Source organism: Carya illinoinensis, chromosome 13 (assembly GCF_018687715.1).
Source record: "Carya illinoinensis cultivar Pawnee chromosome 13, C.illinoinensisPawnee_v1, whole genome shotgun sequence".
NCBI lineage: Eukaryota > Viridiplantae > Streptophyta > Magnoliopsida > Fagales > Juglandaceae > Carya > Carya illinoinensis.
The window spans coordinates 7,360,504-7,504,682 of record NC_056764.1 but is presented as its reverse complement, the minus strand read 5'-3'; the positions used below and the strand labels follow the sequence as shown (position 1 = coordinate 7,504,682).

The 144,179-nt window shown below is 36.4% G+C and overlaps 11 protein-coding genes and 2 pseudogenes across 15 annotated transcripts; 8 read left to right on the top strand and 5 right to left on the bottom strand.

The window, feature by feature from the left end:
* Positions 1–6,259: 6,259 nt before the first annotated feature.
* Positions 6,260–6,760, top strand: LOC122290900 (annotated as a pseudogene).
* Positions 6,761–7,962: 1,202 nt separating this feature from the next.
* On the bottom strand, positions 7,963–10,168 carry LOC122292708 (probable transcription factor RL9). The gene is made up of 5 exons (XM_043101186.1): positions 9,575–10,168; positions 9,315–9,391; positions 9,131–9,167; positions 8,940–9,039; positions 7,963–8,805 (listed from the first exon to the last, which is right to left on the bottom strand). The coding sequence occupies exons 1-5, from the start codon at positions 9,843–9,845 to the stop codon at positions 8,283–8,285; spliced, it is 1,008 nt and encodes a 335-aa protein (XP_042957120.1). The 5' UTR covers positions 9,846–10,168; the 3' UTR covers positions 7,963–8,282.
* Positions 10,169–22,845: 12,677 nt separating this feature from the next.
* Positions 22,846–31,584, top strand: LOC122292414 (pentatricopeptide repeat-containing protein At2g30100, chloroplastic-like). Its single transcript, XM_043100758.1, has 2 exons — positions 22,846–24,071; positions 30,359–31,584. Exons 1-2 carry the CDS (start codon positions 23,313–23,315, stop codon positions 31,130–31,132), a joined length of 1,533 nt encoding a protein of 510 aa, XP_042956692.1. The 5' UTR covers positions 22,846–23,312; the 3' UTR covers positions 31,133–31,584.
* A 2,865-nt stretch (positions 31,585–34,449) lies between these two features.
* LOC122292412 (ethylene-overproduction protein 1) lies at positions 34,450–40,307 on the top strand. Its single transcript, XM_043100753.1, has 4 exons — positions 34,450–37,000; positions 37,527–37,818; positions 37,904–38,213; positions 39,534–40,307. Exons 1-4 carry the CDS (start codon positions 35,046–35,048, stop codon positions 39,767–39,769), a joined length of 2,793 nt encoding a protein of 930 aa, XP_042956687.1. The 5' UTR covers positions 34,450–35,045; the 3' UTR covers positions 39,770–40,307.
* A 490-nt stretch (positions 40,308–40,797) lies between these two features.
* LOC122292413 (inactive receptor-like serine/threonine-protein kinase At2g40270) lies at positions 40,798–45,974 on the bottom strand. 3 transcript variants are annotated; one of them, XM_043100756.1, is made up of 10 exons: positions 45,796–45,974; positions 45,427–45,558; positions 45,180–45,318; positions 44,615–44,686; positions 44,377–44,520; positions 44,147–44,287; positions 42,763–43,334; positions 42,203–42,393; positions 41,990–42,122; positions 40,798–41,631 (listed from the first exon to the last, which is right to left on the bottom strand). In XM_043100756.1, the coding sequence occupies exons 2-10, from the start codon at positions 45,551–45,553 to the stop codon at positions 41,033–41,035; spliced, it is 2,118 nt and encodes a 705-aa protein (XP_042956690.1). In that variant the 5' UTR covers positions 45,554–45,558; positions 45,796–45,974; the 3' UTR covers positions 40,798–41,032. The 3 variants fall into 3 exon arrangements, with proteins under 3 accessions (XP_042956690.1, XP_042956689.1, XP_042956691.1); XM_043100755.1 differs by having other exon boundaries at positions 45,427–45,591; positions 45,796–45,973; XM_043100757.1 differs by having other exon boundaries at positions 45,427–45,530; positions 45,796–45,973.
* A 9,502-nt stretch (positions 45,975–55,476) lies between these two features.
* On the bottom strand, positions 55,477–57,983 carry LOC122292416 (uncharacterized protein At5g39865). The gene is made up of 2 exons (XM_043100760.1): positions 57,694–57,983; positions 55,477–57,518 (listed from the first exon to the last, which is right to left on the bottom strand). Exon 2 carries the CDS (start codon positions 56,504–56,506, stop codon positions 55,706–55,708), a length of 801 nt encoding a protein of 266 aa, XP_042956694.1. The 5' UTR covers positions 56,507–57,518; positions 57,694–57,983; the 3' UTR covers positions 55,477–55,705.
* A 6,251-nt stretch (positions 57,984–64,234) lies between these two features.
* Positions 64,235–68,901, top strand: LOC122292415 (LRR repeats and ubiquitin-like domain-containing protein At2g30105). The gene is made up of 10 exons (XM_043100759.1): positions 64,235–64,526; positions 64,628–64,722; positions 65,109–65,267; positions 66,139–66,249; positions 66,338–66,438; positions 66,840–66,977; positions 67,293–67,341; positions 67,493–67,558; positions 68,158–68,277; positions 68,361–68,901. The coding sequence occupies exons 1-10, from the start codon at positions 64,331–64,333 to the stop codon at positions 68,469–68,471; spliced, it is 1,146 nt and encodes a 381-aa protein (XP_042956693.1). The 5' UTR covers positions 64,235–64,330; the 3' UTR covers positions 68,472–68,901.
* Positions 68,902–69,644: 743 nt separating this feature from the next.
* On the bottom strand, positions 69,645–77,739 carry LOC122292411 (ubiquitin-activating enzyme E1 1-like). 2 transcript variants are annotated; one of them, XM_043100751.1, is made up of 7 exons: positions 77,318–77,739; positions 76,663–77,090; positions 75,394–75,611; positions 72,454–73,248; positions 71,347–72,215; positions 70,755–71,187; positions 69,645–70,414 (listed from the first exon to the last, which is right to left on the bottom strand). In XM_043100751.1, the coding sequence occupies exons 2-7, from the start codon at positions 77,072–77,074 to the stop codon at positions 69,818–69,820; spliced, it is 3,324 nt and encodes a 1,107-aa protein (XP_042956685.1). In that variant the 5' UTR covers positions 77,075–77,090; positions 77,318–77,739; the 3' UTR covers positions 69,645–69,817. The 2 variants fall into 2 exon arrangements, with proteins under 2 accessions (XP_042956685.1, XP_042956686.1); XM_043100752.1 differs by having other exon boundaries at positions 76,663–77,059.
* Positions 77,740–80,987: 3,248 nt separating this feature from the next.
* Positions 80,988–84,824, bottom strand: LOC122292809 (probable LIM domain-containing serine/threonine-protein kinase DDB_G0287001). The gene is made up of 3 exons (XM_043101329.1): positions 84,225–84,824; positions 82,842–83,922; positions 80,988–81,440 (listed from the first exon to the last, which is right to left on the bottom strand). Exons 1-3 carry the CDS (start codon positions 84,617–84,619, stop codon positions 81,144–81,146), a joined length of 1,773 nt encoding a protein of 590 aa, XP_042957263.1. The 5' UTR covers positions 84,620–84,824; the 3' UTR covers positions 80,988–81,143.
* Positions 84,825–96,047: 11,223 nt separating this feature from the next.
* On the top strand, positions 96,048–102,203 carry LOC122291603 (disease resistance protein RPV1-like). Of its 2 annotated transcripts, none has more exons than XM_043099408.1 (5): positions 96,048–97,471; positions 98,530–99,628; positions 100,003–100,272; positions 100,404–101,315; positions 101,404–102,201. In XM_043099408.1, the coding sequence occupies exons 1-5, from the start codon at positions 96,966–96,968 to the stop codon at positions 101,974–101,976; spliced, it is 3,360 nt and encodes a 1,119-aa protein (XP_042955342.1). In that variant the 5' UTR covers positions 96,048–96,965; the 3' UTR covers positions 101,977–102,201. The 2 variants fall into 2 exon arrangements, with proteins under 2 accessions (XP_042955342.1, XP_042955343.1); XM_043099409.1 differs by lacking the exon at positions 96,048–97,471 and adding an exon at positions 97,478–98,262 and having other exon boundaries at positions 98,442–99,628; positions 101,404–102,203.
* Positions 102,204–103,037: 834 nt separating this feature from the next.
* Positions 103,038–103,846, top strand: LOC122291607 (disease resistance protein RPV1-like). Its single transcript, XM_043099411.1, has one exon. The coding sequence runs from the start codon at positions 103,119–103,121 to the stop codon at positions 103,629–103,631; it is 513 nt and encodes a 170-aa protein (XP_042955345.1). The 5' UTR covers positions 103,038–103,118; the 3' UTR covers positions 103,632–103,846.
* A 1,010-nt stretch (positions 103,847–104,856) lies between these two features.
* Positions 104,857–109,276, top strand: LOC122291604 (annotated as a pseudogene).
* LOC122291605 (disease resistance protein RPV1-like) lies at positions 109,262–110,496 on the top strand. Its single transcript, XM_043099410.1, has 2 exons — positions 109,262–110,044; positions 110,112–110,496. Exons 1-2 carry the CDS (start codon positions 109,421–109,423, stop codon positions 110,466–110,468), a joined length of 981 nt encoding a protein of 326 aa, XP_042955344.1. The 5' UTR covers positions 109,262–109,420; the 3' UTR covers positions 110,469–110,496.
* The last annotated feature ends 33,683 nt before the right edge of the window (positions 110,497–144,179 follow it).

Below are 144,179 nucleotides of genomic sequence, written 5' to 3'. Positions count from 1 at the left end.
TTAATTGATAAATTTGTTATAATTACTATTTAATATAAATATATTCTGTAAAAAAAAAACATATGAACACCGTTCGAACATTACAAAATACGTTCGAATAGTGCTGATTCATCATTCGAATGGTGAAATTGGTACGTTCGAACAGTAGAGCACTTTTCCACTATAATAATTTTACTTAAAGCCCCATAATTTATGTTTGAATAGTTAAATTTAACCGTTCGAACGTTAAAATATTACATTCGAACAGTTTCATTATTAGGGACAAAATATTTCGTCTCTAACTATACCGTTCAAACGCGTTCGAATGCTATCCATCTTCCATCTTTTTTTTTTGACATGAACTATAAAATTCATCCCTAAATCTCATTTTTTGGGATGAATTTCATTTCGTCTCAAAATAAAATCGTTCCAAAAAATCTTTTTTGTTATAGTGAATCCCATTTGTGTACGTAGCCCAATATTCCTCTTTCTTTGGGAGAGTTTGTCCTAGATCTTGATGCTAATTTGGACGGTGCTAGCTCCTACGTACCTAGCTAAAGCAACTTAAACTTTGATTTCAACGTGCTATAGATTTTCGAGTTTGCATCATATGTATTTTTTAAGAACGCCCGCCTTTTCTTACTTTTTGGTCGCGTCGTCGATCGTGAAGTACTAACCCATGCCATTGGCGAACCCCCTGGACTTTTCCCATTTTCTTGCTGATAACTAGTATGTGTGTGCATGTGTTGCATGCGTTGAAAATTGTATTTAATATGGACCAATAATTAGATGTTTTAATTATTTGGTCGAGTTGATGGGTTGCTAATTGGCCTTTTAGGCGTACCTGCAGCAAACTCATCTAACGTCCAATTGTGATAAAAATTAATTGATGGGTATTGACTTGACTATTAACCCTAGCTAGCATGACATGCACTACATTCATGCATTCATGAAGGCTACGGCTGATGATCTCTTTTAAAGTCAGAGATGTGTTGGACTTTAGTTTTGGATGCTTCTGACTAGAATATGGCCGTTCAGGCCCCAATGCTCTCTCTCTCAGGTGGTATACCTGCTATGAAGGAATTAAGTCATAAATTCATAATGTCCTATGGAGTGATCGTACATGTATCCAAGGAATTAATGAAGGTATAATACAATTTGGCATTCATTCTCTATGCTAGTTCATGATGATGATTAAGTAGTCTATATATACCTTAGTCTCTTTACTCATTATTAATGACAAATTATTTGTAATGAAAATAGATTCATTTTGTTAAGAAATAGTCATTTTCACATAAAATATCTGACTACAAATAAATAATTTTCTTGTAATATGATAATCAGCTCTTACTTCTAGCGCAAACCGGCCATGTAACACCCGAGCCTAACACCAAGCCCAAGCCAAGCCTGTGTACTTTTAATTTATTTATGTTAATACATATGGGAAACCCATTTGAGGATTTAACAAGAAATTTCTAATAGGCTACATGTCCAAATTTTTATTTTGGTGGAATATAAATATTGTTGGGCATAAATTACGTTTAATGGGCCGATATTTCGAAACCTTATTCAAGATTGATTGAAAAATTTAGTATTAGCCAACGAGCTAGAAGTTTTGGTTAGTCGAGAATTTTAATTAGGCCTGGGAGTCAACAATAGGGGTGTAAAAATAAATTGAAAAATTGAAAAATTGGCCCAGACAGGACCGATTGGTGCGGTCTGACTTTTGACCAGTTCAATCCGGAATCAGTTCCTTCATTTTAAAAACCAATTAAATCCGGTTCGAAATCAATTTTACGTTTTCCAACACCGAATCAGACTAGACCAGACCAGTTCACATATTATATATTTTATTAATTTTTAGTATTATATATAATATATTTTATATTATATATAATTTTTTATATATAATATATAATTATGTATGAAATAATATATTATAATTTATAACATAACATTTTAATTTTAAATATGAATATTTATTTGATCATATATTTTAAATATAAAATATATATTAAATACATTTTTATTGCCTAATAAATTCTCAACATATTTCTTTTGATAAATATGTTAGTAATACTAATATACTTAATATATTAAAACCGGAAAATCAGACCGAACCATACCAGAACTGCTAAAACCGGAAGTACCGGTTTAGGAGCGTAACCGATGCGTAATCAGTTTTAAAAAATGTAAAATCAATGTTACCAGTTCAGTCCTATATTTTGTCCAAATCAAATTGGTTACACCTCTAGTCAACAAGTTTGTTTTAAGACCCATTAGGGTTTAGTAATTAGTGTTGAGATGGTATTAATGAGCTAAAATTTTTAGAAAGCCCAAAGGACCAAAGCCCGTGCTGGTGGCCAGGGCTTGAGCCCAATTTGGATTTCCATCCCACGAACATACCATGCATATGGAATTTTCCTACCTTCCTCTTCCACTAGGGTTTCAATAGCATTACACACACACACACACAACAACCTCTTTCCCAAACTGGGGTTGCCGTAGGTAGCTATACACTCATACATCGTACTTGGCACCCTACTATGCACTAAATAGCATCGTGTTGACTCACTTCCATAACCAATAGCCACCCAAACAAACAACAACATGATGCACTCCCATGTTCCCCACATCAAGGACCACATAGAAACCATCAGGTTGCACAAGCCTGCATTCCTCTTCCATGTTTAGAGCATCAAAACGCAACCCACATTCAAGGTTCAATCACCCTGAAACACGGCACCCTCTCCTCCACTTTCGGTAGCCATAAGAAGAAAAACCACCATTGTTTGAGCCAACTGCACTGCTATTAACCCAATGCTTATATCCCACTCGATTTCTCTCACGCTTCACCACACCCACCACTACCAACTAACTTTGAGTCTGAGCAGTTAATCTCTCCCACTCACCATCTATATATGAGCCCTCACTCACGCAAGTCTTGAGCGAAGTCCACCCACACAATGACCACCCTTGCACAAATTGTAAGCCAGCTTGCGCCACCAAATCCCACACCTAGTGACAACAAGGCCACCATAAACTCTTCCTCCCACCACCATAAAAACCCACGTGAACTCCTCCAAGGCTCGCAAACCAGAGTAGCCATGTTCACCCAACAACACCATGAGCAAATCATGTTGGAAACCAACATGTACCGTAACCAGTCCGTTGCACTAGACCACCGAAGCATAGAGTGAGGACCACCCCCAACACCAAACAGAAACCACCGCACTTAGCCCCACCCCATGCATGGAAGTCCTATTTTAGTCAAGGAAAACATAGCAGGACCCACTGTCGACTACACCCATGCCATGTATGCAGTCCATGATTCTTCCACCACCACACCAGTGGAAGCTAGCCCCACACTTTATGTTTCACCACCACTATTCCTAGCACCCCTATTGGTTGGAAACCACCACACAACCTCATGGAAGCCTCCTATTTCGCTACACAGAAATAGAGCAGACACCTCCACTATGTAAGGCTTTTTCGCAAGCTACCCAACCACCACGAGCATTGCATAGTTAAATCACTGTCACCACTAACTCGGGCTGCTATTACTTGCCGGAAAGAAATGCTCCCCCACGTCACCCAACTATTGCCGCTTCTCCTCTGTGTCGCACAAGATGAGCTCCCTCAGTGAGACTTTCTATCCCTACACGTAACTCTCTCTCTCTCTCTCTCTCTCTCTCTCTCTCTCTCTCTCTCTCTCTCTCTCTCTCTCTCTCTCTCTCTCTCTCTCTCTCTCTTTATGTTCTGCAGCCTTGGAAAGCCATCGTCGCTTATCCATGCTGGAAGTTGACAAGCAAACGTATGACCACATTGCATGGTTACTCTATCATAAGCCCCTCCCCACCACTTCACTAGTTAAAACACATCTTTTGTTAAATCCCTTAGAAATTTAATTCAAATATATACCCCTAGTGAGTGATCCAATGTTTATTAATTATATGATGGCATTATCGTGATAAAAACAAAGAGAAATTAGATGGTTCGAAGTTGGAGATATTTTAGAGTTTAATCACATGATTATTTGGAGAAATTATGTGACAACCAAAGTATTTTGGGGAGTGACGACATTTTAGGGTTTCAAGGATTTTTAGGCAACAGGGAATTATAGATTTGTGTAACTTGAGTGTTAATTACAAAGCACGTATTCAATTAAAAATTTATGGAAGTTACGTGTGACTTTGTATAGATTATGATCGATATTCCATTGGCACTGCTATGAGAAAATTCAGAGAAATTAAAGATTCAGATAAGGCAGGTTCCTATACTAGTAAAAAGAAAATGAACTAAGGTTGGTTTATGAAAAAAAGTGCATGATATGTTTTAAAAAGAAAATGTGAAAACAATCTCAATTATGTGTTTTCCATTACTCATGAAATCTGTATGAAAAAGAAAAGTGTTTACTGACATAACTAGTGTAGACATGAGCAATAATTTGACATGTTATTTCTTAAATATGCAAAAGAGCGAACACTAAATTTAGAAGTTTTGTATATGTTATATGAAAATATTTTGAATCCGTTTTGAATATGTGAAATGATATAAATATGTTCAGCACTCTGTTTGATATGATATACATATAAAAAACCTTTGACATGACTTTCTGATTTTGTTCTAATTCTTATTCTGGTTCTAATATGATGATTTTGTTATATGATTGGTACCAACATCTCTGATATGAGTACACCCACTTTGGAACAAAATGATTTTTCTGCGTGCTCTTTCCTGGTATCACTTGGTTTAGCCACCAAGGATTTCCTATCACAGGGATTAAACATAGTATATGATATGATATATTGATATAATATAATATGATACGATATGATATGAAATGATATTGTAAGATGAAGATGTTCATTCATGTTATACCAAAGGGTCTTTGAATATGAACAGTTTGAAATGTCATTCTGATTTTCTGATAACATGTTTTGATCAGATCTGCATATTAAAACTGAAATGCTTTATTTCTGCACTGTGAACTTTCTGAAAAAGCTCATGTTTACGTACTCGTATATATATGTTCTCAGCTTACTGAGTTGTTGATAACTCATCCTTTATCTCTACAATTTTTTCATATATTTTGCATGTTTCAGCAAAGTTCAATATTAGAAAGCATGGATAAGGCTATGTGAGCATAGTGGATTAAGCGCAAAAAGGATTCCATGGTTATTAGAGAATTTTATTTTGTAAATTTGTTGTGTTCTGATGATGTGGTATATGCTGAGAAATTTGACATTTATAGTAAGAACTTGTGGTGTTCCTAGTTAATTATTTGGAGTAGTTGAGTTAAACAGTGAGATCTGTGTAATTGAGATGTTGGAGATTTTATCTATACTGTGAAATATGATTTTAAATGACAAGAAGTAACTCACACATCCAAGACCAAGGCGTTACAATAAAGCTGCACTAGCTAGCTCCTTAATACACTTTGTAATTCCCACCAAAACGATCGACGGGGCACCCAAAAAAAAAAATGAGAGAAAAAATACTTGCCACATTTTTTTGACCTTGCTGACAATTGATGAGCATTCGTTTAAAATAATGAACAAAGGTAATCCTTGCGTTTTTTTTTTTTTAATTTTAACTCATGGTGATTTATGACGTCCTTTTATAATATTCTTTATGCAGTACTAATGTTGATGTAATCTCTCACAAATGTATGTTTGTGGAGAAGCTGATCTACAAGTAGTACTACTACTGCTTAAACTGCTTTCCTTGCGTCTCTCAATATAAATATTGAACATAGGTATAAAATTGAAGTATAAAACATAAGTTTTCAACATAACCATAAAACATAAGTATTAAACATAACGATCGGCCACTATTAGTTGTGGCCAGGTCATAGGTTTATTTTGTGTCGACAATTTGAGTTTGGCTTGTGGGTTTCAGAATTCAATTTCCAATTTTATCGATAAACTTTACTCTCAAAGTTTTCTCACTATTTTGTATTCTTTCCCAATATCAATTCCTAATTTCTATTGATTAACTAGTTGTCAGAATAATTCCTATTTTGTTAATGAGAAATGCTTAATACAGTCGCATGCCTCAAGCACCGTGCAAATGGCTACTAAGTTGGCAAAAAAAAAAAAAATGGAGCCTTTTGGTTTTTGTGAGTTTTCATTTGTTTCGTTGCCCAGACTCCAGAACGTGAAGGAAAATAAAGAAGACTCCAGAACGTTGAAGGCCATGGCTGCAGTTTTCTGTAACAGGTTCCATTGGAAGGGAAAAGACTGGGGTTAGGGTTCGAGGTTGCTTTGCTTACAGAGAAATGGAGGGTTGGGACCCCAACACCAAATTTACACTGACTGAAATCCCTTTTCTGACTACGGGCCAAGGGATGGAGCGGCATGGACGCAGAGGCTGAAGGAGGAGTACAAGGCTTTGATCGCCTACACCCAGATGAATGATTGGTTCCGGATCTCCACAGCAAATCCCGAAGGGACTCGTTGGACCAGCAAATGCTGGTACGTTCACAACCCCCTCCACCGCCCTCGAGCTCGAGCTCCCCCAGCTCGACGGCAAGACCCAAAAGATGTATAGAGGGGGGAAGATTTGCTTGACCGTGCATTTCAAGCCGCTTTGGGCGAAGAACTGTCCTGGGTTTGGCATAGCGCATGCACTCTGCTTGGGTCTTGCACCGTGGCTTGCTGCAGAGGTTCCCGTTCTTGTGGATTCTGGTATGATTAAGCGCAAGGATGTTGCAAACTCATCCAATGAAACTTTAATCATTTTGTGCAAAAATGTTGAGGGCTGTAGATCTAAACATTGAGTTCAAAAGTTCTTATAGCTTTTATAGCTTTCTCGTTCAATGAAAATAATCGTTGAGGCATAATATGTCATCAAGAGGATTTGCCCTATGGTGTGCAATTTATTACCATGTATTACAATCCGTCACTGTGCACACACCGAAGGCACAGTGACGAACATCTTCGAGTTTGCTTCAAGGAAGCTATGCGAATACTTGTCTTTATGCAGTCTCCCTCCTTCTAATGAATGCAGGAAAATGAGGGAAATTATCTGGGTTTATTACTAATGAACTCTTCTTCAATTGGTTGTGGAGATTTTGTTATACTGCAGAAGACCCACATGAAAATACCCATAAAAATGGAGACCCAAACGAGCACGACGATGGACGATGGAGAAACAGACGGCCAACGGAGCTTCCAGATGATCGAACACGAGGCACAAGGGAACCGGAAAGCAAGATGAACCCAAACTCTTTTTGAGTTTATTTTCCTTCTTATTTTGCGCATTTCGTCTTTCTTTTTTTTTCTTAAATAAACCGACGTGGCGTCAACGACTGCACCCCGACTGTATAACACGACTATATATAGAAGAACTGTTTGTTAATTGATATTGTCAAAAAAACATTTTAAGCAACTTTTGTGAAACCGAAGATCAAATGCAAGCTGCTGCATGCGTTTGAAAACAGAAACTATCTAAAGGCACAACACATACACACACACATATATATATATATACGAGATAACGTACATATACATGTACATCAACATCCAAGTTGGGGATCAATAAATTAAACTATGTCAAGTCTCCAGTACTCCAATTATTAAAAATTATTAAAAAAATGAAAAGCTGCAGTCCTACTATATATCAATGCTATATATCATGAAACAAATTATCATCCCATGATCCTAATTGAAACCATCAATTATCCAAATTAAGGTGGCTTAAAACGATGAATGAGGGGTTAATTTGAATTTTATTATTAGTGATATCACCAATATTAATTTAGGATCGATCCTAAATTAACTGAAGAATTGGGCCGGATCAAAGAGAATTCCTAATTAAATCGTTAGCATTTTTTCGAGAGAGAGATCAGATAGACTACATTGATATATAATAAAGCATTAATTATAATTTAAAATGTCATTGAAGGAACTAAATGATAAACTGAAATTGTTAATTAAGTAGTACTTATATATATATATATATATCATTTGTAGATTCAAATGGATAACTTGATGATGAGAAGAATTTACCGCAACTTCAAGTTTCATATGTAAGTGACAACAATGAACCATGCATGATCATCTAATTCTAGACAAGTACCAACTGGATCTCACTAGAACTCCATGATTCATAAAGTCAGACCTAGGGGACTCGCCAGTACTTTCGAATCTTTCGCATCAATATGTTCTTAATTCTGTCATCCTGCTAAGATTGATGGCATGTTGAGATCTATAGAATAGTTTCCCTTCTTAGAAGTAGAGGAGGAACAGAAAAGATCAGACAAATTGCTATCCACATCTTCGGAAAATCAACATATTCTCTTATTTAGCTCCCTCGTGTCTCGGTCTTATACTCAGTGATAGACTCAGATCGATGTCGTCGTGGAAACCTTTTCTTTTCCCTGCAGTGATCTGCTCTTCCCCAACAACCCCCTTTGTTTGATTCAGCACTGATGTATTTGAGTCTATAAAACATTTCGTTTTCTCCTGTCCTGATCTTCCATGCCATTCGGTACTTAAAGTGGAGTCGTCTATCTCTATGGGAGATGAGCTTGTCTGGGTTTGGATGGATGTGTGATTGAACAGCCATGGAAATGTTTCTTTGAACTCCTGTAGTCTCTTAATACTTTGTTCCCCGAAGCCAATGTTGTTATTCAAGTAGAGAGATCCATTTCTTATCTTCAAGTCGATACCTCTAGAAATCCAGCTTCCAGATTCTGACCCATGAAGGTGGCTGCCTCTCGTTTTAATATTCATGCTATGATCAGTCAAATTTATGCGGTCGTGAGTCAAATAAGGCATGGATATGCAGCTCCCTTGACCATTCCCACAAAGGTCACCATATCTTGAGCGAGAAAGAGATCGAGAAAGATTTAGATGAGAATATAATAATATAAAATTCCTTAGTTCATTTAACTAAAATGGGGTTTAATCAGCATATAAAATAAAGGTATAATCGTTGGGCACTGTCGACATTACCTGAATTTGTGGCTAACCCTTTGATCAATACCTCGAAGCGTGGAGTACTGTTGCCAAAGGCGGTCTGCACTTCCCATAACATGTCTGCTGCTGGTTATAACTGCCAATTCATTAAAGACAAACAGTTTCAAATTTCAAATATTAAAAGCTTGAGTGATCTGCAAAAGAGCCCTAGCTAGTTGGTGTTATACCTTGACCCTGATCATCAATCTTCTTGCTCCGATACATCTGCTCCAAAACATGCCAAAATTAAAGAACAACAAAAATGAAACTTGCAATCAATGAAGCGAATCTCATGATACACTGCATACCAAATTAATTTTTTTCCTTGATATATATATGCAGGGACGTCGTATATATAATTAAAAATTTTACCTGCAAATGACTCTTGACATGTGCAATGCTTAAGCCTTTGATGTTCATTACTTGCAAAACCAGTTTAGGAGTTGCTCCTACACCAAAAGGGGGGCAAATCAAGGCTGAGAATAAAATAGGTATCTATCTAGCTAGATGTAATTGATGATATATTTGTATCAACAAATTCCAAAAGGTGCATTAAGATATTCATATATATATATATATATATATAATTTATACAATCATCATGAATAAGTGAAGAAATTTGAAGATCTTACTCTCTTGACCCCCAAGCCTCTCAACAGCCTGGACAAAACAACGATGAAGATCAGGAGTCCATCGTAGCCTCGGCACCTTGGATCGAACATATGGCCGCACCCCAATAGAGCTGGACATCTTCTGATCAGTCTCCTCAACTATGCTGTTGCTCGAGCTGCTCGCACTGTTTTTATTCTTACTTCGATCGCCATCTGATCTTTCCTCGTCTAGCTCGCTCCTGTCTGAAGAATATTTCAACTTCAAACCATCAATATACCCACTTTCCATCATGATTAACTCTTTTCTGCTATGGAAAATCTTTAAACTGGAAAGTGGCCGGTCACTGATCAATTCGAAGTGATTGTCTCTGACAAAGAAAAATTAAGAATTAGGACGAGATGTTTTGTGGCTATTGATACGATTCCACCGCTGATCTTGATTCTTAATCACTATAGGCCAGAAACAGGAGTACTGTGGATACTCTTCATTTGCAGAGAGTTTTTCTTTTCTGAACCGGCAGGTAATTCTATACACAGGGATATAAAAAAAAAACCCTAATGCATGGGTCTTGGTCTTAATGTACAGATCAGAGTTTTCTGCATATGACAGGCTTAGAATTTTCTATGTATGTATTTGCTTGTAGAAGATAACATATATATATATAGATCAATATTAATATCATGATGTATGAATGATGCAGTGTGAAAAACTATATATATATATATATATATAAACTTAGAATTTGGACCAGTTGTTACCTGGTCATGTACTACGTACTAATTAGGTGAAAGATTAGAAACAAGATCGAGAAGTGGAAATTAACCTGCATGGAATATTTATAAGCTCGTGAGTAGACCAATTGAAAGGAGTAGCTAGCACCACATGATTCCCTGATCATTTGTTTTTGTTAATTTTTAATTATATATGCTACGTATGCATTCACATTTATCAAACATATATATATGAGATTTACCTACCTTGTTAGCTATACATTCTTTGACTAATATCCCACATTAATCTGACACGCAAAACATATTATTAGCGCGCGGATACTTATTCTACAAGTAATATTCATGTACGTAATAATAATATTGCTTTTCAATTATGAATGATCAATCATGTACGTAAAATATGTATGGTCAATCATTCTCATTATTTCTTCCCAAGTGTAACCATATGTATGGATGAGATCAAACTGCGCACACAAGCACGACGTTACAGATCGATGCAGGTTTTTTTTATTTATTAATTACTCGCGCACTCCTTAATTTCACATTGATTGCGTTACAAAAAAACTGTTTATTTGTAATCAATTATATCCTGATAATATGACTACTTCCTGATAAAATGAATTTATTTTCGTCACAATTAGTTATTCTTGTAGCAAATAACTAGCAGTAAATATTCATTCTTTTTGTAGTCCACAAATGCAACTGATTGACATATATTGGGCATAAGCAGAGAGCTATATGAATATATATATATATATATATATATATATATATATAAAGATCATAAGGGCGATTGCTTTACATGTTATCGAACCCTAAAAGCCTACAAATTCAAAATAGTTATTGATAATTGTAAGCAATACGTAGTGGATTAATTTGTGACAAAATTGGAGGAAAAAATCTCGAAAAGTTACTTCCAATCATGTATATGGAATAATATTTAAAGGTGGCGAGTGCAAGAAACTTATAATTTCATATATACGTGAAGCTTCTAATTAACAAATGTATTATTAATTATTGTCGAGAGAACTGCGCTGAGATGATTCCTGTTGTCGGTGGCCACGCACGGATATATATATATATATATATATATATATCTCTTTGCTTATTATATAACCATGGATGACCGCACCTAATAACAACAAAACTTGTATTTTCACAGCTTCTTGAAGCTGATCATACCTGCATTTTCGATCAGTAGTTGCGCGCGCGCGCGCACACATATATATATAGCCAGTGATCGATTATGATCATAACTATATATATATATTCTTGGATTCATTGCTCTTTACTGGCCGATGATGATCATAATTATCTGTTGCAAGAAAGTTTATATGATCAAAGTATTATTAATAATTGTCTGGTTTTTTTTTTTTTGGATACAAAGTAGATCAGACGTTACTCATCATGATGTCCAACACATGATCGCGTTTGGAGTAGTAGTAAATAATTACCAGGCTGATTTAAGTGTTAAATGCGCGCAAAATGTTGAGAATGCATTTGTTGAGGTTGTCTGCACCGAATTAGCACCTAACACGTGCACACAAAAGTTTGTATTATTATTGCTAGGCCACAGATCGACTTCAAGACTTTGTGACGAAAATCCCCCACACTACTACTTAATCATTATAATATTCCTTAATTCCTCCATACCCGATTTGACTCATTAAAAGGGCATGCATTGAAAAACAGTCAAGCTAGCTAGCACAAACATATATAATTAAATTTTAATTACGATCGAGATTATCAGATATATATACATCATGCCCTGCCCCACATAAATTTGCTTAATTATAATTAATTATTGATCCTAGTAATTTCAAGGAAAACTCTTAAATGCATGATGATCATGACTAATATTTTATATATAGGCAGCCTGTTGATCAATATATTAACTGAGTTTTCAGAAAGACGCCAATTCCAAATATTATATATGAGACATGCTACACAGTAACTTTACATTCAACATACTAGAATTTTAGAAGTGTAGAATAAACAATAACGAAAGTGTAAAATCACATAGTTAAATGGTGGAAAAAAGTGAGGTTGTCGTGTAGAATTTTTCTATATATATATATAATGAACGAAATTTTCAACATGCATGCTTAATTTAATACGTTTCTTAAATTCTTTTATTTTTTTTTTAATTTCTTGTAAACTGTTTAATATTCATGATCATTAATGCCAAGAGCCTGATGGGATATAGTCTTATTCTTTAAATGAAAAACTTGGATTTGAACCTCCCACCTTCTTATAAAAACAAAAAACAAAAAAAAAAAAAAATTCATGATCATTAATTAAAGGGTAATTATATACACTACTACTAGTAATCAACGACAACAATGATAATAATTTATAATTACATGCACCAATTTCTTAAGACTAGATCATATATATATTAATCTTAGGAATTAAGGAAAATTAGGCTTTCTGATGATGCAATCAAAAGTTGCAGATGATCTAGTCAACAATATTTTAACCTAAGTAACATGTTTGTTTTTATATGTTCATTGAGACTCGAAATCCCTATTTTCCATTAATTAGTTTATTCACTGCAGTCAGTCCAGTACTACAGAAATCCAGATCATGTACGTTTTTTTTATTATTATTATTATTATTGAATTGCAGGGGAATACTATCCCTATTAATGCGGATCGAACCCATCATTTCTGAATCATGAGTATGTTTGTCTTCTTTCCCTACTACTCATGATCAATATCACCATGAAGCTTCATGGATGTTGTGGATGGCTCATGATGAACATAGCATGCATGCATATGGTACGCTTGGTTTCTTACCATTACTAATTTCATTTCTACCTACTGCATGGGCTGTAGGCTAAATTTGGATCCAATTAGGCAGGGCCTAAGCCCTGAGGTTAAAAGGCTGTTTGTGAGTTATTTTGTTTGTTCGTCAAAGGCCATTATCTATTTTTGGACTGGACATTTACAGATGGAGCTTCTATGGACGATTAAGAAGAAATTCCAGACTAGCTAATGCATTAAGATAGGGGTTGGGTTACTGTATCACCCAGCTCTTATTGTTGTTTTTTTTTTTTTTAATTTTATTTTCACATTTTTTAAATATATTTAAATATTTTTAAAAAATAAAAAAATATACTAATACACTTAAAATCAATTCCTTAATCATTAAGTAAAAAAAAAAATTACCAAACGATACACTTGAACAATACTGCCTAAGCGACATGGTAGCATTATGCTTAATATAGTACTCAACCCATCGTGACCATCCTATTAAATAATGCTAAATATAATCACAGATTATGTAAATATCACACATTAATTTTAAAAAAGAATATGATTTATTATTAAAAAATTAATTTTTTTCAAGTGAATCTCATATTTACTACATCTTTTTTTATGTTATGCAATCAAATTGCAAACAGAGATCGAAATATGCAATCAATGAGACGATTGTAAATCTATCTCTTAGACAAATATTGTCTCCCACTCAGAAATTGAGTTCTACAAAAGAGAATCTGGCAAGAATGCCCTTAGGATACAACACTTTTTATATAGTGTGCATATTGCAAATTCTGGACACTAATATTAAAACGAACAGATGTAATTAGCAGCAACAGATGCAATGTTTCGTTTTGATTTAAATAAAACGATCAGAAACTAACTGTCAAAAACTCAAGAAATGGATCATTTCGTTTAATTAAAATAAATCCATCACTTGCGATGATGCGTTCGTGCAAAGTGCGTCTATGCGTCACGCACAGCTCGTGTCTGTGTGCACTCAGTGCTTCGCACTAGGTGACACTACCACTGTGTCTACCCTTATTATTCTATTTTATATATCGTGAAACTAATTCACTTATAAACCACTAAAAGTTTGATTGTCTTTTCAATGTGAGACTAATAAAAATCACATTAGAAGAAAATTCTAAAAGATAAGATTTATTTAAAATATTTGAAATAATCCAACAGTTTAAAATAAATATTTGTACATTTCATGACTGTAAATATTATTTTTCTACATTCATCTCACTAGCTTGATCCATAAATAAATTTATGAAAATATTTAAGTAAAGACTTGATCCTGTGATAAATTAAAACATCAAAAGTTTTGAAAAAAAAGGGTATGTGATTTTGAGTTTAAACGATTAAAGGGATGAATATATATGCTTTACACTCTCAAATTATCAATCCTTTTATACTTTGCCTTCTAATTGAATTGTCACCATCATGATAAATGAGAATTAAGAATCTTGAGGGTCATGTTTTAATGAAGGGTGCAAAATTTTAATTTCTTTTAAATAGTTGGATGATGCATGTGTTAATTTAGATAATTTGAACGCAAAATATAAACTTCTGATAATTTGAGGGTACTTTAATATGTAAGGTAAAAAAAAAAAAAACTCATACCTTATGGTTGGTGGATATTGAGTGACAGAGTGTTGTAAAATGAATTGTTATCATTATTCTTTTGTCCATATAAATAAAGGAAAAATATAGTTGCAAGCACAATTGTGTACTAATCTGTGCATTAATGTGATGTGATTGATCAAAAAGTAGATTTTATTAAAAATAATGTTAATTTAAATTTTTAGTATGAATAAATCAGTATTAGTATACAGATTAATACGCGACTATGCTTGTTGTTAAAAAAAGATTAAATCGAATTACCTCAAGGAGCGGAATTTTCGCGAGGTCGGATCTTTTCTCGTCTTACGGCCCACGTCACTATGTCGTTTGCACTTCTACGTCACTTAGGAGGCTACTAGAGTCTCCTAAATAATTCCACGCTTCAAGATCAAGAGATCTATATGGTTTCTCTAGGAAAATGTAGAGAGAGAGAAGAGTTTTTCTTAGACTTTTTCCACACTTCATAAAATGTCCGTACACTTTCTTTTTAAAAGAGTTTTCACGTCTGGAAGTTAATTAACTTCCCTGCAAATGAGGAAGTTAAATAACTTCCCTTAAAGTTGTGATAGTGGTGGGGAGTTAACAAATAACTTCCCCACCTATGTGGGTAGTGGACACAACTTGGTAATAGGACCCATTACCAACATCTCCCACTTGTCCACTATGGACGTTATGTCTATTAACAATCTCTTCATGTTCTCTCAATCAATTATCCCTCATACAGAAAATGAAGCGTGCGACTTGACGAGAAGACAAAGGGTAGGAGTACTATATTAAGTCACCATCATACTAACATAGTACATCACTCATTATATCTCGTCTATGCCCCAGATTATTTGATCTCACTAGATCAAGTGTCCTTAATCCCTCACAAGTTTATAACTTAAAGCAATTCTTGACCACATATCATATAATATGCTCATGATTATATCGAGTTTAAACGACATAATCGCCTGGGCTATGAGACATAAAATAACAAGTAAGAATCCAAACAATCTTCCCTAGACACTCATGTCAATTCAATTAGACTTAACTGCTTTCCTAGACATGTTCCGCGAGACCGTATCATACGTGGCCCTAGAAAACATGTTAAAGTAGCAACATCAAGTTTTCATTTCATGACATAGTTCCAGGTTCAAGGGCATTAGATCATTTATTGATCCATTAGGGCTCACATAGTGATGGAGTAGGGATCCATCCAATCACTCCCTCAAAAGGTCGTCTATAGCACATACAGTATGAAATGTATGTTACGACGAAACTCCCGCTTAATTGGGCATGTCATATTCAAAACGCCGTAGGAATCTTAGTCTAGTCATCACAAAGACGTTCTAACTTGAGTTTCTTAGCACAGTCACTCATGTAGCGCCTGCCTAAGATCTCATATTCCGCTTTAATCAGGCTTTATGAAGTTGTGCAAATACTTCATATACGACTCTTGTAAGTCTCATCTTAGCTAAGCTAAGGCGACATTATTTAAATTTATCTTAAATGCCCCCAAAGCATCAAGATATTTACTAGCTCGCTTTCCAAGCGCCAAAGTAAACAATTTGTCTCATCTTGCTCGCAACTCAAACGCCAAGGTGATCATCTATGTGAGTAGATTGATCTCTACCTGTGACATCTTTATTATGTGTGCTTTACACTTAGTATCACTTAATTAATAATTTGAGATAAATACAATAATCTCATTGCGATAGATACTAACAGTGTTAAATATACAATAAAGTTAAGGTATCATTAATACAACATATATCAAATCCGATGAAGTCCCAAACTCCTAACATGAGTTTGGAAAACATTTCTACTAGTAGCATTAGTAAGAGGATCAGCTACCATCTTGCTAGTAGAGATATGTTGTAGGATCACCTCACCCCGCGCAACAACATCTCGAATGTAGTAAAAATGAATATCTATGTGTTTGATTTTGCCATGATATTTGGGATCCTTGGCATATGCCAAAGCTGCCATACTATCACTGTATACCTTAACGGCTTCATTTGCAAGAGCCGTAACATCTAGGCGCTGGAAGAATCTCCTCAACCAAACAGCTTCTTGTATAGCTGCTGAACAAGCAACGTACTCTGACTCCATCGTGGACAAAGCAATGCATGATTGTTTCTTGCTACACCAAGAAATAGCTCCTCCACTAAGCATAAATGAGTAACCCATCGTGGATTTTCGCTCATCTTTGTCACTAGCCCAATCAGCATCGCTATAACCCTTCAGTCTCATGTCTCCACCCTGGTAACAAAGAACGAGTTCTGCTGTCCCACGAAGGTATCGAAAAATCCTCTTAACTGCTTACCAATGAACAGGTCCTGGGTTACTCTGATAACGACTAACCAATCCAACCGCAAAGCAAATGTCAGGTCGTGTACACAACATAGCATACATCAGACTTCCAATTGCACTTGCATAAGGAACTCTGGTCATTTCTTTCTTTTCCTCATCATTCTTAGGGCAATGTTCTAGGCTCAAAGAATAACCCTTCTCAATTGGAGTGTCTATGGGTTTGGAGTTATGCATGCGAAATCGTTCTAGAATTTTCTTAACATAAGTCTCTTGAGACAAACCAAGAAATTTCCTAGATCGATCCCTTGAAATTTTAACTCCCAGCACATAATTTGCTTCACCCATGTCCTTCATCTCAAAAGTAGAGGACAACCACTCTTTTGTGGCGACTATTATCTCCATACTATTTCCAGCTAATAATATGTTATCCACATACAAAGATAAAATTAGAAAAAATTTTCCTGTACGTTTGACATAAACACAATGGTCTTCTTTTAGCATTTCAAAGCCAATTGAATTAATGGCCTCATGAAATCTGAAATACCATTGTCTAGACGATTGTTTAAAGCCATAAATAGAACGTTTCAGTTGGCATACTTTGCGCTCTTGTCCCTCAGCCTCAAAACCAACAGGTTGATCCATATAAATCTCCTCGTCTAGTTCTCCATTGAGAAATACAGTTTTCACATCCATTTGAAAAAGTTTCAAATCTAGATGTGCAACTATAGCTAGAATGAGGCAAATAGAAGCAAATCTCACCACAGGGGAGAATGTTTCTTCATAATCTATACCCTCTCTTTGAGTATAGCCCTTTGCCACTAGTCGGGCCTTATACTTGTCAATTGATCCATCTGCCTGGCGCTTAATTTTTAAAACCCATTTGTTTCCAATAGATTTGCGCCCAGATGGAAGATCAACTAACTCCCAAACTTGGTTCTTTGCCATAGAACTCATCTCATTTCTCATAGCAGCTAGCCATTTATTTGAAGCAGATGAACTTAGTGCTTCTTCATAAGAAGGTTCATCAAAGTTACACGGAGCACACATGAAAGATTCCCCTTCAATCTCAAAACGACGACGAGGAATAGGTCCACGTTCGCTTCTACGTAACTGAGACTCTTGTGAGTCATTTTCTAGTGGTTTACTCCCACTAGGAGGCAAGTCACTCCCACTATCTTTTGCGATTCTAGGATGTGATAATGCTCCACCCTCGCCAAACGATGGTGTAACTTCCTCAATTTCTTGTAACTCTAAACGTTCACAATCATTTTTTGCTTCACCAATACTGGGAAAATCACTCTCGATAAATGTAACATCACAAGACTCAATTTCTGTCATCCCTCCGTTAGGATGTTCACCAAACATTACATAACCCTTTAAGCTCTCTGAATATCTTATAAAGATATACTTATTTGCTCTAGGGCCAAGTTTCTCATACTTATGGGAAGTGGTGTGAACATAACCTGCACAACCCCAAGGACGCAAATATTCCAAATTTGGTTTTGCATTATTCCATAACTCATATGGGGTTGAAGGAACTGACTTGGAAGGCACATGATTCAAAATGTAGGCTGCAACTAAAAGAGCATCCCCCCAAAAAGATATTGGCAGGTTAGCTTGCACCATCATTGATCGAACCATTTCCAATAGGGTACGATTTTTTCTTTCCGCAACAACATTTTGTTGTGGTGTGCCAGGAATCGTTAATTGCCTGCGTATCCCTTTTTGCTCACATATTCCTTGAAACTCTTTAGATAAGTACTCTCAACCCCGATCAGTTCGTAGAATTTTAAATTCCTTTATTTTTTATTCTCAACCATAGTTACAAAGCGTTTGAAGCAGTCTAATGCTTCAAAACGATGGGAGATCAAATAGACATGACTGAAACGTGAGTAGTCATCTATAAAGGTGAGAAAATAAGAGGCGTCATGGCGTGCTTTTACATTCATAGATCCACAAATATCATAATGGACTATCTCTAAAGGATAAGATGCCCTAGGAGCCTTTCCAAAAGGCTTCCTACAAGCCTTACCAGCTAAACAAGGCTCACACACAAGTAGGCTTATATTAGCGAGAGACCCCAATAGGCCTTCTCTAGCTAGTCTAGCCATTCTATCTTTTCCTATGTGGCCTAGTCTAGCGTGCCATTTCAATGAATTATAAACAACATTATCATCATTTGAAACCACAAAAGAAAATGAGGAATTATCTAAATCCAACGTAAAGAAACCATTCGAAAGAAAATCATGTTCATACAAAGCCCTATCCAAATAAAAGTCCAGCTGAGGGCCATCAAAATGAAAATTAAAACCAAGTTCCAACATAGAAATAACTGAAAATAGATTACATTGAACACCAGGTGCATATAGCACATTATGAAGAAGTAACAAGCGCCCTAAACGCATCTTGAGTTGGTAGGTGCCAACTCCAAGCACTTCCTCCCGAGTTCTGTTACCCAATATAACGTACTGTCTGCCAACTGGTATTCTTCTATAATCTACGAATCCAACTCGATCTCGAGCTACATGTTTGGTTGCTCCTGTGTCTACAATCCATTCAGGGATTGAGTGAGCAACAAAGATATGTGAACAAACATAAGTAATGAGAGAGTTGTGTTTAAGGGGTACCTTCTTTGCCTCAGTGCACTCACGAGCAAATTGTCCCATTTTTCCACAGTTATAGCACTTCAATTTGGACTTGTCCTTGTCAGCACGTTTGCCTCTGCGGCGCTTTGCTACTTTTCCATCCTTTGGCCCAAGATGTTTTGTTGTTTCAGTAGATCTCCCATGTTGCTTACGTTTAGGCATGAATGCCTTGCGCTTTCCAGCTTGGGCAACAAGTAGAATATTACGGTGCGCATCTATGCGCTCCGCCTCTAGCTCCAAATGGCGAGATATATCAGCAAAAGTCTTAATATTCTCACTGTGTGTCAAAACAAGTTTCATTTGCCCCCAAGTTGACTCGGGCAATGATCGTATCACAGCAGTAACTTGTTGTTCATCAGTGAGATTATTGCCAGCAGCCTTCAAATCACGAATCAAGGCAGACATCGACCTCAAATGCTTAGTCATGGTATGTTTAGGGTTCATAACATACTACTCAAACCTCAAGGTGAGCGCATGGAGCCTAGTAGCTGATGTTCCCCCATAGGTGATTTTCAGCTGGTTCCACATATCTTGGGCAGTCGGGCAGTTCTCAAACTCCCCAATAAGATCATTGTGCATGCTGCTAAGCATGGTAAAGCGTGCACACCGATCTTTCTTTACCCAAGCCTGATAGGCTTCCATATCACGACGATGTTGGGAAGTATTCCCTTCCTCAGGTTGAATCATAAGGTGAGACAGATTCTCAAGGACCTCTTGTTCATTAAGCAGATATTGGATTTTTCTATGCCACATGTCATAGTTGGTCCCGTCCAATTTCTCTCATTTAGTAAGGTCAGCAACTACGTTCTTTGTAGCCATTATCACTACATTCATTACGCGAAATTAGACATTAGCACACATTTAATTTTATTCCAAAATCTAACTAGACAATAAAATTCCTTCCTATATAGTGAGATCGAAATTTCGCGAAAAGCTAGTAATCATCTCCCACTATATGAGTCAAAATACCATATCCAATTAATTTTGAATAAAATTGATTTGTTTTTTTTTAAATAAAAAAAAACACATATACTCCATTCATTAAAAAAAAAAAATCATGAGAATAGGCTCCACCCGAAGCCTCATTGGTAATTTGGCACATCATGTTAAGGTGACCTTAAAGTATATCGATAGACGTAAACCACATCCCTTTACATGCCTTCAACAATAAAATTACATTCCCAATATTACATATCCAAAGAAAAACCTACTACAAATTTTCTAGGAGAACAATAAATTAATAGGGATGCCACGTCATCGATATACTTATAAGGTTCACCTTATCCATTCACTTAAAAAAAAACACATGAGCCCAACAAATTACCAATATCAACTCTATCCATTTTAATAAAATAAACCAATAAACTCAAACATTCAATCATAGTAGTATGCATGATGGTTTAATGGATAGAGAGCCCACATTCTCAACTAATGAGAAGGGTTTCATAAGTTATCAAAACTAGGGACACATATTCAATGTGGACATTCATTTAATAATAAATCAAGACATATATTCACAATTGATTTATATAAAAAACACATAACATATAAAATTGACTCTCTGTTTCAAGCAAAAAAAGAAATGAATCAACTTTAAACACCAACACTTGATTACACTTGCCGGAAGTGACAAAAAAAAGCGTCGGAATCCTCCGCACGCGCCGCCTATGCGTGTGGGCTTAGTTTTTGCTCTAAAGGCTGGTTTTCCTCTGTTTCACTTGCCGCGGCGGAGAGTGCACATCACCTCCGCCTCTAATGGTGTTTTCAGACTCTAAACTTAAAGTCCAGTGATTTTAATATGTATATTTGTTGGTAAACTAATTAAAAACCGGAGCCAAGTAGATGGGTGTACTACACTCTCTTTTACTGAGAGTGGGACAAGGAAAAAAACCTGTTCATCATCTTCTTCCTCAAGCTAAAAAATTGGTTTTTTCCGATTTCGAGCAGCCACATTCAATCGATCATAACTTACTCATACGAAGTCCAAATCAAGCATATGATATATCAAATTAAAGCTATCGAATCCAGCTTTCTAAAAATGTAATATTTATCTCCATAAAATAAGATATGATTTGTTAAAACGGGGCTCAAATTCACGGTCTCAACATGAACTTCAAAAACTAGGGTTTCAGATTTCTTCTTCTATATTCAACGAAATTTCACCAAATTTAATAGACATGTTTCTGATATTATAGGGAATATTTTCATGTAAATTATTCAACCTTAAACAAGTCACACCGTAGCCTCTAATGAAAAAACCGAAACATAAATAATCATAACATATCATCAATTACATGCTTTTACACTCATTTCAAAGCATCAAACAACATGTAATTATATTCATATGGGTGAAAACAAGCAACCTAGGCTTTGATACCAATGTTAAAAAAAGATTAAATCGAATTACCTCAAAGAGCGAAATTTTCGCGAGGTCGGATCTTTTCTCATCTTACAGCCCACGTCACTATGTCGTTTGCACTTCTACGTCACTTAGGAGGCTACTAGAGTCTCCTAAATAACTCCACACTTCAAGATTAAGAGATTTAGATGGTTTCTCTAGGAAAATATAGAGAGAGAGAAGAGTTTTTCTTAAACTTTTTCCACACTTCATAAAATGTCCGTACACTCTCTTTTTAAAAGAGTTTTCACATCTGAAAATTAATTAACTTCCCCGCAAATGAGGAAGTTAAATAACTTCCCTTAAAGTTGTGATAGTGGTGGGGAGTTAACAAATAACTTCCCCACCTATACGGATAGTGGACACAACTTGGTAATAGGACCTATTACCAACACTTGTATATAACAAAACTCATAAATAAAATAAAATAGAAAATAAAATACTATAAAATAGTACTAAAAACATTTAAAAAAAATTAAAATTTTAGATTCCTTGAATTATTATATGTTTATGTTTTTTAATTTTTAAAATATTTTTTAATAAATCACGTAACACAACGTTATGATGTCACTTCAAATAAATAAATTAAATAATATAAGTTAGAACATTCTAGAAATAAAATACTTCCAATTACCAGTTATTTACCTGACGAAATTCAGATCATTTATGGGAAACAATACAGCAATGATTGTGAATTTTTTTTTTTAAAAGGCCAAGAAAATTAAATTAAAAAACATGAAGACTCTTTTCTAGTACCTACCCTTGTAATCAAACAGCAGAGCTGCAGAGATATACAGAGGACCACCAGTGACGAGGATACTTTGGAAAATTCACATCTACATTCGGTTCTGGAGTCGGGACTCTAGAGTTGCTGTGCAGTCCCCTCGCCAGCACGTTTGCCACTCTCCATGAGCACCACAACCATTTGCCAATCCCAAACCCCCCCTTCTTCTTCTTTTCTCTTTTCCCCATCCCCATTTCCCACCTCCACCGCACTTCCGATTTACTCTGTTCTTCCGTGGACACTTTCTCTAGCCCATACAAAACTGCTCTGTTTGGTTGCCCTGAGAGTTAACTGGATAAAAAGAAAGTAAAGTTTCCGGCCTTTTTATTGTTCTTATAACCATCGGGAAATCCCCCTCAAAAAAGAACTGCCCACCTGAGACCAAAACCAAGATACTACGCTGAGACTTTGATTGGCGCGAGTTTTACTACTTCAGTCTCTATTCCTCTGTTTCCTAACTTTATCTTAAACAAAACGCGGATTTTTTTTTTTCTTTTAATCCCTGTGGAAATAAATGGCCTTTGCATACACAATTGCTCCGTTAACCGAACTGAATTTTACATTTTGTTCGTCAATTTCACTTCGGTGGTGCCAATTTTTCGTTCCTCCGGTTTTTCGGGGTTCAAGGGTTTCCGCTAGAATTGGCAATTACCACCGAAACCTTAGCGTCGTGGTCGCCAAACCGAGAAGAATCCGAGAACTTGGGTCGTTCAGGTCGGTCGAGCTGGACCGGTTCGTGACGAGCGATGACGAAGACGAAATGGGCGAAGGGCTTTTCGAGGCGATCGAGGAGTTGGAGAGGATGGCAAGGGAGCCGTCGGATGTGCTGGAGGAGATGAATGAGCGGCTCTCGGCAAAGGAGCTGCAGCTGGTGCTGGTTTACTTCGCGCAGGAGGGGAGGGACTCGTGGTGTGCGCTTGAGGTGTTCGAGTGGCTAAAGAAGGAGAATAGGTTGGACAAGGAGACCATGGAGCTCATGGTTGGGTTAATGTGCGGTTGGGTGAAGAAGTTGATTGAGGAGGAGCGTGACGTGGGGGAAGTAGTGGATTTGCTTGTGGACATGGACTGTGTTGGGTTGAAGCCCGAGTTCAACATGGTGGAGAAGGCGATATCTTTGTATTGGGAGATGGGTGAGAAGGAGAGGGTAGTTTTGTTTGTGAAGGAGGCGTTGAGGCGTGGGTTTGGTTGTGCTGCGGAAGATGATGATGACGATGTTGATGGGGAGGTGGCGCATAAGGGAGGCCCAACTGGGTATCTTGCTTGGAAGATGATGGTAAGTGCTGAGGAATTTAGGTTACTCCTGTTTCGTGGATGAGTTTTGCTTTTTTCTGCTTTAGATATCATTTTTCGCCTTTAATTATATTCATTTAACCTTTTTTTTTTTTTTTCCTTCTTCTCCTTTTTCTTCCAGATTTTTATTTTTTATTTTTATTTTTATTTATTTATTTATTTATTTTTGTAATTCGAGATTCTAAATTTCTATGATAGCTTTATGTTAGAGCACTCCTAATCGTTTATCTATCCTATTCTTTAAAATACATCACTAAAACTTATTTTTTCTATTTTAATATTAATTTTTACAATATGCCATACATAAATTTATCTATTTTTTCTTCATATCATTTAAATGTTATATTATTTAATAGTTTGTTTGAGAAAAAGTACAAAGAAAGAGAAATTAGTGTGGGCAACAAAGTACAAGAAAAGAGAACAAATTAATAAAATATTTTTACATTTGTGTACAGTTCATCTACATGTAGCTGAACACTATACCAAAATGTAAAATACATTTCCAAATACATGATCCGTTGGAAGTAAGTTTAAGTTACTTTTATTCAAATTTTACATAAAAATAGGTTTTACAAAATTCATTGAGAGTGCTCTTAGCTTTTATATTGGCTGGGACTAATTTGATACCGGAGGCCTTGCCTTCATTTGTTTTACAACTTCTCTAAACTTATCTCATCTAATTATTACAATTTTTTTAAATTTTTACATAAAGTAAAATAAACAATTCAATTTTTTCAAATTTCAAAATAAAAATAATTTAAAAAAATATATATTATAATAATATTTTATTCAATTTTTAACTTTAATTTCAACTCAACTTATCTCATTTCATTTGCGTAAACAAATAAGGCCAAGTCTCTAACTTTTTGTTACTTGCTTTCAGTTGGGTCTCTGTCAATTTTACTATTATGATACGCTCAGATGTTGAGGTGATATCAGATTATTTGAGTTGATATGTGAATGGTAATATTTTGAGTTTTAATGAAATGTGTTTGAATACAACTAGGTTGAGATATGTGGTTAAATATATGAAGTAGGTTGAGATGAGTTTAATTTTTTCATTAGAAATTTAAAAAGTAGTGGATCTTAATGACAAACAGAGAGGAGCAAAGTAATAAAAGAATAAAGTAGACTTGAGAGAAACAATTCAATTGTATTTCATGATGTATTTTGCAGTGCACAATAGTCTATTTATACACAAATGAGTACAGAATATTCTCTATAATATAAAGGTATTCGTGGGACACGTATACACATATAGCAATTCCAGACTATTCCTAATGACATCATTTGCTGCGCTGTCCATTTGTTGAGGTGCCTTCTTCATTTTCTGACGGTGTAGCGATATTGTTTATAGCCCCCTGCGAGTCCAGCAATCCTGGAAGGACTGTGAGACTCGACCTTAGTGTGCCAAAATGAGTTGTGGTCAGCGGCTTTGTGAATACATTTGCTATCTAATCCTTGCTTGATAGAAATGAAACTTGAAGAGTTTTATTGTGAATTCTGTCCTGAACAAAGTGATAATCGATGTCAACATGCTTTGTGCGAGAGTGCATGACAGGATTTACTGATAAGTCAAGTTATCACGGTAAAGAATTGGAGGCTTAGAAAGAAAAACACCCAACTCAGATAGCAATGTTTGAACCCATATGAGTTCACACGTGGCATTAGCTAAGGCTTTGTATTCAGCCTCTGTGCTGGACCTTGCGATGGTGGACTGCTTCTTTGAACTCCAGGAAATGAGATTAGCACCATAAAACACACAATAACTGCCAGTAGATTTCCTATCATCTGGAGATCCTGCCCAATCAGCATCCGAGAAGGCAGCTAGAACATGAGAAGTGGAAGACGAAATAACCAGACCATAATGCAGAGTGTGTTTTAGGTACCGTAAGATTCTCTTTACGGCCTGCCAATGAGAGATGCACGGAGTATGCATATACTGACATAGGCGATTGATAGAGAATTCCAAATCAGGTCGGGTGAAGAGTAGATACTGTAAGCTCCCTACCACACTTCTGTACAGTGTGGGATCTTCCATGGAAGTAGAGTCAAACACAGATAACTTTGTGGAAGGGGACATTGGAGTGGTCATAGGTTTACAGTTGGTCATGTTGGTCTTCTTAAGAAGATCCAATACATATTTCTTCTGAGACAAAAATAAGCCATTGGGATTTCGGTGACACTCAATACCAAGAAAATAATGAAGTTCACCGAGGTCCTTCAAAGGAAATTCAACACTTAACAATTGAATAAGCTGTGTTATGGCGTGGGGATCCGATCCAGTGAGAACAACATCATCGACATATACCAAGAAATAAATGACCGTAGAGTGATGCCGATAGACAAATAAGGACGTATCAGACTTAGAAATCACAAATCCGAGTTCAACTAATTTACGACTTAGACGACCATACCACGCACGAGGGGCCTGTTTAAGGCCGTATAATGCACGATTTAATTTACAAACATAGTTTGGAAACTGAGAATGAACAAAACCCATAGGCTGAGACATAAACACAGTTTCATCTAATGTGCCATGTAAGAACGCATTCTGTACATCCAACTGATGAACCGACCATTTAGCAGAATGAGCAATAGAAAGGACCAATCTGATTGTTGTCAGCTTGACAACAGGGCTAAAGGTCTCTGAGTAGTCCAAGCCTTCGAGTTGGCTGTACCCCTTGGCTACAAGACGTGCTTTCCGACGTTCGACAGAGCCATTGGCGAGGTACTTGGTTTTGAATATCTAGCAACACCCCAGTAAATTCTGAGCAGAAGAGGGTGGAACAAGTGTCCAAGTGTTGTTAGAAAGGAGAGCGTCAAACTCTACCTGCATAGCTGTTCTCCATTCAGGGAACTTGGAAGCTTCAGTGACAGAGGAGGGGTCATTGGGAGTGACAGTAGAGGTAACATGGGTATGAGGCTTCGGCCAAGCAATGGTGCCATCTGTTTGGACTTTGGGAAAATGAAGATTTGTTTTTGAATGAGTGGTCATGGGATGGACATGGGAGGGTGGAAAAGATGAAGGTACGGGCAGCAATGGAGGAGGCGAGTGTGCCCTAGACAAAGGAGAAGAAGACTCGAGTGAACCTCTCGGTGAGTGGGGCTCTATAGGAGACTCTATGATGGGCTCAGGAGTGGGTTCCGAATGGGAAATGGGCTCTAAAGCAGAGGATGAGGGACTGGAAATAGAGATTACAGGTGAAATGGGCCATGAGGATTGTAAGGACGGTTTGGGTAGAGTAAGGGGAGCTGAGGGAAGTTGAGTGGGATGTGGTTGATTTATGGACATGGAGGGGGAAAAAGTAGGAAGATACGTATGTGTAGGAGTTGATGGGCTGGAGGCAGTCGGTGATGGGCTGGAGACAGATTGTTTAAAAGGAAAAACTCCTTCATCAAATAATACATCACGTGATACGTATATCCTAGAATTAGGAAGATGGTAACAAAGATACCCATGATGATTGGGGCTATACCCAAGAAAGACACACGGTAGAGAACGATAAGACATCTTATGCTTGTTGTATGGCCTGAGATTTGGCCAACAAAGACAACCGAAAGTCTTTAGGAAGGTATAGTTTGGGCTTTTATTCCATATTAACTCAAATGGAGATTTATTTTTTAAGACGGGAGTAGGTAGTCAATTGATTAAGTAGACGGCAATAACAAATGCATCAGACCAGTATTTTTGAGGAGAATGGGAATGAGCAAGTAAAGAGAATCTGGTCTCAACAATGTGTCGGTGTTTGCGTTCAACCGACCCATTTTGAGAATGTGCATAAGGACAAGACAAGCGATGAGAAATGCCAAGAGACTGTAAAATGGAATTGAGTGAGCGAAATTCACCACCCCAATCGGATTGTAAAGCACGAATTTTGGTATTAAGAAGATTTTCAACAAGACGCTTAAAAGATAAAAAAGTATTGACTACATCAGATTTACATAGGGAAAATACATGTAAATCGACTATAGTCATCAACAAACGACACATAATATCGAAAACCTCCTCTAGACAAAATGGGAGCTAGTCCCCATACATCAGCAAACAGAAGTTGGAGAGGGGCGGTGGTCCAAGATTGAGAGGAAGCATATGGAAGTTGATGTAGTTTGGCTTGACAGCAGGAGGAACACAGGCCATCGTGAGTAGAGGATTTCACAGGAAGTGACAACTGTGAGATTATTTTGTGTACTAGCTGCATAGATGGATGCCCCAAACGAGCATGCCATTGAAAAGGAGTGACTCTGGACCTGTGGTAAGCTTGAGGAGATGACTGTGTAGAAGGGAAGACATAGAGGCCTTCTTGATCAGTATGGCCTTTGATGAGAGTTCTCTTGGAGCGGGAATCCTTCACATAAAAACAGGACATGTGAAATTCAAAAAAGACAGAATTATCTTCACAAAACTTTCTAATCGAAATTAAATTTTTTGAAATAGAAGGCACATGATAGAGATGAGAGAGTAGGAGATTGCCAGATGATGAAGCTACGTGAGAGGTGCCAACATGATGGATAGGCAGTGAGTTTCCATCGCCAACCCGTACTTGGTCATCGCCCTTGTACTCAAAAGGATTCAAGGAGAGGTTAGAAAAATTATGTGTGAAATAGTGTGTGGCAGCTGAATCCGGATACCAGTTACTATCAACTGTGGAAACAGTGTCAGAGGGACAGGAGGGTGTGGCAGTGTAGTGAGCAGAAGTGTGGGAGGAGAAGGGGATTGATAACTATGGTCAAACCTATAATAACACTGAAGGGCAGTGTGACCATGGCGGTGACAAACCTGACATGGTGAACGATTGGGTGCAAAGTGTGAGGGTGCGAACCGACCTGCATTGCGGCCACACCCACGTCCCCTATAACCCACTCTGCCTCTTGAAGGACCTCTTCCTCTGTTGCTGTTATGTGAAGTGTTGATGGTAGCTGCATTGGCAGAAAATTCTGGGGATGCAGTGAGGGTGGTCTGATGGTGGGATATTCGTGATTCATGGTTAAGTAAAAAGCTATACACTTGAGAGGGAGTGAGAGGTTCTACTCGAGTTGTGATGGAGGTAACAACCGAATCAAAATCGGGGCCCAATCCAGCCAACAAATAAGCAATGAAATCAGAGGATGTTAATATTTTTCCAGCAGCTGCAAGAGTATCCCGAATGAGTTTAGCCTTTTGGTAGTAACTGGCAATGGTATCAGAACCTTTTTTGAGTGTGGAGAGCTGATATTGGAGTTGCATAACTCGGGCTTGAGATTGGGAGCCAAACAGATCCTCTAAAATCAACCAGATTTCACGTGATGTTGAGGCTTCGACAACCTGGGCTATGATATTTTTGGAAAGGGAAGAAATGAGGATGGCCATTATAGCTTGATCTTGCTGTTTCCAGTGAAGATAATCTGATCTTTCTTGCACGGGACTTTCATCAAGCAGTTTGGGTGCCGTGATGGACCCATCAACATATCCATAAATGTTTTGACTATTGAGGTAAGGCATAAGTTGATCCTTCCACAACAAATAATTATCATGGTTTAATTTGACAATAAGAAAATGGGAGGAAGAGGGGAGGTAAAATTTCTGAGGTTTAGCCATGGATGAATTTCGGACGTAAGTCCTTTAACCAGCTCTGGTACCATAATGAAGGAGCAGAGTAATAAAAGAATAAAGTAGACTTGAGAGAAACAATTCAATTGTATTTCATGATGTATTCTGCAGTGCACAGTAGTATATTTATACACAAATGAGTACAGAATATTCTCTATAACAGAAAGGTATTCGTGGGACACGTATACACATATAGCAATTCCAGACTATTCCTAATGACATCAGTTGCTGCGCTGTCCATTTGCTGAGGTGCCTTCTTCATTTTCTGATGGTGTAGTGATATTGTTTATAGATCTCATCCATGATTGGTTTGAAATGAGTTGAATTCACTTTGTCAACTAAACATAGGCAGTGGAAATTTGGGAGCCTTCCATATCTGCAACTGATAAGCGATATATGTGTATAATGTGTAATCATAAGTGAACCACCTTCTGCAATTGGATGGAGACCCAAGTATCAAACTATGTTTCTAGTCATTGTTAATCATAGATCGATTGTCAAACACTATTGTTTGCACTATTCAAATGAGTTAGCGTTATTAGTTGATTTTTTTTAGCATCTTTTGGTATATCCACTGTGATATTTTAATTTTGTAAACTTTTGTTTCCTAGGTGTGTATGTTCTAAATTTATATCAATTTTGATTTTTGTGGATAACAATATAAGATGTAATTCTGTTAGGTTGAGGGTAACTATAGGGATGCAATCAAGTTGGTGATTCATCTTAGAGAATCTGGGTTGAAGCCGGAAGTCTACAGCTACCTCATTGCAATGACAGCTGTGGTTAAGGAGTTGAATGAACTTGGGAAAGCTTTGCGCAAGTTGAAAGGTTTTGCTAGGGATGGTTTGGTAGCAGAGCTTGATGCGGAAAATGTTGGGCTCATTGAGAAGTATCAGTCAGATCTTTTAGCTGATGGAGTACAACTGTCTAATTGGGTAATTCAAGAGGGCAGCTCTGCACTTTCTGGAGTGGTACATGAGAGGCTCCTTGCTATGTATATTTGTGCTGGTCGGGGACTGGAGGCTGAAAGACAGTTGTTGGAAATGAAGCTTGTGGGTAAAGAGGCTGATGGAGACCTTTATGACATTGTTCTAGCAATTTGTGCTTCCCAGAAGGAGACCAGTGCTATAGCTCGGTTGCTTACTAGAGTAGAGGTTACAAGCTCTTTGCGCAAGAAGAAAAGCCTATCGTGGTTGTTGAGAGGTTACATTAAAGGAGGACATTTCAATGATGCTGCAGAAACACTGGTTAGAATGCTTGATCTGGGATTTAGTCCAGAATATTTAGACAGGGCAGCTGTACTGCTAGGAGTAAGAAAAGGAATCAGCCGATCTGGAAATGCAGATACTTACCTCAAGCTTTGCAAGCAGCTCTCTGATGCGAGTTTGATCGGACCCTCCCTTGTTTATTTACATATGAAAAAGTATAAGCTATGGGTCATAAAAATGCTTTGAGAACCTCTACCCAAACAGACGAGATTGCTATTCCAGATTCGTTCCAAAATTATAGCTTGCTGGTCCAGATTTTATGGCACTAGCATTTCTCTCGCTGGATTTTTACATGTTAATACACCATGATCAGTTTCTGGATGGCTTTGAGCTGGTCAAAATGGATGGACGGACCAGTTCTGTGATAAGTAGGGAAAATTAGGGACAGAGCTGTGTCTTGTTCTGTCTTGTTCTAAGTTACCGTATATATGGTGGTTGTTGTAAACATAATAAGAAAACTTCAGCACAATATAGTTAAGCAGACCGTATATAAATGCTACAGGTACGTTATTACTGTATTCTTGTTACTTATTTTCTTTGGAGTGATTAATATTCCTTAGAGTGCCCCGGTTTATATTCTGGACTTCAATCATGTACATAACGTATATTCATCATGATGAACTTGAGTTTTGATTGCATATATCATACACAAGCCTTCTCTTTTGTACAGAAAGGCATTTACAGTCTTGTTTTAGGATTGAATAATGCTAGAGATACAGTCTTAGAGTGGACAAGCCATGCAATTTCTATGAAAAAAATACTAGATTTATGGCAACCTTAGTAGAGAAACAATGGTATGTTTACATCAGAAATCTTTTTTCCCCTTTTGTGCATACCGTGACTGTTGGAAACTTCTCTTGCGTGTCAAGTATAATCTATTATCTATGCTGGTCCTTGAAGAATGACAACGAAATTCTAAATCGTGATATGGCTGTGTTCAAGTGTTGTGTGGTGGAAGGATATTTGTTTCCTTTGGAAGAACGAGACGTTTAAAACATGGAAGAAGATTAATGTACTGGCCCAGGAGAAAGAAAAGAAGACTTGTTTGAAAACTAGAGTACTCATCAAATAGAATATGAACCAAGAATTGTTGGTTGGACTATACATTTTGGCCTGGTATACATATGTACATTAAACTTTCCTTATGGTTTACCTTCTGGGATGCAGTACTGGAGCTTATATTTTATTTATTCATGGTTGTTTTATAATAAATAAACTTGTTTGGTGGGTGTTGTCTTCTTTGACTTGTAAAACGTGTTGTTCCCTACATCAATAATTGTATAATTTGTACCAATGCTAGCAGCGTAGCTGGACATCTAGTTTATTATGTCCACGTTGTCGTATCTATAGCTTTTATGAGTTATTAGAGGGTCTAATTCTTGAACAAAAATCTCCTTGCCCAATGTTATAAGATTGAATAGTGATATTCATATAACTATTTTAAATTATCAATATCATAGAATGATTTCATTAAATTTTGAATTTTACAGCCATATATTTGACATCACAAGCATCATTTCTTGCAAAGATTCAGCATATAAATTTAGGATGCTGCTAGTCGGCCGCCTAAGGTATGCCGTTAGTGCAAATTGTAATTTTTTTAAATACTGTCATATATTTAAAAATATAAATAAATTTATTAATAATCAATTCTTTAATTATTAAATAAAAATAAATAAATATACTAGAACCTGGGAAAAGTTAGCATTTTCCATAAATTTAATACTGAACAGCCTATGCCCCATCTGCACAAGTTGATGCCAATTGACCTGTGTATGACATCTGATCTAATGATGAAAAACTCACTACTTCAGTATTCTCACATGGGATTCTACGTACTTTTGCAGACTTGTCTTGGAGTTTGCCTCCCTTTCTTTGACTGATTTTATGCTCTGTGTGGTCCTTGTTTTCCGTATAACTTTGCGAGTTGTAAATGCGTCTAAACATTCCTATTTCCTTAATATATACAAGTTCATCTAGCTATTTGTTTAAAGTGTACTGAACTCTAAAGAAAACTTGCATTTAGATCTGATGTTTTTATAACAAACCAATTATTTGGTAGTTAAGTGTCCCTCTTCTCTCTTTGTTTAGGCAATACTGGTAAGTACGAGCATATTCATGGACACCCACGTGCTACGTAGCTGTTCTTCGTATTAATTTATGTTGTTGTCACTATTTATATGATTGAAGCAGTCAATTTTTTGGGAGAGGTGGCTCTCCATTATCTGTAGGAAAGAATCCGTTTGTAGGACCATTTATGATATGATCATTTAAACATGGAAACCGACATGCTAGGGTAAGGTCCATGCATGATAATTATCCCCATAACTCAGATATAAAATGGATGGTTAATGCTTTAAGTTCATTGTACTCGCAATAGTTAAAGCTTATAGAATGCTTAGAATCATCGAATTGAACCTTCTTGCAATATTATATACATGGACGTGCTTAAAAACTTGTGGAAAGAACATGGATTATTCCATCGATCGATCTTCTTCGTTAAATTGGCTAATTTTTCTTAGTTGTAAATAATAATTTTATTGATGAGAAATTAAACATAGTTCAATTACACAAGACGTATACAAACTATGCATACTGCATCTTCAAACTTTACAATGAGTTTACACTTTGTATCTCAAACTATTAAAATTGACATATTATACCTTCAGATTGCATAAAAATTAAGGTTTTGTTTGGAACTTGGATTAAACTGATATCAATTTAGTTTAGTCTAATTTTAAGCTGAGTGTAACATCTAAAAATTCAACTTTCAAATCACTAAACTCATATCAACTTAAAACTTTTTAATTTGTACGTAGAACCTACAATTTTTTTTAATTCAATACCTATTTACATGCGAGACATTTTTCAACTTTTCATAAATATATTTAAACTCATCTTAACATTTAAATACATCTAAACTCATTTTAACATTCAAATATATCTAAACTCATTTTAGGTGGATCTCATAAAATTTATTCTATCATCTTAACCTATTACTATTTATAAAAAATTCAATTCATCTCAACTCAACTTAACTCAACATCTAAACTGTTGTAACTCTTTAAATGCTAAAATCAACCCTACAATCAAATTATGATCATTAAGATTAAAAAATATATATATTATGTGACATAATATTGACCCCCGTGAGAAAGTGTAAAATCTTTGGCTTTTTTTTTTTTTTTGTAAATAATTTTGAGGTAAGAAAAATTATTTATTTGTCTGGAAAGATGAGAGATTGCTTCCTTAAGATCAAAAGAAAAGAATCCATTAGGTGTTGATGAGACAGATCAACTTATCCAATTACACAAATGAATAAAAAAAATGGTACCCACTGCCACTCCGTGCTTTTAGCTTTGCTTAATATGCAAATCCACCCTAACCCACTTTTGGCTGTTGATTAATGAGCAGTTCAGCTAAGAAATGATAAGCTTAATTAGATGGATTTACAGCATTCTCAGCACTTGGGCCAACTTGCTTGCGTGGTTCCTTTCGTTTTAGATGCGACGTGGCACAAATGGAGTGGTTAGCCTGCACTGAACTCCATCTTCCTCGTTGCTTTTGGAGTGAGCCACCCAAACCAAAAAGGCTTCTGCGGTTAGAAAAACCAAACCCATCTCTTCATCCAACACGCACACTCCGACATTCACGCAGGAGAGACAGAGAGAGGAACGGTGTTTGCAATCTATTCCATGAAAGCAAGAGTAAGGGGGAAAAAGAAAAAAAAACGTATTTTTACATTGTTTTCTCGAGAAACAAACACTAGTTTAGCCTATACCGTGCATCCCCACTTCTCTCTTGCTTAAAATTCCATCCCATGAAAGAAAGAGTAAGATAAAGCAAAGTTGTTTCTCTTTTTGTTTTTTAAGAAACTGATTTTTTTATTCGTGGCCTGCATCACCACACTCCTCTCTCTTTCCCTGTGTGTGCGCGCGCGCGCGCGCAGATCAAAGGTAAAAAAAAACCTTCCATTCACAGCCTCTCTTTTTTTTAATTTTTATTTTATTCTGGGCATTTAAACTTGATAATCTATGTGAAAGCTGAATCTCACTTGCATAGTTATAGACTATCTTAGAGTCTCTCTATCCAATAAGAAATGCGTGCTCTTAAGATCATAGAGCGATTCAAGGGCACCCAAGTTCACGCTCTTAGTCCATCGGAGACTATCACCGGCACCGGTAAAAACCCCACCGTAGCTACCAGGGCTAAGTTTATCAACTATAAAGTCAAATCATTTTCAAAGTCCAAACCCAACAACTCGGTCGCAGTAACTGATGCTCTTCTTCCTTATGGACTTCCTACAACTGATCTCCTTGAACCCTCCATAGATCCCCACCTCAAGCCCCTCGACTTTGTAGCGACTGTAGCTGACCTTTATGGTCGTCTTGAAACTTGCTCCCAATCCGATAAGTCAATGCTATGTATGGAGCAGTACTCTGTCTTGCGCAGCCTCGGTGATCACAAGCTGCTACGCCGGTGCCTCCGTGCTGCCCGTCAAAACGCGGGAGATGTGCACTCGAAGGTTGTGGTTTCTGCATGGTTAAGGTTCCAGAGGAGGGAGGACGAGCTTGTGGGTGTATCCGCTATGGATTGTGGTGGCCACGTTCTTGAGTGCCCCAAGGCCGCTTTAGTATCTGGGTATGATTTAAATTATATTCATGATCATTGCCAGTGTCTTAACGACCGTTTCGAGGTGATTAATACGCCAACATTGATAGGGAATGAGTGTTTGAATTTGGATGTGGATGGTTACGTTTCATTTTGTATTGGTAATGAGGAAATTAAATGTGTTAGGTACAGAATTGCAGCGTTATCGAGAGTATTTAATGTTATGCTGTTTGGTAAGTTCTTGGAGTCGAAAATGGATAAGATTGATTTTTCAGGAAATGGGATATCTGTAGGGGGGATGAGAGCTGTTGAAGTGTATAGTAGAACTAGAAGATTGGACTATTTCAGTGCTGAGATTGTTTTGGAGTTGCTTTCTTTTGCAAATAGGTTCTGCTGCGAGGAGTTGAAGTCTGCTTGTGATGCTCATCTAGCATCACTGGTGGGCAACATTGAGGATGCAATGGCTCTTATTGAATATGGTTTGGAGGAGACGGCAAATCTTGTTGTGGCATCTTGCCTCCAAGTGATGTTAAGAGAGCTCCCAAGCAATCTGTATAATTGGAAGGTGATGAAAAATTTTTGTAGCTCTCAGGCTAGGGAGAGGTTGGCCAGGGCAGGTCATGCTTCTTTCTTGCTGTATTATTTCCTAAGCCATGTTGCGATGGAGGAAAGCATGGCATCTAACACGACAGTGATGTTATTGGAGAGATTGGGAGAGTGTGCAACAGAAAAGTGGCAGAAGGCACTTGCATTTCATCAACTGGGCTGTGCATTGCTTGAGAGAAAAGATTACAAGGATGCTCAGCGTTGTTTTGGGGTGGCAGCTGCAGCGAGTCACGTTTATTCAATGGCTGGCATAGCAAGAGCTAAACATGAGCAAGGGCAACGGTATTCGGCCTATAAGCTGATGAGCTCTCTCATCTTAGAGTATAAACCAGTTGGGTGGATGTACCAAGAGCGGTCTCTTTATAATATTGGGAGGGAGAAGATCTTGGACTTGAAAACTGCAACTGAATTGGATCCTACTCTTTCATTCCCTTACAAATATAGAGCTGTTGCAAAGGTGGAGGAGAATCAGATTAGGGGAGCCATTTTGGAGATTGACAAAATTATTGGGTTTAAGCTCTTGCCTGACTGCCTTGAGTTGAGAGCTTGGTTCTTCATTGCACTTAAGGATTACGAAAGTGCTCTTAGAGACATTCGAGTAGTTTTAACTTTAGAACCCAATTACATGATGTTTCATGGGAAGGTTACTGGGGATTACTTGATTGAGCACCTCAGCCATCGGGTTCAGCAATTGAGTGAGGCTGATTGCTGGATGCAACTCTATCAGCGATGGTCTTGTATTGATGATATAGGCTCTCTGGCTGTCATACATCAGATGCTGGTAAATGACCCTGGAAAGAGTCTTCTCCGGTTTCGGCAATCTCTACTTCTTTTGAGGTAACTCTTTGTAATTTTGTTTAGAGTTGTCTATCTTATTTCTTTGTAATGTTGTTTAGTATCTTTTTCATCTTCAATTTTTATGAATAAATCATCATGGTCAAAACCTTAAGAAGCTCATCTTCTATAGTTTTTTCTTTCCAAATCTTCAATTTTGGCATCTGGTTGATTTGAAATTGAAACCCATCCCTGTTTAAATTATGGCAGAAATCAGATTCTTTTTCCTGAGATAATAAACTCACATCTATAAGCACATGGTAAAATAACTTCTTACACATTTACCAATAAAATTTTATAGATTGCTGCATGTATATAGTCGTTTTTCAATGATTGCAAGTTTCAAATAAGATGAGCTCATCTCCACTGGCTTGATATATCCTTAGTGTTTTCTTGTTTCTACGCACTGTCTAGGACAATCGATGAATATGCTGTGTAAAACAACATATGATGTCATTTGGCTCTTATCATCTCTAGACTTACTACATTGATTTCCATGAATAATATCTAATATCCAATTATTTAATAGGCTTAATTGTCAAAAGGCTGCAATGCGTAGCTTGCGATTGGCTAGAAATCATTCTAGCTCTGAGAATGAAAGGCTAGTTTATGAAGGTTGGATTTTATATGACACCGGTTATCGTGAAGAAGCTCTCTCTAGGGCAGATAAGTCCATTTCACTTCAGAGGTCATTCGAAGCCTTTTTCCTTAAAGCATACTCATTGGCTGACACAACTCTGGATCCTGAATCTTCATCTTATGTTGTTCAAATTCTGGGGGAAGCTCTTAAATGCCCTTCAGATGGTCTTCGGAAAGGACAAGTGAGTAGTCCCTGTACTCTGATCCTCATCACTTGGCCACATGCCTTGATATACTTGTATGAATGTGTATTGGGATATTTTGCAGGCATTAAATAATTTAGGGAGTGTTCACGTGGATTGTGGTAACCTGGATTTAGCTGCAGATTGCTACTCAAATGCCCTTGAGATCAAGCATGCAAGAGCTCATCAAGGGCTGGCGCGTGTTTATCATCAAAGAAATCACCGGCAAGCTGCATATGAAGAGATGACCAAGCTAATAGAGAAGGCACGAAATAATGCGTCAGCCTATGAGAAAAGGTCAGAATATTGTGGTCGTGAAATGGCAAAGAATGATCTTGATGCAGCAACACAATTGGATCCGCTTAGGACATATCCATATAGATACAGGGCAGCAGGTAATACCTTGTTACCCTTAAGTAGCATTCTCTGCCATTACATCCTGAGCAGTAGTTACTGCCAATCACAAAATTTTGTTTCTTCCTGGTGATAAATTTTTATGTGCATTATGCTACGTATATAAAACTGTCTTAGACCATTGTTTCGGATTCTGTGCTTCCTGCATAATTAGTTTCAATATCATCACATATCAACAACAAATAATAGGTTGCTATACTTACTGGATCTATATAATTACGAAGCACATGATGATTTTATGCTCAATCTTCAGGCAGACAGTTTATCTCCAAATTATTATCCATTTAATCTGTATGTACCAGCAATGAGGCAAGAGATATTACTTCTTTTCTCTAACTGGAGGGGCTGGCTATGGTTTGGACAGTCCATCTTTTCTTAGTAATGAATTCCTGTGATCATAATGCCCTTGTCATTTAACAGAGTAGACAACTTCGTATAGATTATTCGTTAAGCATAAAAACTTAATTAATAAATAATACTAGAGAGAGGGACCTCCAAATTCTATTGGGCTACTGGATTCATTTCCTTCTCTTCTTTGCTTGCCTAATTGATAGCTGCCAAGTTACTGAATGCACTGAACTTGTTTTTGTCATGAATACGAGGTGAATAGTTTCTCTTTTTATTTTTTTTCTGTGCAGTTTGTGCAACCTTTTGCAACAAAAGAATAGCTATAAATATAAGAGATATTGAACTTTTTCTAAATGCTGTAGTGATCTTATGGCGACTGGCTTAAGGTCTTCTGGCTTATAGTACACTCAACTCTGGCCTAATCAAAGATGTATGAGCACTTCTGAAGAGTTACTTCCATAGTTTTTTAAAAGTTTTATATAACTTGGTACAACAGAAGGATATATATATATATATATATATTTTATTAGTAAAAGTAAAATTTTATTGATAGTAAAAGGCATAGCCGAAGTACATAGGAAGTATAAATCAAATATGCCTAATTACAACTAAGCACTAGTTAAAGATACTGGATATCAAAGTACTGGTGACCGGTGAGGTGTCATATATCATGTATGATCTATTCAATAGCCTAAGCCTAGCTGCTTATGTTCATGAAGAGTATTGCATTTCTTTCCGCTTTTTTTCAAGCTAGAATCTGAACTGACATCACATGTACTTAACTTTCTGATAGAAAGATCAATATTTCGAGTACCTGTCTCATACTTATCATCAATCTACTTCCATTGCTTGCAACTTAGAATTTTTTTATTTTTTGCGATTCTGAATGGTGTGTAGACATGTTCATTACTTTGAAAATAAAGGCACTAACATACAGAATCACATATCATCAGTTCTGATGGATGACCAAAAAGAAACTGAAGCTGTAGAAGAGCTAACGAAGGCCATAGCTTTCAAGCCTGATTTACAAATGCTTCATCTTCGAGCAGCATTTTACGAGTCAATGGGGAACCTCACCTCTGCTCTCCAAGATTGTCAGGCAGCTCTATGCTTGGACCCTGACCATAAGGAAACACTTGATTTGTATAATCGGGCACAGGAGTTGGCTGTAAATTTACAACTTAAATGAAAACTCATATAATGAAGTCAGCATGTGGCAGGCCTCATCAGCAGAGGGGTAATATCATGGGGACTTAACAAATATCCGAATATTCCCCTGCAATCGTGCCTGTGATGATCATCCAGCTGCAAAGAAGCCATCACAATGATTAGGGATTCTTCATCAGGAAAAAGAGGCAAGGGAGTGGCAAGCTTCATCAGCAGAGGGGTATATATGCGCTGTGACCTTGTCCCCGCTGGATCATGAGAGATTCTGCAAGCTAGAGCATCCTGGTGAAAATGATCATGTAAAACTAACCAAAAGAAATGTTCCTATAACCATTTAGGGAATGGGGTCAGAGTCTTGATGGTGTTGAAAGTCTTTACAATTCTTTGAGAACAATATTGGCGTCCCATATTGTCACTTGATTGAAACAAGAATTTTGTGGGGGAAAATACGTCTTTACCACCCATCTTACAACATTTGACATTGAACCTTAGAACTACCAAAAATTGTGATTTGCACTATCTGTATATATTCATAGTGAAGATTGCTTTACGTCACCCAATATTGGTTACTTTTAATCATCTTAACAACCAGAATTGGATAAAAGTTCGTTGTCAAAACTAGTTGGATGTACAATGTGTTGGTGTTGAGATGTAAAATCTAAAACATTTACCAGCTGTAGGGTGAATAAAGGTATTTTCCTCTTGTAAACAAACAAGATTGTGGAAACATCTAAATGCCATTTTCTCCATTTTTTATTTTTTTCAGATGTCTTTACCAATGCATCGTTGTCCAGAAACCAAAGAAAAACTTTCCGACCAGTTGGTGAAAGTAGCGGTTCTAATTCTACCTCAATGCCTACATATAACCCAAAAACTTGTTCTCTCTGCTTTATCCTAGGTGAGGAGACGCAAAGTGGTTCGGGCATGTGTGCCCCTGAAGCAGCCCCCCCAAACACCCAAAATGAGATTATTAATTACCTCTTAATTACCTCCGATCTAATTTCTAGACAATTTGGGAACTGAACTGTAGGAGAAGGGTGGGGACAGTTATTGATCTTGAAGTTAATTATATATTATCTTATAGTAAGGCTTTACAACGTCAGAACAGTCCCAAAAAGAATTAAAAAATTGATAACATCATCAAGGAAAAATAAGTTGGCAAGCAGGAGCAAGCGTCCTCTGCCTTACATTAGACACGAGCAATATCTACCTTGCAATTGACTGCAACTAAAATCCACAGAATCAGGATAGAATAGACAAAAACCTTGAAGATTAGACTGAACCCTCAACTAGAGTCCGTAGACATGATTTCAAGCTCTGCCCACCAGAGTGGAGATAGTTTTGGGGTTGCTCCATCAGGCCCCACTGCTGTGATCTCTCTCAACTTAGATGTAATATCTCTGATTGATGGTCTTTGCTTTGAATCAGGTTGGACACAATCTTTTATCACTCCAAATACTTCCTCAAGCTCAACCACCTGGAAAGATTTTAGCGTTGGATCCACCATTTCTCTTAAGGGCTGCTCACCTTTTAGACAGTCTGATGCCCAGTCTGCAAGACAGCCATTGTCCACAGAGTATGGAATCCTTCCCGTCATCATTTCGAACAAGATCACCCCGAAGCTGTAGACATTGCTTTCTGGTTCCACTAACGGAGTCTCCAAAAGCTTCATAGCATCTGAGTCATTCTTGGCTGCAGAAATATCCTTCCAAAAACCGAAATCTGATATTTTGGCTGCATAATCTTCAGTCAGGTATATAGATGAGGATTGCAGGTTTTTGTGGGTTACTGGTGGAGTCAACTGGTGCATATATTCCAGACAGTATGCCATGCCCATAGCTATTCGGAGTCTCATTCCCCAGTCCAAGTGCTCGGCTTCTTTTACTGCAAGACATCCATACATTAACATTTTCAAAACCATAAAAGGGTCTATCCAGCTTCATTTATCCTTAAGAAATGTATCATAAAAAAACATATATACCACTATCAAAGCATTTGCCTCAAGGCCATGAACAGTAGTGTTTGCATCTTTAGCCATTTCCCTAACTTGCCAGCATGATATAATGCAAGTCATTATGCTTGATCTTTTTATTAATTTGCTTTCCCTAACTAGGGCAATGTAGAAAGCTCCACAAGTTGGTTTCATCGATCAATTAATCATGAAAATGCAAAATGAAGTGCAAATTGATCTTTTTATTAATTTTCTTCTCTTAAACATGCAGGGAAGAGTTAAGGTACTCACTGTGTAAATGCTCAAATAGTGTACCATTTGGAGCATACTCAAAAACCATCATTCTCGTGAATGGCTTCTCTTCTTCACAATATCCAATGAGGTTCACGAAATTTTTGTGGTTCACTTTTGATAGTGTCTCTATCTGAAGAAATAAATAGAAGTGGCCTTTAGAAACAATCATAATGAATGCCCCAAGTATGGTGAGATTTGATTCTTCTATACCTTCTTTCTGAACTGCACATTCAAAGTTTTTGACCAGTCCCCGGGAGATGTCACTGCACTGGATGATACAGCTATTTCTAGCCCACTTGAAAGAGTCCCCTTATACACAGTCCCATATGAGAAAGAACCAATGATATTGCTGAAATCTTCACAAGCTGCTTCAAGTTCTGGTCGGTTGAGCTTTGGTACACCTGAATTCAAACTTTCAAATGTCAGTACAATCCTGTAGGTTGAGAATAAAGTATGATTTATAATTATGCCAGCTTGGAAGGATTAGAAGATTAAGTTTAGTACATCTGCTATGCATGCAAGGAGGTTCAAAACTTCTATCATCCTACCATGGAATTAAATAAGGAACCTTTATCAACAACAAGAAATAAGGAATGGATTATTCAGTTAAACTGCCCAGATTCTCCGAGGGGGAACTACTGAGCAGCACATATGTTTGCTCTCAATTAAGTCATGCTGTTGTATTGGTATAATAGTACCATTTCCTAGAATGGCCCTTAGACCAGGATTATAAACATGCAGATTTTGTTCTCATGAGAAAGAAGAATGACCTGTTACAAATGCTTTCTGCAGCTGCCCACTTAACCCTGTCACCCAAGGTTTCACAGTAACAACCTTGTTTCTTCTGCAGTAAAAAATGCTGATGACTGAAATCAGAATGAATGAGCAACCCCCGGAAATTCCAACCCAAGTAAGAACTGCATGAAGATTTGTCTCAGAATCCTTGTTAACCACTTGGCTAGGAGTTGGAGCAGGTGAAGGAGTGGGATCCGACTCCCGGTGAGAATCTGCTGGTGGAGATGCTATTATTGGCGGATTTGGTGGAATTGTTGAAGCAGGAGAGGGTGCTAAAATAGGTGGTGTGGAAGGAGTCAGAAAGATGTTGGAGGGAGCTTGTGATGGGGAAAATAGTGGAGATGACAATGGTGAATCTGATGGAGCTGATATAGATGAAAATGGTGATGCTGATGGAGGCAGATAGTCCAGTGATGAGGGGGACCTGGGAGAAGGTGATGGTGAAAATGAACTTCTCTTGTTCACATTGTTGCCTCTGGATGGATTTGAGAAATCCACTGCCTGCAGCAGCTTACGGTTAGCTTCATCTCCAAATTTGGCAGTGTTCCTAACATGGCAAAAATATTGTGAGCATGGAGTATATTCTTAGAAAAATATATGCTAAGTCTGAAGGAAATTATTGGAAAAAAAAAAAACTCCCAAGTTTAAAATTTTTCCAGGGCTAGAGATTGAAACTTGTTTTTAAAACAGTGAGATGGCAGTTATGCAAGCATGGTATTCCCCCGCCAGCTTAAATAAATAGAACTCCTAATCTTCTGTCAAAGCAGTGTTGCTAAAGCTTTCTTTAGTAATCTACTTATTAAAAAAAAAAAAAGCTTTCTTTAGTAATCTTAATTCTGAGACCCATAACAAGTTTTTTTCAAAAGATAAATTCATCATATATCATCATGAACGATTATAACCAAGATTCTCCATCTCTCCGCCATGTATTTTGGTCCTGATATTTACAGGATACTTTGATTTTGAAAAACTGGTGGTGTAGAGGAAAGTTTGTCTTATTGGCCATGCTCCGAAAAAACTAGTCAATATTACAATTGGAACCCCTTGAAGTCATTGTGAATGACAAGAACCACAACCCCAACAACACCCCCCCCCCCCCCCCCCCTTTTCTTTCTTCCCATTCCAAGATGGCCAAACTGTGGTCAAGGTAGCAATAATGAGATAAAATTTAGTTTCAATTCTCAAAATCATTTATTTTCTAATCTTTCTCAAAATCGTATTTCGAAGCTTGTCTATACTTTTCATTATCACTCATTGCATGAGAGAACCTTGCTCCCATTCCCTACCCTATTAGTCCAAAATCACATGAGGTCTAAAGATTAGACAATTAGTAGGATAACATCAATTGAACTTTCTTACCAAATGAAAGATCCACAGTTACAAGACTCCCTCAAAGGAGTACCAGTTAGCTGGTTATCATCTGCCTGAAATTCCGAAAGGGTCTTGAGCTCATAGAGTTCAGGAGAGATGGCACCAAGAAACTCGTTGTTGTCAAGTAAACTGCAGCAAGAATCACATGTATGATGGACATAATAAAAGCTCATACAAATAGGACTAGTGAAAATAACAATGTGAAAGGATCATATTACAGGGTAGTCAGGGAAAGATTATTGATGAATTCAGATGGAAATGGCCCGCTAAAGTTATTGAATCCCAAGTCCAAAATCTCCAGATCCTTCAATTCCCCAATGTAATTTGGGATATTACCAGAAAAAGAATTGTTGCGTAAAATGCTGTAGAAATTAAGCACAGCTAATCAGTTTATGAAAGAGATAAATATAACTAAAGAAGTGAACCCGACTTTATGGGGACAAAATATATTCTTACATAGATTTTATGTAAGCCAGCGTCCCGAGTTCAGGTGCCAATGTTCCATCAAGGCAAAGATTCTTCAAAGTCCTGCAAGTTGACGATTCCATAAATTACAAGATGGGGGAAAAATTAAAAAAAAAAATGATTCCGGGTAAAAAGAATAGCACGAATACAGAAAACAGGTATTACATCAAGACTTGCATTTCTCTCAATTATCAATAAGAAGAGTCATATTTCATTAGAATTAGCTTTTATGTCACTTCAACTATTTCATATGTCAACTGTCAAGCAATCATTTCCGCGTCTCATTCGAAAAAGTTCCTGTTCTTGAAGATAGATCAAACTTGAAAAAAAAACGCATAGGCCCTGATATCTGATATCATATCGATAAGAACACGATTCTTAATTATGAACTAATTTATAGATTGATCAAAAGCATAATTTGTTTAACATAACTGACTGGTAAAAGAATTGGATTTCATTTGGAGTTTTAGAAGCGCCTAATCTCTTGCTTTAGGAGATGCAGAAAACACATTTATAAGAACGAATGGAGATTCTGCATAAGATCGATGCCACTCACAAGGTCACCACTTTCCCGTCCGAACACTCCACTCCGAACCAAGCACACGGATCAGCCACTCCATCATTCTCATTCCAATCCGATAAAGCCCCAAACGGGTCTCTCGTCACTCTATCCCGGAACCTCAACAACGCTAAACCTGCGTCCAAGAAACATTTTTTTCATACAGCCAACTAACCCCATATCTAAAAAATATATATCATGAGCTCGAGAACTGCACGGACATGCAAAGCTTGTATATTTATACCTTCGGTGTTCAGAGACGAACACAGACTCTGATTCCTAATAAAAAGTGATAGCACCGCCATGAACACCGCCATGCGGAGCTTCAACTGGTTGGTTCTCGTCCGTCTGTCCGTTCTCAAGAAATTCATAATCTCTGAAAAATAAATGACTGGTTCTTCTCTTTGTTCTACTCAAAAGCAAATACGTTACAGAAAAAAAAAAAAAAAAAACACATTTACAAACATATATAGAGATATATATACACACACACACGCACAGCGAGATAGAGAGAGACTCTGCAAACTATAATATTTTATATAAAGCGCGTATCTCATTTTTATCTATTTTTTATTTTCTGTTGCGGTAAAAGCTTCAAATGACCGAGACTTACCGAAATATCAGAGACTCGGTGACTGGATGAAGGGACAAGGAAACTGGTGTTTCGGGGGAGGAAGAATGATTCCGAAAAAGCGGTGTGTTGAGTCAGGCGTTTCGGGTTTGCGGCGATTCAGCAAGTGTAGATTTGCTTGGTCTTTGTGGCGTGCAGACCACCGACTCTTCTCCTCCTCTTTGTAGAATTTTTGGAATATTTATAGCATAAAAGCGCCGTCCTGTCTAAGCCAGTGGCCACGTAATTCTCACTTGCACAAAGCTCCTTTTTTCATACTTTTCTTCTTTATTTATTTATTTATTTATTTATTTTTCATGACAGTAAACCCATATTGTCTTTTCTTTTCTATTCGAGGCATTTTTCTTGCATTTTAGGATACACTAATTACATCAAGAGTTCTAATTTTTTGATGGGAAAGAAATCCTTAGTTCTCATAATTAAATTCTGCACTCATTTTCTGAGTTTAATCATAACTACAAACATCAATGGTTTGCAAAAGTACTGCCGATAGAAATCTAATTTTATTATTCGATAATCATATATATATATATATTGGACTATATATTGTTTTTATAGGCATGTAACGTGTAATTATTAAGGTCTTGTTTGGTTATGTAATTTAGATGAAATGAAATATTTTATTAAAAATCAAATAAAATATTATTATAAAATATTTTTTAATATTAGTTTTTTTATATTAAAAAATATTGAATTATTTATAACATTTTGTATAGAAATATGAAAAAATTGTAATAATTATATGAGATAAGATAATTTAGTTTTGTATAACAAAACCAACCCTAAATATTCTCATATATTAATACAGATATTATATATTCTCATATATCCAATCATAAGATATCAAATTAATTATAATTAATATTTAATGCTAACATAACGTCATATTATGATAGAATATATATGAGTATTACCATTGGTATTGGAAGATTACCTAACAATATTACGTTTGCCTAGGGTTGAGCACTGTTACTGATGACTAAACGTACGACTCTTTCCTTCTTTTATTTTTTCTAAACAGAAACCAAACAGCTATCAAAATCAAAATTCAATAATTTACAGGTCAATACACGTACGTACGTTTTATTTAATTTTTTACACGCTTTTTTTGACTCGTATATTCTGATCAATACATGCATGCATGATGGTCGATCTAATCGTCCATCACGTGCACGCAAACGGCAAAGTTCAATACTTCTGGTTCTAGCAGGTGCATATTCAACAAACCTTGAATTTGTTGATCGAATTCCGGCGGCCTGCACATGTAAGATCATCTACAGTCCCATACATACATTAATAAATATTATAATTATATGTATTTCATGACGTAACTTATCAACTAGAATACAATACAATGATCGAGACCAAATATTAATTTAATAATAAATCAAAATTCGTGTATATACATAATTTGGACGTCTAGTGTGAGAAGATGGGTCGTCCTAGCTCCAATATTAATCATCATATATATATATATATATCTATATAATATTTGGAAACAACAATTAATATTATCTTACAACCGAGTTGGATGTCTACCATGTGGATCGACATTATAAATATTGTTTCAATCAAGATGGAGTTGGAGTAAATTAAGTACTTTAAAAGGCATTCATGCCGGATCACGCGCATATACATGATAAATATCATGCATATATATAACTAAATATAATATATATATATATATATATACACACACAGTTCATGCAGATAATGGGATAGTTATCAGAAGAGATCAGAAAGTCGATCGTGGCGTGGAAGATAAGTATACTACGGTGGGATAGATCATCGGTATTATAATTATCCTCTGGTTAAAGGAAAGAAAAAAAGAGGAAATAAATAAGATGTATTTTCTGTGATCATGTTATCAACAAGCCAGTGTGGTGCTACTGATCAATGAATATATATATATATATATATATATATATATATATTTATATATTCATATATATATATATAATATAATAGCAAGGTGTGGGTTTTTTGTTTTTTTAAGAACAACTTAAGGTGTGGTGTTGTATGGTATCTTATTACAATTTAGAGGTTGTTTGAATAGTGAGATGAGATGATATGATATGATTTTAGTTGAAAGTTGAATAAAATATTATTAGAACATTAGTTTTTAATATTATTATTATTTTAAAATTTGAAAATGTTAAATTATTTATTATATTTTATATGGGGATTAGAAAAAGTTGTAATGATGAGATGAATACTTAAGAATATTTCTTAATCCAAACCGCCTCTTAACTTTTTCTCAGGAAAGCAATAGGATACGTAACAACATTAAAAAAACTTTTTAGTTGTTCTTTCACTAATAATGATTAGGACATATATAGAATACAGGCATGTTTTGCAAGTTACAATGACTCTACTTGTTGTACATGCTTTGCATGTGCTTTACTCTGCTGGCAAAGAAGCTCAGTCTACTGGTTTTGATAGAAACATGTCATTTATGGATGCATGCATGGCTTCTATATATCCCACAAAAATATTAATATCTTAAATTTCGAATAATTAGTAAATTAATTGAATTTAAGATGGGCTTGAGAAGTTCAACTTTATATAACATATTGTATTTTTTCCTTAAAAAATAAAAGGGACTTTTTCTTTGGGGTATAACTTTGCTTTCAAGCAATGTTAATTAATATTTTGCAATATGGCTCCAATAGAAGAATTAGTTCTCATTCATCATTGGATGAGAATTAAGAACGAGTCATCTGGAATTGGTATGAGTATGACGCTAGGAATACCAAGAAATCGACCATCCACCCTACTTACAACACGATCAATATAATACAAAACCACTTTGTTTATGCATGGATGGTAATGTCAATTAGAAAAACACCTGTAATATGGCCTTAATCAATTCGTATTCTAACATTTAACAGCATGTGGGAAGCTGGTTTAGGCCGGGGTCGGACCCATGCAATGACTAGAGGTCCAGAATCATATCCTATATAAGGTTGGTCTGGTGCTGGTCTGGACCACATGAATCACTTGCTGCTGAATTTTTCTAGGTGTACGTTTTGTTTTATGGCAGATTAATCAATACCCTGAAGTGGGGTTTGTTTGGTGTGGCTCAAGAAAAGACATGGCAACCTCCCAATCTGAATAGAAAATGCCTTACAACCTATTCTACTAGTGACATTCAATCCTGCTTACCCACCCCACTTTTGTATACTTGTTTGCACATTCAAGGTTTTAAACTTTAAAGCTAGCTTTCATGAGAACCTGCATTATTAATGCTTAGTCCTTGTTTAAAAAGTTGGAACTTTTTTCTAAGAATAATGCTTGTCATAGTGCTGGTAACAATCGCTAGGGATTTCTTTTTCTTTTTACTTCATTATTAAAGAAGTATTTTTAATGATGTTGTGAATTTTTTTAAAAAAAATATTTAAAAGTGTTAAAAATATACATATAAAAAAAAGTTAAAAAAATATATACATATAAAAAAAAGTTAAAAAAATACACACCAATATAACTAGCAGTAGCTCCCAGCGGAAGCTACTACTGGCGGTGGCTATAGTGCTACCCTTTTTCTAATTCCTAATAATATGGAATCACATTATATAATTTATATTCATATTGTATTGTTTTTCAAATTAATTACAAGGGCTAATTTAGGATTTTACATCCAAATTTTAGGGTCTAGAGTCCAGAGATAATTATATGGGCACAATATGTGAAACTTGTATTGCTTATTGAACAACAAATTATAATACTTTTTCCGGCTCTAAAAAAAAAAAATAATTACTTTTGCTCTATCGAATTAAGTCAAGAATTGGGGCTTGGTTTGGACAGCGAGTTTAGACAAGATGAGATAAAAATTGAAAATTAAATAAAATATTATTAAAATAAGTTTTTTAATATTATTTTTATTTTAAAATTAAAAAAATTTATTTATTTATTACATTTTATTTAAAAGTTTAGAAAAATTCTCATCATTAGATGAGATGGTTTCCTAAACAAACAAAACCTATCTCAATCCAATGATACCTTGAAGGAAAAAGGACTATATATAATACATATCAAGGCATGCAGGTCGTGTTGAATGGTTTTAAAGACTGTCAAATTAATATTAATCGAAAAATAACTCGTCTTTGTCATAGACTTCAATTTTAGAACAATGCATGACTTAACATTGTCAAATATATATAAGTTCTTCACGATATGGTGCTTGACGTAAACGTTGTAAACTTGGTTACGAAAAGCATTGAAGATAGGATTTCCCGAGCATGCATGCCCGTAATTAATAGTAGTAATGCTACATAGTCGTGAAGGTGAAGTGTGTAAGTATCGTATTGTTATTTTAAAAAAGATGTGAATTTATTATTAAAAAATTAATTTTTTTATATAAATTTTATATTTATTTATTTGTTAAAAAAAATTATAAAATATTTATATACTCATGACTATAAATATTATTTATCGTATAGCTTTATCAATCAGTCTGTATATATTTTCCTTAATTTTGACACTTTTATTATATATTACCCGTGTCAATGACTCAAACTTGGCCTTGGCCTACACTCTTAAAATATGGATAAAATATATTTAAGAAAAAGGACTTATGTAATACTCGTGACTACACTCTTAAATGTATGACGTTACTCCATGGTATAGATGGTTTACATATATTACCTCCTTTTTATAATTTCTATATAGATGTAAATTGCAACGTATGAAAAGCTCATATGTAAAATTATCAGTAGTCATGAAAAATATGCAAGTTTGAGATTTTCTTTCTTTCTTTCTTATTTATTCCTATGTTTTTTTTTTATCACTTTGTGAAAAAGTATTCCTAAAACAATTCAATTCAATTCACCTTTACCTCCAAACATATAATCTGACTTGGTCCCTGCCCAGAACACATGCAACGCACGTACATGATTTACATGCACGACTTCTGTATATAGCATGTGCTTGTAACTTCCAGCTATTTTTCTGATGTCTGATAATGTCATAATTATCGTGAACACATGCGAGTGTTTGAAGATGTCAATCTTAGACTACATATGTCTTGCGAGATACGGTTTATTGCAGCTGTAGATAGACATGCGCATGCAGCCAGGCCAGTCAAATTCGCTTACATGAGGGCGGCCACATTTGATTTTACATCTAATTGTCTAAGCCCAATTCAATATTTTGCACCCACGCCACGCATACGGCATACTAAACAGCCTCTGATTTCGCAGCAGAAAAGAGAAAGATGGGAAGACGGGTTCAATTATTCAGAATCTAATAGCTAGCTAGCTAGCCTAGCTAGGCTGACTAAAGAATAGAATATTATAGATAGCACGTGAATTGGGACAAGTTCACGTATGGCGTCCTAGCAAAAGTCATAGCATCCTTAATTAACACCAGTTGGGCCTACTCCTTAAACACATGTGACAGACCCATGTATGTCGGAAAATCCAGCCTATAGATTCGTGTAAATTGTGGTTCACTTGTACGTACGTACTAGTGCCGGCCCAACACATGACATGACATTGCCAGTTCTATAATATGTAATTATACATTATTCGGGTGGAGAATGGGGATGCCACAGACCAAAGGGCTATTAATTAGGAATCATCAAAAAGTGATTATTGCACGGCCAACAGGAAAGTTACCCTTTCATGCACTGTTAACATTTCATACGAGGGCATTGTTTTTTTTAAGTAATGATAGTTATAAATCTTAAATAAATAGGTTTAATATAATTTTTTTAAAAAAGTGAATTTTATTAATAAAGAATATTTTTATTTATTTTTAAATGAAATTCACTTTTTTATAAAGACTTAGAGGTGTCTATTTAAAGTTCGTACAAATCATTCTATTTTTTCCTTTTTCTTTTTTCCTATCTGTGCTGGCCGGCAGCCCGTGCAACAATTGAGTAATGTACTTGCAGCTAGGCGCAATATTTTAATTGTTGTGTCTGTACATTTTTCTTTCCTTCAAATATTGGCTGCATCTGAATCATATGATCTATTAGCAATTTGGCATAAGCTTTATATATATATATATATATATATATATATAGTTTGCATGCATGTTGGAAAGCTTTAAAATGCTTAGGGCTGTCTAGGTTTTAAATATACGGCTCCAACCACCACTTGCACATAATATATAATATGCAGTATAAGTGGGCAAAGTCCATGCATGCATTATCATTAATGGTGGCTCGGATGAATCCAAATCCGGGATTGCATTCGGATTTTATAGGTGAGATCATCGACCTTTTACTGGACATATCATATATAAACTGATCTGGCAGGCCAGAAAGAGTGGATACTCTCCAGCTTTCTCGGCCAACTGTCTGCCTTATCCTTTTTTGCTGGTGTTGTTAATTGGGGGATCGGAGATGATAGTTATAACAAAGTAGTCTACTACTCTTGAATCTTGTTCCTATGTATTAAAGATTGTTATTTAGAAGTTCTTGTCGTATTAAATGTTGTCCGTGCACAATATATCGAACTCGATCCAGAGTAAATATTACATTTAGTTGATTCAAATAAGGATCGAAATTTGACCCAAATACTGCATGCCACTCCAAAAAATAATCAAACCAATATTAATATAAAGTTTTGCATCATACCTATTCAAATTAAAGAACGCTTGAATGGAGATGAAGTCCTCTCATTCTTCATAGAATTATGTCATGTATATATATGAAAAATTTTATACACCATACCACTATCTCACTTTCATCCTATTATATAAGATGTGGCATATTTTATCACCATTAAATAATCTTTTATTCGATAATTCTTTATCATTCAATAGTTATAAATATGTCACATCTTATATAGTAAGATAAAATTAAAATGATGGCGCGGTGTTTAGAATTTTTCATATATATATATATATATATATAAAGGATAGATACGTTTTTAATAAGTGTATTTTTACACATTTTTTAATAATTTTTTAATTTTTGTCTAGCCTGATAAAAAAAGTCTAAAACCAAATCACACTTGTAAAACTAAACTGAAAAAATCAAAAGTTTCTGTTTCCTTAGATGAATCGATCTGTATCATTTTTTAAAATTTCAAACCGACTTAAACTGATTCGATTCCAAAATATTATCAAAATCAGATCAAACCAAATCAATTACACATCTAGAAGTGAGATTTCATTATAATATAACGTATAAACATTTTCCTTTTTCATAAATATCACTAGAACGCCAAATAATATAGGACAAAGAACTAAATATCGTTTAGCTGTTGCTTGTTTACTTTATTAATCCTTAATCTGGATTTATTCATTTAGCTTCTTTTGACATTATAGAGTAAATTTTGACATCAAAATCTCAGTCTATCATCATGGCCCTAGCTTGATGTTGAAATGTGAGTCATGCATGGTTTTTCTCAACTTAGCTACAACAAGAAAATGATAGAAAAGAAAAGCCACAAGTTCAGAGTCTCTCAATTTGAGCTTAAATCCTAGCACTTCACCTCCTCCTCCCTTTCCTATGCTAGCTTACTATTTGCATTCTTAAGTGGGAGACCACATATGCAGTCTCATTGATAAATAATAGTAAAAGAGGAAAAAATATCATTTTAAAAATGATATTATTGTAATTTTAAAATCTTTTTAAACATAATTATATTGACTTGCATGAGCAGTATAGACTAACTCTAATATAAATATCAATAAATACAATCTCATGTTGACAAGCATACATTAATATATGCTGGTAGGGTGTGTTTCCCCAATGATTATTTAAAAACAGCATGTAATGGGAGTAAAAGGAACAATTGCAACTTGATGAAAATCTGGTGGGTTCTTCTCGGTTTTTGTCTTCAAGTTATTGTCTCACCATTTCAGCTCGATGGGTAACATCCTAAATTCTTGGCCATAATTAAAGTTTCATATGTACTACTTAGAAAATGTACCATTATCTCAGTTACGTGTCAAAAGCTAATTCGCCACCAAAAAAGTTTATGATCACAACAACAACATTATTATTGCATGATGTCGAATATTTTCTGTGCGATTTCAGATCAGTGAATGCTTTGTATATAGTTTTAATATATTGTTGTCCTCTTTTACATTATTTCATTAGTTCTAAATAGAAATTGTTTGACGTGTGGCCAAACGTCAAGGTGTTGTAGTTGAATAATCGACATAGCAACCAACAGCTTGATTCAAACTCCGGCCTCCAAGTTATTGTCGTTTATGCTAATGCTACGACATCAATGTATTGTATGTTTGAACTTTCAAGTGTCACAAATTTAAGTTTGGATTTATGATTTAAAGATAATGAAGGGAGAAAGATAGACATATGAATAGAAAATTAGTTTTGTTACATACAAACACAGTCGCGCACTAATCTGTGTATCAATACTGATTTATTCATACTTACAATTTAAATTAACATTGTTTTCAATAAAATCTACTTTTTGACCAATCACATCATATTAGTGTACAGATTAATACATAATTATGCTTGCAACTATATTTTTCCATAAAAAATTTCATCAAGTTCTTGAAACCTCGTATTTATACAAATAATAATAAATCTTGTAAAATTTACTTTATGTCTATCTGTTTCCTGCTTGAAATTTTAAGAACTTGAACAAACTTTAATCCCTTATTCTCGTATTTGTATTTATATTAGAATGAGAAAAAAGTCTGCCATTTTACTTAGTTTTTCTCGTTTGTAATAATAGAGGAATATTGATTAGGACATATAAACTGAAATTACACGCTTCTTTAATTTATTCCTCCATGGACCATATGGGATAAAAGCACCCTCTTTTCGATATTCAAAATTTTCCATTGCATCGTTTTTCCTTTTAATGGATAATGATTGAGACATCCTCACCTGTCAGATGGGCTCTATAGACCATTTAGATATAATATTATAATATATTTATTAATAGGAATGGAATAGTTTGAATTAAAATATTTTATTAAGTTTAAAAAAAAAAAAAGTTTAAATAAAAATATTTTAAAGTTAAAAAATTGTTTAAATATATTTTTTATTTTAAGATTTGAAAAGATAATATTATTTTTTGTGTTTTTATTTGAGAGTTTAATAAAATTGTAATGATTAGATAAAAATTTAAAGATTTAAAATTAAAAATATTTCGTATTTTACTTATGTTTAAGAATGAAATATTTGAGAATATCTTAAAATATTTAAGAACAGTTGTGTTACTAAACAGATCTTAACATGGCTTAAATATTTTTTCTGTCTTTGAACTTTGTGGTCCCAAAATTATTATTATTATTTTCCGAATTGATTAAATATACTCATTTTAATCTAAACTTTTCCCAAGATCATGAGTTAGAATCCTAATTATCCTAGACTTTATAAAAAAGTTTTAAGTCAATTATCCTAGACTTTTAAGACAGTAGTCATGAACTTTTAACATTTTTTAGCACCGTTAATCTGATCTTCCTAGTACGTAGATTAAGCTTTAAACTTGCCAACATGGACTGGTCCTATCAGATTTTGCATTAAATTTTCAATAATTTCTAAATAAATTTTAAAGGCATATGCTCTTATAAATGTCTATGAAAGAGAGAACTATATATGGTCATTCAAATGGATAATTAAGGATCTTATTTCACTAGATGATACCTTCCATTTCAAATGAAAGGGATACTGCAATTGTATTAATTCTCAGATGAAAATGGGTCATCACCCCAAAAAAAAAAAAAAAAAAGTAACCAAGTTAGCTCATTTAATATTATATATATATATAGCAACATTTGGTGGCACATGATCCTATGTCCAATCCACCCACAACCAACTAAACCTTAACAAAGTGAAACTACAAAACTAAATTGTCCAAAAATTAAGAACAAAAAAATAAAAAAAAGTAACATCCTTAGTTTTGCTTTTTAATTTTTTTTTTTTGAGGGGTTAAATTGTTTTTTAGTCTAATCGGACGGATCAGAGAGGCGCACAATAACAAGAAGGGCACCTGATCAGACCGTTCTCGTTGCACGCCGTACAGCTCTTGAAGCCGCTTTTCTCCGTGAACAACTTATGGCTACCGGAACACTCCTCGCACAGAACGAACCTATAGCCGCCGCACATGTCGCACACGCCCGGTTCCGCTGCCGGTAAGCCTTCGACGAGCTTCTTGAGCTCTCCTGCCTCGTGCAGCTGCCGAATCTCCTCCGCCCCACCGACGTATCTCCCGCCAATGAAAACCCTCGGTAAGGATAATTTGCTTTGGCTTTGACCTCCCAGGATCTGCTGCAACTCGGTTAGGAACCCCGAGTCCATGGAGAGATCACGTTCGTCAATTGAGACCCGAAACCCTCGGAGAATGGATCGGGCGGACCTGCAGTCCTCGAACGTGGACCTCACCACCCGGAGGCTCGTGAAGTATACCACAATGCGCTTCTCGGCGCCCGGGATTGAAATCAATGGCGCGGATTGCGTTGCGGCGAGGGGGTCGTTACCCGATTGGTCCGGGACAGCGACGACATTGGGACTGGACTCCGGTTCGTGTGTTTCGGGTTCTTCGGTGGGAGGGTGAGTCGGTGAGCGAGTTGACCAGCTGCGGAGGAGCGAGTTGGCGACTCGGACTCGGTGGAAAATGGAGGCTTTCTTATTCGGCGCGGAAGCAGTGGGTTGAGGGGGCTCGTCGGTGCAGAGCTCTTGGACGTCCTTAAATGAGAAGAGGGCGGACGGAGATGACTTGTGGTGAATCCGAACCGTTGATTTGCCCCACTGCCGCCACATTGAGGGTAAGGATCGTGGAATTCGGATTGAAAGACCGGAACAAGGGTGAATAAAAAAAAAAGGAAAACAAACGAAACGAAATTGACAGACACAAAATGGGTTTGTGTTCTTGTCTCTTTTTTCCTATTTCCTTTTGTTTGGAGTGCTTTAAGCGAAGGATTTGGAGATGAGAGGAGGAGGAACTGCAAAAGCGGGGCTGTGTTTGCAGGGTCTGGGACGGAAAGCTTAGCCCTTTTTTTTGTTCGTTTGTTATTTTTCTATTTGAGCTGCGAGATTGTGGGGAAAGAGTTGGGAACTTGGGGGCTGGCTAGTTTGTTTAAGGAAATGAGGTAGTTGAAGTTTGGGAGGTGGCTTTGTGTTTTCGCTTTAATGGGGTTTGAGAGAGAGAAAATGGATGTGAGAGGCTGTGATTAGCAGATGGATTTATTTAGCCTAATTATAGATGAGAGGTCCTGTTTAGTGGATGGGATTATTTACCAAAAAATTACTAAAGGATCTCACTCTCGTATTTCTTTTGAGGGATTGGATATGGACCTGGTCAATGCAGAGTCTCTTCCTTCTGTGTATCAGTATATATATATGTATGTACATTGGCCTTCTATGGGAAAACCTCAAAACCATCTCTCTGCAGTATGCTTTCTGGCGGGAAAGTTCCATTAGGCATGGTTGTTGACTTATTGTACTTGCATTACTAGATTTACGTTATTGTTTAAATGCCCAAACAGTAACACGAATTAATTGGTCTCCCTGGTGACTGACTTTTCATTGAATCAAAGCAAATACAGAATGTGAATTATCGTTGTCTGAAGTTAAGAAAGAGGCAGTGGCTTCTCTGTTTTTGGCAAACTTGAATCACAATTCTGCGTTACCTTCAGTTGCAATTCAGCTCAAGCTCAGGCTCAGGCTCAGGCTCAGGCTCAGGCTCCTCTCTGTGGCATATTATATATTCTCGCGGGTCTTAAATTGAATGGACGATCACACTGCAGAGTATTTTTCACCCATCCCAAGAAATCTGGTTTACCCAAAAAAAAAAAACACCAATCAGGAATAATACTTCTAATAGTATGTACCCCTATGCCTTATCCCAGAACATCGATCAAAGAATAAAGAACAAGGTTAGAGAGAGAGAGAGAGAGAGAGAGGCAGCAGCAGCAGCAACATGTGTAATGGGGACCAGGTATAATTACAGTAGCGGGGGAGACAAGGCGTGTGTGGTAGTTCTGAATGATCAGTTATTTCCAAAAGCTAAAGGTTAAAGTTGAAAATCCACCACCACCAAAGTGGGTGGGTTCTGAAAAGTTTCACATGGTGGAACTATAGCAGAGAGTAAAAGAAAGAGGAGGGACGCTTAGAGGAGAGAACCCCACGTGCTAGCTGAGTGATGGATTGAAAATAGAATACAAGAGCCTGGTGTTGTGGTTGTACGTTAGATCCTCTTGTTCATGATCGTGTGTGTGAATGAACCAAAGTTAAGCCTGTCAATTCATTCCTGAGTTCGAGACTTCTTGATATGGTGTGCCTGTGCCACCTCTCTCAACACATGTAACTGTCTATCTTCAGAGCTGTCGAAAGCTCCCGCTTAACTTCCACATGGATTACAGATTGGCTCCGGATCCCTAGATGACCCGGATATTATGACATCTGGCTCGAGTTGGCATAGAATTCCTTTTTTTTAAAATGATATTCAAATTCCAATCTGTTATGTTCTTGTTATTTATAGTTTATTGAATAAATGGGCGAAATGACTGTTCTAGGTCACCATTAAATGATAAAAGTGGTCGACATAAAGTATCAAGTTGTAAGTTTGATATGCAATCATTTTCTTTTATGTGGTCAAGGGAGAATAAAAAAAAGTTTTTTGAAAGGAATTTTTTAACTTTTAGATAAATTTTGATCTAAATTATTAGGTTTTTATCAAGAATTATAAATAAAAAAAATAAAAAGAAACGAAACTAGATTATGAGCTTTACCAAAAGCCAAACTACAATTTTCTTTTATTTTTTTAAACAATATATTTTTTTTGTTTTGGGGGGCGGGGGGGTAAGATGGTGTTTAAAATCTGTTAGTAATGTGAGGAAATTTTTTTGATAATTTTATAAAGTAATGCTAGATATGTTTTTGAGATATACAAATATCGTGTACTCATTTTGAAAAAAGTAGGGATTATCGTTAAAAAAATAAAATTTTCATATAGGTCCAAGATTTAATTATTTGTTTTCAAAAGTGGGGCTTATATATAATAGGACTGCAAATATCATTTCTTAATTTTATATAGGGGAAGGGCATAGCTACACCACTCAGAGTATGTTTGGGCATTTTTCTCAAAACTTCTAATAATTTCATTATCAAATATCAAATGAAGTACAAAATATTTTTCAATTTCAAATTTTCAACTTTTTTTTATCAAACCATTACTTAATCATTATTCATGCACAAAAATTAATACAGCTTTTGTAAATTTGAACACAAAACATTAAAATCAATAAAATTTTTACAAATTTCAAAATAAAAATAATACTCAAAACAATTTTTTAACGTTATAATATTTTTATCCAATTTTTCTCTCTCATTTCTTAAAATCCACTCAAATATCTTCACTAAAACTATTTCACTATTATTCACAAAATTATGAGATATTAAAAATGTTCAAACATGCCCTAAAACTCATTCAGGAAAGGTGACTCAAGTTAGTCATTTGTCCATGAGTTTTTTTTTTTTTTTTAATGGTCTCCCATGATCATGTGATTATATATGATATATATATATACACTCACATTAAGTTTCATAAATAATTACCAAGTTTATATGCTTTATAAATTACGATGCAGTTTTAATAATGTTAAAGTATATAGAAACACATACGAGGACTACTAGGTTTATAAAAAAAAATGCAAAAGTGAAACACAATGCGCAAAATTCATGTAAAAAAAATTACAATTTAATATATCATAATAAATTATATCAGATTTAATTTTATTACTACGCGTACTAAACATATTTCTACATAAAAGATGTGCATGTAAATGTCAAATAGATCAATAAGCGGCGGACCCATGGGCCATGTTAGGCATTCCCCCCTTCCCCAAGATTTTTTAAAATTTCAAAATGCCCCTACATTTCATTATAATTCTATAAATATGGAGAATGATCCTCAAAAAAATTTATAATCTTCGTATGCTCTTTAAAATCTTCTGAAATTTTAATATACTTAGAATACCTTTTTTGGATTTTTTCCTTTAGTCTTAAGATTTTGTATAATTTTTATATATTATCTAATTTCAAGAATATGGCCTTACTAAGATTAATTTAAACTAAGTTTTGGAGAAATAATAAATTTATTAATATGGATCTCAATATTAGGTTTCTCAATATGGAATCTAAAGTGAAAAAAAAATCTAAAATTGATGATTTATATGAAAAATAATTGAAAGGTTTTATCATCTGTGACGCCCCCAAATTCCGTTTGGGATCGGACGGACATTTGAAACGTCGAGACATGCAACACAAGGTTACCTGCCCCCGTTTATGACATATAAGATGCAATATTCCTAGCATGCATCTAACATTATGTAATATTCGCAGCGGATAATTTTTTTCTTTAGCAATACTATGCACCAAATTGAAAATATCCCAATTGCTTAAAACATACTTCATACATAAAGACCCATTGAACAACTAAGATCACAACACTAGTCCAAAATGCTTATGATCCAAAAAGTACTGGAGATGCAACTCCATCGTACAAGTAGTAATTTAACTACTATATTAACATTAACGACGCACCGTCGTTCAGTCGACTGTGTCTAGTTGGTCAGCTCTTGATCCTGCTTCAGGTCCTGTAACAAGATCTACCATTCGGGGGGAATGGTAGTTGGGACTACCACAGTGAGATTTGATTACAAATCTCAGCAAGTTAACAAAAAACTTCCACACAGACTAATGATGCATGGATGACAGTAAAAGCATAAATGCATAATCAAATTCATAAGTAATTAAAGCATAACTTAACGTACAACATAGCATAATTGACATATCTTAAATTGAATCATGAACTGAACTTGACTTGACATGAACTTGATCTGAAACTTGACTTAGCATGAACTTGCTCTGAAACTTGAATTAACATGAAAAATACATACTCCACAGTTGTTGTGGCCCCATGTATTCTACGTGTAAATACATACTTCACAGTTGTTATGGCCCCATGTATTCTACACAAACTTGACTTAACATTAAAAATACATACTCCACAGTTGTTGTGGCCCCATGTATTCTATGTGTAAATACATACTCCACAGTTGTTGTGGCCCCATGCATTCTACACATCACAATGCAGTTAAATACATACTCCACAGTTATTGTGGCCCCATGTATTCTACATAAACTTGACTTAACATGAAAAATACATACTCCACAGTTGTTGTGGCCCCATGTATTCTACACATCATTATGCAGTTAAATACATACTCCACAGTTGTTGTGGCCCCATGTATTCTACATAAACTGAATATACTCATGATGAAACGTGACTGGAATATTAAATGACTGAAGCCTTGATGTAACATAACGTGACTTGAACATAATTTGAAATACATAACCAACTTGAGATAGTAACATTTCGTAACATTGCATAACATATAACAGACAACATATTTAACATGACATATTTGTAATGTATAGTAATACATGACAGAATATATTGTGTAACAGATAAAAATTGATGACAGAATAAATTCTGTATAATAGACAATTACATGATAACTTGGCATGGCATGACATATATGATAACATACATACATACACTGTAATTCTTTTACTTAGCACACATACACAGTAGACTGCTAGTAAGTTAAAAGCTAACTTACCTCGATCTTCGCGTTTCTTATAAAACGTTAAGCGCGATCACGAGGAACTGTAATTAGTGATTCTAAAAGTTAGCACTAAATCACTAATAAATTGAAATATGAAAAATACTAACTTAAAGAGTAAAATTTCTATTTTACTCTCTGCATGTAGGAAAATGACCGTTTTACCCATAACTTAAGGATTTTGCATACTAACTCCAAAAGTTTCCAAAATTTACATTCCTCATGTAAATTTTGTCATAAACTTAAATATCAACTCAGAAAAATTTAAAACAAAACACAACTATGGAAAACATACTATGGCCAAAAAAATCCATAAGCAATTTCCCTTGATTTTTGTTACAATTCCTTCCAACTTCAAAACTCATGCTTAAATCAAAATTTTACAACAAACATCTTCCAATCCTAAGTTCAAAACCATACTTAAAACATCTATTTAGAAAAACCTAATAATCAACACCAAACTTTTTTGTAAAAAGATCCAAGCACTTGAATCACAAGTTTTGACCTTAAATCAAAACATCTCCAAGAATTTCAAAAATCAAATCTTACTTCTAACATATTCATAATATCATCCTAACATCAACAATGCTTTAAATCATCAAACTAAAGTCACCAAAATCACAAAATAATATTTGGAGTTTTTTGGTTTTACACTTAGTCCAAAAATAGAAACTTTTTCCTCAACTAGTTTTGATAAATCTCTTGATCTATGACTTATAAATATTTGACCTTCAAACCAAACCATCACATGGTTTAAAAAGATATCCTAAAACATATATAAGCTTCTAATTCAAGATCACATAATTAGAAATTAACCAAAATATAAATTTAGCCAAGAATATCCATACTTTGGCTTATCTGAATATCTCTTTGCATAAAATTTCATATCTTTGAAACTAACATGAAATATCTTCAAAATAATAATATAACATGTATATAAGATGTTTAGGATCCTCCAATAAAATTATCAAAGTCATTAGAATAGGTTTAGACCACCAAAGAGTTAAACTTTCTCAAAACAGAAACTGTTTTTCCTCTTCCAGTTTCTAAGTTTCTAAATCTAAGAAAATCTTTCATCAAAACCTTTAATCATGCAAAAATCCTCAACCAATAGTCATATATACATGTTAACAATACTCCATAAAAATTTCAGACCAATATCTATTCATTAGCTTGGTCAAAAACTCCAAACCATAACATATTCTCCAGTTTATCTCCCAGAATGACCTTTCTATAGTTTACACAATATTTGACTGACCAAATGATCTTCAAATGGGGCAAATAAGATATCCATGTAAACTAGACTCAAAAAGGAACAACTTATATGAAGGAGACTTTATGATAAAACACTTACAACAGCTTCGAAATGGGCGTGCAAAAGAACTCCTAAAAGCTGTCCGAGAGAGAGTGTTTGATAATCTTTTATTGGAATGTGTAATTGAAGATAAGTTCGTGGGTGATGGCTGGAGATGCTTATGGACGAGATAAGAGAGATGTTAAGGCTGGAGTTGAGAGTTGAGTGTGGTTTTCTCCTACCCAAAATATCTATAAAAGATTATCTCAAAATATTCTATCCAATAATATCTATAAAAATCAGCTTAATATATTTTCCAAATGTGGAGTAGACTTGAAAGAGTAAGGTGGCTAAAATCTTTCCATGTGTATTTTAAATCTCTAATCTTAAGATATTTTTCCAAATGTGTATTTTGCTTAGGTGTTATGATCTCACACCTTGATTTCCTTCACAATTCCATTTAATGGTTTCTCTTTGTGCCAAGTATCTAATACTATTCATTATGTGTGGTTAAGATCTTGCCAAGTGTCCAAATAAAATATCGCTAACCTAATTTGGACATTTCACATTGTGATTTTGAAAACACTGCGCTTAGTACATTTACCAAGGTTACTATTCACTCCAAAAATAAACGTAATAAACTTAGTACTGAAAAATCCTAAATATTCAATTAAGCCTAGTGGTGTAGACTATAATGTATTCTGACACTTTTAACTATCTCAAATAATTAAAATTGCATTTCTGGCACTATAGTGAGTGATAACACTAACTATGTTGACAGGCTAAAATTTATGTGATTAGTCGATTCATGTAAACTTACAGAGTTTTCACGAGATTCCTAAAGTCAATAGAAATTCCTTAATTAAATTTCTAGCGGGCTGTTACATCATCTATACTTTATTAAGTAAGAAGAAATTTATTTAAGATTCTAATTATATTATTATTTATTTAATATGACAAAAATATCTAGATTTGATATAAAACTTAATAAACTAGATTACGCACAAGAACGAAAGATAGCCTTCTAAAAAATCACTCAATAGATTTTATAAAAAAATAAATTTTAAATATTTCATTACAAAAATAATAATGGATAAATACTATTCTATGACATATTACCATTATAAATCTTAAACATATATTAAGTTGTATTTTTAAAATTTTATTTTTATACATGTATAGAAAATTATTGAAATCTAGTTTGATATATAGTTATGTTTTATAATTTTTAATCTCTTTTTTATTTTATATAAATGTGTTACGTGATAGAAATGTTAACTCCCCTAAAAAAAAATTGCTGGCTCTACCACTTAATAGAATGACATGTCATCATATACATTACATATTATACTTGTTTTTTATTTTTTATTTATTTATTTTGTTTTATATATATATAATTAATTTAATTCTTCTATTCATTATTTCTATATCTCATATATGTTAAGAAAAAAATAAAAAAAAATTATGCGTGGTAAAGATATAAGGATTAGAATTTTTTTTGGCAAGAACATGCTTCCACCCTAGTGCATGCATGAAGGCTACTTAAGTCATTTCATCACATTCTTCCCGGAAAGACAGATAGCCCCGTCCCATGAGTGGCCAAGTGACCCGCACGGCAAAAACTTGAACCAGTGTAAAAAGTAGTGGTAGTAGAAGACAAAAATGGAGGAGACCAGTGCTACCCCCGCGGAAGCTAGGGATCCTCAATCCCAGAGCTCTGTCATCACAATCACCGTCAAATTCAGCGGTAGATCGATCCCGATCTCTCTCTCGCCGGACTCCACGGTCAAAGACCTCAAATCCCTCCTCCAACCCCTCACTAACGTCCTCCCGCGTGGCCAGAAGCTCATCTTCAAAGGTTCTCTCTCTCTCTCTCTCTCTCTCTCTCTCTCTCTCTCTATTTATTTCAATTTGGCTCTTTCTCTCGAGGTGAGGAATCGTGTCTGTGATAAATGATAGGGAAACTTTTGGTGGATACGATGACATTGAGGACATCGGAGGTGGCCGGTGGGGCCAAGGTCATGCTCATGGCCTCTCAGGGCTTGCACCAAGGGGTAAATTAATTTTCAGTCTATACTTTTCTTTCTGTTTGGTTCTTGGAGAAAATAACGAGGAAAATAAAATTGAAAATACGCTTGTGAAAAGGAAGCATTTTTATTACCTTTTTATTTGGGTTCTTCTAATCTTTGAATCTTTTCATATGATGGAATCATTTTAGTAATTTGAACTCGTAAAGTTAGAATTTATTGAATTATGAGTTTACATCAACCTTTAAGGATGTTTTAATGGAGATGAAAGAAGAACCTTGATTCTCGAAAGTTCACCTTTTTTTTGTGAGCTTTAGATGTTCTTGGTTTGAACAATTAGGGATTGGAATTATTCAGATTTGAGTTAGATGTTTCATATCTTAATTTTTTTTTTTTTTTTATGTGTGAACTAGGACGGTCCCATTCTAAAAGATGCCCGGACTGTACCGAGGAGAGTTGACAATGCTAATAATAAAATGGTGAATGAGAAGCTTCAAGTTCCTGTTGACAAGAATAGGTTGGAACGTTGGAAAGTGACAGGGGTTGTGGCATTGTCTGAATGTAACTTGAAGGTAAAAGAAGCTCGCATGTGTTATGCATGGTCGTTTTGTGTCTATTTAACTGAAATATTTGTTATGTTGGCAAGATGTGATATCTCCGTTGACACATAATAATAATCCATGCTGTTGAACATCCCTCAGAATCTGATCAGTGTTTATATAGTTATGAATAAAGAAATTAGTTGGCTATCTATTTCATCGGTCATGGTGATTGATTGAACATGCGATATACAAGAACGATTTGCAAGGATGTGAGCAGCATATGTGCTTTCATAAATAACACATGTGCCTAAGCTGTATGCATTAGTATTGAGATCCTTTCGTCTGCTAATAGAAGCAATATGCCTTGTGGAGTAGTTGATGAGTATAAAGATCTGCAGATTCTTGGCACTGCAAGGGAACAGGATACTGCTCTGATTTCCATTGTCAAAGAGAAAAGATAAAAACAATTTAAATTCTCCCTTATATTAAATCCCTCAAACTTATTGTAAATCTCGTGTTTTAACACCCCCTTCCCGTGGGCTTTGGATGTCACTTGTTTTCATGAAAATAGCCCGGCAAGAGAATATCATATTCTAATAAAATAAACAAGGATGAAGATTATGAGCAGGCGGGCCAAACTTAGAAGGAGCAAACCAATGAACCTTAGATTTTATTTATGATTATCTTTTCCATTTAGTTGGTTTGGGAACTTTGACATGATTATGTTTAGATATGGTTTATTTTTAAATCTCCTTTGTGGAATAAACAATGTTTTAATTAATTATGCAAGTAAGAGTCTAGCCTTATTTACATATGTATGTGACATTCCTAACCTTAAAGAAGGGGGTGTTACACGTGTGTGAGCTTTTTCTCATTACTCTTGTTTTCTTAAATTTGAAAGACCATACCTGATGAAGTATGGGCTTGTGGACCTTCTGCAAGAGTCCTGGATTTGAACAACAACTCTGTTCGAGATGTACCTGCTCAAGTTGGCTGTTTGAGTTCCATTCAGGTAAACAAAACTCGATAATTTCTTTTTAGTTTTATTTATCTGCTTTGGATATTGTAAACTTCACTCATTTATTCTCAAAATTCTGCAGAAGCTGCTTCTGAATTCAAATGCTATAGTGGATGAATCTCTGAACTGGGATGCACTAGCATCTTTGAAGTACCTATCAGTTCTCTCTATGAACCAAAACCAGTGAGTAGTTTCTGTTCTCTACGACATTCTATTCCCCTTCAAGTATAAACCATAAATGTCCTGTTTACATTAATTACCAAGGTAATGCCAAGTTGTGACTAAATTCTTTGAATAGAATCTTAGCTATGACCTATAAAAAAAGAATCTTATGGATATCAGTATATTGCTTGAAGCGTGCATGGAAAATAGGTAAAGGTGTCCCCCAACTTGCACTATTATATGTCACATATTTTTTTTTAATACAAATTAAAGCCCTGCTAAACATTGGTTTGATATCTGTAAAATTGGGTAGTTGGTTATCTGATATTGTTTGTAATGATCAGCATATTGTTCGTGAAAACTATGTTTTTCTTATATTATGCTGCAAAGTTTAATCATCAGGAGTTGTATGATTAATGCAGTTTAACAACTTTGCCTCCTGCACTGGGTGCCCTGACTTCCCTTAGGCAACTTCATGTCGCAAACAACAAGTTGACTAGCCTGCCTATTGAAATAGGTCTGTTAACTCAGATTGAGGTTTTGAAAGTCAATCATAACAGGTAATGTGAAGAAAACATGCAATTAATCTTCTCCTCATCTTCCTATTTATAAGCCACAACTCACTTCAACGTTTTCAATTTTCGGACATTAGAGGATCACAAAATTGGTACACTGCCCTATTTCTATCTTTATTGTGTTTTTATCCCCTGCATTATCCCCAGCATGATTTTACCTTTATATGGTATGAGTAATTTTATAGTTCCTTTTTTGCATTTTGGAGTAGAAGCACCAACATAATTCAAATCAGTATTTTGTCTTTTGCCTTGTAATCGATTACTTGTGTGTGATTGATGTTGTGTTTCTCTTTGGATCAGGATAAGCACCATTCCTACATGTATAGGAAACTGCAATTCTCTTATTGAGGTATGACTCTAGCTTCTTTAGCCTCTTCTTCCTTGGAGTATAAATTGAACTAGATGATCCTACTCTTGCAAGCCAGACTGCCTGGAAAAAACAACTGTTTCTTTCACATACTATATGTTTCTCTTGATATGGTTTTCTTGGCTTGGGGCAGGTTGATCTTTCATCAAATCTTCTGTCAGAGTTGCCAGAGACTTTTGGCAATCTACATGATTTGAAGGTTTGCACTTTTTGCACTATTCTGACTCTCTTCCCTTTCGAATGCAATGACTGGGTTTATAAGAAAAAAGTGAGCTCATAATTCATAAAAGTTCATGTGAAAAATAAGAACACAATCTTAGGAGAGTTGTACAACAACCTGCAGACTGTCAGAGAGGCTAGTCCTAAATTAAAGTATATCAGCAATAGAGTGACAGACAGTTTGGAAGGAGTTATCTTCTTCAAATTGTCTTTTTACATGACTAGAGGTTGTGTTTATATATATATATAATTTCTTTGTTTCCCTTCATTGACATTCCGCAATCCCTTGAAGAGATGAAATTTAAAATATGTGCTCTCTTTCATTCCAAATATGCCTCATTTGGTGTATTTGGAATGAAAGAACTGATAGAATCTTTGAGGACCATGAATGGACAACGGAGGAGCTTTGTCTCTTATTAATTTTCTTCTCCCTATGTTTTTTATTCTAGAAAATTGTATGCTCCCTGTGCCAATCAAAAATAAAATAAACTAAGTGCTTTCAGGTGCATGTAGTAGGATCGCAACCACGTGTGTTACCTATGGTCCTGTATTTACTCCAATGTCCTCATTCCTGTGTAGGCTTTGTATCTTGGTAACAACGGCCTAAAATCGCTTCCTTCTACACTATTTAAAATGTGCCTTCAGCTGTCAACGCTGGATATCCACAACACAGAAATCACAACGGATCTCCTTCGTCAGGTGGATATGCTCAATTCCTTTGTCAAGCAGTTTAATTTGTGCCTGTGTCGTTACAATTCTGAATAACAGCATTCGTCTGGCAGTTTGAAGGATGGGAAAGCTTTGATGAGCGCCGCCGCTTAAAGCATCAGAAGCAGCTGGAGTTCCGAGTTGTGGGCTCTGCTGAATTTGACGAAGGTGCTGATAAAAACTGATGGCCCATTTCTGGATTATAGACGACAGTTTTGCCAATTATTCAGAAGTAGATATGCCTTGATTTTACTCGACTAAATTCTGAGGTGGCGGACTGCGGATTTGTTATAGAATAACTCTTCAGCATTGCATCTTTCATAAATCAGTAAAAGGGGAAAGCTCTCTCTCATTCACCATCTAGCTAGAAGTGACCAGTTAAACAAGTTCCATTCTGTAAAGGTTTAGCATATACTTATACGTTCCAGTGAAAAGGTCAAATCTGTTTACCCCTGAAAAATTATGAAAATTCAGAGCTAAGCATAGCTCCATTTCTGGTGTAGTAAATAGTGGAGGTGAAAGTTGCCTGAATCAGGTAACTACAATTTGAAAAGGGTGGATGGATTTTGTTTTTATTTTCCAGTTCAGTCCGTGTATATAAAATATTATTGCGAACTCTTGGTAGCATCAAGGGATGGGGGGAATGTGTGTGTGTGTGTGTGTGTGTGTGTAGAGAGAGAGAGAGAGAGCGAGAGAATTGTGTCATGTTGAGAGTTGATAGAGAGGACGGGAGGTGAATTCAGATTGCAAACATCGTTTTTGTTCTAGTCGGATCGCATCATGGGAATTTTGGCAATGCTCACAGATTCAAATGTGCAAAAGCTATGGCCGCTTTGTGAACGTTATCATGGCTTCTTTTCTTGGGGCAGATGTTGTAAAGGCGAATATGAGAGGTTTGTATAATTTGTTGAGATAAGATAAAAGTTAAAATTTAAATAAAATGTTTTTAAAATATTATTTTTGTTTTAAAATTTAAAAAATTGAATTGTTTATTGTATTTTATACGGGAATTTGAAAAAGTTTGTAAAGATTAGATAAGTTGAGATGTGCTCTCAATACAAACAACTCTGAGCTTAAGAACTCAATGCAGCCACCATAATTACCTTAGGATGGATTTAGAACAGCAATGACGCTTTATAATCACCATGGTTCAACCATGTGAGAGAGAGCGAGAGAGGACTTTAATGGGTGCCGTTCAAGCAGGAGTAACCAAAGAGCAAGTCATGGAAGTTGCCATGGAACATTGTTACATTGCTGTACTGAATCTCAGAACTCAAAACTTGCTTATATGCTTGGCCATACTAACTAGACCTCATAAAAAAATCATTACTAGAATAAAGCAAGCAAATGGAGAATTATAAGACAACAGTAAAATCTTCCGGATCTATGTATAAAATGTGCACTGTAGTTAAAATTATCCATTTGATATGATCTGTTTGTTGAGTCAACACCAACAGCCAAAGATAGCGTAAAAATAGAGTTCTCGCTACAAAATCACTATCCTTAAAGACTGCTTACTGGAAACCACCACCTAGCCGAAGTAAATGGATACTTGAGGGATATCTACGTCATTGTCCTCGTCATCTTGGCAGGCCACAACAACATCCAAGTGGTGACGGTATGGAGGTAGGTCTACTTTGGCCACTTCCCTGGCCAGATTCACCACCCTTTTATCCATTCGCTCTTTGTGCCTAGGGAACATACTGTTATAAAGCAGGCAACTTCCGCATGATATGCTATAGGCATTCAGCCTCTTCTCCTTAAGCCATTGGAGGAGTTCCCTCAGAGTTGGGTTGCCTTTCAGTATCCACCTGTCCCAAACAGTCCAACTCATGTTCTCATGCTTGATGACCTTGGGTGGAACTGGCTCAGCCATGGAGAATAAAGGCAGTGCAAGATTGGCAAATGTGTTTCGATAGTCCTCCACTCCGTGACCTCCATCCAAAACCTTGTAAAGCTCCAGGCAGACAAGACCTGTGGCCATCGTTGTGGACGTTGCAATTGCAGGAATGATCCTACCAGCAATAAACTTGGCTTTCAGCTTGTCAACTTCAGGGATGCTGTAATTCCGTGCCCTCATGTTGGCAAGGCCGGCAATCAGGTCCATATGGAAGTTTGTGTCATCATCCTGCACATTTATGCGATGAAGCATATGAAAATCAGGAAGTCAATTCAAAACTTATTTAGCCGAAAGATATTAAACGTCGAAGGGTGATTAAATTGGGGGAAAGTTCATAACATAGAAAATGCTATATCCTACCCTTTTTAGCCTGCTTCTAACAATGGGCACATAGAAAAAAGTCCAATTATATAATGACAAGCCATTCGAGCACATAAACACAATTTCAGATTAAACAACCGTATATCAATTTCGGGTAAACTATAGACCAACTTAAGTGCAGGCGACAACAGACAAGCATGGGAACAGTGCCACAAAATTAATGAAAGAGAGACGGTAGAAGGTATACTTTCTCAAACTGAATAGGTCTCATCCTAAACCCTGGTGTCAGGTTCTCTTGGCACTGCTCTAACTTCGAAATTAGTTCAGCAATGACAGCTGAATCGTCTATAGAACTGGTAGACATACTGGTAGCTTTCTCATCTGTTACAATTCTCGCATCTTTCTTGGGCTGAAATTCTGGGACCATCACTTTATCAACAACTTCAGCCAACTTCTTAGGGTTCTTCACCCAGTCAGGAATTGGGATACCAAATGTCTCTGCCCGCAGAATGGATCCTGCCATGACAAAATGTAGGTGACTGAAATCAGCAGTTGAGAACTGCAGTGGCTGAGGGAATCGCTTAGGGGCTGACCAGAATGGAGCCCCAGTACTGGTTGCTGCATCCTCGGGGAATGTATAAATCAACTGCTTTACACGGTTGGCAAAATAATCTTCGAACCTGAGTAAATCAAAAGACAATATTAGCAGCAAGGGGTAAGACAAACACTTCTATATAATTTTTTTTAATGAACCCTCTTCTATATCATTTTTACATGGGAAAAAAATAAAATAAATAAATAAATAAAACTACTACAAGAATCATCTTCAAGGAACTCACTTTAAACGAGCCCAGGTAACGCAGTCTTGGAATGTCTCGCATCGTTCTTTGTCAAGGCAATCCAGTACACGCTCCAAGTTATCCCTGGCCTGAGCATCACCTGCATTCGTCATTGCAGTACTATACTCACTTGGATTGGATAAATATGCATTCACTTCTGCTGGTGTTTTCTCAAGCAAACCCTCAAACTCAGATCGGGCCCATGTCAAGCAGTGGTCAATGTTGTGCGGAAATGAGTGTAAAGTGCACATAGGCGCTTGTTTCTCAGGTGGGTCTCTTGAGGCACCATAGTTTTCTGTGAGGTGAGGAATGACCATCTGGGTGTTGCATTTGGCGCCAAGAGTTCCTGACTCAAGAAGTGGCTTCTGGAAATATAAGCATCTCTGATCAACGTACAGTCTGGCATTCACATTGTCCAGAGCATTAATAACAACACTCAAATTCTCCCAGAAGGTATCATCAAATACATTCTCAGTGTCAGGGCCAATTCGATTCTGCAATGCTTCAATTTTCAGATTAGGATTTATTGAAGCGGCAGCAGCAGCAGCAACGGTGGATTTCGCCTGACCAATGTTCCAATCACGGAAGAGGAACTGCCTACTGAGGTTACTCTTCTCAATTACATCATCATCAGTAATTGTAAGCTTCCCCCGACTGCCACACGAAACTCCCATCAAGGCTACATTCTTCAAGAACTCACAGCCTAGTGCACCAGATCCAACAATAAACACTTTTGCGTCCTCCAGTTTCTTCTGAAGCTTAGACCCAAAGACCGAAATCTGTGCATCATAACGACTATTTAATGGTCTGAAATCACTTGAATCCAGTGGCTCTGAAGGAAGTGACTCCACCGAGTCAAAGTAGAAGAACTGCAAAAGAAAAGGTAAAATAACATTAGCTTATGAGAAAGAGCATCAAGATAAGAAGTCAATAACTCTCACCCTTCAAAAAGTGGCAAGATCTTGTAGCAACTAAGAATAAACAGTTAAACTAGCATCAGGCGTCTAGGTCGAAGGCCTTATAGAAAGGCTCCCTCAGGCATAGTTTCAATATAGAAAGCTCAACCAGCTTTAGAGAACATGATAAAGAAGAACAATCTGTAGTAACCTGAAAAAGTGGATGGAACTTCCCAGAGCAAGCTTTCACAACCTCTTGTCCCACAATACCACCAAACATTGCAGCCATGGGATTCAGTACCGCCTTTGCACCAAAGGCAAAGTGCCTGAGCAGTTTTGGATTAATATCTACCTGTCTTCCATTCCCCAAGCTCTCATTAATGTTAGTGGCAATAGATATGAGCTTCTGAGCATCCTCTTCTGAACCAGCAACAGGGAAACGTCCCAACTCAGAGACAAACTTATCCAGTGCCTGGAATGCCACGTGCAAGAGAGGTGGGCGATCAAACTTGGAGAAATCACTAAGAAGAAAATCACCAGGCTTGGTTAGCGCTTCTCTCAATGGCTTAAAGTTCAACACCTTGGGCTGCTTCACCTGTGTGACAATACCACCTTTCACATAGGTTCCATAATTTGTAGTATCATCCTCAAGAGTGAATGAATAAGCCCTTGCATTTCTAATCTTCCTTGGTTTCCCGTCATTCAATTCTGACATTCCATGAACTTCAGAGAACACGACAAGATCCCCATCCTGAAACTCAAGCCTCTCATCATCGACACAGGATACTAGGGCAGGATTGTCATTGCTAATCGATGCAATTATACCTCTATGCAGTTCCTCTCCATCAACGTCAATAACAGTAAACTCAGGTCCAAAGTCACAAAACACAGAACCAAAAAGGCCTCTCACTTCAGTTTTGATGAATGCAATAGAAGGCTGATGATTATGACAGTAATCGTTAAACTCGATAGCTTTCTCAAAACTGATATCAGTAAAGATAACAGCCTGCACCACGAAAGAATAAACATAAGCATATGCTATGCAATCGAATGAGTACAATACAAACACGGGCCAGTATGGAGAGAGAGAGAGAGAGAGAGAGAGAGAGAGAGAGAGAGAGAGAGAGAGAGAGAGAGAGAGAGAGAGAGAGAGAGCAAATACAACATTGCATAAGATTTATGATCAATTTATGGAACCTGTCAGATAAAAGAACCAAGATTTGAAATATGGTGAAGGTGCATAGCCACAACCTTAGAAAGTATATTCTTGGCATTTACATTCTATACAGTATCAAGTAAATTACTGTAGTAGCAACTGCAACTTCTATAAAAGCACATATAGAGTGCTAGCTATGTGTAATAAAAGAGATGCAAATTAGAAATTATAATAGAATGCCAATCCAAAGATCAAAAAATTTTGTCCACATTAATATTTGAGCCCCTGTTATAAGCAGTTTATGGTATGTGATCAACCAGGAAGTAGAACCATGACAACTAAAAATGGAATTTCACAATGTTAAAAGTTGCACTCAAACGCTAATCACAAAGTAGAAAATAAAAGTCAGATCAAATCCTGTAACAACACAAATTTAACCAACAGGATGCCAATAGAGCCAAACAAAGTAAGTATTAAAGATGATGAAAGAGGAACAACATTCATGGTAATGTAAAAACGTTCCATCAATTGCATCTAAGCTCTCATCATTTTTTATAAGTAAAACTTTTATTGATAGAACTAGGCAAAACCCCAAGTACACAGGATGTATACAAAAGGAAACACCTAGATAGGAAAAAGTTTATTTAGTGATCGATTGCTACTGTATGTCTGCAATAAGCAGGAAATTCATTGACCCTCTTGCTTCATTGTGATTTAGCTAGTATTTCATGGAACTCTATCTTTAGACTTTTTGGGGTACCTTGGGTCATGCCTTAACAAGTGGTGAATCTCCATGCCAGTTGAAGTACATGACTTACGAAACTCCCCAATCAAGCAGTTTAGGAAAAAGAAACATGGAAACAGATGAACTGTTATTTTTTTAAAAGGAATAAATTCGTTAAAAAGAGCAAGTAGCGCAACCAAATACAAGAGAAACACCCATCTAGAAAGATCCAAAAAAATCATGAAAGTTAAGCATTAAAATCTATAGCAGCTGTGCAAAGGCAGAGTATTGAAAAGAAAAGTTTGACCCCTTCAATCAAACAAAAATTTAAAACTTGGCTTCTCTACCATCAAGACAATATCGAGTAAGTGATATCTAGAGAAGACCAAGACGTTAAGAAGTATTAGAAGAAAGCTAGAAGGCGGCTCAATCAATATATAGTTTCTGGCCAACAAATTACCCACTAGAAATGGGGGATTCCAAGACAACCCCCCTTCCCAATTTTCATTTGGGAAACATTCCGCATGATTCCTTGCCTTGAACTTTGAGGGGATGTTTGGAGAATGAGATGAGATGAAAATTTTGTGAATAGTAATAAGATGGTTTGTGAATAATAGTGAGATAGTTTGAGTTAAGTATTTATTGGGTTTTAGGAAAGAAGAGAGAAAAAGTTGAATAAAAATATTACAAAGTTAAAATATTGTCATAATATAATTTTTTAATATTATTTTTGTTTTGGGATTTGAAAAATTTGAATTGTTTTTTGTGTTTTTTTGGAAGTTTGGGAACCCCTTAGTGGCTACAGCATGCATACATTATGCATCACGTACACGTGTATAGATAAATAAATGTTTGAATGTCAATATTCATCTATTTCCTTAACTGTTACCAGGTCTGCTTCATATTTTCACATTTAGATTACATACCAAATGAAAGATTTGTTTCAAAATATAAAAAACCAAGCATATTAATTTCAGATGGACATCAAAGCAGCCTCCCCCCCCCCCCCCCCCCCCCCCCAAAAAAAAAAAAAAAAAAAAAACCAAGCATCAAAATTGATCACTCCATAAATCAGATAGCAAATTAAATCCCCAATGAAAGTTTGTTTTTTTATTTTTGGTTCAAAATGTAAAAAACCATTATGCAGTGGTTCAATTTCAGATGGACATCGAAGTATGCCCTCACAAGAACACTAAATCAATAGCTTCCAAAATCAGATAAGCAAACAACCAGTACACCAACAAAAGAAAAGAAACAAGAAATGAAAGTACCTGGAAATCAGAAAGTTGTTCTTTTGTTAATTTTTTTGTTGAGGTACGAATAACCACAGCATTGTTGAGCTCTTGCAACTTTTGTACAGAAGCAAGTGCCCTGTTCTTACCAAGATCATTTTCTGTAAAAATGAAATTACTGGACAAATCCCACAGCTCCACTGCCCCTTCATCATGCAAGGTCACGGACTTGACACCAGCAAGAATGAGGTTTTTTGCTGCAGCAAGCAAAAATAACACTATAAACACCAGCAAAAAATATGGATTATAGAATCACCACCAGAATTACAGCACCAGCAATAATGAGAATCAAGTCAGAATCATATGGACATGGAAAGAATGACGACTAAAATAGAGAGAGAGAGAGAGAGAGAGAGAGAGAGAGAGAGAGAGAGAGAGAGAGAGAGAGAGAGAGAGAGAGAGAGAGAGAGAGTACAGTATCTCAACTAATCCAGTGAGCACAGGAGACGATATCAGATCACAGATAGGTGCACTCTTGAATCATTTTCAGCTAGTTTGGTTCCTTCAAAGAATGAAAAAGAATAGAAGGAAAAGCAAAAATGCCTATCAACGTCTACAGCCTTCTCGCAGAGATGAAAAACTAAACCAATATAACAAGGTTCCTGAGTGAAGAAACCAGAACAGGAAAGGAAGGGTCCTTCGGACCCATCCTAGGAAACTCCTGATATACCATCCCAACTTCCAGTACGATGTATCAGGTAATCCAAGAGAACTTTTCATGAGGGATAGAAACCATGATATCTGACTCTACAGCTCATCCCAAAACCACCCTTTGACAACTAGGCTGTACCATGATGTCTCCGAAATAACTAATACATTCATGCATACGCAAAAATACATGATAACATATCCATAATATAGCAACTATCTTACTAACAACTAGATAATTTCAATAAACACCACAAAAAACCAATCCATTATATTAAAAATTCAAAACCAATATGAATCAGATCTTATTCAGGAAAAAAAAAGGATAATATAATGAAAAGAAGCTACTAGATATCCATATATATATATATATATAGAGAAATGATATTTGCAGTCGTGGTTGTGCAAGCGACATGCAATCACTTTGAAAAAAATAAATTAATATAGGACCCATATGAAAAAAAAAATTAACTTAATCGTGGACCCCACTCTTTTTCAAAGCAATTACGCGGCGTTTGCAATTCCACGACTGTACGTAGCATTACGCATATATATATATATATATATCCGATCGCTAATTACTCGTAAAAAAATGTTTACCAATCTCGGCACCAAGACCCTGCATCCCGGAGATGAGGATGTTCGATGCGAAAAGCCGCCGCATGGTCTCACGGCCATACACTGCGAGCTGCCGGCTGTGGAGATCCTCGTCGATGCCCGTTGTGTTGGCATCGCCCAAAGCCATGATCGAAGCCTCCTCCTTTTCTTTTCCCTTAACTAAGCTATCGCTACAGTGGTTGTTGCTGCTGTTGATGTTGTTCTCACCACAAACCACTTCGCTAGTGATCTTCACCGTCGAATCGGTAGCTTCCGCGAGCCGAATCTTCTTGAAAACGGATGCGCCCTCGCTCTTACTCTCGTTGGTGTTCTTGTTGTTGCCGTTGTTGTCGTTGTTGTTTTCAATGTCTTCTTGTACAACCACTCCTTCACAAGCTCGCTTTATTGGAAGCATATAGAGTTGTAAGCTTCTACACACGCGACAAACGCCATTAACAAAAGATTCACAATTAAAGAAATCGAGAACTTGTAACGATCATTAAGATAGTACCCAAACACAAATTCAACAACGATCGGCACCATATATGAAGCATAAACCATAACCGTAAACCCAAACATAATTCTTCCACGGTTAACCCGCAAAGCAAAAGGAGATTAAGTCTTTAATCTAGTAGAGAAATAAGAAAAAGAAACGTACCAATTAGTACTTCGATGAAACAAGAATAGAATCCAAGAGAGACTGTGAGACATAGAGAGATAGAGATGGCTCAATGGGGGAGTTTTACGGAGGTTCTTTTCTACTTAATTAATGGTTTGGGTTTTGAGTTACTTGGGAAGGAATTTATGGAAATTGAGAGGTAGGTGATGATGCAGTGGGAGTGGAGGGGTATTTATGGATTTGCATCTTTAATGGCATGGAGCTTCTAGGGGTTTGGGGGATCTGTGAAGAGGACAGGTGCTGTCTTGTGTGGGAAGGTACCATTTTTCTCCATTTTCTTTTCTTCTCTCATCTGCCTCTGAGAGAGTGAAACGTAGCAGACGATACCGTCGTTTTGAACGCTTGATGCCTCACGGAAGTATGGCATCGGGCTTCCGCATCTCTGTTTTCTACCAGTACTGTGCAAGTGTTTGTTACGTAACTAATCTATATATCAATACTCATTTATTTATACTTAAAATTTAAATTAACGTTATTACATCTGTATTTTTCTACTGTAACTATGATACTTCTATTCTGTCCAATATTCAGTTATTAAAGTTGATAATTATAAGAGAAGTGTTTACACATAAAAAATTATACACTCGCATAATATAATATTTTAGATTTGATTTATAATAAAAAATAATAATTTTTATAATTTAATAAATTACATTAAAACACGCCAATATATAAATTTACTTGTATAAAATTTACATGTAAACCAAACATTTCTCTAATTATATTACTAATTATTACACGGTGACTTAGGCAAGAATATTGAAAAAAACACTAAACTTTAATATTTCGAAGTTCGTTTTATAATGTAGACTACAAAATATATTTTTCTCCATTTTAAAAAAATTATAAATTTTTTGCCCCTGCAAATTAAGAATACTGATTCCACAACTGCCCTTGGTTCCACGGCATAACATGGTCATAATAATTTGGCATATAATTTTCCCTCGACTCCATTAAATACTAAGTTCTACTTGATATCCTTAAGCATTATAAAATTATCAAAATCTCTATGTATAGTCACTTTTATGTATTTTTTATATATTTTGTTAATATAATTAGCTGCATCATTTTTTTTAATATAAAATAATTAATTTGATCAATCATATCAATAGAATACGTAAAGAATAAACAAAAGTGACTATATATAATAAAACTCTTTAAGTGAAAATATTAAACCAAACCAATGAAAAAGTATGAATTTTATTATTATAATCTTTAATAAATAAGTAACTAAAAATTAAAAAGAATGCCCCACACGGAGGTATGTAGCACAAGGAGAGGGAATGCGTAGGAGAATGGGCACTTTCCTTCTATTCTTGGGCCACAATTACAGTCCCAGGCCCAGCTGTTTTCATAAATCATGACTATGTAGTGGGCCGCATGGAGTGGTCCAGCAGTGGTGCCATGATCCATCCGCTCACATAGAGCTCCATGCCTCTATCAGGGAGGCTTTCAGGCACAAATCACAAAGGAAAATAAAAGCATTGATTATAAGAAGAGCATATACTTTTTGTCAGTTAACACTCAACCCAAAATTGTATAACTGTAGTAACAGTACTTCACTTATAGTTCAATCCCTATTTTTTTTTTAAATATATTAAATTATCTTGGAATTTATTAATTATAGTCTCAAATCAACAATAACTACACAACTTCTAAACAATGTAGACCTCTTTTTCTTCTTTCTCCTGTATTTCGTTTCTTAAGATTTTTGGTTGTATATTCAAGTCTAAGTAAGAAAAAGATAAACACATAAAATTTTGTAAATCTCGACATTGTAACAATCCACACACTCAAAAGAGACTTAATTCTCGAGAAAAGAAAAAGACTTAATTCATGTCAGCTTGATGCTTGCTTACTAGAGAAAAATAGGAATATTGCCTATTCATGAATAATTGCATGCACGTGTCACACATGTGGTGCTCTATTTCAACTCAATACATCTTTACACGTGAGACTTACATAATTTTTCAACTTCTCATAAATAGTATTAAACTTTTCTTAATATCTAAACACATCTAAACTTATTTTAAATGGGCTCCACATAACTCACTCCATTTACTTAATTTAATACTATTAATAAATAACTTAACTTATCTTAACTTAACATATAAACGCAACCTAAGAGTATTTTAAATCATATGTGAATAATAATGAAATAGTTTGTAAATAGTAGTGAATTAGTTTGAAAAAATTTTAGAACAATTGTGTTCCAGAATAGGCCTTGTAAGTTCCTCTATCAAATGTTACATTTAATTATGTGAGAAGAAAAAAGCACCAAAAAAAAAAAAAAAATTGAAATTTGAAAAAATTGAATTGTTTATTTTATTTTGTATGTAAATTTAAAAAAATAATAATTAAATGAGTCAAGAAGAGTTGTGAAAATAACTAGGCTTTAGTTTCCATGACATCAAAATGGCCTAGTTTATGCCTCGTTTATTTTCACAACTCTTCTGAACTTATTTAATTATTACCTTTTCAAATTTTCATACAAAATAAAATAAATAATTCAACTTTTTAAAATTTGATATTTTTTTTTTTTTGTGCTTTTTTCCTCTCACATAAATAAATGTAACATTTGATATATGAACTTACAAGGCCTATTCAGGAACACAACTGTTCTAAAATTTTTACTATTTATAAACTATTTTACTACTATTCATAAATTATTTCATAAACATTCACAGGCAATTTAAAATACTCTTAGACTACGTTTAGATGTTAAACTAAACTAAGTTAAGTTCTTTATTAATAATAGTGAGTTGAGTAAGTTGAGTGAATTATATGGAGTCTATCTAAAATAAGTTTAGATGTGTTTAGATGTTAAGATGAGTTTAATACTATTTATGAGAAATTGAAAAAATGTTGTAAACCCTATATATAAAGATGTATTAAGTTGAAAAATGTTATGAATCCTACATGTAATGAGATTTACATGTAATGAGATTTTGAATTTAGATAAATTTAAAAATTTGAGAATTAGATGTTTAGAATTAAAGTTTAACTTAAAAATAAACTGAATTGAGTCGATATCAATTGAGCCCTGCAACCAAACGGACCTTAGTATCCAAATGAAAGTTCCTCCCACCAGTGTCGTTAATGCCTCGAAAGAGTTATAGAGTTCAAGGCTATCCAAAAAGCCCTAGCCACAAACACAGCTAGGAATTGCACAGGAACTATAGTCCATAGAACCTGGAGTTCAAGATAGAGTGAAAGTGGATAGAGGTAGCGATTGGAAAAGCTTTTCGCCTCCCATGATTCATGAGACACAAAAATAAGGGAAACCCATCTTGGGCCCCATTGATAGCCACTAGACCAACAAAAAGATAAGTTACATACAAAGTCCCCTGTAATAATCAAAATTGTAGGCCCGTATTGCCAAACATGTGCCACCTTTTTTAATCGGGCCGAACATGTGCCACTTTTAGTCAAATGATGTTACTCTTTTACAAGAAAACAGGGAATGCAGAATTAATCATATGAACACGAAAGGAAAACATGTTTTAACGTTCCCACCACTACTCGTCACCACCTGAATCATGAGATGGCAAAAGATATTTGAAAGAAAACAATATTGACCCAGGTTTCTTTCTTTCTTTCCTTTTTTTTTTTTAACCTTTTCTGTTAAGAATATGATAAAGATATAGACTTGCAATGGCAAGAGAAATAATACTTATATCTTCACTTCTATATATAAGCATCGTGGATCTACATTTATGCATGGAAACTCCTAAACCAGAAGCTCTTTTACACGAACTAGTATCGCCAGATCAGGTCCCACTGAAATTAAAAAGATGGTTACCTATTATTGCTTGTTGCTGCTGTTGTTTGGCCGCAGCAATATCGATATAATATCAGAGAATTGAGGGCGCTTTGAAGGGATATTGTTCCAGCACTTTGTCATCAAAGATTTTAGGACTTGTGGGCAGTCCTTGGGTATCTCTGGTCTAAGTCCACAAGCAGCAATCCCAACCGCTGCTTGCACAGGTGAATATGCAGCATAAGCCGCCTCACCGGTCACCAATTCCCAAATTATCATCCCAAAACTATATACGTTACTCATCCATGTCTCGGAAACACTCTCTGGGTCACCTGCAATTATCTGTTCTCAACCGATACAAACAAGAGGAAACAGGAACCATTTTCAGCATTGCAGTACACATTGATTTGGTCTATGCTAAAGGACATGAAGAGGCAAAATTTCATATACACTCGCATATTGGTGAACTGAAACAAACTTCAAAGAACTTCAAGGTTAAACGTCCTTTGATTCTCATGTAGCTTCCAAGGACATCAACATAAATATTACGAAGCCAAAGAAGTTAGGAAAAAGCAGTGTAAACACTGTAGCTTCCAGAAAATAATTTGTTTTTTCTTGGATTTTCTGTTGTCGGTTTTTTCCCCCTTTTTTGTCACAGTGTGGGGGAGAGAGAGGGGGGGGGGGGGGGGGGGGGGGGGGCGGCGTTATACGACTCATAACCTTAAGACTAAAGTCATGCTATAATCTTAAAAAGCTCCATTAAGTGGGCTCCACTAGTCGAACCAAATTTCATGACAGTGGCACTTTGGGATCAAGCTGATTTGTTTAGGGAATATATAGTAGTGCTTAGATAAAGGTAAACACAATATTGAAGTGTAAAGCAAATACAATTATGAAGACATGTTAGGCATGCTAGAACAATGATGTTGAGATAAGTGACATAAAGTCTCTTTTAACAAGGGTAGAGTGGTCCTGAAAACTCACATACAATGGACCTAGATATGTTTGTGCACAGCAAAACTGACATTTTTTCCATTAAAGATCAAAGGAAAAAATATAATTGGATGCCCACAAGTTTTATTTAGAAAAAGTTGCATTTCTTTCTGAGGTAGGCTACGAAGATAAGGTAGCACAAATAATTTACTCTAATAGTTGACATATTGTTAAATTCAATTCAATGTTATGGGCCAAACATCCAACAACAACTAGCAGACTCCAATAAGTTAAAAATAGGGAACATCCACTTTCTTCCCTGACCAAATTTCAGAAAATCAAAGTGAAATAAATAAATGTGTGACAAGGTTTCCTGATATGCATTTGGACTCCGGGATGGCACATGATGGATTTAAAATATAAAATAACTGCATAGCAACTGATAATAAAAACTTCAGACAATCAAAAAAATAAAACTTCAAGACGATTAAATTTCACCAAACCCTAAGGAATACAGTGAAACAAAGTTTCAAATTCACGGTACAGAAAGGAATGATAGCATTTTGTTTCCATAGAATTCATCATTAAAAAAACAGTTACTATTCATGCATTCGACAGCTCACTCAATTTGTGGACTAATTCTAAATGCTTAGTGACATAGAGGAGAGGCGATACCATTACAGGTCAAATGAAATGATTCAATTAATTACCTTCACTGATATGGAAAAGTGAAAGTTATGAATTATATAGTTGCATTCATATTGCCATGAAATGAATTTGGTAACTAATCTAATGTCATAGGGAACAAACCTCCGGAGCTAGCCACCGATAACCATCAGTTTCGTACTCCATGGCCTCACCAACACTCTTGCAAGCAGCAACAATACCCATGTCCCCCAAGCAAGCATTTCCATGCCGGTCCAACAAAATCCTCTGTGTGTTGAGATCTCTATATGCAACGCCATGATCATTCATGAACTTAATCCCCTCTGATATATCAACAGAAATCCTTAAAATTTCCTTAGTCTGAAGCTTCTTGTTCTTCAGCAATAAGTCATGAACTGATCCACCTTCCATCAACTTTGTCACGACACACAACCCATGATTTTCATCAATGCAAACACCATAGAATTGCAAAATATTCCTGTGCCCACAGGTCATCAACTGCAATAGATCCTTTCGGAGCTCAAACCCATAAGAATTGCCCTTTTCACACCCTTTAAGCTTCTCAATTCCAACCCTTTTGCCCTTGTAAACTCCCTTAAATGAACTGGGTCCAATCTGGTCAATAAACTCAAGGTTATCTGAGTTCAACAGCCATTTCCCAATCTCATCCCCACCCGACTGGACCGTCTGCCATTCATCAACCGACACATTGAAAGAAGAAGTGGGTAATGGCATCTGAAGCTGAACCTTGGTGTTCAAATTCTCAACTCCCTGTTCATAATTTTGGTCAACTGGCTCTTCTTCGATCTCTCCAAAGTCTCTCCCTTTGGTGCTCTCTTCCTGACACCCACAGAGCCCAAAAGGGAGCTTCACTGCACTGGTTTTAGGCTTCTTTATAGCCGATTTAAGAGCATTTTCAATCCGGGTTTTGAACGATTTCTCCTGGCCAGCTTGAACCAAAAGAAGAACAATCCCAAGTGTGAACCCCTTCTTCTCAAAGATCTGAATCTTCTTGCAACAAATGGAAGCGTTATCCAGCCACTCTGACATCACTGGCCAAGAAATGGCAGAGTTGCAAACAAATGTGAGCTTGAATATAGATCCCTGAACTTCATTATCTGACACTTCTTGAATCAATATCGCAGGGTGGTCATCCCCTGATGCCTCCTCTATTAACTTAATATGAAGAAATACCTCTTTCATATCAAATCCCGCTTGAGCATAACTGTTGGCGTGGGTTTAAAAAATAAGAAAAGTACTTAGATAAATAAATAACAAAGTGTGAAAACATTAATTCAAAATCTCAAAATCAATTCTCCGTAAGTGAAGGAAAATTAAAAATACCGAGGAGAAAACTAAATGCCCTGTTTGACTCCTAAGACACATAACCCATTTCTCCACTGAACTTAAACAAAAATATTTGGTTTAGTTCAGAATTTCTTTTCATTTTATGACAATCGGGGCTTTTCCGTTCTCCTACACTTTCTCAGTAACCAAACAGAGTCTAAGCTCGTAAAAGGAGTCAACCTGAGCGGCAATGAGTCGTAATGCCTGCGGATGTTGGAGACTAGCTTCTCCGGGAGCTGGCTACCGGGGTATAGCTGCGTGAGGTTCCGCACGACGCTACCCCACACGACCTTCCTACAGCACTCGATCTTTGACGAGGACGAGGAGGCAGATGGCGAGTCACGTGCCGAGTCGAGATTCAACGAGTTCTTGAGCGAGGCGAGCGCCTCTGACACGTTCCGGCTCAGCCTCTGGAGCCGCTTCTGCATCGCAGTCGACTCCTTCGCCCCTGCTCCCGATGCGGCACCACCAGGCGGAGCCCCTTCCGATCTGTCCTGCGTCCTCATGAGCACCTGCTCCACCATGTCCTCGTCCGTGCTGGCTCGACTCGACCAGCACTCCAGCGCAGCAGCCATGTGCTCGGTCAAAACGTACGCAAACCAAATGTGGGTCTGGATCACAAGGCCGAAGAGCTCTGCTCAAACTTCACTCAGATTTCCGAGTCGTTTATCGTATGTCTGTTTTCCTGACAGGAAAATGTGAAAGGACGGTGGGATGGAAGGGGGGTGGGGGCGAGGGTGGTGGTGTTTTGTCTGTTTACGATGAATCACAGAGAAAGAGAGAGAACTAATTTAATATAAATAAACAAAGGTAGTCTTCTGAAGTTTACTAGTTTAGGGCCAGGGCTGTGTTCGTAACCACCAACCAATCCATCCATCTTATCATTTCGATCCATTTTAAATTAGTCATTAATCAGATTTATTATATTTTTAATTTTTATAAAAAAATTAAATTTACCTCAACTTATTTTAACTTAAAAATTAAATTCATCTCAATTTAAAAAAAATTAAATTCACCTTATTAAATTCTATAAAATACTATTATTTATAACTCAACTCAACTCAATATCTAAACCTAACCTTAATATATTTTTAAGTTTTAACCAATTAAAAAATAAATTAAGCAGATAGATGTACCTATAAAGATAAATAATTTATACAAGTATTAAATAGACAAATTTTGTGTAAATTTTTATATAAAATTAGACTTCACTTTAAAAAGTAAAAAGAAAAACATTTGAAACTTTCTTATAAAACATTTACGTCAAATTTATCTATTTAAAACTTGTACTTGATATTACTCGTATATAAAATATCTTATAAAATTTATTGATACTCTAATAAATATTTTGAATAGTATTAAATAAAAAATAATTATACTCATCATTCTTCCACTACACATCTTTTTTTTTCTTAGTAAATATATAATATATAGATAATGAATAAAAATATTCAATTCATTTAAAAGAAAAAACATTGAAAATCAAAATATTAATGATGTGCAGTTAGACAACTATATGATTACAAAAATATCTACACAACATCTACCTATTCAGCTAAGAGTTATTCTATTTATCATTTCTATAATATAAGAAAAAATTAAAAAATAAAAACAAATGTTTAGTATAAAAATGATAAATATAATTTTTCTTACGCTAAATCAAATAATGACGTATATAAAAAAAATGAGAATTATTTCTTCTACGCAGAGTCCTGTAAAAATTATTTTACACGTTGAGATATCAGTAAGTTTTCTTTTAAGTTAAAATTTTTTAGTTAACTTCTTATTGAACAAATATTTGCCACATTAGAGCGTCGCTTGATTTTTATTATATATTAAAAAAAAAACTTGTGCAGATATAATATATTTAGAAAATATTTTAACTATAAAAAAATTACATAAAAATAAATTCACAAACTGATATGACTTAATATGGTACATCAGATTGTGAAATTACTTTTATTACAAAATAGATTTAACGAAATCTATAAAATTATATCAATTTATAAATTTATTTTATATAATCTTTTTATATCTGTAATAGTTCTCATAATATTTCTCATTAAAAAAAAAAAAATACTCATTCAGTCATATAAAAATACCTAGTCAGCCAGTGACGAGCTCACAGGGGCGAAGAAGCCATGGCCCAAGGCTCTGAAAAAAAAAAACAATAATGGTAACTAATTTTTTTTTTTTTATTTTAAGAAATTAAATTAAAATATAATATTTTCACTAGCTTATTTGTTTTAGGTTTTTACTTATCTCGGTGAAACATATCTAACAAAAATCCACACGCTCATTGAATAGCTAGCTATGCAATATATTACATATTTAAAAATTTTTTAAAAAGAATTTTATTATGTACAAGTAAATTTATGTACCGATCTATAGGAATATAAAGATAGTAATATTGATATACAGATCGATATGTAAATTATTTGTACGTATCAAAACTCTTAAATATACGTTATTGTTATACATTATTAAGTGAAAGACAACATGCATCGATTGTTTTTGTATATGAGTTGAGATAAGTCGAAATAAAAGTTGAGAGTTAAAAAAAATATTGTTAAAATATATTTTTTTAATATTATTTTTTTTAATTTGAAAAAAATTGAATTATTTATTTTATTTTGTGTAAAAATTTGATAAATTTATAATGATTGGATAATATGAGATGAAATGAAAATAGTCGTAAAAACAAACGAGGCCTTAATTTATGTTTTACATATATCCTTCTTTTTTGTAATTTCTATATATCACTTCTTTTTTAGATTTAAAATTACTAGTATTCATAGGAAAATGCAAATTCAAAACGTATTTAGTTCTTTCTTATTTTTCACGGGCTTTGCTACATGCAGTCGGGAAATGCAGTCGGCGTGCAGTCGGCTGTACGGAATGAATAAAAAAAAATTATAAAAAAATTGTTTTATATTCAGGGGGACCTACATGAATTATAAAAAGTTATAAAAATAATTTTTTTTTCATGTAGGTCCCGTATTCATTTTTTTTTTACAGCCGACTGCACGCCGACTGCATTTCCCGACTGCACAAATCATTTCTGATTTTTCACACGTATTTTTATCACCTCGTCATGGGTGCTCCAAAAAAAAAACTTAATTTAATTTTTTATTTCAAACTAAAAGTATCCGACCTCTCCAAACTTATAATTATAACTTCGTCCTGTTAAATCAGCATGTCACACCTATTTTTCAAAAAAATATATCTAAAATAAACAAGTGAGTATACCACATTGATATTTTTTGCCCTATGATTGACGAAAGTTGGATGGAACAATAATTTTGAAATTCATTACAAGAAATTTTTTTATAATAGTGTTTTTGTTTAGAGATTTGAAAAAATTATAATTATTTTTTATTTTATTTGAAATTTTAAAAAAGTTGTAATAATTAGTTTAAAAATTTTGTATTTAAATTATGTTTGGAAATAATTTGAGACGAAATGAAATAAAATAATATGAAAATTTTGTATCTCATCTCATGCTCCAAACCTTCCCTTAATATCTTAGCCAATGATTGGGAAAAAAATATTTATTTCGGGGTTTTATGCAAGTGGTTCAAAAAATGATTTGTACATACTTTAAATAGATAAATTTTGCTCAAACTTTTATTAAAAAGTTAATTCAATTTTAAAAAATTGTAAAAAATTTATTATTTATTAGTGAGATTCACTTTTTTATAAAGTACTTGTATAGAATTTATATATTTAAAATTTATATCTAACATTACTCTTAACTAAAAATCTCATCTCTTCAAAAAAAAAAAAAAAAAAAACTTCATTCGAATTATAATAACACGTCGCCTTTAACATATGCCATTTATAATTTCTTATTGAAAAAAGAAAAAAAAAGCCATTTACGCAGGATTATAATAACACAAAAAAGGGAGATTCGATTTTTAGTTCTCTCAGGAAGAAATCAAGATGTTGCCAATTGATCTAAAAAATAATTAATTATATTAAAATGACTAATATCCTCTATTATAGGGTATAAACATATTTAAAATCCCCAGTCAATTTCCACAGTCTTAAAATTCCTCAAAATTTATATTTTATTCAATTACTAAAATTTAAAAAAAAAAACCATCTTCATTATAAATATGTCAAAAAAAAAAGATATGTAGCCTGGGTAACATTCACATAACTTTAAATATTATTTATTATATTATATCTCAATATTTATTTTTTAATTTCACATCTAATTATTTTATAATGTGTCTCACAACTTTTTAAAACCCCTCTAAAATAATCTTCTTTAAAAGAGTTTATAAATTTTTATATTATCTGAAGTTATTTATAAATATCCAAACAATAAGCCTTACACTGCGCGGAAAAAAAAAAACACAAAAAAAAGGACCGTCTACTCGAGGGAGTCGCAATCACTCGTCACTTATCACCATTCACCGTCGAGTCACTTTTTGATTCGGCGAGTCACCGTTGACAAACTCAGTCGAAGATTCCGTAAATTTCGCAGAGAAGGGACAGAAGGCTATCAAGATATTCAGATATTGTTCCGGAAATGATTGATACTTAAATATTTTTTTTTTAGAAATTACTAAATATACTTAATAAAAATTTACTTTTTCATATATCAATAACAGGTTGAAAATTATAAAGTTCTTTCATGTCAGCCTTCACTAGAAAGAAAGATAGAAGTTAAACTTTGATGGAGCTTTGTTTCGTGGTACACATACTGTCCATATTGGTGTTGTTCTGTGTGATCATAATGGTGTGGTTTTATTTGTGCTTACGAAGGATTTGGGTTTTTTTTTTATATGGATGACATTGAAGCTTTTGCAGTATTGAGAGGATTATAGATGGTATTCCACTCGGGTCTTTATCGTCTCATATTGGAGGGAAATTCATTCAATGTAATTGATACTGTAAAGTCAAGTTTAGGGCACTTTCATTTTATGCACAGGAACCTCTTATCCAGAAAATCCAGTTGTATTCTTACACATTTTAAAGACTTTGAGCTTTTTTTATGCATAAAGATCCGAGTCAGATGATGTTGAGTTGTACATAGCACGTTGATGACGCTAAGATATCTTAAGTTGGCAAATCAGTACGCTAAGATATATTGAATTGGCAAATCAGTACAAAAATAGCAGAGATAGCAGGTAATCATTATCTTTTCCTAATTGTTGCAGTTTTAGGTGCATTTCAGTATTTTGACTATAACTTTAGTTACGGGTATCAAAACTGCACATATGATCCTAATTTGGAAAGCTCTTTTCGGCGTGCATGTTGTGGCCATGCAGCTTCGCTCGGTGTGTATCTTTTTCGAGGTCAATATCTACTATTTTCCATTCCAAATCTCCATTTTTAATTATTTTTTCTTTTATGGTAATATTTTATTTATCTTTTAGGAAGTAATTCTGAACCCGATTTGAATCAGATTTTTGGCAGATTACTTTTTTTATTATGTATTCAATTTTGACATGATTATTGGGATTTTGCTATTTTTGATAAAATTTTAATATAGACGATTTTTAGCTATACAGTTCAGCTTGTGGTCTGATTTTTGTCATTCTTTGATTTGATCATTTTGAGTTAGAAGTGTTTCTAGATATTTTTAGGTATTCTTATATTTTTTCTGTGAATTATCTGTTAAAGCTAATCTATAAAATAATCGTTATTTTATTCCGCATCATTTCTCTCATTAAAAGACGGTATAATGAAGCTGCACATTTCCTAACAAGATATGCGAATATAGTTAACCAAAAGACTTGCATGGAGCAAAAATCATTGCAATTCTTATTGATATAATCTTACGTTCCAACATGCCGAAATCAAATATATCTGGAAAGAGGAAAAAAAAACGAATGCTCTGTCTTCGCGTGAAGACGGACAAAGAATTTTTCCACTCACTTTCGCCTTGTCTCCTTTTTCACATGTGACACATGGATTGAAAACCAAATCCAAACCCATAGACTGAGCGTCAAAGCCATAAATTTACGTCAACGTTCTAAACTTTGCCACATTTCCCTACCTCACTACTTTCCCGAACTATCAAGCACTTCTAGCACCCATGGATCACCAAGAGGTCCATACCACCATTGCAATACAAAGTTTCGAGCGGAAGCTGGAGCCTGAATTCGAACACCAAAACAAACATCACAAGCTTCTCGTTGTCCAAGTCCAGGACAAGCAAGGTACCGTTTTTGCCGCACTCACATAAAATAGATTTCATTACCTGTATGCATGTTTTTGTGTATGTTCTGCCTGGATTCCCCTGCCAAAAAAGTGATTGATAAACTATTTGATAATTCGTTAATTTATGTTTTTCTTCTGAGATTTCACGAAATTGTATTTGATCTTGAAGAATCATATGACTTCTATGATATATATATATATATATATATATATATATATATATATGATTGCTCTTATTTACGATATTTAGTTGATTATTTATCTTTGAAAAGTGTTAGGAGCGATTAAGAGAAAATAGTAAAGCAAAAATGGAATCTATCACACGCAACACACAAGATTTATGTGATTCGGTAACGTATATACGTCTACAGTGTTTTAAATGATTTTTTATTCTAAGATGATAGTTGAATACACTGCAGCAGTACCGCAACTGTGCGACACTAATATATCTTAACTCTAATTAGCGGGTCGGGTAATATCGGTTCAAGATTTAAAAACCAAAAAAAGATCCAAAAAACTGTGGGCCTAAGATTGCGCTCCATGCCCAAGCGGCATTGAAAAAAAAAAAACCATAATAAATTCTTATCGGGGTGGGTTATCAAACCGGACCACACACAAATAGAACCAGGCTCATACAGAGAAGTTCAACAAAAAGTATGCATGTGTGTTTGAGCGGGACTGTCCGTTTTGTCGCGGACATAGTTTTTGTAGCATGCAGGTTTGAACTAAGATGTACTCCGGACTGTCCCGGTCTGATTTTCATATGTTGATCTTGATTAATTTCAATTGTACGGTGAGTAGTTGAAGAGAAATTAAATTCGAGTTTCTAGTTTTAACTTCTCCCGTTTTGTATTGCTTCAAATTCATTGTTCTGTTGTGAAACTGAAAATTCATTTGTGTAAAATCAATATCAATTTTCTTTTTCAATGATATTGAGATTATTTTCTTTTGAAACCGAGCTGGATAGAATATGAAATTCTGGGCAACTATTTTACCATCCCTGTTCTCAAGATAGTTTAGAAACCCAGTAAATCTTGCTTTCGTGATCATAGAAAGCTTATTGCTTTTGTCTTGGTAAATTTAAGAAGAATACAGATGCATAGCCTATAAAAAAGAAATAGGATTTCAAATTATGTTTAGCTAGTCTCTATCATCTTTGAATATGCTTTTCGAAACAAATTATTTCAACGTATTATCAGAACAGAAACCTTCCTATTTTAGTTGAGGTTGATGGTATCATTTAGAAAATAACATGGGTGGTATAGGCTCTGCCTCTCCTATAAACTCTCTTGGTTTGTCTCAATTTTTTGCTCCAATCAAACTCAACCACAACCAGCACCTCCTTCTTCATTCGTGATCCAATCCTTCCATCATCTTCTAGACGTTGTTCGAACCATTGGGATCATGATGTCTTTCTGAGTTTTAGAGGTGAAGACACTCGCAAGAACTTCACTGATCATCTGCACTCTGCCTTGATACGGGCCGGAATTTGCACCTTCCGAGATGATCTTGAGCTTGGAAGAGGATGTTGAAGATACTCCCGAATCCTCTCCTAATGCTTAGGAATTCTTTCCTTGTTTATAATAGTTGACCCATGCTGTAATATTCTTGTATGATTTATTTCCTTCTTGTATAATTTATTTCCTTATGTAATATTATTTCCTTTCTCATGTAAAGCCATACGTGGTTTGTAATCTTCTATAAATGAAACATATCTCCACCTCTTTACGTGTGGTGGTTTCACAAACCTTCTCATGGTATCAGACGGTATTTTTTTGGATTAACATCCTTTTTTCTGGTCTGCTCTTTCCTTCCTCTCATGGCTGTCGAGTCCCTTTCTTTCAATACCATGGTCCATATGGTTACTATTAAACTCTCAGCCACAAACTATTTGCTTTGGAAGAGCCAACTCATTCCTCTTCTTGACTGCCAAGATTATCTTGGTTTCGTTGATGGCTCCTTGCCAAAGCCTGCTGCCACCATTGATGGTTCTTCTGCCGTCAACCCCAAGTACCTGGAATGAAAAGCCAAAGACCAGCGTATCCTGAGCCTCCTTCTCTCTTCTCTCTCTGAAGAAGCCATGGCTGCCGCTGTTGGTCTTCCCACCTCCCGTGATGTTTGGCTAGCTCTTGAGCGTGTTTTTAGTCACAGATCAAAGACACGTGAGCTTCGGATCAAAGATGAGTTGCAGTTGATGAAGAAAGGGTCCCGCTCTGTTGCTGAGTTCTCCCTAGACTTCAAATCTCTTTGTGATCAGTTGCTGGCCATCGGATGCCCTGTGGATGAAGTTGACAAATCCCACTGGTTTTTACGTGGACTTGGCACTGAATTTGCTGGCTTCTCCTCCACTCAGCTGGTGCTCTCCTCGCTGCCTCCCTTCCATGATCTGGTTCCCTTGGCTGAAATTTATGCTTTTTTTTCAAACCTCTTTGCAATCTAACTCCTTATCTTCTGCAGCTTTTACAGCCACCCGCTCCTCCTCTGGACGTGGAAACCAGTCTCGTAACCGTCGGTCTCGCGGTGGTTCTCATGGAACTTCGGGCACTACTGGCCATAGCCAATCCCATGGCTCTAATCGCAATAGGCATCCCTATAATCCAAGCTGTCAGATTTGCAAAACTGAAGGTCATACGGCTGAGAAGTGCAGGAACCGTTATGACCGCTCGGACCCTTCGGCACAGCTTGCTAAGGCCTTCCACAACTCTTGTTCTCTGTCCAATGGATCTTCATCTGATTGGTACCTTGATATTGGTGCCTCTGCTCACATGACACCAGACTCGACTTCATTGGACTCCTCTGAGCAGTATGTTGGTAAGGATAGTGTTGTTGTGGGCAATGGGGCATCTTTACCGATCACTCACGTTGGCACTTCTCACTCTTTTTCTGGTTTACCTTTGCGTGATGTTTTAGTTGTCCCGCATCTTACTAAAAACCTTTTATCCATCAGTAAATTGACTACTGATTTTCCCTTACAAGTCACTTTCACTAATTCTTCTTTTGTCATTCAGAACCGAACCACAAGCAAGGTGATAGCAACCGGAAAACGTGATGGTGGCCTCTACATACTGGAAAGCGGCAATCATGCTTTTTTTTTCTGTCCTCAATAAATCTGCTCTTACGGCATCGTATGACTTATGGTACGCACGTCTTGGGCATGTAAACCCTTCTGTTATTTCCTTCTTGAATAAAAAATGACAGCTTTATCTTGCTTCTCTTTTGCCTAATCGCTCTCTTTGTTCTACGTGTCAACTTGCAAAGAGTCATAAACTTCCTTTTTCCACTAATGACACTCGATCTAATGTAATTTTAGGTCTTTTTCACTATGATATTTGGGGTCGGGCCCCTGTTAAATCAACAATGGGTTTTTCCTATTACGTGCTTTTTGTTGATGACCATTCTCGTTTTACTTGGCTTTATCCTATGAAGTTAAAATCTGATTTTATGACATTTTTCTCCAATTTCAAACCTTTGTTGAAAATCAATTCTCTTGCAAAATTAAAATTTTTCAGAGTGATGGTGGTGCTGAATTTCGTAGTCTACATTTTCAGTCTCATCTTCGCTCCACTGGGATTCATCACCAAAATTTATGTTACTCACCATGCCCGATTTGATGAAACTCATTTTTCCCTCATTCCTAACTCTCCCGTTCGACCCATAACTGCCCTGGACTACTCTGCTTTTAGTGAGCCCCGTCGTGACCCAAACCCATCATCATCCGCTACCTCCCTGCCCTCCCCAACTCTATCTGACTCTACTGCTCAGACAGGGCCCATTAATTGTCGTCTCTGTAGTGATCCATCTGTTGAGTTCTTGCAGGTTTCGTCGAATGAGTCTCCATCTATTTTAGACCGTGACTCTCCTGCTCAGCGAGACTCCATTCTTCTGCTTGGTCAGTCCGCGCGCCCAGCATGTCCAGGTCCTGCTGGTTTAGCTCCCACTGCACCTCTTTCCTCACATCCGATGGTAACCCGTGCTAAAGCAGGCATTTTCCGGCCACGTCACCCTGCTTATCTTAGCCAGCATACCTCGGGTCTTCTTCATGTTTTGCTTTCCTCCTCTGAGCCTCGCGGGTTTAAATCTGCTGCCAAACATCCCGCTTGGCTTTCTGCTATGGATGATGAGATCAAAGCTCTTCATGATAATCATACTTGGGATTTTGTGCCATGTCCATCTAACACAAATATTATGGGCTCTAAGTGGGTTTTCCGGACAAAATATCTCTCCGATGGATCCATGGACCGTCTCAAGGCTCATCTTGTAGCAAAGGGTTATACTCAGCTCCCAGGCCTTGACTATACTGATACTTTCGGCCCCGTGGTCAAGGCGTCCACTGTTCGGGTTGTTCTCTCTCTTGCCATTTCTCACGGTTGGCCTCTCCGCCAACTTGACGTCAAAAATGCTTTTCTTAATGGTGTTTTGCAGGAAAATGTTTATATAGAGCAACCCCCTGGTTATGTCGACCCTCGCTTTCCTGGCCATGTATACAAGCTCAAGAAAGCTCTTTATGGACTAAAGCAGGCACCTCGTGCCTGGTTCCACCGCTTCAGTTCCTTTCTACTTAAGCTTGGGTTTTCTTGCAATCGTGCTGATACCTCTTTATTTGTTCTTCATCGTCAGAAGCACCTTATTTATCTCATCTTATATGTGGATGATATTATTATCATTGGCAGTGATCACTCTCTTCTTCATGCCTTCATCTGTCAGCTTCATGCCGAGTTTGCCATGAAGGACTTGGGTTCTCTTAGTTACTTTCTTGGTCTTGAGGTCACCACTACCTCCGACCGTCTCTTTCTCAGCCAGACCAAGTATGCACGTGACATCCTTGCTCGAGCTCAGCTTTTGGAGTGCAAACCTGTCACCACTCCCATGGTTGTTGGACAACGCCTCTCCTCTGATGGTTCTCCCTTCTCTGATGTCACTCTTTATTGTTCTCTTGTTGGTGCATTACAATACCTAACTATCACCAGGCCTAATCTTGCTCACTCCGTCAACTCCGTCAGTCAGTTCTTGCATGCTCCTACTGCGGATCATTTTCAAGCGGTTAAGCGAATTCTTCATTATGTCAAGGGCACTCTTCACCTTGGTCTCTCCTTCACAGCCTCTGTCTTCGCCAATATTACTGCTTACTCTGATGCTGATTGGGCCGGTTGTCCAGATACTCGTCGCTCCACGTCAGGATATTCCATCTATCTTGGCAACAATCTTGTCTCGTGGAGTGCAAAGAAACAGCCCACTGTCTCTCGGTCTAGCTGTGAATCCGAATATCTTGCCCTTGCCGCCACTACTGCTGAGGTTCTTTGGTTACAACATCTTCTTCGAGACTTGCATGTCACTTCATCTGCTTCACCTCTTCTACTTTGTGACAACAAGAGTGCCATGTTCCTTAGCTCTAATCCGGTTTCTCACAAGCGCTCGAAACATATTGATTTGGATTATCATTTTCTTCGTGAACTTGTTGTTGCCGGCACCATCCGCACCTAGCATGTTCTCTCTTCCTTACAGATTGCTGATATTTTCACCAAGAGTGTCTCTCGACCACTCTTCCTCCTCTTTCGCTCCAAGCTTTGCGTGTGCTTCAATCCCTCGCTTAGCTTGAGGGGGGGTGTTGAGGATACTCCCGAATCCTCTCCTAATGCTTAGCAATTCTTTCCTTGTTTATAATAGTTGACCCATGCTGTAATATTCTTGTATGGTTTATTTCCTTCTTGTATAATTTATTTCCTTCTATAATATTATTTCCTTTCTCATGTAAAGCCATACGTGGTTTGTAATCTTCTATAAATGAAACATATTTCCACCTCTCTACGTGTGGTGGTTTCACAAACCTTCTCAGAGGAGAGATCATCTCTAAGGAACTAATCAACGCGATTCGTGGATCAAGGATTTCCCTTGTGGTTTTCTCTAAAGGCTATGCTTCTTCCAGGTGGTGCCCTGATGAGCTTGTGGAGATCGTGCGCTGACAAAAACCAACGGCCACACTCTTCTTCCGATATTTTACCATGCGAAGCCCTCGGCTATCCGAAAACAGGAAGGAACTTTTGCTGAAGCATTCACTAGGCATGAAGAGCAGTTTTATGAGGAAATGGAGAGGGTACAGAGTTGGAGAGCAGCTCTTACTGAAGCTGCTTTATAAAGATGAGCTGAATTAATTATACCTTCCAAAATGGCCTTGTTCTGTTAACAAAACGGGGCCTAAAACGAAATGAACGCATCACATTCATCATTTGGACTATCCTTCCCTGCGAAATTTCATGGGGTCTTCGACAGTTCGACTCAGTTCGTCAACAATGAAGTCAACCAGTCAAAAGCGAGTCGGTGGGGGGAATGGTGATGACTGATGAGTTAATTATTCTCAAGTCAAGATAAGTCATTCTTTTCTTTTTTCTCCATTTTCTTTTCACATGAATAACTTTCCCTTTTTACCTACTTTCACTTTGGTTTGGTTGTTTCAGAAACCTAATTCAAGTCCGTCTTGGCTGTAAATCCCAGAAGAAACTGAGCGTTAAACCCATTTTCTTTCGGTTCTCTCGAGCACTTGAGCACCGAAAGCGACTCCGTACTCGGGCCTGGCCTCCAACCAGAAGAGAATCCGAGGGTGGCGGTGCAGGCTCATGAAAGGCTTCCACACGATGCTCCGAAGACAGGGCGCTTTATCTACCCGGGCCTACTGTTAATTTTGCTGGATTTGTCTCATAATTCATTTTCCCGATCCAATCTAACTCGACCGCAAGCAGCACCTCATTTTCCATGGCTGATCAAACCTTTCCATCGACTTCCAAGCCTCATTCGAATCATTGGGATCGCGATGTCTTTCTGAGCTTCAGAGGCGAAGACACCCGCAAGAACTTCACCGATCATCTCTACTCTGCCTTGGTGCGTGCAGGAATTCACACTTTCCGAGATGACGATGAACTCCCACGAGGGGAGAACATCTCTACTGAACTGCTGAACGCCATTCGTGGATCAAGGATTTCTATTGTAGTTTTCTCTAAAGGTTATGCTTCTTCCAAGTGGTGTCTTGATGAGCTTGCAGAGATCCTGAACTGTACGAAAACCAGAGGTCACACTCTTATTCCCATATTTTATCATGTGAATCCCTCAGATATACGAAAACAGACAGGAACTTTTGCCAAAGCATTTACTAAGCACGAAAAGCGCTTTCAAGCGGATATGGAGAGGGTGCAGAGGTGGAGAAAGGCTCTTACCGAAGCTACAGACTGTGCCGGTTGGGACCTCGACGCTATTGCAAATGGGTAAAATGCTATAGTTTCCTGCGCCTTTTCATGCTATTTTTTTGTCCCTTTCTTTTCTTTTAAAATTTAGATGAAAAGTGATGAAGATGAAGTTCAACGTTGATCTAAAATTGGTAGGGAAAAAATTAGATCTTTGGTTCCGAAGCTCTTTTTAAAAAGATATCATACATGCTATAATTTTGTGAAGGAAATGCTTTTTAAAAAAAATTTCTTCTTAATGGTTAGAAAAGCGAATATTATTGAATGTATGTGTTTTTTTTTAAAATGTTTAAAGATGTTAAACAAATATTTGAAAGAAAAAAAATAATGCAATTGCAGTGATAAGTTGGAAGCATCAGTTGGAACTCTCGGGTCCAGTAGAAAATGATAGTGAAATAGTTTGAGTGAAGATATTTTATTAAATTTTAAAAAATGAGAGGGAAAAAATTGAATAAAAATATTATAAAAATAAAAAATTATTTGAATATAATTTTTTAATATTATTTAAGTAATGAAGATTGTAAAAAGTTGTATTATGTAATGATTAAATGAAAAACTAAAAATTAAAAATTAAAAAGTATCTGCATTTAAATAATGATAAGAAATGAAATTTTAAAAAATTTGAAAATTATGAAAATTCTCTTAATGTCAAAAAATGACTTGAGATACTTGGAAATGGGGAAAATTGTTTATTTCGCAACTTTGGAGTAAGATAAGAAATAATATAGAAGACACATTTAATATGATATTGTCAATAGAATTGATATAAGTTTAATTGATTGTTGTGACATGCTAGTCTGGGATGACTAAAGATGATAGAGTTTTGTTACATACAAATACAATCGCGTATTAATCTGTGTATCAATACTGATTTATTCATATTTAAAATTTAAATTAACACTGTTTTCAATAAAATCTACTTTTTGACCAATCACATCACATTGATACACAGATTAGTACACAATTATGCTTGCAATTATATTTTTAAAAAATGATAACATCCTTTTGGTGCTGATGACTCTTCTTCTTCTTGGCCTTATTTTATTGTTTCACTTTTTTGTTTTTGACATAATGATTAGGTACGAATCAAACTTCATTGACCAAATTGTTGAAGACGTTTTCTGTAAAGTAAAACCCAATGGCTTATGCGTTGCCGAAAGACCAGTGGGATTAGATTCTCGCGTTGAAGAGATGAAAGCTTTATTAAGTCTTGGAACAAGTGACATTCGCATTGTAGGCATCTATGGGATGGGTGGAATAGGTAAAACAACCCTCGCAAAAGCTGTCTATAACCAAATACATCATAGATTTGAAGGAAGCAGTTGTCTTTTGAATATTAAAGAAAATTCAGAGCAGTCCAATGGTTTACTTCATTTGCTAGAACAACTGATTTTTGATATTTTAAAAAGGAAGAATTTGAAGGTTAACAGTGTTGATAGAGCAATCAAATTGATTGAGGAAAATTTTTTTGGCAAAAGAGTTATTCTTGTTCTTGATGATGTGGATGACTTGAGACAAATACATGCATTAGCCAAACACTTCGAATGGCTTGGTCCGGGAAGTAGAGTTATCGTAACAACAAGAGATGAACATTTGCTCACTCAACTCGGAGTAAATGCCAAATATAAGGTTAAAGAATTAAATCTGTTGGAGTCTCTTTGCCTTTTGAGTTGGCATGCCTTTGGGATGGTCCATCCAAGAGAAGCTTACCAAGACCTTTCAAGACGTGCAGTGGAGTATGCTGGAGGACTTCCATTAGCTCTCGAGGTTTTGGGTTCTTTTCTAAAAGGAAGAAGTATTATTGAATGGAAAGACGAATTGAAAATATTACGAAGAAATCCTCACGACAAAGTTCAAAAAATACTCCGGAGAAGTTTTGATTCACTAGATTATAGTAGAAAGGTCATATTTCTTGACGTTGCTTGTTTTTTTATTGATATGGACAAAGAATATGTCATCAAAATACTCGATGGTTGTGGTTTCTTTCCACTTAGCGGTTTCAGTATTCTCATCCAAAGGTCCCTCCTGATGATTGATGAGAGAAATAAGTTGAAGATGCATGATCTGATTCGAGATATGGGAAGAGAGATTGTTTTTGAGAAGTCACCCAATAATCCTGGGAAACGTAATAGGCTGTGGTCTCAAGAGGATGTCTTAAATGTACTGCATAAACATACGGTAAGAACTAATTAAGGACTATATTCGCTTTGTATATTTAAACACTTGCACATGCAGGGACACAAAATATACATGATATATAGGCATGCCTGTGGATTTTTCGTTTTACCAAACGTGCATACTTGGTATAATGTAATCCTAAACGTGTCTAAATCAAGTAAACACACAATATATCCCAAAAAATGTAAGCAAGTGTTACTTTGCAACCTTAAAAATGTATACAATCACGTTTTAAGCCATCCAAATCATGTCTAAATCGTTTAGTATTTCCAAATTATAATAAAAATATCTAGGCCTCAGTCTAGTCGAAAAGGTATTCTAGCTCTACATAAGATGAGGATGTACATTGCTAATCCGACAATCCATCTTGCCAGGGATCGGAGGAGGTGGAAGGTCTCAGCCTAAATTTGCCTACACTTGAAGATGTACAAACTAAAGCATTTGCAGGCATGAAGAATTTGAGGTTGCTCCAGATCAATAGTGTAAACCTCAAGGGATGCTTCACGCACTTTTCCAAGGAGCTGAAATGGCTTTGTTGGGATAACTGTCCGCTAAAATGTCTACCACCAAATTTTCATCTCGAGAACCTTGTGGTTCTTGACATGCAGCATAGTAATTTCAGACAAGTCTGGAAGAGAAACATGGCAATGACCTTGCAATATCTTTTATTTGATTATTTATATTAAATGTATAACTCACATGACCTTTGCTTATCTCGAATCTTTTAATTCTATTTTATCTTTCTTTTTTTTTTTTTTTTTTTTTTTTTTTGCAGGTACTTGACAAGTTAAAAGTTCTTAATCTTAGTCATTCCAAATGTCTCACTAAATTACCAAACTTCTTACATGTCCCACATCTGGAGATTCTGATACTAGAAGGTTGCACGAAATTAGTTGAGGTTCACGAGTCTATTGGACTTCTGAAAAGAGTTGTCTTGTTGAATTTGAAAGGATGCGAGAACCTTAAGAATCTTCCAAAAAGCATTTACAGCTTAAGGTCTCTTGAAAGTCTTGATTTATCTGGCTGCTCAAAAGTTGACAACTTATCAGAAGAATTGGGAAACCTGATATCTTTGACAGAGCTGCGAGCGGAGGAAACCGGTATTAAGCAATTACCATCTTCCTTTGGCCTTTTGAAGAATCTGAAAACTGTCTTATTGTCTGGAAGTACAGGACACTCATCAAAATCTAGGTTGTCACATTTCTTGCCGTGGATGTCACCCAAAAGATCGAACCCCATAAGTTTGTTGCCTCCTTCTGTTTCTGGACTGCGTTCTTTGACAGCGCTAGTACTCCATGATTGCAACTTGTCTGAAGATGGGATTCCCAATGATCTGGGGGATTTATTTTCACTCAAAAGTTTGGATCTTTCAGAAAACAACTTTCGGAACCTACCTCAGTGCATCGGTCGCCTTCCTAAATTACATTATTTGTTTTTGAGTAGGTGTACGAGTCTTCAATCTATTTCAGAACTCCCCGCAAGTTTACGAGACTTGAATGCAAGTGGCTGCACATCAATGGAAAGACTCACAAATCTCTCAAACCTAAAAGAACTAAGAAATTTACGTCTTAGTAAGTGCCGCAAACTGGTTGAGATTAATGGCTTGGAGAGTTCTAAATATACATTATACATTCAATTGCAAGGATGCAACAAGTTAGCTCGTGATTACAGGATGAGCTTTCTCCAGGTTCTCTCTCTCTCTCTCTCTCTCTCTCTCTCTCTCTCTCTCTCTCTCTGTGTTTTAAGGACGTTAACATATTTTTTTTTTGGAGCAGTCATTTACCATGGGTGCTTATTTGGGTGATAGTATTGTTATCCTCCCTGGTAGTGAAGTTCCAAATTGGTTTAGCCATCGGACAACCGGATCTTCAGTATCTTTTCATGTACCTTCGCTTACAGAGGGTGAGGTGTGCGTTTTACTTGTTTGTGCTGTTCTTGCATTCGATGAAGCAACCGAACCGTTTGTGAATAAACCTTTCGTGAGAATGATTAACAAAACTAGAGGCGAGATGTACGATTATTGCCCATCAATCTGTGTTATTCCCGACGTTGTCTTCGCCGTTGAAGATGATTTGTTGGTATTCAAGATACCGGTTCCAAGTAATCAAGCGAAGATGGAAAGTGGAGACGAAATTGAGGTGTCCGTTGTTCGGAGGAAGGTGGACATCGAACTTTGCAAACCCGTTGAAGTGAAGAGGTGTGGAATTCATATGCTACTTTATGATCCAGATGTACTCATACGCCAATTTGAAAGCCGATTCCAATGTGTCGATTCTGATACAGCTATAGATGATGATGCTCTTGAGTTTTCTATGTCTGATTTGATCAGCAGATGTTCTAAGGACTGAAAAATGCTGAAATCTATCATCAAACTGTAGCACGACCCTCCCAAAAATTAGTTTGGTGGCGGCACTGATGCTTAGAAGGAGTCTTCTATGTTCTAAAGTCCATGTTCATAACTACATATACATGCATTGTTCATCAAAAAGTAAGGTTTGAAATGCTGTGTAAATGTTTTTTTTTTTTAAAGTGAAATGCTGTGTAAATGTTATAGATGGATAATCAATTTAAGTATTTCATTTCCTAAAGTCCTAAATTTCTTCCATCTTAGATTTGCCTCGAGAAATTTGTGGGAACCAAAAAAGCCATGGTTGATGAAATGATTATGTTTTTGCAACATATGTTATAGTTTTGAAGATGAACGTGACACAGATTATCAAAAGAGATATATTTTTTTTAGTAATATTAGGTATAAGTGCCCAACAGGGTTCTTACAAGTCCACTTTTTTCCAAGAGCTTTATGGGGCTTGTCCTATGGAGTTGCCCTGCAACATCAGATGTATTGTAAAATCCCGTAAAATATAAATTTATCCGTTCAACATAAATGTATACGTTCTTTTACAAAGACACAGAGAAATACCTCAACATAACAAATTAAACTCTCCATAACGACTCAGAAATATCCATGTCTTATGATGCCTAAAATAACATAAAATCATCAATCTACTAAAAAGAACTCTCCACAATAAACTATTTGATGCCTGGATTCGTTAATTTGTGTTTTTGTGTATGTTATGCCTGGATTCCCCTGGAAAAAAGTGACTGATAAACTATTTGCTGACTGAAAATTCATTTGTGTAAAATCAATTTCAATTTACTTTTTCAATGATGTTGAGATTATTTTCTTTTGAAACCAAGCTGGATATAATATGAAATTCTGGGCAACTATTTGACTATCCCTGTTCTTAAGATAGTTTAGAAACTCAGTAAATCTTGCTTCGTGATCATAGAAAGCTTATTGCTTTTGTCTTGGTAAATTTAAGAAGAATACAGATGCATAGCCTATAAAAAAGAAATAGGATTTCAAATTATGTTTAGCTAGTCTCTATCATCTTTGAATATGCTTTTCGAAACAAATTATTTCAACGTATTATCAGAACAGAAACCTTCCTATTTTAGTTGAGATTGATAGTATCATTTAGCACATAACATGGGTGGTATAGGCTCTGCCCCTCCAATAAACTCTCTTGATTTGTCCAATTTTTTGCTCCAATCAGACTCAACCACAGCGAGCACCTCCTTCTTCATGCGTGATCCAATCCTTCCATCATCTTCTAGACCTTGTTCGAACCATTGGGATCATGACGTCTTTCTGAGTTTTAGAGGTGAAGACACTCGCAAGAACTTCACTGATCATCTGTACTCTGCCTTGATACGGGCCGGAATTTGCACCTTCCGAGATGATCATGAGCTTGGAAGAGGAGAGATCATCTCTAAGGAACTAATCAACGCAATTCGTGGATCAAGGATTTCCCTTGTGGTTTTCTCTAAAGGCCATGCTTCTTCCAGGTGGTGCCTTGATGAGCTTGTGGAGATCGTGCGCTGTACAAAAAACAATGGCCACACTCTTCTTCCGATATTTTACCATGTGAAGCCCTCGGCTATCCGAAAACAGGAAGGAACTTTTGCTGAAGCATTCACTAGGCATGAAGAGCAGTTTTGAGCAGTTTTATGAGGAAATAAAGAGGGTACAGAGTTGGAGAGTAGCTCTTACTGAAGCTGCAGACTGTTCTGGCTGGGATCTCGAGATTGTTGCAAATGGGTATGATGCTATAGACTCTTTTTTCATCTTCTTGTATTTTTTTTAACATTTTGTTTTTTTTCAACATTTAGATGATACTTGATAGAACAATTAAAGTTGATAGAATTAATTAAAGTTGAGCTAAAATTGGTTTGAAAAAATACATGGAAAGTTTGTTGACATTATTTTAGTATGTTAGAATCCCAAATTAATATAAAGTCTTCCCAGTCAAAAGAATTTCAAACTGATTTGGCATGCTTAACAATTCTTTTTTGTCTGACTAACCTTAATGAACCCCAATTAATCATGAGTTGACCGTGATTGGAACAACTCCTTAATTATCGGTTCTATTTGAATTTTTATCTACCAATGCACATTTATCCTAAAATGTAGAAACAGATGCATCAGAAATAGGATACCAAGGAATACTCAAGCAGAAAATTGATGATAAAAAAGAACATATTATTCGCTTCCATTCTGGCACCTGGAACCAGGTGCAACAAAATTATAGTATTATTAAGAAAGAAATATTATCTATAGTATTGTATATTTCTAAGTTTCAAGATGATTGATTGCAAGAGTGCAAAAGATGTTTTATTAAAGGATGTTAAAGCCTTGCCTCTAAACAGAGATTTTTACAAGATTGCAAGCGATTTTAAGCGTTTTTTATTTCGATATTGAATATATAAGGGGAGAACTTAACTCTATCCCTGATTTCCTCACATGGAAATTCTTGCTGGGAAAATGACATCCACTCCCTCTAGACCCATGACCAAAAGAGTACTATGCTCAACCTCCTTCTCCTGCTACAACTGTTTCTCTTCCTCACACCTATTCATCATACCCTCCAATCTTACCCTGCAAATGGTTATTATGCAGAGTTTCTTTGTTTGATGATGTAATCCCAATGAAATTATTCCATTTGATTCCCTGGCCGAGTTTTTAGGAGGGGAGAATTGTGCATCAATTGATTTCTTGTAAACTTGTCAAGCCTCTAGTTTTTTTAGGATGGGTGAATTGATGTATCCAGTTGTGTATGGGTTTTAGGAGTTTAAAATTTTTATTTTTTATTTTATTTTGTTTAGGAATTAGGACATCAACTGTCTTATTTGGAACAGAAGTCCTAATTTGATTAGAACGTCTATCTCTTAATTGATTTAAACATTAACAGGGAGATCTGAAATTTTGATGTCAAACTTTTGTTGAGAGGAGCCACTCCGTTTTTAGTTTCTTTTCTTGGTGAGATGCCTTCTTTATAAAGGTGTGACTCCTTTGCCCAAAATGGACTATGGTGAGATGGTTTGGTAAAATAGTTGCGAGAGTCAACCTTCTTGGGTACTATTTTATTTGTTAAATGCTATTGCTGTTTCTGTCCTGCATCGCATAATTTCCTCTTCTTTTTAATTCCTTGTGTTTAATTGTTGTTCTATTCTCCATTTGAATTATAAGGATCAGGTATGAAGCAAAACTCATCGAGAAGATTGCTGAAGAAGTTTTGTGTAAATTGAATCCTGCTCGCTTGAATGTTGCCAAACACCCTAATTCTGTTAACAAAATGGGGCGTAAAACGAAATGAACGCATCATATTCTTCGCTTTGGACTATCCTTCTCTGCGAAATTTCATGGGGTCTTCGACAGTTCGACTCAGTTCGTCAACAATGAAGTCAACCAATCAAAAGCGAGTCGGTGGGGGAATGGTGATGACTGAAGATTTAATTATTCTCCAGTCAAGATAAGTCATTCTTTCTTTTTTCTCCATTTTCTTTTCACATGAATAACTTTCCCTTTTTACCTACTTTCACTTTGGTTTGGTTGTTTCAGAAACCTAATTCAAGTCCGTCTTGGCAATAAATCCCAGAAGAAACTGAGCGTTAAACCCATTTTCTTTCGGTTCTCTCGAGCACTTGAGCACCGAAAGCGACTCCGTACTCGGGCCTGGCCTCCAACCAGAAGAGAATCCGAGGGCGGCGGTGCAGGCTCATGAAAGGCTTCCACAGCATGCTCTGAAGATATTGACGTTGGGCGCTTTATCTACCCGGCCTACTGTTAATTTGCTGGATTTGTCTCATAATTCATTTTCCCGATCCAATCTAACTCGACCGCAAGCAGCACCTGCTTTTCCATGGCTGATCAAACCTTTCCATCGACTTCCAAGCCTCATTCGAATCATTGGGATCGCGATGTCTTTCTGAGCTTCAGAGGCGAAGACACCCGCAAGAACTTCACCGATCATCTCTACTCTGCCTTGGTGCGTGCAGGAATTCACACTTTCCGAGATGACGATGAACTCCCACGAGGGGAGAACATCTCTACTGAACTGCCGAACGCCATTCGTGGATCAAGGATTTCTATTGTAGTTTTCTCCAAAGGTTATGCTTCTTCCAAGTGGTGCCTTGACGAGCTTGCAGAGATCCTGAACTGTACGAAAACCAGAGGTCACACTCTTATTCCCATATTTTATCATGTGAATCCCTCAGATATACGAAAACAGACAGGAACTTTTGCCAAAGCATTTACCAAGCACGAAAAGCGCTTTCAAGCGGAAATGGAGAGGGTGCAGAGGTGGAGAAAGGCTCTTACCGAAGCTACAGACTGTGCCGGTTGGGATCTCGACAGTATTGCGAATGGGTAAAATGCCATAGTTTCCTGCGCCTTTTCATGCTATTTTTTTTCCCTTTCTTTACTTTTAAAATTTAGATGAAAATTGATGAAGATGAAGTTCAACGTTGATCTAAAATTGGTAGAGAAAAAAGTAGTTCTCGAGTTAGATTAGTTGGTGGTTTTCTATTTCATGCCCACCTTACCATTACATAAAGATCATTGCTATTTAGAGGGATCTTTGGTTCCGAAGCTCTTTTTAAAAAGATATCATACACGCTATAATTTTGTGAAGAGAATGCTTTTTTCAAAAAATTCTTTCTTAATAGCTAGGAAAGTGAATATTATTGAATGTATGTAAAAAAAATGGTTAAAGATGTTGAAAAAATATTTGAAAGAAAAAAAAATTGCAATTGCAATGATAAGTTGGAAGCACTCGTTGGAACTCTCGATTTCAGTAGTAAATAATAGTGAAATAGTTTGAGTGAATATATTTTATTAGGTTTTAATAAATGAAAGAAAAAGCTGAATAAAAATATTATAAAATTAAAATACTTATTTGAATATAATTTTTTAATATTATTTATGTATTGAAGATTATAAAAGTTGTAGTAGGTAATAATTAGATGAAAAAATTAAAAATTAAAAATTAAAAACTATTTGCATGAATGATGATTAGAAATGAAATTCTGAAAAATTTTGAAATTTTGAAAATTATGAAAATTCTCGTAGCATCAAAAAATGCCCTGAGATACTGGAAAGGGGGAAAATTGTTTATTTCACAACTTTGGGATAAGATAAGAAATGATATAGAAGACACGTTTTACATGATATTGTCAATTGAATTGATGTAAGCTTAATTGATTGTTCTGATATTCTAGTCTCCGATGACTAAAGATGATAACATCCTTTTGGTGCTGATGACTCTTCTTCTTCTTGGGCTTATTTTATTGTTTCACTTTTTTGTTTTGACATAATGATTAGGTACGAATCAAACTTCATTGACCAAATTGTTGAAGAAGTTTTCTGTAAAGTAAAACCCGATGGTTTATGCGTTGCCGAAAAACCAGTGGGATTAGATTCTCGCAAGAGATGGAAGCTTTATTAAGTCTTGAAACAAGTGACATTCGCATTGTAGGCATCTATGGGATGGGTGGAATAGGTAAAACAACCCTCGCAAAAGCTGTCTATAACCAAATACATTATAGATTTGAAGGAAGCAGTTGTCTTTTGAATATTAAAGAAAATTCAGAGCAGTCCAATGGTTTACTTCATTTGCTAGAGCAACTGATTTTTGATATTTTAAAAAGGAAGAATTTGAAGGTTAACAGTGTTGATAGAGCAATCAAATTGATTGAGGAAATTTTTTTTGGCAAAAGAGTTATTCTTGTTCTTGATGATGTGGATGACTTGAAACAAATACATGCATTAGCCAAACACTTCGAATGGCTTGGTCAGGTAAGTAGAGTCATCATAACAACAAGAGATGAACATTTGCTCACTCAACTCGGAGTAAATGCCAAATATAAGGTTAAAGAATTAAATAGGTTCGAGTCTCTTTGCCTTTTGAGTTGGCATGCCTTTGGGATGGTCCATCCAAGAGAAGCTTACCACGACCTTTCAAGAAGTGCAGTGGAGTATGCTGGAGGACTTCCATTAGCTCTTGAAGTTTTGGGTTCTTTTCTAAAAGGAAGAAATATTATTGAATGGAAAGATGAATTGAAAATATTACGAAGAAATCCACATGACAAAGTTCAAAAAATACTCCGGAGAAGTTTTGATTCACTAGATTATAGTAGAAAGGTCATATTTCTTGATGTTGCATGTTTTTTTATTGATATGGACAAAGAATATGTCTTCAAAATACTCCATGGTTGTGGTTTCTTTCCAGTGAGCGGTTTCAGTATTCTCATCCAAAGGTCCCTCCTGTTGATTGACGAGAAAAATAAGTTGGCAATGCATGATTTGATTCGAGATATGGGAAGAGAGATTGTTTTTAAGAAGTCACCCAATAATCCTGGGAAACGTAATAGGCTGTGGTTTCAAGAGGATGTCTTAAATGTACTGCATAAACATATGGTAAGAACTAAGAACTATATGCGCTTTGTATATTTGAACACTTGCACATGCAGGGACACACAAAATTACATGATATATAAGCATGCCTGTGGATTTTTCGTTTTACCAAACGTGCATACTTTGTGTAATTGAATCCTAAACATGTATGAATCAAGTAAACACCCAATATGTCCCAAAAACTGTAAGCAAGTGTTACTTTGCAACATTAAAAATGTATACAATCACATTTTAAGCCATCCTAATCATGTCAAAATCATTTAGTATTTTCAAATTATAATGAAAATATCTAGGCCCAGTCTAGTTGAAAAGGTGTTCTAGCTCTACATAAGATGAGGATGTGCATTGCTAATCCGACAATCTATCTTGCTAGGGATCGGAAGAAGTGGAAGGTCTCAGCCTAAATTTGCCTACACTTGAAGATGTACAAACTAAAGCATTTGCAAGCATGAAGAATTTGAGGTTGCTCCAGATCGATAGTGTAAACCTCAAGGGATGCTTCACGCACTTTTCCAAGGAGCTGAAATGGCTTTGTTGGCATAACTGTCCCCTAAAATGTCTACCGCCAAATTTTCATCTCGAGAACCTTGTCGTTCTTGACATGCAGCATAGTAATTTCAGACAAGTCTGGAAGGGAAACAAGGTAATGACCTTACAATATCTTTTATTTCATTATTTATATTAAACGTATAACTCACATGACCTTTTCTTATCTTCTATCTTTTTTTTTATCTTTTTTGTTTTTGCAGGTACTTGATAAGTTAAAAGTTCTTAATCTTAGTCATTCCAAATGTCTCACTAAATTACCAAACTTCTGACATGTCCCACATCTGGAGATTCTGATACTTGAAGGTTGCACTAACTTAGTTGATGTTCACGAGTCTATTGGACTTCTGAAAAGAGTTGTCTTGTTGAATTTGAAAGGATGCGAGAACCTTAAGAATCTTCCAAAAAGCATTTACAGCTTAAGGTCTCTTGAAAGTCTTGATTTATCTGGCTGCTCAAACGTTGACAAGTTATCAGAAGAATTGGGAAACATGATATCTTTGACAGAGCTGCGAGCGGAGGAAACCGGTATTAAGCAATTACCATCTTCCTTTGGCCTTTTGAAGAATCTGAAAATTGTCTTATTATCTGGAAGTACAGGACACTCATCAAAATCTAGGTTGTCACATTTCTTGCCGTGGATGTCACCAAAAAGATCGAACCCCATAAGTTTGTTGCCTCCTTCTGTTTCTGGGCTGCGTTCTTTGACAGCACTAGTACTCCATGATTGCAACTTGTCCGAAGATGGGATTCCCAATGATTTGGGGGACTTAGTTTCACTCGAGGCTTTGTATCTTTCAAAAAACAACTTTCGGAACCTACCTCAGTCCATCGGTCGCCTTCCTAAATTAGATCGTTTGAGTTTGAGTGGGTGTACCACCCTTCAATCTATTTCAGAACTCCCCGCAAGTTTACGAGACTTGAATGCAAATGGCTGCACATCAATGGAAAGTCTCACAAATCTCTCAAACCTAAAAGAACTAAGAAATTTACGTCTTGCTAAGTGCCACAAACTGGTTGAGATTAATGGCTTGGAGAGTTCGAAATTTACATTATACATTCAAATGCAAGGATGCAACAATTTATCTCATGATTACAGGATGAGCCTTCTCCAGGTTCTCTCTCTCTCTCTCTCTCTCTCTCTCTGTGTTCTAGGATGTTAACGTTTTTTTTTTGGAGCAGTCATTGACCATGGGTGCTTGTTTGGGTGATCTTATCGTTTTCCTCCCTGGTACTGAAGTTCCAAATTGGTTTAGCCATCGGACGACTGGATCTTCAGTATCTTTTCATGTACCTTCGCTTACAGAGGGTGAAGTCTGCATTTTACTTTTTTGTGCTGTTCTTGCATTCGATGACGCAACCAAACCGTTTGTGAATAAACCTTTCGTGAGAATGATTAACAAAACTAGAGGCGAAATTTATGATTGTTACCCATCAATCTGTGTTCTTCCTGTAACTGTTGAAGATTATTTGTTGGTATTCAAGATACCGGTTACAAGTAATCAAGAAGGTGTACAACGACGTTTGGAAACCCGTTGAAGTGAAAAGGTGTGGAATTCATCTGCTAGTTTATGATACAGGTGTAATCATACGCGAATTTGGAAGCTGGTTCCAATGTGTCGATTCTGATACAGCTATATATGATGATGATCTTGTTGTGCCACTGGCCTGTCTAAAAATCACACAAGATGATATTTAAGTAGTTTAGCAAATTGCTTACGTCCACTGAAATCTCTTTTATAGAATTTGTACGAGATTTACAAAAAACTCTACAAATTTCTATTTCTCTCTCACGTCCCTCTTTCTCTCTGTTTTTCTTTCTCCCACTGCCCTTTCTTCACAACTGATCTCTCCTATTTATAGGAGAGAGCAGCCTACAATTTCTATGTTAGGTGCAGCATTTTATGACTTTGCATCAGAGTGAGTGGGTGGGTGAAATGGTGGCTGTAGACAGTGGGTGGGTGGTGGCTGCAGACTTGGGTTGATTCAACAATCACCCCCTCCACCCAAGTGTGCCATACCGGTTGCTTGCAAACTTATTCATTTTTTAAATGAATGCACATCTTTCTTTGACATGAGAGATTTCTGCTATCGAATACGCTCCAATGCACCCGAGGGTGCTCAGCAGTGTACAATATTGATCAAGTCCAAACAGTGTTGGAACTTGATCCTTGTGACAACCTTCGTCAACATATCTGCTGGATTATCTTCAGTGCCAATTTTCTGAAGTTTGATATCATCTTCTTCTAATATTTCACGTACAAAGTGAAATCGGAAATCTATGTGTTTTGTTCGAGAGTGATATACTTAATTCTTGGTCAAATGAATTGCACTCTGACTATCACAGTAAACGGTAACCTCTTGCTGCTTAAAGTCCAAATCTGTTACCAATCCCTGTAACCAAATAGCTTCTTTCACGGCTTTTGTTATAGCCATGTATTTAGCCTCAATTGATGATAGTGCAATTGTCGACTGCAAAGTTGATCTCCAACTAACTAGTCCTCCAGCCATAGTGAACACATATCCAGTTGTGGATCGGTGTTTGTCAAGATCACCTGCATAGTCTGAGTCAACATATCTAGTTACTAGACTATCTTCACTCTTCTCGAATTTCAAACCAACATCTACGGTCCCCACAATATACCGTAGAATCCACTTAGCCGCATGCCAATGAACCTTTCCAAGATTATGCATATAGCGACTAACTAAGCTAACAGCCTGGGAGATATCAGGTCGTGTACACACCATGACATACATTAAGCTTCTAACAACACTTACATATGGGACATTCCTCATGTAGTTCCGCTCTTCATCGGTTTTAGGAGACTGCAATGCACTGAGGTTGAAATATGGGGCCATAGGAGTACTCACCGGCTTCGTCTTCGAGTTGATGTTGAATCGTTGCAATATTCTCTTCAGATACTGCTTCTGAGTAAAGTGAACTGTACCTTTCACCCTATCTCTATTGATCTCCATCCCCAGTATTCTTTGAGCTTCTCCCAGATCTTTCATTTCAAACTCATGACTTAACTGAGTTTTTAAGCGATCTATCTCCCTCTTGCTTTTACATGCAATTAACATATCATCTACATATAAAAACAAATAAATGAAAGATCCATTTGCAAATTTTTTGAAATATACACAATGATCGTATTGGCAACGAGTGTGATTCAGATCTATCATAAAGCGGCCAAACCGCTTATACCATTGCCGAGGTGACTGCTTCAAGCCATAGAGAGACTTTTTCAGACTGCATACCCAATTTTCTTTTCCAGCTTCTTTAAATCCTTCTGGTTGAGACAGATAAATCTCCTCTTCCAGATCACCATCTAAGAAAACTGTTTTCACATCAAGTTGTGTTAACTCAATATTAAATTGTGCAACCAAAGCTAGCAATATCCGAATGGATGAATGCTTCACAACATGAGAGAATACTTCACTGTAGTCAATTTCCTCTGTCTGAGCGTAGCCCTTGACTACCAACCTAGCTTTGTATCGCACTCCATTTTTAGCAGTTTGATCATCTTTCTGATTGAAGATCCACTTACAGCCAATTGTCTTCTTTCCTTTTGGAAGCGGCACAAGTTCCCAAATCTGGTTCTGGTGAAGAGACTGCATCTCTTTATTCATTGCCTTTGTCCATTCAACTTGTTCACTGGACTGTATGGCTTCTCTGTAAGTGGTTGGGATTTCACCCCCTTCAGCTGGTAATGCATATGTCACATAGTCTGCAAAACGTGTCGGTACACGTTTCTCTCATCTTGGTCTGTTGGTTGCTATTGATTCGGGTTGACATGGAGGTACTGTGACTGGATTATCAACCTCATCTTGTCCATGCTTTCCCAACTTCTTTGAAGTAATAAACTTCACACTTTGTGAATCATCTGATGTTTCGCCATCACTGCTGCCTTCACTGGAATCTTTATGCTTATGTGACTTAAGCATCTCAAATTTATTGAATGTTACATCTCTACTGATGATCACCTTTTTGGACTCTATGCACCAGAGTCTATACCCTTTTACACCGGTACTAAAGCCCAAGAATTTTGCTTTCTTGACTCTAGGATCAAACTTACTTTCTTTAGCATGATAGTAAGCAGGACATCCGAAAACGTGTAAAGAGTCATAATTAGTAGCATGTGTACCTCTCCACATTTCAGTGGGTGTCTTCCCGTCATTGGCAGTTATGGGTAGTCGGTTGATGAGGTGGCAAACATATGTCACAGCTTCAGCCCAAAAGTTCTTACTGAATCCAGCATTCAGCAACATACATCGCACTTTCTCTAATAAAGTACGATTCATTCGTTCTGCCACACCGTTCTGCTGCGGTATACCTCGTACCCTGAAGTGTCTGACAATTCCCTCTCTCCGGCATACTTCCATGAAGGGGTCTGAAGTGTACTCACCTCCATTATCAGATCTAAGCCGCTTGATCTTTCTGCCGGTCTGAGTCTCAACTATTTTCTTCTAATCAAGGAAGATTTTCAGTACTTCATCTTTATTCTTCATCGTATACACCCACACACGACAAGAATAATCATCAACAAAAGTTACAAACCAATGCTTACCTCCCAAAGATGCATTTTGGGTAGGTCCCCAAACATCAGAGTGCACATAGTCAAGTATTCCCTGTGTATTGTGTACTGCGGTTCCAAACTTGATCTGCCTCTGCTTCCCCAATACACAGTGCTCACAGAAAGACAGTTTACCAGTCTTAGCACCTTTGAGTAAGCCTTGCTTCACCAGTGTTTGCAAAACTTTTTCTCAAGCATGTTCCATACGCATATGCCAAAGACTGGTGGTGTCGGCATCAGTCTCATCTAGCTTCTTACTGCATGTGGAAGTTCTTCCATCAACAGTACTTCCTTGCAAGAAGTACAAGTTTCCTAGCCTCAAGCCCTTCATTGCCACCTGAACTTCCATTAGTACTTTGAGAGTTCCGTCTTTAATAGTGATTCTGAATCCCTTTGAATCCAGAGATCCCTGTGAGATGAGATTCTTCCGCAAGTCTGGAATGTACCGAACTTCTGTCAGAGTCTTGACGCTGCCATCGTGCAGCTTTAACCGAATGCTACCTATTCCCTGAGTCTTACAGGCACTGTCATTGCCCATAAGTACTGCTCCATCCTTAATCTTTGTGAAGTCAGTAAACCAGTCCCGATTGGGACACATGTGATAGGTACATCCGGAATCCATAATCCATTCATCGGAATGACAAATGGATGATAAACTTATCAAGGAAAAATCTGAATCATCATCTATGTCCACGACATTGGCTGTGGTGGGTTGATTCTGCTATTATCCCTTAAGCTTAGGACAGTCCTTCTTCCAGTGTCCTTTATTGTGACAAAAAGAACACTTGTCTATGGCGAGTTTTCTGCCGACTGATGAACCACGTGATGTGACCCGGGTTTTCGATTGAAAACCGTTCTTCTTTCTGGGATACCTTGACTGTGGTCTCCCTCTTGCTGTTAGAGCTTCACTTAATGTATCTTGTTGTACCTGCTTATCCTTTTTTTGGTACTCATTGCTAATTAAAGAACTAGATACATTTTCAAAACTAATCTTTTCCTTCACATACAGTAGAATAGTAATTAAATGCTCATATGTATCAAGCAAGGAATTTAACAAAAGTAAAGCTTTATCTTCATCTTCGATTTTAACATCCAAGTTTAACAAATCAGCAAGAATTTGGTTATAATTATTCAGATGTTCAGACATTGAAATATTTTCACAAAATTAGAATCTGAAGAGCTTCTTCTTCAAGTGCAAACGGCTCTCAATACTCTTCTTCATGAACTTATCCTCAAATTTCTGCCAAAGTACCCTAGCATTTGTCTCTCTCGTGACAAAATACTTCTGTTCTTTGGTAAGGCATAATCGAATTGTACTACAAGTTTGAGTATTAAGTTTCTTCCAATCATGATCAGTCATATCATCTGGCTTTTCTTTCAACTCAATATCCAACTCTTGTTGGATCAAAACGTCCATGACTTCACACTGCCACATGCCGAAATTGCTTGTTCCATCGAACTTCTCAACTTCAAACTTGGCATTTGACACAGTGGACCGACGCCCGGAGCTACTGGCATTTTCAGACCTCCTATCTCTTCCAGATCCTTCCATTTGAATTTAGAAAATTTAGACACAAAATTTCAAAATTCTAACTGTACGAATGAGTCCGGAATGATCCAAATAGTTGGAAAGCACTATTTGATCGTTGAAATCGGACTCCAAATGGCTTAGATCAAGCCCAAAATAGATCTGAAAACGGACGGTCCTGATCGTCTGGTGCGTGAGATGCACGCACGGGAACAGTGCGAGTGGTCGGCGAGTGGGCGCGTGTGATACACGCGCCGATTCCTCCTAGGGCGCGTGGGGGCGTGTTGGCGTGTGTCTGCCACGCATCTTCCTCCTCTGGCGCGCGTGGAGGCGCGTGTGGCTTAGTCGTCTTCAACCTCCGATGCGCGTGGGGGCGTGTGAGTTGCAGTAGATGCACACGCTGATCTTCTCAGGCCGCGTGTGGTCTTTTTTGACCTCTATTTTTGATTCCGTTTGCGGCAACAGATTCTTCTCGACGCGAGGAACACCCTGGAGTTGTCAAAATTTGATTTTGATCAACTTGAATTTTTGGACAGCTCAACCATAGCTCTGATACCAATTGTTGTGCCTCCGGCCTGTCCAAAAATCACACAAGATGATATTTAAGTGGTTCAGCAAATTGTTTACGTCCACTGAAGCCTCTTTTATAGAATTTGTACGAGATTTACAAAAAACTCTACAAATTTCTATTTCTCTCTCACGACCCTCTTTCTCTCTGTTTTTCTTTCTCCCACTGCCCTTTCTTCACAACTGATCTCTCCTATTTATAGGAAAGAGCAGCCTACAATTTCTATGTTAGGTGCAGCATTTTATGACTTTGCATCAGAGTGAGTGGGTGGGTGAAATGGTGGCTGCAGACAGTGGGTGGGTGGTGGCTGTAGACAGTAGGTGGGTGGTGGCTGCAGACTTGGGTTTATTCACCACCCACCTACTGTCTGCAACCACCACCCACCTACTGTCTGCAGCCACCATTTCACCCACCCACTCACTCTGATGCAAAGTCATAAAATGCTGCACCTAACATAGAAATTGTAGGCTGCTCTCTCCTATAAATAGGAGAGATCAATTGTGAAGAAAGTGCAGTGGGAGAGAGAAAAACAGAGAGAAAGAGGGACGTGAGAGAGAAATAGAAATTTGTAGAGTTTTTTATAAATCTCGTACAAATTCTATAAAAGAGGCTCCAGTGGACGTAAGTAATTTGCTGAACCACTTAAATATCGTCTTATGTGATTTTTAGACGGCCGGAGGGCACAACAATTGGTATCAGAGCTCTGGTTCGAGCTGTCTAAAAAATCAAGTTGGTCAAAATCAATTTTTGACAACTCCAGGGTGTTCCTCGCGTCGAGACGAATCCGTTGCCACAAACAGAATCGAAAACGGAGGTCAGAGGATCCCACACGCGCCCCGAGAAGATCGGCGCGTGCATCTATTGCAACTCACGCGCCCCCATGCGTAGCCGGAGGTTAAAGACGACTGAGCCACATGCGCCCACGCACGCCAAAAGAGGAAGACGCCTGGCCCACGCACCCCCACGCGCCCTAGAGGAATCGGCACGTGTATCACACCCGCCCACTCGCACGAGCGTGTATCTCACGCTCTAGACGATCAGGACCTTCCGTTTTCAGATCTATTTTGGGCTTGATCTAAGTCATTTGGAGTCCGATTTCAACAATCAAATAGTGCTTTTCAACTATTTGGATCATTTTGGACTCATCCGTACGGTTAGAATTTTGAAATTTTGTGTCTAAATTTTCTAAATTCAAATGGAATGATCTGGAAGAGATAGGAGCTCTGAAAATGCCAGTAGCTCCGGGCGTCGGTCCACTGTGTCAAATGCCAAGTTTGAAGTTGAGAAGTTCGATGGAACAAGCAATTTCGGCATGTGGCAGTGTGAAGTCATGGACGTTTTGATCCAACAAGAGTTGGATATTGCGTTGGAAGGAAAGCCAGATGATATGACTGATCAGGATTGGAAGAAACTTAATACTCAAACTTGTAGTACAATCCGATTATGCCTTACCAAAGAACAGAAATATTTTGTCATGAGAGTGACAAATGCTAAGGAATTTTGGCAAAAATTGAAAGACAAGTTCATGAAGAAGAGCATTGAGAGCCGTTTGCACTTGAAGAAGAAGCTCTTCAGATTCCAATTTCGTGAAAATATTTCAATGTTTGAACATCTGAATAATTATAACCAAATTCTTGCTGATTTGTTAAATTTGGATGTTAAAATTGAAGATGAAGATAAAGCTTTATTTTTGTTAAATTCCTTGCCTGATATATATGAGCATTTAATTACTACTCTACTGTATGGGAAGGAAAAGATTAGTTTTGAAAATGTATCTAGTTCTTTAATTAGCAATGAGTACCGAAAAAAGAATAAGCAGATACAATAAGATATATCAAGTGAAGCTCTAACAGCAAGAGGGAGACCACAGTCAAGGTATCCTAGAAAGAAGAACGATTTTCAATCGAAAACCCGGGCCACATTACGTGGTTCATCAGTCGGCAGAAAACTCGCTAGAGACGAGTGTTCCTTTTGTCGCAACGAAGGACACTGGAAGAAGGACTGTCCTAAGCTGAAGGGACAACAGCAGAATCAACCCACCACAGCCAATGTCGTGGACATAGATGATAATTCAAATTTTTTCTTGATAAGTTCATCATCCATTTGTCATTCCGATGAATGGATTATGGATTTCGGATGTACCTATCACATGTGTCACAATCGGGACTGGTTTACTGACTTCACAAAAATTGATGGTGGAGCAGTACTTATGGACGATGACAGTACCTGTAAGACTCAGGAAATTGACTACAATGAAGTATTCTCTCCTGTTATGAAGCATTCATCCATTTGGATATTACTAGCTTTGGTTGCACAATATGATCTTGAGTTAGCACAGCTTGATATGAAAACATCTTTCTTACATGGTGATCTGGAAGAGGAGATTTATCTGTCTCAACCAGAAGGGTTTAAAGAAGCTGGAAAAGAAAATTGAGTATGCAGTCTGAAAAAATCTCTCTATGGCTTGAAGCAGTCATCTCGGCAATGGTATAAGCGGTTTGACCGTTTTATGATGGATCTGAAATACACTCGTTGCCAATACGATCATTGTGTATATTTCAGAAAACTTACAAATGGATCTTTCATTTATTTACTTTTATATGTAGATGATATGTTAATTACATGTAAAAGCAAGGGGGAGATAGATCGCTTAAAAACTCAGTTAAGTCATGAGTTTGAAATGAAAGATCTAGAAGAAGCACGAACAATATTGGGGATGGAGATCAGCAGAGATAGGGTGAAAGGTACAGTTCACCTCACTCAGATGCAGTATCTGAAGAGAATACTGCAACGATTCAACATCGACTCGAAGACGAAGCCGGTGAGTACTCCTATGGGCCCATATTTCAAGTTCAGTGCATTGCAGTCTCTTAAAATCAATGAAGAGCGGGACTACATGAGGAATGTCCCATATGCAAGTGTTGTTGGAAGCTTAATGTATGTCATGGTGTGTACACAACCTGATATCTCCCAAGCCGTTAGCTTAGTTAGTCGTTATATGCATAATCCTGGAAAGGTTCATTGGCATGCGGCTAAGTGAATTTTACGGTATATTGCGGGGACCGTAGATGTTGGTTTGAAATTCAAGAAGAGTGAAGATAGTCTAGTAACTGGATATGTTGACTCAGACTATGCAGGTGATCTTGACAAGCGCCGATCAACAACTGGATATGTGTTCACTATGGCTAGAGGACCAATTAGTTGGCGATCAACTTTGCAGTCGACAATTGCACTATCATCAACTGAGGCTGAATACATGGCTGTAACAGAAGCCGTGAAAGAAGCTATTTGGTTACAAGGATTGGTAACAGATTTGGGCTTTAAGTAGCAAGAGGTTACCGTTTACTGTGACAGTCAGAGTGCAATTCATTTAGTCAAATATATCACTCTCGAACAAAATACATAGATGTCCGATTTCACTTTGTACTTGAAATATTAGAAGAATATGACATCAAACTTCAGAAGATTGGCACTGAAGATAATCCAGCAGATATGTTGACGAAGGTCGTCACAAGGATCAAGTTCCAACACTGTTTGGACTTGATCAATATTGTACACTGCTGAGCACCCTCGGGTGCATTAGAGTGTATTCGATAGCAGAAGTCTCTCATGTCAAAGAAAGATGTGCATTCATTTGAAAAATGAATCAGTTTGCAAGCAGTCTGGTATGGCACACTTGGGTGAAATGGATGATTGTTGAATCAACCCAAGTATGCAGCCACCACCCACCTACTGTCTGCAGCCACCACCCACCCACTGTCTGCAGCCACCATTTCACCCACCCACTCACTCTGATGCAAAGTCATAAAATGCTGCACCTAACATAGAAATTGTAGGCTGCTCTCTCCTATAAATAGGAGAGATCAGTTGTGAAGAAAGTGCAGTGGAAGAAAGAAAAACAGAGAGAAAGAGGGACGTGAGAGAGAAATAGAAATTTGTAGAGTTTTTTATAAATCTCGTACAAATTCTATAAAAGAGACTCCAGTGGACATAAACAATTTGCTGAACCACTTAAATATCGTCTTGTGTGGAATTCATCTGTTAGTTTATGATACAGGTGTAATCATACGCGAATTTGGAAGCCGGTTCCAATGTGTCGATTCTGATACAGCTATATATGATGATGATCTTAAGTGTCCTCTGTCTTATTTCAACAGCAGATGTTCTATGGACAGAAAAAAGCTGAACTCTATCATCAAACTCCAGCACGATCCCTCCCTAATATTAAGTTGCGGCCTGCACTGATGCTCAGAACTTAGGAGTCTACTATCTTCTAAAGTCCATATGCATAACTACATATACATACACTGTTCATAAAAAAGTAGGGTTTGAAATGCTCTATAAATATTAAAGATGGATGAACAATTAACTATTTCATTTCCCAAAGTCCTAAATTTCTTCCATATTATATTTGGCTCGCGAAATTTGTGGGAATTTTTTTTGTAAAATATGTGAGCGTTTTGAAGATTAATCTAGTTTTTCCATTATAATATTCATAGCCTGCACTTGGTAATTTGCTACTCCTCGATGCATATTGCAGAGTCTTGGATAATCGGATTATTCGTTTAGGGGAGATTTGGATAGTAACTTTAGATGAGATGAGTTGAGACGAAAATTAAAAGTTGAATAAAATATTATTAGAATATTATTTTTTGTTTTAAAATTTAAAAATGTTTAATTATTTATTGTATTTTATTTATAAATTTAAAAAAATTATAATGATTAGATGAGTTGACTTATCAATCCAAGCAAGGTCTAATGGATTTTCAATCTCAACTTTATCTCCTTAACTATCAAGCAATTTTTATTTAGTACCGTGTTATAAATGAAATCTCTTTGGAGCAGTGTGTAATCAATCGGGTTACATTTTTCTAAGGGTTTCCAGTAAAGGACTAAAGGCTTTTTCTTCTTCTCTCTCTAATCAAGCTTGATATATATAGTATAATAGACTGAAACAAAGTTTAAGGGGATCAAAAAGAAAAAAAAAATAAAAGAACTATCTAATAATATGCTTTCAAAAATCAGATTCAACACTTGTTCGCATTCCATAGGCATTAGAAACCAATCAAAATTCATCGATTTGCAAATCGATGCTAGACTAAAGGTTACTATGCTGGGAATCTCATGTGTATCAGTATCACATGAAATTGTCTTCAGAGTTGTTGTTCCAGGCTTTTCAAAGTGTTAAAATAATATTAAGTTGACTTTAAGCATCAATAAGTTGTTACGTAATTCCATAATTTGATTCGGTAAAAATTTTTGGGTGTAATCTGTAAAAATCAACAATGTTCTCATGCAATTAGTACCATTCTTATTAGTGGGTCATCATGTCTAATGAACAATGTGGTTTTCCACGTTGAAGGTACACAAAGTGATTGTTAATGATTTTATGAAGAAAATAATGCAACCCTACTGTTTAGGCATGTCTTCCCACGGGAGTTAATGAAGAACTGGCATGTTTAGACTAATTGATTATAAAATAATTTAAAGAATTGTAATAAAATTGTAATTCTATCACCCTACTCTCTCTCTCTCTCTCTCTAACAACTAACATCAAGAAAGAGTAGTTCAAACGAGTAACTTTTGTACCACACTTTTCTAACAATTTTCTTTAATGCATCTTTCTGAAAAATGTTATAAATAAGAAATGCTTTAACCATAAAAAGATTTTATAAAAGTAAACTTATAAAATGACGTGACTTGATGTGTTACATTATATTATAAAGTAGATCTAACACATTATATGAAACTATGTCAATTTGTTGATTTATTTTTTTGAGACCTCTTTATGACACTTCATATAGTACTTTTCTAAAAATGCACACTTTTATGACACTTCATATATATCCCATCCTAGAATGCGCAGCCAATCACTTGTTTGTAAAGTCATAAACTTTATTGTACATTTTCCCCCCAAGTAAGCATATGAAAAGGGAATTCATATATTCTCAAACAAAGAAGATAATCAATAGGCAGTGACAGCTTACAAAACCAAAGACCAGAAGAAATATGAATCCCATTATCACGGGACTTTTTGGTTAATCAAACAAGCGGATTAGTCTATCTATGAAATTGAGATTCCGATATTGTCAGATTTTTAGGATCTAAAACTTTGAAAATAGACATAACCTATGTGTGTTCAATTTATTACATATCTAATGTTGATTGGAAGATACTTTAAGGTTAGAATCAATGAGTTTAAGCTTACTGATCGAATTACAAAACAATGCAAATTCAGTCATTAAAAATAAATGAAAATAACACCATATCTAACACTATATTCAGAATAAGAGAACTGTTAAATACATAAAGAGATTACACAAAATAAACCCACAAACAGATATAGCTTCATGGAATCGGTTAAATCTGTTTTGTAATAAAAATAACTTTATAATCTGACGTACCACATCAAACCATATTAGTTTGTGAGTTTATTTTTGTATAATTCATTTGTGGCTAAAATATTTTCTTCAGAATAATAACTGGAAATGAACTACTTCAATTTTGTTCAAACAAATTTGATATTCAAAGTTTCAAACTTCATAAAAACTAGGCTTGTTGGGCGGGCCTAGCATCCGACCTACCTATTTGGCCCCCACTTGGGACAAGCGAGGGCATCCTCCCACATATGGCGGGTGGACGGGTGGGTTAATGTCCACATAAAATGTTGGAGTTGCCAAGTTGGGCCTTAGGCCTGCCCGAATTCCACTTGTCCATTCAATCAAATATATATAATATATTTTATATTCTATTTTAAAAATATAATATATATTAAAACGACATCATTTAGGAAATTAAAAAAAAAACTCTCTAAATGACGCTATTTAGACCAAATATGTATAACTTTAAGGAAGTTGTTAGGGCCACTAAGAAAACTCACTGAGGATTTGTACTGATAGTGAAAAATTTTCTATTTTTTCTAAAGAATTTTTGTGTTTTTTTAAATGAAAAACACAAATCTTTAAAAAAAATGATCGGTACAAATGAGAGAGTGTATCTATCATTTTCCTAACCTAAATCTACACCTCATTCCCTCCCTCTCCTCTATCTCTCTAATCTCTTGAATTTCTCTAATTTCTTGAATTTTTGATGCTTTGAGTGCTTCAACTGTTGTCATCACTCAATTCTCACTCGCAACCCTTAGATATGAATCGGCTGCTCATGTCTCCATAATAATGCTTCTCTAACTATTGTTTTATCTCTTTTGTTCTTTGTCGTCGTCAGCTACTCACGTCTCTATTAACGTAGTCAGTCACTAATGGCCACGGGGTTGTCGAATGGCCCATAGGCTAATCCACTACCCAATATCCGAACGAGGCTAGGTTTGGGGACCAAACTCGCCCCTCCCCCATGAGGGGGTGGGGGCCTATCCGCTTGCTAGCACCACTAGTTGATTCGTACTTTCGTACCCTTCTTCGCAATTAAGGTTTGGTTTGTTTTCACAAACCATTTCATTCATTTAATAATTATAAAAATTCCAAAATTTCAAAATAAAATAAAAAAGTAATTTAGCTTTTTCAAATTTTAAAATAAAAATTATATTTTAGTAATAATTTATTCAACTTTTAAATTTTAGTTGTGGTTTGTTAAAACGAAATGGAAAGCATCATATTCTTCGCTTTGGACTAACCTTCTTTGCAAAATTTCATGGTGTCTTTGACTCAGTTCGTCAACAATGAACTCAACCATTCAAAAGCGAATCAGTGGGGAATGGTGATGATGAGTTAATTATTCTCAAATCAAGACATGTCTTTTCCATTCTTCTATATACAATCGGCGGTGGGAAACTGTCGGGTAATCTACTAAATTTTATATAATACCACGTCAGCATATATATATATTTTGAAAAAAAGATATCAGAGTATTCAGACATGGAGTTGCATTGAATCAGAGTAAATAAAAGATAGAAGACAACCCCATCTGCATTTGTGGTTCCTCTTTCTCTTAGCCAATAAAAAGAAAAGAAGGAAAAAAAAACAAAGAATGAAACTATAGCACTTTTTTCACTTTTTAGAGCTTAGGTTTTGTCTTCCAATTCTTCCTCAAAACGGTGACCCTCGACTCATTTTAAAAGCCTAAAAATGGATGGGTATAATATACATTATCATTAAAAGACATGAAAATATAGAATCTGTTATGAAACTAATGAAGAGAGAGAGAGCGAAAGACAAAGAGAGAGAATGAAAGAGAAATGAAAGAATGTGTAGAATTCAATATTGAAAACTTTGAAAGATACCCATATATATAAAAGTACAAAGGAGGTCTTGACCGTCATAATTGACGGCTATGGACAGTCAATTATGACGACTAAGGTTACAGGTGGTCAATTATGACGGCTATTATGACGACTAAAAGTGGTCATACAAGTCGGTTTATAACACTCCCTATTTGGATGATTACATATAAAAAATATGTCTCGTTAAAACCTTATCAAGGAAAAATCCTGTGGGAAAAAAACTAATGGCGAAAGAAAAAGAGTACAGTATTCATGTATACCGCCAAACACTTTAGGATTGCCTCATTAAAACCTTGCAAAATAAAATCCAATGGGAAAAACCCTTAGCGAAGGAAAAAAAAGTACAATCATTACTAGTCTTCAAAACATTTACTCCCCCTGAAAAGTACATTATGATAAGTTTTGAAATCTTCGCATTCTAATATTCTGCACAATCTTTTTAAATGTTGCAGTTGGTAATACCTTAGTGAATAAATCTGCAAAATTATCACTTGATCATATTTGTTTGACATCAATTTCACTTTTCTTCTCATGAACTGCAATGATCTCTCTATGTGGATCTGAAAGATAACCTGCATCCGTATATCCAATTAATTGAGGACTTGATCCATATTGATAAAATAATCACATATCAATCATACATTGAAGGTAATAAATGACATGTTTAATATCATTCCAATGTTTTCGAGTTGGTGCAGAACTATATCTTGCAAGTAAATTAACTGAAAATGCAATATCAGATTGTGTGCAATTTGCAAGATACATCAGAGTTCCAATTGCACTGAGATAATGATTGAGCTGAAATATTGCACATTTTTTACTATTTAAAACCAATGTATTTTAAATTCATCATGACATTATTATTGGTTTTAAATAGAAAAATGGTTAAAATGAATAAATCAAAGTTGTGATTTTAATTGATTAAAAGCATGAATTTCTGCTTGAATTCTACCAACTATTGATTACTGTGCATTATGATATGTTCCTTTAGAATTGAGAAACAAAATAAACTGAACTAGGTCGATATTGGAATGGCTTCACATGTCTTCATTTTCGTGATCACAGTTCATTGGACACATATTTTTGCTCTTTGTGCATGAGTTATGAGTTCACATACTTCAAATATATGTTTATTTTGTTTATCTTGCATGTTTGGTTATGTCTTTCTCTCCTATTGATTCTCTACTTTTCATTTCCATTTGTTCATGCAATGCCTATTCCAGGCCTTTGTTCTACAACAAAAAGGTGATTTAATGAAGATATCATGGATCCAAGCATATATGGTGATGAATATAGGCTTAGAGCTTCAAGAGACCAAGTTTAATCAAATCCAACAAGAAGTTTTTGTGTCCACCGAAACTATATGAAGAAGAAGGCTGCTACTCTCCACCAAATTAAACATTAAAAAAGTCATAAAAGGCTGCTTCCTTTCCATTGAATTAGACAATCGAAATGAAGGAAGAAAGAAAAGAAAACATGTGACAAATTGAAGAGAAGCCGGCTTTGTTGAAGGGTGAAGAACATGTGATGAATTTCGACTGAAATTGATTGGAAGAATGAGTTTGCAACTTGGGGCAGCTATTTATATATATATATATATATATTGCTGGATGAAGAAAAGAAAGGAGAGATGTCTTGCTTGACTCTTGAAGAGAAGTCGGCTGCTTGAGTTTGCAATCAAAGGAAGAAGCCATGCTTGAGTTTGCAATCAAAGGAAGGAGCCGTGTAAATCAATGGAGACATGTGCTGGGATGAATTGTGAGGGAATTTGGACCGGTCAAAGCAGTAGGTGAATGAAGGAACATGTGCTGAAATTGAAATAACAAATTGAAGAAACCGTGCAAGAGTTAGGCAAGAGTTAGGCAAGAGTTAGGCAAGAAGTTAGGCATGTTGGACTTGGTTGTTTGGTTTGAATTAATAAACCAATTGAATAAAATAAGAAAAGGGGAATGCAATGGAAGACACGGCAATTGAAGAGAAATGCAATGCAAGACACAAAAAAAAAAAAAAAAAATTAAAGAGGAATGCAAGTGGCCGAAACAAATTGAAGTGTGAAAGCAAGATTGAAGACTTGGTTGTTGGGTGTGAATGCAAAACCAATTGAATGAGAGATGAAGTAGCCAAGATGTTTGGCTATAAAATGAGGTGCACACCGAAGCTTAAAAAAAAAATAGAGAAAAAATTGAGGACAATTGAGGACAACTCAATCTTAGAAAAACACTTGTCAACACACACAATTTTCTGCTATGTACTTGAAAGAATTAGCTCCTTTTTGTTTTAAGAAATTTTGTTTCTCCTTTTAAGTTTCAAAGCTTTGTTGTTTTAGCATTTTTTTAGTGTATTAATATTTGTTCTAGAATTGTATTTCATTGAGTGTAATACCTTAATTTCCATTAAGTTACTAGTTTGTTTCATTTCTAGTTTGTTTCATTTCTAGTTTGTTTCATTATTAGTTTGTTTCATTACTAGTTTGTTTCATTATTAGTTTGTTTCATACAATAAAAGAAATTGTTTTAGAAGTTTTTAATCAAGTGTGCTATTTTGTTTCATAAAGAATTGTTTTAGAAGTTCTAAATTAATTGTGTTACCTTAATTTATTGCAAGAGAGGTTTGGTTTTAAGCTTTTGTTTTTGTTTTTGATTTTTCTGAACATCATACTTAGAGAGCAGAGGAATTGTTCTAGAGTTTTTATACGTAAGAAATTGTTCATTTTCGTTTCAAATTTCAATTGAATCGTGAAAGGACGTTTTCGTTTAGACTTTTCGTTCCATATTTTATTTAACTTCAGTTTAAAGTTTATAGAATACTTTTGAGTTTCTGTTTACTTATTTCGTGTTATTTATTTGTCTTACTTCTTTAAGTTTTCATTTAATAGTGATTACAACTGTTATGTGTTATTTTAAAAATTCGTGATTTAATTACAAAAATGAATTCTAGAATCTTGGTTTTGGGTATTTTAAATTTTTCGTTCATGTTTTGTCGATTACTTTCTAATTTAGTTTAATGCTTAATTTAGTTTTATTAAATTCTGAGTTTAATTTATAAGTCCTTTACATTCCAATCCAACAAACAAAAAAAATTCAAAAGACATGAATCTAGTCCATGACTAGTACCCTTTTCCATCCATTGCATATACCATCATTTTATTTTCTCTTTGTGAAGATTTTCACATTTTTTCAACAAGTTTAATTTTAAGCAACTTTCCCTGAGGAGACGATCTAGGAATTTATTCCTAATTATTACACGACATCCTCCTGCACTTGGGATAACATTAGTTCTACTCATTTTTGAGTGAGTCAAGTTTTTGGCGCCGTTGCTGGGGATAAGTTGTTTAACTTAAATTTAAACTTGTTATTTTATTTTATTTTTCTTTACCATATTATCTCTGGTGACTCATCTCATTTACATCAACCATTCATCTCTACCATATTAGATTGATGTATCATGTCATGCCAGTATTTCAAGAAGGTGGGTCTGAGCCAATACAATCAGCTAACTGGGTCAATCAGCCTTTCTCCAACACATATAATCCGGGGTGGAGAAATCACCCAAATTTCTCATGGAGAAATGATCAGCCTGGTTGGTCCCCACCACCTCAGCAGCAGCCATTTAATCAAGGTGCTCCTCAGCACCAGTATCCGCCATATCAAAATCCTCAGAGCTATCCTTATGTAGCTCCTCCTGGATTTCAGCCTCATGTAGCTGCACAAAGTCCTCAGCCTTCATCATCTGCCAAGAAGACTCTAGATGACAGTATGACACAGATGGCCAATACACTTCAGCAATTCATGCAGATCCAGGCCACCACAAATAATCAAAATACTTAGGCCATAAATGAGTTGCGTGGCACTGTTAATAAAATGAGCACAACCTTGAGCACCCTAGAGAAAGGGGAATTTCCTGCACAGCCTCAACCTAATCCTCAAGTATACAGACAACAACAACATCAAGTGCATAATGTCTCAGGAGACGTTGTTGAGACAGCAAAAGCTGTTCTTACTTTGAGAAGTGGGAAGGAAGTTTCCCGACCTGAGATGACCATAGACATAGAGGTAATTGCTCCTACGCCTAAAGATGCAGCAGAGACGGATGAAGCTGAAAAAGAACCAGAGGTAGCGAGACCAGAACTGAAAAAGCCTGTAAGTGCAGATGCTGAAACTAGTAAGGGATACCAACCTGTGGTACCCTATCCTCAGAGATTGGTAGCTGGCAAAAAGAATAAGTATCACACGGAGATTCAAGAGATTTTCAAGCAAGTGAAAATCAATATTCCACTCTTGGATGCCATACAACAAGTGCCTTCATATGCAAAATTTTTGAAGGACTTGTGCACGGTGAAGCGGAAGCTGAATGTGAAGAAGAAAGCTTTCCTAACGGAGCAAGTTAGTGCATTGATATTGAACGAGACTCCTCAGAAGTTTGGAGATCCCGGCTCTCCCAACATCTCCATTATGATTGGTGAATCACGAATTGGGAGAGCTTTACTTGATTTGGGGAGTAGTGTGAACTTGCTACCGTTCTCAGTATATGAGCAGTTGGGATTGGGTGAGCTGAAAAAGACCTCCATCATGTTACAGCTGGCTGACAGATCAGTTAAGGTACCGAAGGGTATTGTAGAGGACGTGTTGGTCCAGGTGGACAAATTCTACTACCCAGTAGATTTTGTGGTTCTTAACATGCAGCAACCAGTCTCCACTATTTACCAAGCTCCTGTCATCCTAGGAAAACCATTTCTAGCTACATCAAATGCTTTGATCAATTACAGAAGTGGAGTTGTGAAACTTACCTTTGGGAACATGGCACTTGAGTTGAACGTTTTCAACGCTTGCAAGATGCCAGCACATTTTGATGACACAAGTGGTTTGAATGCTGTGGAGAGTTTGACACCAACAAAGTTTATTTGCTCAAATTCTCATTTCTCTGATAATGAAGATGACTTTGAATTTTTTGATTGTTTTGCAGATTCTTCTTTACCATTTCAAGAGACTGAGCGAATATCTTCTGAATGGTCCACCCAAAATAAACGTCGGTTTCTCTCCGAGCAAAGAAAACAGTTTCAAAAATTTTGCAAATCCCGATGGAGTGGGCCGTACATTGTAAATCCCAGGGAAGTGTCTTGATTTGCTTTTCCTTCTTTACAGTTTTCTTTACTTGCTTTGTTTTTATTTGTTCGTTTGCTTTGATTTTATATTTCATGTTGATTGTTTGTTTTGCTTGCTTAGTTCTGTGCACTTTGTTTCCTTTCGTTCGATTTATTGAGGACTATGTCTCTCACTAGTTGGGGGGTGTAGACTGAAGAAAACGGTGCGTTAGTAGACACTGTAGATAGTTGAAAAAATGATTGGATCCATCCGTGACCTGACAAGAGTGGCTGGAGATTTGAAAAAAAATCGCCTGATGTTGTTGACAAACGAGATTGAAGGCTCCGAGTTTCTAAGAAATGTCATTTTCACCGAAATCACATTACTCTTTGACTTGGATGATAGCTCGTCTGGTTCTTTGTGCTATCTCTATAAAATCAGTCCTGAAGTTCATCCAATCCGCATCAAGTTTTCTTCTCATCTCTATAAACTCATCTGCATTCTTTCAACATTCTCGTTTTAAGCCTTCTATTCTTTTGTCAATGGCTCATTCCTCTAGCATTTCTCTGGATCCATCCATGAGGCATTCTGCATCTCAACCTCCTGTTCTTTCTGCAGCTACCATTGGTGCCATGTTGCAACAAGAGAATACTAGTATGGCTAATAAGTCAGACTCAGATGCTATCTACGACCTGGTGACTCTTGTGACTCGCTACTCATCCTCCATTGTTGCTTTTTCCCAACGGGTACAAGCCAAAAACCATGAGGTTGAAAGGCTTAAAGAACAAATTGTTGTACTTCAACGAATTGTTTAAGAGTCTCACATAAGGGAAGGAATCGTTTGGCAGAAGAATAAACAGTTAAAATCTCTTTTAGATTCTTCATTCCGCTTGCCAGTTCCCATGGATAAAGATGACCTGATGTTGTATGAAGAGCATGAGCGTCTCAAACATGAGGCTAAAAACCTCAAGTTTATGTAAAAGTAAAAAATAAAAAATAAAAAAAAAATAAAAAATTCTTTTACTTTCTTGCTTGTTTTGCATTGTTTGTTTTGTTTTTCTTTCTTTTGCTTTTTGTATTTTTAACTTTGACAGAAATCTACTCCTTGTGTACGCTTGAATATCTCAGGTGAATTTTTTCCTCTCTGTTTAATCATTTTCGTCTCAATATATGTTCTACAGTGTTTATCTTGCTCAAATTCATGTCTGTATAACATACATCATTGAATATTCATTACTGAACATTGAGGACAATGTCACATTTAGTTGGGGGGAGGGTTTTCTGTTAAAAATGTGTTAAAAAAATAAAATAAAATAAAATAAAATAAAATTTGTTAAGTGCATTGAAACATAAACGATTAACACACACTTTTGGCATGTTTGTTAGATTTGTGTATCTTAGTGGAATAGTTGAGCGGAATTATTTTGTGAAGATCTATTTTCAAGCTTAAGCATAGAACATGACTTATGATGCCTCATATTTTGTTGAGGAGTGACTTGAAACACCGGGATGCGATATTTACAAAAATGAGAATTAGTATGATTTATATAGAATGAAGGGCAAGTTTTGAAAGAACATTTTGCACATGCTTACACTTATAGTGTTCCTCATTAATGTTCATTGATTTAAAACAGGAGAAGTAAACTACAGGACTACCGAGCCTTATATATAAAAAAAAAAAAAAAAAAAAAAAAAAAAAAAAAAAAGAAAAGAAAAGAAAAGAAAAGAAAAGAAAAAGATCGTGTAAGTTTTCCTAAATAAAGGGCTAGAAACAGTTACCCAAAACTTTGGGGGTTGAATGATCAACCTTTAAACAGAGATGGCGTGAGAACTGTTAGTTCCTTAGGCTTTGAGGTAGTTAGAATCAATAATGATTAATCTTAAAGTTGAAAAATCCTATGATAAATCATGTTTATTAGTGAGGAACATACAGAGGTTTAGCCACACACACATATCTGAGTTCTAAGACATTTGCCCCAATTCTATGTGAACAATTACTGAGACTTTCCTTGTGGATACAACTCATGGTGTTGAGTAGTCACGAATCAATTTTTTTTTGTGAGAATTCAGAATTATGTTTGATTGTTTTTGTTTGAATTTCGAGCTTTATACAATATTCATCTCAATTAATTTTCACTATTTTGCTCAAGGATTAGCAAAATGCTAGTTGGGGGGTGTGATTGAGCTGAAATATTGCACATTTTTTACTATTTAAAACCAATGTATTTTAAATTCATCATGATATTATTATTGGTTTTAAATAGAAAAATGGTTAAAATGAATAAATCAAAGTTGTGATTTTAATTGATTAAAAGCATGAATTTCTGCTTGAATTCTACCAACTATTGATTACTGTGCATTCTGATATGTTCCTCTAGAATTGAGAAACAAAATAAACTGAACTAGGTCGATATTGGAATGACTTCACATGTCTTCATTTTCGTGATCACAGTTCATTGGACACATATTTTTGCTCTTTGTGCATGAGTTATGAGTTCACATACTTCAAATATATGTTTATTTTGTTTATCTTGCATGTTTAGTTATGTCTTTCTCTCCTATTGATTCTCTACTTTTCATTTCCATTTGTTCATGCAATGCCTATTCCAGGCCTTTGTTCTACAACAAAAAGGTGATTTAATGAAGATATCATGGATCCAAGCATATATGGTGATGAATATAGGCTTAGAGCTTCAAGAGACCAAGTTTAATCAAATCCAACAAGAAGTTTTTGTGTCCACCGAAACTATATGAAGAAGAAGGCTGCTACTCTCCACCAAATTAAACATTAAAAAAGTCATAAAAGGCTGCTTCCTTTCCATTGAATTAGACAATCGAAATGAAGGAAGAAAGAAAAGAAAACATGTGACAAATTGAAGAGAAGCCGGCTTTGTTGAAGGGTGAAGAACATGTGATGAATTTCGGCTGAAATTGATTGGAAGAATGAGTTTGCAACTTGGGGCAGCTATTTATATATATATATATATATATATTGCTGGATGAAGAAAAGAAAGGAGAGATGCCTTGCTTGACTCTTGAAGAGAAGTCGGATGCTTGAGTTTGCAATCAAAGGAAGAAGCCATGCTTGAGTTTGCAATCAAAGGAAGGAGCCGTGTAAATCAATGGAGACATGTGCTGGAATGAATTGTGAGGGAATTTGGACCGGTCAAAGCAGTAGGTGAATGAAGGAACATGTGCTGAAATTGAAATAACAAATTGAAGAAACAAATTGAAGAAACCGTGCAAGAGTTAGGCAAGAGTTAGGCAAGAAGTTAGGCATGTTGGACTTAGTTGTTTGGTTTGAATTAATAAACCAATTGAATAAAATAAGAAAAGGGGAATGCAATGGAAGACACGGCAATTGAAGAGAAATGCAATGCAAGACACAAAAAAAAAAATTAAAGAGGAATGCAAGTGGCCGAAACAAATTGAAGTGTGAAAGCAAGATTGAAGACTTGGTTGTTGGGTATGAATGCAAAACCAATTGAATGAGAGATGAAGTAGCCAAGATGTTTGGCTATAAAATGAGGTGCACACCGAAGCTTAAAAAAAAAAAATAGAGAAAAAATTGAGGACAATTGAGGACAACTCAATCTTAGAAAAACACTTGTCAACACACACAATTTTCTGCTATGTACTTGAAAGAATTAGCTCCTTTTTGTTTTAAGAAATTTTGTTTCTCCTTTTAAGTTTCAAAGCTTTGTTGTTTTAGCATTTTTTTAGTGTATTAATATTTGTTCTAGAATTGTATTTCATTGAGTGTAATACCTTAATTTCCATTAAGTTACTAGTTTGTTTCATTTCTAGTTTGTTTCATTATTAGTTTGTTTCATTACTAGTTTGTTTCATTATTAGTTTGTTTCATACAATAAAAGAAATTGTTTTAGAAGTTTTTAATCAAGTGTGCTATTTTGTTTCATAAAGAATTGTTTTAGAAGTTCTAAATTAATTGTGTTACCTTAATTTATTGCAAGAGAGGTTTGGTTTTAAGCTTTTGTTTTTATTTTTGATTTTTCTGAACATCATACGTAGAGAGCAGAGGAATTGTTCTAGAGTTTTTATACGTAAGAAATTGTTCCTTTTTGTTTCAAATTTCAATTGAATCGTGAAAGGACGTTTTTGTTTAGACTTTTCGTTCCCTATTTTATTTAACTTCAGTTTAAAGTTTATAGAATACTTTTGAGTTTCTGTTTACTTATTTCGTGTTATTTATTTGTCTTACTTCTTTAAGTTTTCATTTAATAGTGATTACAACTGTTATGTGTTATTTTAAGAATTCGTGATTTAATTACAAAAATGAATTCTAGAATCTTGGTTTTGGGTATTTTAAATTTTCCGTTCATGTTTTGTCGATTACTTTCTAATTTAGTTTAATGCTTAATTTAGTTTTATTAAATTCTAAGTTTAATTTATAAGTCCTTTACATTCCAATCCAACAAACAAAAAAAATTCAAAAGACATGAATCTAGTCCATGACTAGTACCCTTTTCCATCCATTGCATATACCATCATTTTATTTTCTCTTTGTGAAGATTTTCACATTTTTTCAACAAGTTTAATTTTAAGCAACTTTCCCTGAGGAGACGATCTAGGAATTTATTCCTAATTATTACACGACATCCTCCTGCACTTAGGATAGCATTAGTGCTACTTATTTTTGAGTGAGTCAAGTTTTTGGTTTTTCACATTTTTTCAACAAGTTTAATTTTAAGCAACTTTTCCCTGAGGAGACGATCTAGGAATTTATTCCTAATTATTACACGACATCCTCCTGCACTTGGGATAGCATTAGTGCTACTCATTTTTGAGTGAGTCAGATAAGGTACTTCAGGACTAAAAATTTATTCATCGTCTTCACAAGGATGAAATGGGTCCTTTTGCACGTCAAGTAATCGAACAATCATTGAAGTACTTAGGGGATGAGTTTTGTCTATATAAAAATTCCTCAAGACTTTATAGTGAAAGGTCTTTGGTTGATGCATTTCAATATTGTGTACCAACTCTTTAAATGATGCAATTGGTAATGTTTTGATAAACAAATTCGTCATATTGATTCAAGATCATTTTAACTTTAAATTCACTACTCTTCTAGAGTTGTGCTCTTTTGGAGTTCTTGTAAATAACAAAGTTAGTGGAGAAGTCATCAAAATTAAGCTGCCAACCTCCATATTTAACAAAAATGGTGGCCACATTTTTAGACTAGACAAGCACTACAGGATTTTACAGCTCTTCTGTAGCTGTCAAGCGCCACAGGGCTATGATACTACATCTCTTGTCTCTTGTAGAGATATGCTTCACAAGAGACGCTGTGAAGCAATATAGATGCTTTGTCTTTCCTTTTACTCACGTGAGGATGTTGCTCTTATGATAGGAGCAGAGATTCATTTGCTGGAAGGGGTTATTCTGATGTCGTTTCAGAATCAAAATTTCTAAGTGCTCAATATTCTGCCTCTGTTACGACTATGTCTCGGAAGTTATTAGCTAAAGTGAATGAAGTCAACCAACTCAATAATCAAATATCTTAATTGCGTTAGAAACTCTCTGCGAAGAGTCGTAAGAACAAGAAACTGAAGGAAGAGAATAAGGCGCTAAAACAATATGCCCGTGATCTTCAGGATCAGTAGCAACGGATATTTGAAGAAATCCAAATACTTAGAGAATAAGGACAAACTGCATTTAATCTCACCGTGGATATCTAAAAAAGTTTAACTTCTAATAGAGTAGGGGCAAGCTGCTTTTAATTTTACAGCCTAGTAAATAATTGTAGGATATCTATGTTTAGCGTATCCTCTATCAATATATATAATTTTGTCTTGCTTTCATAATTTTCTCTATAAAAGAAATATTCAGCTCATCTTCATTCACATCTCATTTTCTTCACTTTTCTGTAATTAGTCTGTATTCTTAGTCTGCAATCTCTCTCTATATTCTTACTCTGCAATGGCCCAACAATCTTCTCATGACTAATATATGAGGTATTATGCACCTCATTCACCAGTTGTTTCTGCTTCTACCGAAGGTGCTATAATGCAATACAATAATGATCTGACTAATAAGTCAGATAATGATGCTATCTACGAGCTTGTGAGTCTTGATACCCGATACTCATCAACCATTGTCGCATTTTCTCAACGACTACAATTCAAAATTTGTGAGGTTGACAAACTCAACAAGAAAATTTTTATCCTTCAGTGACTTCTTCTAGAGTCCAACATGAAGATAGGAGCAATAATACAAGAGAATAGGAATTTAAAATCATTGCTTGACTCTTCTTTTCGATTGCCTACTCCTTTAGACAGGGATGTCATGCAAACTTTTGAAAAACAAAATCGTTTAAAGAATGAGGCGAAGAGTCTCAAATTTCTATAATTTTGTTTCGAAATAATAAAATAATATTTCACAAATATTCATATTGTGTTTCTATATTTTGGTAGATGTTCTATGTGCTCCATTTTATTTCTCCTTTAATCATGCACATTTCTTATAAAACCGTAATATCAATTTGAAATACTAATTGTATTTAAGAGATGATATTTTAGAACTAATAATTTCATTCATCTCCCCCTCGAAACTGACAGTGTTTCTAATTTATATTTTAAATATGTGCAGTTTTCATGAATTCTTCTAGAGCCTCAATAATATTTAAATCATCTATATAGATTACAATAAAAACTAATCTAGATACTGAAAATATATGAAAAATAACTTGTTCCAAGTGTGTGTGGATTGTTTTAGATCATATAAGGATTTTCTAAACTTGATAGAATAAGTATTTCAGGACTATATGCTTCATGCATTTCATATTTATTGATCCACATAAATATGCAGTTAATCATGCATACCCAAACTCTCGGCAACTATCAAGCTAATAAAAACATCAATATAATTTCATTCACTTCAAAAGTATTATTTCTGCGAGAAACATACTCGTGATTTATATATCACATTTTCATTTCTTTTATACAAATACTCACTGATATTCAACAAGTATCACCTATTAGGTGTTTGGACTACAAGTCCATATGCATCATATTTTACTGGTGATATCAATTCTGCATGAATCGTTTCTTTCAAATTTGGTCAATATTTTTATGTCGGTATTTTTCGACAGTTCTTGGCCCACTTTTTTCATTATTTTTGATAATATCAAGTGGCATCTTATATGAAAATACATTATCGACAACGATTTTATTTCTATCAAGAATTTCTCCAATATTCATGAAATGTATCAAGATTTCGTTATTTTCAGATACCTGTCCTTCTTCAGGAGGTACTCTTCAGGAGAATTATACTCTTCAGAAGTTTTATTATGAGAGAATTTTGTACAGAAAATTTAGATGGATCTTATTGCTTGTTTTGTGGGTACGGCCTCTTCAAGAGCACCAATTTATTTCCTTTGTGTTTTTCTCTTTCGGAATACTTTATCTTTTGTATCAATAGGTCTCATACACTTTTAGACATGTGACGCCCCCAAAATCCCCACGCCCGAACACGGGGAAATTGAGACGTCCGGATGGTGACACCCCGGGTCACCATCCCATCGACGGGTGCCGAGTGTGTGCAAGGCAGCAATTGTGTACAGAGAGACACGCAGCGGATAAGAAAGTCATAACTAAGTACCAGAATTTTTCTTAACGTAATACAAGCTGTTTAAAACGTACATAAATAAAATATTACAAAACACAAATACAGTTTTAAACAAATAAAAAGATAACGTCAGCAACCCGGCGGAGCCGCATCCTCGGGCTCAGCCTCTTCCTCCTCATCCTCAACTCCTGCACCAAAAGCTACGGAACCACAAATGGTTCCGCAGGTAAGTAAAACCCCAAACACTACCAGATAAAAACACATATAACTCAAACAAGATGCATGAAACATGCCCAATGCACAAAGCCCAAAAACACCAGTTTTCCACACACGCCAAAAACCCACTTGGCCCAAAAACATATCCATTCCGAAAAACACGCCAAAAGTCACGTTTGGCCGCCAAAAGTCCATTTGGCCCAATATCTCGCCGGAAGTCCATCCGGCCCAATATCTCGCCAGAAGTCCATCTGGCCCACGCCAAAAGTCACATTTGGCCTCATAAACCATTATCCAATTTTAACCGTATGCACCATGACCTCCCCTAGGAGTCATCCGCACACCCTGGCTCCAGTGTCACACCGCAGAGTACCACCACGCATGTGACACCTAACAAGCGATGCCCAGTTCCGCGCCCCGCGCGTGCGTAGCCAAGCAACCTCTAGCCCTCGCCAGCGAAGGGCCACGGAGTCGGTGAGTAGGGCGATGCCCGGTTCCATGCCCGGCACGTTCGTAGCCAAGCATCCCCTAGTCCCGCTCCCGTCATCTCTCTCGATAACTCAGGGGACATCACTCAGTTTATTCCGCTCCCGAGTGACCAGAGGAGCTCCACCGAGATAATAACCCATCCCGGCTTGGGCTCGTGATACACACGCACCCGTAAAACCAGTCACGCCAATACACAGGCTTTTCACACAATCCCACAAACACACGTGCATGCACCATGAAATGCCAAATCAATGCATATTAAAATAAACCAACAATCATAAATCAAATAAACAGGCAACTCCGTCCTCCATCCATCCGACCCCCGAAACTCCTCGGACTCAGTCCGGAATCAACAACCAACAACAGTAAATAATTGAATGAGCAATATATATTAAAATCTGAAAATAGGGTTTGGAAAATACTTACAGCGCTATACGGCAATTTTAGAAAACAAGCGGCGTTGCAAGCGGCGGAAAAACAGCAACGTCACAGTGAAAATTCACTGTGGCCGTGGGTCTGAAAAACCCACTTTTGAACGGGGACAAACTAGGACACGGGATTGATAGGGAATGGTCTAGAGGTGGTTGTGAAGCTATTGGAAGTGACGGACGGCCGTGGGTGGCGGCGGAATGGCCGGAAATGGCCGAAAATGGCAAATCGGAAAACAAGCTCGTGGGAGCTGCTCCGGTGGTCGTTGGAGGCCGGAAATGGGTGGGTTAGGACGGCAAGGGACCGGTGATGAAGTGGTGAAGAAATGGTGGCCGGAGGTGGAGAGACGGCGGCGGATCGGAGTAAAATCCGTGGGGAAAGAAATGGCTCTTCCGGCCAAACGGCCGGCCGGATGGGGGAGATATTTGGTGGGAAGGTGCGCCGGAGGGAGGGGGTTCGAACGAGTCCGGCGGCGAGCCAAATGGTGGCCGGACGGCGGCGGTCTGGGCAGAAAACAGTTCCGGCGACAGGGGCAAAAACAGAGCAGGTGCAGCCACTTCCGGCGGCTCTCGAAAGCAAACGGCTGGTCCGATGGCTCTGAAAATTGGTGGGGATGATCTATGGTGGAAGGGGAAGAGAATGGTGGTGACGGTGCATCAAACGGTGGCCGGACGGCGGAGAACCGGCCGGTCAAAGGGGCAGCGACGGGATGGAGAGAAAAAGGGGCTGCTGCGTACGCGGGAGAGGAGGAAGAAGAAAGAAGAAGAAAAAAAAAAGAAAAAGAAAGAAAAAGAAGGAAAAGGAAAAAGAAAAAGGAAAAAGAGAAAAGAAAAGAAAAGATGAGGGAAAAGAAATGAGGTCCAGTCCTCACTCCGGAAACCAAAACTGATCCGCCGAAAACGATTTTAAAAACCGTAAAACGACTAAATAAAATAAACACATCAAATAAATTAAAAACCAATTTAAAACACATTAATTCAAAATAAATAAACTAATATATTAATTAAATTAAAAACAACCCTTCAGTGAAAATACACGTAAAAGCGGTTCATCACATCCTCCCCCCCTTAAAACAAATTTCGTCCTCGAAATTTGCGAGATCAAACCTCAGCACCAAGCAGGATACCATAAACAACTCCGATTATACTTGAGAAAATCATACCATCATCCATTTCCACACAAGTATGAAGAACGCGCTTCCCAAAAATACTCCTATAAGCAACTCCATCATATTCGCACTAATCTCCCAAAAATGCATCACGTCTAGAACTCTTAAAGCGGCCACGTAAACCGAAATCACCATATCCACAAGAACTTCAAAACCGCACCCAAGCAAATTTCAACAATTAGTACTTCTTATTAGAATGAATTGTATTAATCTCAATCAACTCTTATGCTATATTATCGAAACTTTCATTGTATACCATATCTTGGTAATCTAATAGTCACTTCCAAAATAAACCATCAATAATCATCATATGCACAACTAAAATATTACTCTCCAATTACAAGTACCTGCTTGAAATTTCGAGTCGTCACTAATTACCCAAATTCAGCACAAAATTTAAATACCTAATTATCTCCAAAATATCACGCTTCCGTGCGCACTCTGATAACTCGCCAAAATGTAAAAAGACTATATCCTCATAAAATAACACCCTTGAGTACAAGCTAACTCTAACACCTGGAAGCAAGAAAATCCTTTACCACACTTTGATAGAAAATAAAATCTCCCAAAATCGTGAATCATCACTCCTATCCCTCAATTATCTCTAGCTACCTTAATCAAATCAAAATCATCCCCTAAATTCTGAATATCGTCTAAATTTAGAGATGACTAAACACACTACGAACCACGATTGAATTCACCATAACCTTAATAAACCCTTCTTATAAACTCACTTACCTACTTCTATTCTCATAACCCTAATATTAGCACGACTATTTCCTTCAATTGCATACGAAATTAAATCTCAAGATAGGCCATGCTATTCAAACCTCCAATCCATCAAAACTATGGCACTACTCTCCTGACTTCTACTGCTTATTACCTTACGTACCTGTTTAGGTTAATCACCGCTGATTCCCAAACTTCCACTTTCAAGATTTTATTATCCACTACACCTGGCGACTCAACAATCTCTCTTCTAGTTAAATAAAATGTATATAATTCTCCCAATTGGACACTCAAAACTCCAAAAGAAAGTATAGTCTCAAAATTTAAATTCCTGTGTGACCTCAAGTCACAATTAATTCTCTAAGATAGTCTCCACAATAAATGCCAACTATCACTCCAATTGGTAACCCACTTCAACTGTACACTCCGATCAACTCACTAAGAACTCGAAGTTAAAATCTATTGAATTTAATACTATCACATCTAATCCATTTTCAGTACTCACCAAAGCCATTTCTCTCAAGCCCAAAAAGAGACTAGGATTTGTACTCTCCGAAATCCATACACCCTCACCACCACTATAAATGGATCTCATGTATCCTTAGCTAAGATCAATAATCATTCTAACGTATAAGTGATCCATCACTTCCATTTCCAACATCCGTACCTTATCCTCAAAATAAACAAAATTTCATTTCCCAAAACTGCATCATCTATTATCCTCAACTCGGTATGAATCAATCCTAAAACTTGTCACTATAACCTCGAGCTATAACAATTATTGCCAACCCACATTCCATTGAGTAACACGCTTCGACTGAACGCCCCAATCGATTTACCACTATCACGTGTCAATCTTATACGTCCTTAGCCGAAACCAATAGTCATTCCAACACACAAATAGTCTATTACCACTATTTCCACCACCTCGACTTATATCCGCAAATCAACATGACTCATTCCTATATCTGCTTAACTTATACCCTTAATATCAGTAAATAGTTATCGCTTAAAGCTTTGTACTGAAAATGACCTTAAACCTGCTAATAATCCGTTCCCAAAAGTTTCTAGAACATAAGGTCTCAACTTCAATCGAATTCAATACCAACAATTAAACTATTGCTTCCAAAACCTTAATGGATCTATTTCTTCCGAACCGACAAAAATCATTTCCTAAAATCGATTACTACAACCTCGAGTTAACAATAGTCATTTTCTGAACTAAGTCAATATCTACAATCCTCAAAGAAGTATATGAGCTAAATCATTACCTTCCATTCTCAAAGAAATGTACCCCAGAAAAATTTCATATTATTAACTAAACTCTGATCAACCCCATTTTAATGGTTGCAAACTAATCACTCTCCAGAGTGGATCAAGCTAGCACCCCAAGTCTGTAAAATTAAGAACTCAACTCTTATTATAAATTGGTCCTTCAACTCTGCAATTCTAAAACCTTAAATCAAATAAGAATAATTTCTAAAATTTCTAAGATCAATGAGCTTACACCCCATAATAGAACAATCGGCTCCCAAAACCTTTAAAATCTAATACATTAACGGATAATAAGTCATTTTCTGAAATCCTCGAGATTGATAGCTTTAATCCAAAACATTCACCTTAAAACTTGTAAATTTTTAAAACCCCAATTGCCACCAAATTGTTCATCCGAATAAGCGAAATTTAAAACTTGAAATTTAATTATTTCCCCCAAAGCTTGTCGAACCTAAAACCTTAATTACCAAAATCTTATTTCCTAAAATCTATAAGGCCTCAAACCTTAGATAAAATTTTCTTAAACCAATCCTTAAAGTTCGTTGAACCTACACTCTCCTATTCTATAGCTTCATTACATAATTTCTACAAAACCTAAGACCTCAACCGTCTTAAGCGACTTAAAGCTAACTCCCCTCCTTAGTTGCAACTTACATTCCTACTCCCAAGAAATTGCCTAATCCATGTCGTTCCCTTCTAGCCACAATATTATGAAAGTAACCCACCTTTATAAAAATTCAACCCTACTTCACTAAGTTTTTTTTTTTTTTTCAACAACATTCTCAATAGTACCGTCCTCCTGTCATAGCACAATCCTCAATCCCACTTTAACACCGGACAAAACAAAACAAAACAACTTAAAACAACATAAACAAAACAAATAAACAACATACTTGCAATTCAAATAAAATCAAATCAAGTTAAAGAAAAACAAATAAAACCATCGTAAAACCAAAAACCAAAACCAACATCACACAGCAAGAAACAAAAGAAACCAGCATGCAAAAACATAACCAAATAAATAAAAACAAGCAAACAAGTTCAAACAAATAAAACAAATCAAATAACAACTTTACTTAACATAATTTTTGAAACACAACCTTTAAAAACATTCTGGTACTACCTACGGGACATGTGGTTTTACCCAGAGCCAAACCGCTCTGATACCACCTGTGACGCCCCCAAAATCCCCACGCCCGAACACGGAAAAATTGAGACGTCCGGATGGTGACACCCCGGGTCACCATCCCATCGACGGGTGCCGAGTGTGTGCAAGGCAGCAATTGTGTACAGAGAGACACGCAGCGGATAAGAAAGTCATAACTAAGTACCAGAATTTTTCTTAACGTAATACAAGCTGTTTAAAACGTACATAAATAAAATATTACAAAACACAAATACAGTTTTAAACAAATAAAAAGATAACGTCAGCAACCCGGCGGAGCCGCATCCTCGGGCTCAGCCTCTTCCTCCTCATCCTCAACTCCTGCACCAAAAGCTACGGAACCACAAATGGTTCCGCAGGTAAGTAAAACCCCAAACACTACCAGATAAAAACACATATAACTCAAACAAGATGCATGAAACATGCCCAATGCACAAAGCCCAAAAACACCAGTTTTCCACACACGCCAAAAACCCACTTGGCCCAAAAACATATCCATTCCGAAAAACACGCCAAAAGTCACGTTTGGCCGCCAAAAGTCCATTTGGCCCAATATCTCGCCGGAAGTCCATCCGGCCCAATATCTCGCCAGAAGTCCATCTGGCCCACGCCAAAAGTCACATTTGGCCTCATAAACCATTATCCAATTTTAACCGTATGCACCATGACCTCCCCTAGGAGTCATCCGCACACCCTGGCTCCAGTGTCACACCGCAGAGTACCACCACGCATGTGACACCTAACAAGCGATGCCCAGTTCCGCGCCCCGCGCGTGCGTAGCCAAGCAACCTCTAGCCCTCGCCAGCGAAGGGCCACGGAGTCGGTGAGTAGGGCGATGCCCGGTTCCATGCCCGGCACGTTCGTAGCCAAGCATCCCCTAGTCCCGCTCCCGTCATCTCTCTCGATAACTCAGGGGACATCACTCAGTTTATTCCGCTTCCGAGTGACCAGAGGAGCTCCACCGAGATAATAACCCATCCCGGCTTGGGCTCGTGATACACACGCACCCGTAAAACCAGTCACGCCAATACACAGGCTTTTCACACAATCCCACAAACACACGTGCATGCACCATGAAATGCCAAATCAATGCATATTAAAATAAACCAACAATCATAAATCAAATAAACAGGCAACTCCGTCCTCCATCCATCCGACCCCCGAAACTCCTCGGACTCAGTCCGGAATCAACAACCAACAACAGTAAATAATTGAATGAGCAATATATATTAAAATCTGAAAATAGGGTTTGGAAAATACTTACAGCGCTATACGGCAATTTTAGAAAACAAGCGGCGTTGCAAGCGGCGGAAAAACAGCAACGTCACAGTGAAAATTCACTGTGGCCGTGGGTCTGAAAAACCCACTTTTGAACGGGGACAAACTAGGACACGGGATTGATAGGGAATGGTCTAGAGGTGGTTGTGAAGCTATTGGAAGTGACGGACGGCCGTGGGTGGCGGCGGAATGGCCGGAAATGGCCGAAAATGGCAAATCGGAAAACAAGCTCGTGGGAGCTGCTCCGGTGGTCGTTGGAGGCCGGAAATGGGTGGGTTAGGACGGCAAGGGACCGGTGATGAAGTGGTGAAGAAATGGTGGCCGGAGGTGGAGAGACGGCGGCGGATCGGAGTAAAATCCGTGGGGAAAGAAATGGCTCTTCCGGCCAAACGGCCGGCCGGATGGGGGAGATATTTGGTGGGAAGGTGCGCCGGAGGGAGGGGGTTCGAACGAGTCCGGCGGCGAGCCAAATGGTGGCCGGACGGCGGCGGTCTGGGCAGAAAACAGTTCCGGCGACAGGGGCAAAAACAGAGCAGGTGCAGCCACTTCCGGCGGCTCTCGAAAGCAAACGGCTGGTCCGATGGCTCTGAAAATTGGTGGGGATGATCTATGGTGGAAGGGGAAGAGAATGGTGGTGACGGTGCATCAAACGGTGGCCGGACGGCGGAGAACCGGCCGGTCAAAGGGGCAGCGACGGGATGGAGAGAAAAAGGGGCTGCTGCGTACGCGGGAGAGGAGGAAGAAGAAAGAAGAAGAAAAAAAAAAGAAAAAGAAAGAAAAAGAAGGAAAAGGAAAAAGAAAAAGGAAAAAGAGAAAAGAAAAGAAAAGATGAGGGAAAAGAAATGAGGTCCAGTCCTCACTCCGGAAACCAAAACTGATCCGCCGAAAACGATTTTAAAAACCGTAAAACGACTAAATAAAATAAAC

Coding starts and splice junctions, on each gene's coding strand:
- LOC122292411 (XM_043100751.1), bottom strand. CDS start 77,074: ATGCTTCCAATAAAGCGAGCTTGTGAAGGAGTGGTTGTACAAGAAGAC. Junction 72,216..72,453: donor AGTTCCATCCACTTTTTCAG/GTTACTACAGAT, acceptor TTTCTTTTGCAG/TTCTTCTACTTTGACTCGGT. Junction 70,415..70,754: donor GACCTATTCAGTTTGAGAAA/GTATACCTTCTA, acceptor ATAAATGTGCAG/GATGATGACACAAACTTCCA.
- LOC122292809 (XM_043101329.1), bottom strand. CDS start 84,619: ATGGCTGCTGCGCTGGAGTGCTGGTCGAGTCGAGCCAGCACGGACGAG. Junction 83,923..84,224: donor TACGACTCATTGCCGCTCAG/GTTGACTCCTTT, acceptor CCACGCCAACAG/TTATGCTCAAGCGGGATTTG. Junction 81,441..82,841: donor ATCGGTGGCTAGCTCCGGAG/GTTTGTTCCCTA, acceptor GGTTGAGAACAG/ATAATTGCAGGTGACCCAGA.
- LOC122292414 (XM_043100758.1), top strand. CDS start 23,313: ATGGCCTTTGCATACACAATTGCTCCGTTAACCGAACTGAATTTTACA. Junction 24,072..30,358: donor ATCTTGCTTGGAAGATGATG/GTAAGTGCTGAG, acceptor TAATTCTGTTAG/GTTGAGGGTAACTATAGGGA.
- LOC122292708 (XM_043101186.1), bottom strand. CDS start 9,845: ATGATGGAAAGTGGGTATATTGATGGTTTGAAGTTGAAATATTCTTCA. Junction 9,040..9,130: donor GATTGATGATCAGGGTCAAG/GTATAACACCAA, acceptor ATGAATTGGCAG/TTATAACCAGCAGCAGACAT. Junction 8,806..8,939: donor AGGGTTAGCCACAAATTCAG/GTAATGTCGACA, acceptor TTCTCGCTCAAG/ATATGGTGACCTTTGTGGGA.
- LOC122292415 (XM_043100759.1), top strand. CDS start 64,331: ATGGAGGAGACCAGTGCTACCCCCGCGGAAGCTAGGGATCCTCAATCC. Junction 65,268..66,138: donor TGTCTGAATGTAACTTGAAG/GTAAAAGAAGCT, acceptor TAAATTTGAAAG/ACCATACCTGATGAAGTATG. Junction 66,978..67,292: donor TTGAAAGTCAATCATAACAG/GTAATGTGAAGA, acceptor TCTTTGGATCAG/GATAAGCACCATTCCTACAT.
- LOC122292412 (XM_043100753.1), top strand. CDS start 35,046: ATGCGTGCTCTTAAGATCATAGAGCGATTCAAGGGCACCCAAGTTCAC. Junction 37,001..37,526: donor CAATCTCTACTTCTTTTGAG/GTAACTCTTTGT, acceptor ATTATTTAATAG/GCTTAATTGTCAAAAGGCTG. Junction 38,214..39,533: donor ATATAGATACAGGGCAGCAG/GTAATACCTTGT, acceptor ACATATCATCAG/TTCTGATGGATGACCAAAAA.
- LOC122291607 (XM_043099411.1), top strand. CDS start 103,119: ATGGGTGGTATAGGCTCTGCCCCTCCAATAAACTCTCTTGATTTGTCC.
- LOC122291605 (XM_043099410.1), top strand. CDS start 109,421: ATGATATCTTTGACAGAGCTGCGAGCGGAGGAAACCGGTATTAAGCAA. Junction 110,045..110,111: donor ACAGGATGAGCCTTCTCCAG/GTTCTCTCTCTC, acceptor TTTTTGGAGCAG/TCATTGACCATGGGTGCTTG.
- LOC122292416 (XM_043100760.1), bottom strand. CDS start 56,506: ATGTGGCGGCAGTGGGGCAAATCAACGGTTCGGATTCACCACAAGTCA.
- LOC122291603 (XM_043099408.1), top strand. CDS start 96,966: ATGGCTGATCAAACCTTTCCATCGACTTCCAAGCCTCATTCGAATCAT. Junction 97,472..98,529: donor CTCGACGCTATTGCAAATGG/GTAAAATGCTAT, acceptor CATAATGATTAG/GTACGAATCAAACTTCATTG. Junction 99,629..100,002: donor ATGTACTGCATAAACATACG/GTAAGAACTAAT, acceptor CCATCTTGCCAG/GGATCGGAGGAGGTGGAAGG.
- LOC122292413 (XM_043100756.1), bottom strand. CDS start 45,553: ATGAATTTCTTGAGAACGGACAGACGGACGAGAACCAACCAGTTGAAG. Junction 44,687..45,179: donor GACGGGAAAGTGGTGACCTT/GTGAGTGGCATC, acceptor GTCAACTTGCAG/GACTTTGAAGAATCTTTGCC. Junction 43,335..44,146: donor AACTGTGGATCTTTCATTTG/GTAAGAAAGTTC, acceptor TTGCCATGTTAG/GAACACTGCCAAATTTGGAG.